Genomic DNA, 144,179 nt, shown 5'->3' with positions numbered 1-144,179 from the left:
TTATTCACCGTATATAGTACGGAAACTTTCTGTAAACCAATTGACAGTTTTTCACCGCAGTATTTTTACAGTCTTTTACTGTTAAAATCACGGTCATTTTTTACCTTTTCTTGTACCATCCCACCAAGCTATGTGCTCAATTTGACCAGCAGTGTCATGAATGAACCAGGTGAATATCAGACTTGTCTTCTTATTGACTCATTAGTTGCTCAGACCGACAAAAGTTGAGATGTTTTAACACAAAAGTGGGTAAAAATGTTGGTCCCGTTAGGATGCCATACTTAAACCATAATATTTCAGTATGTTATAGTAGATGTTTTACCAATGCCTGATTCTTTTCTGGAGGGCTGTTAAAAACATGAAATGTCTGCAATCTTTGACATCACAGCTCGGGTCTTTATATGCCAGCTGAGAATGGGAATGCTAACAGATAGCTTTCTTATAGATATTGTAGACATTTATGAACTGAATTAATGAGATTATTTGACAACAGTGAGCATGTTTATAATAGGTACTGTTTCACATACTATTTAAAGACAGTTATAAAACTATAAACTATTTAAAGGCAGTGTATACTGCTTACGATTTCATTCCAAACATATCCAGAGAGACGTCAAAGGTAGAGAGACGACAAGACGTGTATTGATCTGAGCAGATCTCACAGTGTGTGTATAAATATGAGAGCGTCAGACGGGGAATGACAGACAGAAAGACAGAATTTAATCTTCACTCGTGTGTCAAAATAACACGGCCCTCTTTTTTCAGCACGGTACACTTTTTATGGCCAACGTGTGATACCAAAGTAAATGCATATTTATGAAGTTTGTGTGTGTGTGTGTGTGTGTATGCCAGCAGAAGAACTGCTGATCATGAGTTTAATTTTTTCCCTACTTCCTGATCCAGACAGGAAATAGCCCAGGGGGCGGGATTAACAGAGCTCCAGCAGCACCTCATTTACATATTCAGATAGTCGATGTGTCCATCACCATGACAGATTTACTCTCCCGGTCTCTCTCTCTCTGTCTGTCTGTCTCTCGTTCTCAAACACGCATGCATCACCGTCTATTTAAAATGTTTAAGAACAAATAACCGGTGTAAATGACAGATGAGCTCGCTCTTATCGCAGTGGCCTTTGTCTCATAAATGGAGATAAATGAGGTAAATGAGTGAATAATGATCCAATGAACTACAGGGTGAGCGATAGGACAAAAATATGTGCAAAATTTATTACTAGGCACAAAATGAAGGAGTGGTTTGGTATGATTTACTGTATGTATGCATGTGTGTGTGTGTGTGTGTGTGTGTGTATATATATATATATATATATATATATATATATATATATATATATATATAATATACTAATGCATATTGAAAAACAGACACTAGATTTATTCATTTAAATACTAAATATTATATATAGTCATAGTCATACCAGTTATATATGTAGATATGCTATATACATGTATAAATTAAAGACAAACAACATAATGCACTTTTATGCCTTTTCTTGCACAATTCATATTTCGTTACAACATTTCAATTAGTTTTGGAAAATAAACACCACTGTGTAAGCAGCTTTTATTCTTTTTGTCTATGTATCTTTTGTGTTTGTTGTCTTTCATGTTTCTGGCACACAAACACTCACACACACACACGTCTTTCTCTAGGTCTTTCCACGGTTGCTTCACGCTGCAGATTTCACACACACATCCGCTGGGAAAGCCTGTCAAACGGCTCTTTCTCTGTTTCCACCCACCTCCAATTAACAGCAGGGTTTGGCAACAAACACAATAATTAATTGAAACATTTAATTAGCATTCAAAACTAGCAGTAATTAACACCTTTACCAAGCACAACTCCAAAGTCAGCTCTATGGCGTACAAGCATGCGTGAGTGTGTGTGTGTGTTGTGTCCATCTTAAAGTGAGTTTAAAGGTTTCTTGTGAAACATAATGGCACATTAGGCAGTAAAATACATGCACACACACACACACCCCCCAAAGCCACTGTGCACCAGAACCTGGTGCATTAGATGGCCAAGGCCAGACCTGCGGGGTGTGTGTGTGTGTGTGTGTGTGTGTGTGTGTGTGTGGCCTGCAGGCAAGCTTTCTGAGTGCTTCTCTTCTCTGGCAGGATTATCCCACATCTTCCACTATTCATGTGGCTTTTAAGTGTCCATCCCAGGGCAGTGTGTGTGTGTGTGTGTGTGTGTGTGTGTGTTTATGAATGTATGTATGAAAAGTGGCGCACACAGGTTTTAAAACACAGGTGTGTGTGTGTCTATGTGTGTGTGTATGCATAAATTTTTTTGTGTATAAATACACACTCTATCTATCTATCTATAAACACAGATTTCTATTTCAAATAGAAATGCTGTTCTTTTGAACTTTCTATTCATCAAAGAATCCCTTAAAACAATGTATCACAGTTTCCACAAAAATATGAAGCAGCACAACTGTTTTCAACATTAATAATACTACTAATAATAAATGTTTCTTGAGCAGCAAATCAGGATTAGAATGATTTCTGAAGGATCATGTGACACTGAAGACTGGAGTAATGATGCTGAAAATTCAGCTTTGAACACATAAATTACATTACAAATTACATTGAAAACAGTTACTTTTTATTGTAATTACATGTCAAAATATTACTGTTTTTACTGTATTGTTAATCAAACAAATGCAGTCTAGCTCAGCAAAAGACTCTACTTTCAAAGACATTAAAAAAATCTTATATATTAATGTAATATGTATATACAAATTTTTTTTACCACAAATGTCTATGTGCAAAACCAAGTGTGATTATATACAACTAATGATTCTCTCATGTGCATATGCTGGTTTGTGTGTGTGTGTGCGTGTGTGTTGGCCAGGCATTAGATGAGTTCGCTGGCAGCGTATGTCTCCAGGACGGGATTAAACCGTTCTCTCCTCTCACTGCCCGCCGTAACATAATTAATGCCTGTATTAATAGGCCAGCTAAAAAATTCATTAAAAAATCCATTAAAAATAAATGTGTTTTTACATAAGACTTTGCCTCAGGTACTAAGGAAGAAAAAAAACAGAGAGAAAAGAAGATAAGGAGAAAGAAAAATGGAATCGATTGTTAGCTTTCAGGTCAGCGTGAGACGGCAGCGCCGTTTGAAACGGGTTAAATGGAGGGAGTTTTAAATATCCACGGAGAAAAGGCTTTTGAGGAGAGGAGAGATGAGAGGAGCTTCGACTCATTCGCTTCATGCTCTGAGTGAAATTAGCCGTGCTAATAGGGCTCACGCCACTCTCATCTGTCCAGTTCTAAACGAGCTTTTGCCTAAACGACACTCCAAGATCCAAAACAGTCCTACATTTTAGTCCTAAATTAGCCCTGTTGATGAAAGTGTTTTAATCTGCCACACAACTGATGTGATTTTTGATAATTCATGCTAATATTTTCTATAAAGCATTTTTTTGTGTCCATTCATATGCCTTACAGTATAATTACACTGTAAAAAATAATTTTCATTATTTGTTATCACAACATTTTTTCTTTTGTCAAATCAACTTAGATAATTAATGTGGTTCAGATAACATAATATTTTGAGTTTCTGTTGATTAAACCAATTGCCTTCAACTAAAAAATTTTTTTTCAATGAACTCAATTTTAAGTCAACCAGGTAGCTTATTTTTTAAGTTAAACCAACAATTCTTTTTTACAGTTTAAGGTGATCTTGCACATAAAGACTGTTTCAATATACTTCAAAATAACGTTTTTTATACTTTATGTACAAATATAAGGGTGATGTATATGCTGATAATCGATATGGGTTTTTAGTGATTTCCAAAACAAATATCTATAAAAAATTATTTTCATGATTAGTTTATGACAACATTTTTATCAAATCAACTTCATTAATTAATGCAGTTCAGATAACACAATATTTTGAGTTTCTGTTGATTAAACCATTCACCTTCGTTGTATTAACTCAAATTTTTAATTTGAATAAACTCAAAATTAAGGCAACCAAGTAACTTACTTTTTTAAGTTACAACAATTCTTTTTTACAGTGTAGAGAACAAGAAATTATGTAGATGCAATTTAATGACAACTTATAATATATTCACAAATTTCTTGATTTCCGAACACTTACAGAATATTTATAAAATATGAAAGAATAGAAGATTAATTGTGTTAATCAAGCACAGTTATTGAACAATCACAAAATATTGACATGATAAATTTAATGAAAATATTGGTTCATCAGTATTCATTATGAAAATGCATTAAAATTTAATATAACATGAAATTTGGTGTAATTTAATCAGCTGTTAATGCATTATACTATTTAAGGTATAAATATGATTATGTTGTTATGGTTACAATTATCTAGAAGAACATACAACTGATTAAAGGTGTATTATAAGGCATTAAAAATTATTTAAGATTACATAATGTATCATATAGGCTTCATAACATGTGACTGATTTTATTTGATCTAATTGATTCTATTAGAAATATATGGCAGACTCTGAAGCAACTGTTGTACAGTAAGTGAAACCATTACACTGATAATTCAATCGGAGACAAATATACATAGAAAGAACCCCTGATTTGAATCAGACAGGTAAAGAGTTCCTGATTTCTTCTGAATGTAAAGTGCTCTGTCAGTCACATGGGCTTTAAAACAGGCTTAGACACATGATGCAGGACTAATAATTACAATTTAAAAAGGCTTTAAACTGAAAGAGCTCCCCGGGCGTTTCTTTCTCATTTCCAAAGATATTAATTTGAGCCGAGTGGAGAGATATTTTTCTAAAGGAAATATTTAATTAATTTCCACATATGAGCATAAGGGGTTCTACTGGATAATAATTACGATTTAATATTTTCATTGTGTTTTTTCCCCTCTAATGCCGGTCACATGGAGATCAGCACCGTTACATGCACGTATAAAACGCACTAATAAAAACAATATATAAAGATATATGTATATATATATATAAAGAGATTTTATCTATATAATTCTGCTATACTTTAGATTGCATCTGGCACATTTTGAAAAGCAAACTGATTGTGTTTATCTAGAGACACCACAGGTACAGGGTCATAATAATGTGTGTTTGTTTCTCTTGAGCAAAAGAAAATATTGCATTATGGAGAAAAATAGCTGGCACTGTTAATTTTTGCTTTGATCATTTATGTGTTTATTTCACAGGGCTAAACAGAACAGGCCACAAACCAAATATTAAATTATATACTGTCACTGCAGCACGGCTGTGTGTTTGTGTGTGAGAGAGAGAGATGAGAAATGAGAAGAGGTGATGATATCCGTTTGTTAATTTGCTCTTTCCTTAGGCGATTACTCAACCTTCTCATATTTATCAATACACAGAGCACAATCCATCACACACACACACACAATCCCAGCATCCTCTCTTTGTGCACGTAAACACGTCGACTCGTTCCGTTTCTGTATTATCTCTGTCATTGGAATTCTCCAGCAGTCACTACAGATACACAACACACTAAAGAGTGTTCAAAATAAATACTCAATAAATGTGTGTCTGTGTGGTTCAGGTAAACCCTACGTAATGGGGACAAAATGTTCCCACAAAGATGGTAATATCTGAAATCCTTGTCCTTGTGGGGACATTTTAAAAAATGTAAATATGCAGAAAGTTTTCTGTAATGGGTAGGGTTAGAGGACAGAATACAGTTTAAACAGTATAAAAATTATTACGTCTATGTAAAGTCCCCATAAAACATGAAAACCCAACGTGTGTGTGTAACTGGGTTTGTTTTTGATTATCACAAACAGACACACACATTGTCAGCGAGTATCAACATTCCTCCAATTAACTCTCTTAAACTGAAGCCACTACCCTGCAGCCAACACACATTTGCACACATTTTCAAGAGCAAAACAATTGCGCATACACACACACACACATGCACCTCGATTTCATCTAAAAAAAAAAAAAAAAAAAAAAACAACATTTTTTTTTTATGAATGCAGAACTAAATGCAGAACAAGAGAAAAGTAAAAACCTTTTCTTGCTTCATAATTTCGTATTCCCTGGTCTTATTATGAACGATTTATCAGTGAACATCATTCTAAAGGAAAAATGTTCATAATCTGTGATTGAAATGTAGCCTAGAACTTGCTCTGCCCCTAAAATGACTTTCCTATTCAATTGATGTCACTAAGTACTGAATTACGGATGTAAAATCGGTTGTGAACACCACAGTATCTCACCATTCAACCTTTACAAATAAAAATCTGTCTGGAATCAGAGAAAACTGAAAGCAGCTCTATAAATAAAGAGTAAATTCTTATGTGTTAGTAACTGTCCACCAAGACAGAAAGAACTCAAAATGCATACTTTTATAGTTACTGGAATAATATCGTTCATATTCAGACTATTTCAACCTAAACATTATTTCTAGACTTCAGAAATTTCCCCGTGAACGGTAGCGTAAAACATAAAAAGTTACTCTTTAAAAAAAGTAATGTCACTACAAACTACTACTACTTACACATATATATGTGTGTGTGTGTGTGTGCGTTTATGTTTTTATTGAAGAACATACAGTGCTTAAAATTTCTGGAATCACAAAATTAATCTTGCTTACTTCATTTTCATACATCAATACCAGTTGCCAGTTCCAGTTTCTCTTAAAGGGGACCTATAATGCCCCTTTTACAAGATGTAATATAAGTCTCTGGTGTCCCCAGAATGTGTCTGTGAACTTTCAGCTCAAAATCCCCCACAGATCGTTTATTATAGCTTGTCAAATTTGCCCTTCTTTGGGTGTGAGCAAAAACACGCTGTTTTTGTGTGTGTACTTTTAAATGCAAATGAGCTGCTGATGCCAGCCCCCTTTCCAGAAGAGGGCGGAGCTTTAACAGCTCAAGCTTCGGTTGCTCAACAACAACAAAGCTGGAGAATCTCACGCAGCCAAAATGAGGATTGTCAGTAACGGTGTTCACGTACATTGTTCAAACCGGAGTCGACACTGATGGAGAGACTCAGGAAGAAGTTACAACTTTTAGAATGAAACTGGACGTTTCTGAATGGTTAGTGGATAAATTTATGTAGTTGCTGTGGAGTTGATTCAACTCATAGACTAGCATGTGTCGTCATGTTAATCTTTTGTGTAAATCTAGTGTTGAATTGACCGTTGTTTGTGAAGCAGTACAGCATAAAATGACAGCATGTCAAAAACACTCTACTACAACAACTCTTCCTCTTCTCTAAAGCAGCCCAACATGGCCTAACTCCCTTTGTTGCGTGTTCTCGGGGGCGGGTTTATGTAAATTTTATGGTTTGTGATGTCACTAACCCAGGAAGAAGCTCGTTGTAGTCCCTACCAGCCATTTGTTGTAGTCCTTAAAAAGCAATTTCTGTAAAAGAAAATATCTCTCTTTGCATTGAACTTTGATCAACCACTGTTCATTGTGATTTCTGTGCAGGGACTCATTTGAATCAATAGGTGATTCATTTGTTTGACCCAATTCATTTACGCAAATCATTCAAACAAACTGGTTCAGTAAAATGAATCGCATGCCCAATTCTTCATATAAGCGTTTATTTGTAGTTACACTCTTAAAAATAAAGATTCTAAAGGGTGTTTTTGCTGTGATGCCATAGAAGAACCATTTATTGTTCCGGAAAGAACCTTTTTTTTAGTGTGAAGAACATTTTATAATCTAAAGGTTCTTTATACTGGAAAAGTTCTTTAGTGCAATTGAAAGATTCCATGAAAGCTAAAGATCCATCTATGCCAATAAAGAACCTTTAGTTTTAAGAGTGTAAGTTAGTAGCATTTCTGTATGTGTGGCCAGGATGGGAGCTGTACTTATTTAGTTACACCTTGGGGACAAAATCAACTGTAAAAGTTAGCTAAGACAAACCAAACCGAATGGAAAAAAAAAAAAAAAAATTAGCTTTAAGTTAAAACATATGTCCATGTGTGTGCATAAAAGAATGAGGCTGGTCAGTATGTGGTTAACACTAAACGCTTCATTCCACTGAAAATGGAGGGATTATTGATCAGACAACTAATATAAAGATACACACACTCAACAGCACACTCTTTTCTCTTTCTTCTGTGATCTGTTCTCTCTCTCTCATGGCCGTGGGTGAGCCTCGGGGCTACATAAAGCTTCTAATAGGCGTGTCATTCTCTTCTGTTGTCTGAATGTGTGCTTGTGTGTGTGTGTGTGTGTGTGTGTGTGTGTGTGTGTGTGTGTTTGTGTGTGTGTGTGTGTGTGTGTGTGCACAAGTTACACTGATGATTTACAGGCTGCTATCTGCACCTCTGCGCCCAAGGCTACTTAGAGAAATACGATTACTGAATAAAACACACACACATACACACACACGTCCATCATCAGTCAGATCTAGTCTGAGATTCTAGGTGCTTTGGGAAGTTTGTAAAGACTGAACATCCAGTTCAGTGTGTCCAACGCAGACTTCCCCCTTTTTTTTTTTTTTTTTTCAAAGAACATGAAGTATTGAGCAGCATGGAGGGAATCTGATAGAAGACAGATGCTGGGTAATTTGATTAACTGCCACTGGACGGGCATTTCCCAACATGCATTTGTGTTCAAGATTCCTCTCAGTAATCACAAAACATGTTTGATTTCATACAATCAGCAATGTACCAGACTGCTGGGGTCCTTTCACATATATTTCTAGATTTAAAGTGTACCAATGCAGATGTTCAGCACTGGAATACTTAAAGTTTCACTGGGTTGTTTGGACACAAAACACCCTCAGGCAGATTTATTCTTGTTTTTGGTAGAAGAATCTGTTGTGCACAGCAAACGAGAAAAGAGACAGAAAGACTTTTACGCTGCACATTTTATATTTTATATAAATTGTATTATTTATATACAATTTTATATCAAACATTTTATATTATTTATTTTATATATTTATTTTGTATTATTTTTGAGCTATATGTAAGAATTTTCAATCGCTTGTGAACAGCTTAATGAAACTTACAAAAACGAGACCCTCTCCGACTTCCTAGGTGGTCTATGAAAGCCTGTAGACTGATTTTTATGTGAAGGACTCGGGACGGTTTTGCCGGGAAAATCAAAAGGATGCGACGGTTACGCGCGCTCCCGAGAGCCTTTCTTCCGTCCAATTGCACTTGAAATGAACGCTTATATAATATTCAGAACAATGCCGAAAGAGCCATTTTGTAAGGTATGTCAATGTGTCATTCAAATAAAAGGGATTCGTTTAAACTATAGTCTCAAATATACTGTAGGCTATAACCAAATTATCATAACAGTGTAATTTTACTTACCTCATCTGTCGACATGATGTCGGTGAATCGCAGAGCTGGTGTAAACATATCCACATCGCTATGATCAGATGCCTTCTTAACTGCTGCTTTCTCATTGCTGTCATTTTTGTTGTGTTTTCATTTAGTTGAAGGAAAGCACGCAGCACACATCTAAACGTCGCTCTCAGCGGTGTGGACGGTGTCTGGATGTTAGGCTAACAGTAAATCGCCATTAACCGCAAAGGTATTTCCAACTTATTTTTACTTCTAAGCACGAAAAAAGAACTTAGTCTATCAGGGCCTTGATTCACGTTTAGTCTCTCAAATGTGCACCACCAGTGCGCGCACGAGCAATAAGTTACTGGCTGCAGTTCACTTAATAATTGTCGCTAATAACAAAAGTTTCTGAATTCTACATAAAGCCACTTTAAAGGGTTAGTTCACCCAAAAATTAAAATTCTGTCATTTATTACTTACCCTCATGCCGTTCCACACCCGTAAAACCTTTGTTAATCTTCAGAACACAAATTAAGATATTTTAGTTGAAATCCGATGACTCCATGAGGCCTTCTTAGGGAGCAATGACATTTCCTCTCTCAAGATCCAAAAAAACACATTTAAATCAGTTCATGTGAGTACAGTGGGTCAATATTAATATTATAAAGCGACAAGAATATTTTTGGTGCGCCAAAAAAAACAAAAAAAACACTTATTTAGTGATGGCCGATTTCAAAACACTGCTTCATGAAGCTTCGGAGCATTATGAATCAGCGTGTCGAATCATGATTTGGATCGCGTGTCAAACTGCCAGACTGCTGAAATCACGTGACTTTGGCGCTCCAAACAGCAGATTCGATACGCTGATTCACTATGCTCCGAAGCTTCCTGAAGCAGTGTTTTGAAAACTATATAAGTCGTTATTTTGTTTTTTTGGCGCACCAAAAATATTCTCGTCGCTTTATAATATTAATATTGAACCACTGTACTCACATGAATTGATTTAAATATGTTTTTAGTACATTAATGGATCTTGAGAGAGGAAATGTCATTGCTGGCTATGCAGTCCTCACGGAGCCATCGGATTTCAACTAAAATATCTTAATTTGTGTTCCGAAGATTAACGAAGGTCTTACGGGTGTGGAACGGCATGAGGGTAAGTAATAAATGACAGATTTTTCATTTTTGGGTGAACTAACCCTTTAACTACTACTACTTGTTTTGCCCGATTTATAATTTACTTTTGACTTATTTTCCTTTAGCAATTTTACTACTGCTTTTGTCATGCCAGTTAAATAATTCTCAGTAAAGAAAGAAATGAATGTACTTTTTCCCCCCACTATTTAATGATTATAAATATCAATCACACCATGATGCAATTGCAAAGTCTCACAAGGAAACGCCATTCTAGAAAGGTTTATCTGTGCAATACTGAAATGTCGCTTTGTTAAAGGGATAGTCCATGCAAAAATGAAAAGTCTGTCATCGTTTACTCACAAAGATGTTTTGAAGAATGTTGGGAACCAAATATCAATAAGAAAGAAAGGATTGGAATGACATGCATTTACCTCTTTTCTGTGATTTCCCAAAAAGCCTTGGTTGTCTTTGCCAGTTGTGGGAAAATAAAGACTATTATCAAACAGGTTTCCTCTATACTTCCCATGTTATTCTGAGAAACTGCCTCAAACTGACGCTACTGGCTGAGTCACATGTTACAGTTTTCAGACAAATCAACTCACAAAGGCTTTACTTATAGTTGCTTTGCAGCTTAAGACAAAAAAACTTTCCTTGTAAAAGTACTTTGTGCCCTTGTAGGCACAAAGTTATAAGAGGGTCATTAAACTAATTATCACAGAGGCCAATGACTGTGGCTTCTGTAAAAAAAAAAAAAAAAACATTCAATCATCTAAAAAATTATGGATCATTGATCAATTATGAATCATGCTGTGTCCTTAAAGGAGTTTGTGCCTATTTCAAGCTGCAGTGGGGCTTCATTCTTAAAAATGAGATTAAACAAGCTACATTAAGTATTTGCAACCTTAAAAGGGTCATGACATGGACTTTTTTATTTTAATATTCCTTGAGGTTCACTTATAATGTTAATAAAGTTTTTTGCATAACTATATATAGGTAAAAACTATTTTATTAGGATTTTCAACCCTCATTCTTACCCTCTCCCTGAAATGATTTGTTTTTAAGGCATGGCTCCTTTAAGGCTTGACAGTAAACGGCCACTATTATGATTAACGTCACTGCATAGGAAACAGTATTAACGCCCACTTGCTGCTGCATGTGAGTGTTTTGAAAAAATCCATGTGAAACCATCATTTACAGACAGAGCATTATGAGATCATTTACTTACAGTTTGCGATGCAGCTGCTGTCAGATCCAATACAGTTGGCTGCTTCATCTGTCAAAGAAAGTTTCTTTGAGAACTATCTATTACATTGTGCCTTGTTTACAAAACTAAATGCTCCGAACAAACATAGAATCTTCCGACGCAATTCAGGATGCCATTAAAATAAACCATCCTCTTGTTTCCGACCTGAAGTCGACCTGATGTCGACAGACTCAAGTGCAGGGAGTATGTCAGAAACTGAATACACATCTGTATCCAGTGTAGACAGCATCAGTGATTATAATGGGTTCTACTTGCTTTTGATGCTACGCAATGTTCACATCCAGTGTAGGCAAGTGTTAGCTGTTAAGCGACTAAACGCCAGTGGGCGGGGCCTATGGTGTGATGATGTATAACTCTCCGTTCATTTCTTGCTCTGGAGGCAGTCATATGCAAATGTCAGTGTGACGTCACAGATCCCGCAATATCAAAATGAGACATTTTTGGAGCTTGATTAAATAAATGCTTTGTTTATAATGAGGAGGATGTTTTAAGCCATGAAACTTGCAGGATTTTTTTAATGGTACAAAGGCCTCTTATATGTCAAAAGATCAAGGTGAATTTGATTTCCCCTTTAAACAGAGACTGGATAAGGTAGAGATGATCCACTAGTATATACAGTGGGTACGGAAAGTATTCAGACCCCCTTAAATTTTTCACTCTTTGTTATATTGCAGCCATTTGCTAAAATCATTTAAGTTCATTTTAGGGCTGGGCGATATATTGCATGCGATTCTCACGCGCATTTCGTCAGTATCGAAGTATCGAAGATGAAACGACTTCGATAATGAACCCGATTTTGCATGGCTTGTCCGTGAACTACGGCTCTGTCTATTAAAAGACGCTCCATTTGAAAGCAGGTGATGGCGATTTAGCAGTAATCAAGGAATCGGCTTTACTGACGAAATGCGCGTGAGAATCGCATGCGATATATCGCCCAGCCCTAGTTCATTTTTTTTCCTCATTAATGTACACACAGCACCCCATATTGACAGAAAAACACAGAATTGTTGACAATTTTGCAGATTTATTAAAAAAGAAAAACTGAAATATCACATGGTCCTAAGTATTCAGACCCTTTGTTTAGTATTTAGTAGAAGCAGCCTTTTGATCTAATACAGCCATGAGTCTTTTTGGGAAAGATGCAACAAGTTTTTCACACCTGGATTTGGGGATCCTCTGCCATTCTTCCTTGCAGATCCTCTCCAGTTCTGTCAGGTTGGATGGTAAACGTTGGTGGACAGCCATTTTTAGGTCTCTCCAGAGATGTTCAATTGGGTTTAAGTCATGGCTCTGGTTGGGCCATTCAAGAACAGTCACGGAGTTGTTGTGAAGCCACTCCTTCGTTATTTTAGCTGTGTGCTTAGGGTCATTGTCTTGTTGGAAGGTAAAACTTCGGCCCAGTCTGAGGTCCTGAGCACTCTGGAGAAGGTTTTCGTCCAGGATATCCCTGTACTTGGCCGCATTCATCTTTCCCTCGATTGCAACCAGTCGTCCTGTCCCTGCAGCTGACAAACACCCCCACAGCATGATGCTGCCACCACCATGCTTCACTGTTGGGACTGTATTGGACAGGTGATGAACAGTGCCTGGTTTTCTCCACACATCCCGCTTAGAATTAAGGCCAAAAAGTTCTATCTTGGTCTCATCAGACCAGAGAATCTTATTTCTCACCATCTTGGCAAACTCCATGTGGGCTTTCATGTGTCTTGCACTGAGGAGAGGCTTCTGTCGAGCCACTCTGCCATAAAGCCCCGACTGGTGGAGGGCTGCAGTGATGGTTGACTTTCTACAACTTTCTCCCATCTCCTGACTGCATCTCTGGAGCTCAGCCACATTGATCTTTGGGTTCTTCTTTACCTCTCTCACCAAGGCTCTTCTCCCCCGATAGCTCAGTTTGGCCGGATGGCCAGCTCTAGGAAGGGTTCTGGTCGTCCCAAACGTCTTCCATTTAAGGATTATGGAGGCCACTGTGCTCTTAGGAACCTTAAGTGCGGCAGAAATGTAACCATGGCCAGATCTGTGCCTTGCCACAATTCTGTCTCTGAGCTCTACAGGCAGTTCCTTTGACCTCATGATTCTCATTTGCTCTGACATGCACTGTGAGCTGTAAGGTCTTATATAGACAGGTGTGTGGCTTTCCTAATCAAGTCCAATCAGTATAATCAAACACAGCTGGACTCAAATGAAGGTGTAGAACCATCTCAAGGATGATCAGAAGAAATGGACAGCACCTGAGTTAAATATATGAGTGTCACAGCAAAGGGTCTGAATACTTAGGACCATGTGATATTTCAGTTTTTCTTTTTTAATAAATCTGCAAAAATGTCAACAATTCTGTGTTTTTCTGTCAATATGGGGTGATGTGTGTACATTAATGAGGAAAAAAATGAACTTAAATGATTTTAGCAAATGGCTGCAATATAACAAAGAGTGAAAAATTTAAGGGGGTCTGAATACTTTCCGTACCCACTGTATATGGGAGAAACTGTAATGATCAATAATAAGGCATCTTACAGTTAAAAGAGCTGTGTGTTTGTTTATTGTGGAACATGCATGGAAAAATATTGCTTTTTTTCTTTCTTAAGAAGAAGAATTAACACCTGTCAGTTTTTATTCCTAATTTGAAATGTTTTTGAAATATAATTTTGACAGTCACATTATGTAGATTTTGGTCCAATGAAGTAGATAAGAGTTACCATTGACTTCCATTGTATTGAGGAAAAAATGGGACTTTTCTCAAAATATCTTCTTTTATGTTCCACATGCAGTATGAAGTAAGTCATACAGGTTTGGAAGGACATGAGGGTGAGTAAACAATACCTAAATTTTCATTTTTGGGTAAACTATCCCTTTGATTCACATTTAAAAATGTCTGATTGTCATTGCATTATATAATCATTTGTAAACTTGAGGAGAAATGACATGCATCCATTAAAAATCACCAAATCACACAGATACAGACACCTGACAATAACATGTGTGACTTTTTTTTGCCATTTTGGCACCACTATACATTAAAATATAATCTTTTTTTTTTTAAATAATTGTTTAAAAATAGTTCTAAATATTAGAATTAATATATATATATATATATATATATATATATATATATATATATATATATATATATATAAGATTTTATAACATATCACTAGATCACTATAAAAGTCCCCACCATTATAGAAAATTTTCATTCATGCCTTAGCAAACAAAAAATTAGAATAATGTGATAACGATCACTTCCTTTAAATTAATGTTTGTTTTTTCACCAGCTGTTACACACACACACAGAGAGAGAGAGAGAGAGAGAGAGAGAGACAGATGGATGGATGAGTAATAACTTTCTTTAGCCTGAGGAATGTGAGTGACAGTGATATGAATGTAGGAACTGGGAGAAGGTTTAATAAAATCTAATACACACACACACAACAAATCAAATCTAACTCATGAAACAGCTTGTCGAGAGAGAGAGAGAGAGAGAGAGAGAGAGAGAGAGAGAGAATTAAACATTACAGGTTCACTCATGTAGATCGTGTCATTTGATTGTATCAGTGAGTGAGTCGTATATGCATCACATTCCCTCACAAAATCAACTCTTTATTTCTATTAAATCAACGTCATAGCCGTCTTCATACCAGTAGTCACACACACATTGGGTTTTCATGTTTTATGGGGACTTTTCATAGACATAATGATTTTTATACTGTACAAACTGTATATTCCATCCCCTAACCCTACCCATAAAACCATCAAAGAAAACGTTCTGCATTTTTACATTCTCAAAAAACATCACTTAGTATGAATTATAAGCTGCTTTCCTCATGGGGACCAAAAAATGATTTTCAAGGATTTCAGATATTGTCATCTTTGTGGGGACATTTTGTGGGGTTAACCAGGACCACACACACACACACACACACACACACACACACACACACACACTGATGCTGCATCAGACAGAATGCAGAATGAGTGTTTGATATAAAAGTAAAAAATTATTTTGTCAAAAACCCTCAAAATGTAAATGACTGTACAACAGGGCAGTTATATACACTCTAATGTGGCCATATTACTTTATATCTTCTTTCAAGTTTCAACATTCAAGATTCAGAAAGCTTTATTGAGGAAAGAGATTTGTTTACTTGAAATCTTATATTTATATATGTGTATGTATGCATTTGGTAAATGCAATAAATGTAGATGTAATATATATATAATAATTATATAATATAGAATAAACATATAATATATAAATAATTAAAAATCCACATAAAATAAGTTATTGTTTGTGGAATTTTAAATTAATTTGACTGTAATAAAAGTATTATTATTGTTGTTATTATTGCAAATTTCATCTTCAAAAACTTCACTTTTAAAATATAGTTTTCTTTACAAAAGTTACCTTCTTCCATCACACACAATTAAAAAAACAAAAAAAAAAAAACATTTTTTTATAAAAATAAATTAGATGATGTGCCTTTAATATATTTATAATATTTATAAAAAAAAAAAAAATGTCTGGCTCTCTAATGCAACGACAGCAGTATTGATTTCTCTGTCGATTCATAAAACTGGTGCTGCTGTTCAGGTGAAACGCTGGCTCTCTGATTTGATTCTTCTCTCGTTCATTCAGCCAGTCCAGTTGAACACGAATCCTGTATTAGAGTGTATTGAGTTCACAGTGACTGTCAGGATCTGGCTCTGCTCCAGACCCTCGTGGTCCGTCTCACTATTAGACCCGTACAGTAGCCAGACAGACGTTTGGCTTGCAGCATAAAGTCTGGTCCAGTTTGCTGCTTATTCTGGCCAAGAACCGCCCACTTAGACAGGAAAGGTCTGTCTGACCCAAGGAGGTCTGTAATGCTTGGAGAAAGTTATCCGTTAGCATTACCATTCATCTCAATGGTGCAGGACCCCCTGGATGTGCAGTTTTAAATCTGCCATATATATTTGCTCATGGCTGCTCAGTTCTGGACACATTTGTTTTTGAGACAATTGCCTGAGCCATCAATGCCATGTAACTAATCATTCTGGAGTTTTTATGCTCTCAAGAGCCTCTAAAAAGAATCAGGCACTGGTAAAACATCTAATATAACATGATGAAACATATGTTGCTTGCAATAAAATGTATTAAACAAGAATACACAGCAATTTTTTAATGTCCATTAGAGGAGAAACAGGCTTTTGGCAGCAGTGCCAGTTTGCTGTATGGAAATAGCACAGAAGCAATGAGTGGAAACGTGTAGACTGTGTATCAGAATTTCTGTAATTAATTCCAGTTATTTTACAGACTACCGTTCAAATATTTGGGGTTGGTAAGATTTTTTTTAAGTGCCCCATTATGTTTTTTCGAATATTACTATTCATGTTATTGATTACTATTCGAGAGTTATTGTCTCCTAAAAGAAAGATTTGATTCTGAACTGCTGAAACGAGTCATCAGTGATTCCAGTCTCACTTCCTGTTACATACGTAACAATGTAACAAATTTGCATACTTTGCCCCGCCCTCAAACACTGAAGTTGTGACTAAGACCGGAACAGTTTGGTTCATGTTGGCGACGAGAAGACGCTGTTTTCTGCTCTGTGAAACGAACTTTGATGCACTTCAAAAGGGTGAGAATTCACAAAACAGAAATGATGGCGGCATCATTACTGTTCATGTCACTGTGTATCAAATGCTGGAGAGGTCTCTGGAGCTGAAATTCAGATATGGTAATGGGCGTTTCGTTTCCGACACGTGCTGTAAGCAGTAGAGCAATCACAACAGACTGGGCCATCTGACCAATCAGAGCAGAGCAGGCTCTCAGAGAGGAGGGGTTTCAGACCGTTTTCAGACTCTTTGAGAAATGAGGTGATGTGCAATGTATATTATGAGAAAATTAAAGTTTTTTTTGTAGGAGACACCAAAACAAAACTGGGAACCTTTAAAATAGCATAATACTCGGCTCTGATAGCCTAGTGGTTAGCACAATGACATAGTGCAACTATACCTCCGACAACCTTCAAAAAAGTTTGAATCCCGACTTGAGGTCTTTTGCCAATCCTGTTCCCCACTCTCGACCCCATCACTCAAAAAAATGAACTTTCACTGTTGTTAGTTTCACTCAAACCACCCTTGTTCACATTAATTAAAAAACTCATGTAACTACATGAACGTAATTTAACTGCGTTGTTTCTACTAAAATTGAGTATTGTCAGCTTTACTTGTAAGTGTTTGTTCAGTCAACTTAACATTGCTGTGTGAAACGCACACATTATTGTTGACAACTAACTGTGCAGTGGATCCATAGTTCAAAGCATGCTTTGCAAGGGACTGCATTAGGAGAGTAAATTTAGGGATTAAAGTGTTATTTTATGTGTTTTTCAGTAAAGGGAAAGATGTTGTTAGTTTATGTTAGTGTTTAACGTTCAGTTATGTTGGACATTTAGAGTAGTTTCTGTAATGTTTTTGAATTTTGTGGTTACCATATTGCAGAAGAGTGTCGCCTGTGTTTAGGCTGTGCGCACTCATATAGGCATGTTTATAGGATGAAATTCCTGCTCTCAATTCAATTGAGTTTGTTCAATTAGTTATTTTTTGAGTGCATTTTGGGGTGAGGGGCTGCATTCTGATATGTTGTATCCTTTTTATTTAAATGATTATTCAAAAAAAAAAAATGTGTTCACCTTACGTAATCAACATAACATTATTAAGTAAACTGCACATATAAACATTATGTAACAGTGACATTCAAATGATTTGTATTTACTCAAAGAAATTTTGTCAGCTTTACTTGAATTTCTTTTGTTCATTTAACTAAATAGTTTTTTGTACAAATTACTCAATATTGTTGCGTGGAACCACTTGACACTTATTTTTTAAGTAAACCCAACAATTCATTTTTTTGAGTGCATGCTTTACTGTCACATCTCTACTGTCCTGTCCTCAAAAGCAAGAAAAGGCAAAAAAAAAGAAGAAAAAAATAATAATAATTGCATAATAAAGCTGAAATTTCATCATCATCCAGCATCGGTGTCTTCAGTGTCACATGATCCTTCAGAAATCATTGTAATATATGCTGATTTGCTGCTCAAGAAACATTTCTGATTATTATCAATGTTGAAAACAGTTGTGCTGCTTCATATTTTTGTGGAAACAGTGACACATTTTTTTCAGGATTCTTTGATGAACAGAAAGTTCAACAGAACTGCATTTATTTGAAATAGAAATCTTTTGTAACATTGTAAATGCCTTTTAGGGTCACTTTTCATCAATTTTATACATCCTTGCTGAATAAAAGTATTGATTTATATGTAAAAAAAATCTGGCAAAGAATCTTTCAAAGAATTTCAAACCTTTCAAAGCATTAATGCCGCAGACAAAAATAATTGTGGTCCTTAATGGTCCTAGAAACCTGCTTATTTTAAGACCACTAGGATTCACCCTACCACATATTTCCTATCTGTTGTAGTTACGGCCGCATCTCTTCAGGTGAGAGTTTCCATCTCTCTTCATTTGCTCAACCAATCAAGCGCTGGCATTGGACAGGAGATGATTGCTAGTGAATTATGGGATGTTGTGCAGGTGCCTCAGCCTGTTGCCGTAGCAATAGATCACAGTGTATTGGAATTGGTGAAAGGATAATTGATTGGCGTTGGGCTTCTGTGTGAAAGACAGAGAGAAAGAGAGAGAAATAAAGAAAGAGAGATGGAGGGTTTGGCTGCCATATTAGATTCCTCAGACGGGCCGTTCGCGTGTAGCGATACGGGCAGCCCCAGTGGTGATGTACAAACCTGGTTACGGAGGATATTAAACATGCCCAATAAGACACACACATACACACACGCTTACGAGGCCCCAATGGTGATGTCCAAAATGCCCAAACCTGGTTACAGGAGATATTAAACACAGCCATTAAATCACACACACACTCTCTCTGCTGTGTGTGTGTGTAAACCTGGTTACCGGCTTTGGGATATTAAACAATCCCATCAGCACCTTATTGCTCAACACTGGGATTTCTCATCGTGTCCCATTATTCCATTTACTACAGACTCTAATGCAGCAGTGGCCTTAGGCAAACACACACACTTTCACGCAAAGATAAACACACACATATGACATTTCCTCCTTAATTGTAATTCATTATTGAGAAATGTGATATTTGATATGTATATATCGCACAAAAAAGCTTCATAATGCAGATTTCACCCATAGTAGACTTTGAAAAAATGCCTATAAAAATGAATTTTTTAAAACCAAAAGTACAAACATGAAATAAAAGTGTTACTTGAAATATAATAAACCTTAAACTTATTTTATTTCAGCTAGTTGCCAACATTTCTCATTTTCATTTAGTTTAACTTGATGCACTAAAATAACTAAAACTGAACTAAAAATTAATAAAAGAAAATACAGAAATATAAAAAAAAACTGATAAAAAATGACAAAACAACAAAATTACTGAAACTTCAACTAAAATGAAAATGAAAACAAAATATAAAAATGCAAACTAATTCAAAATATGAAAATAACTATACCATCGATGATACTAAAATAACAGTTTCCAACTTTATGACTAAAAGTCAATTGTAGCTTTAAATTCAGAAGATAAAATTGAATATTCTGTACTTTCAAAGGTTAATGTCTCTGAATTTGGCAGTAAAAAAATATATATATTTTTTATTATAATCTAATTTACCAACAACAAACAATATTAAATAGACAAACTGTTTAAAATTAAAAAAAACAATGCAGTAACAGGGTTGCAAAATGGGGGACAGTAAATGTTACACTTTTTTTGTGATCAAACTTAGTTAATAATTACAAATGCAATCTTACTACAGTGAATTAAATAACAATTCAAAACAAGTCAAGACCACTGAGATCATGGGACAGGCCAAAATCCCCATTTTAAAGAGGGTATGTGGATATTTTGTGTTAAAAACTAGCTGTTCATGAATATCAAACAGATACCTAACATATCTAATTATTCTCACGAAATGATACTATATTTATGAAAAAAGAATAAATGGAGGAAAATATAGTAGAACATGCAGATGTTACCTACTGATGATTGTTATTTTTCATTTGAGTTGGTCAGTCATTGCTCATCCTGCTTGCATTTGAACTAGAACAATATTAAAGCGTTGGACAAGTCGATGAGATGAGTTAGTAAATGTGACCCGTTAAATGCAGCGCTTTAATGATGGACATTCATCAACATCAGAGAGTGTGACATCGTTTCCATCAGCTCACAGAAATAGCATACAAGTGATTTTTAGCACAGCGACTGCAATTGTTGCTTGTGGATCGCCTGCCGTGTGCATTGCCCCATTGATCACTATTGAAATGATTATATTCCAGTAGTTGTCTGGCAAACGCCCACAGTGTGAACCTCCCTCAGGGCTCCGAGTATCCCATGGATGATCAGTTAGCATCAAACTCTCAAACTGGGATTCTTTTTTACTTTAGTTTTTAAGAAAACTCTCTAGATCTAAAAAGAACAACAGCTCTTAGACACACGTTAGGTATTATTATTTAGAAATAAAATAGTAAATTACATTTAAAAAAAGTTATATTTATATACAAAAATACAATACAATATTTTTTATATATTTAATATAACATGTGTGATTGTGTGTGAATGTATTTTTTATTATATATTAATATAATAAAAATTGTATATTAATATTATGTTTATATATATATATATATATATATATATATATATATTAATGAACTTATGATTTATTTTTGTAAATATCTATTATTATTAATTTATTTTAATTAATTAGTTAAAAAAATAAAAATTTATTTATTTTAATATAATTAAAAAATTCATATTTATTAAACTTTTTTTATAAATAAGAAGCCTATAAGTGACCAAATTTAGACATCTGAATGGCTGATTTCTGTTTTATCCAGATCTTTTTTTTTTCCTTGCAATAATAGTGCGACTTAATGAATAAAAGACACAAATATTTTTTTGTTTTAGAAGTTACATTGACAATCCACTCTTCTTATAAATCTTGGGGGGCACAGTCTGAATGGGCATGACGCTTCTGACACTCATAACTGAGACGATTAAGGAAAGTGATCATTTAACAGTCCGTTTGACTGAAAATAACCATAATGAACACACAGGCACATTAAATAGCGTTTTGTCCTCCCTCCTAGCGTTAGCATCCAAGGGCTTAGGCGAGAATATTAGCCTGGCAATGAGGCGCTGCGCTAATGCTACGCTAACTCTCCCCAACTCCCATGACTCCCCAGTGTTAGATAACAGTAAGAGCAATTGTTCAAACTAGTTGGTGTAACGAGGGATGACCGGGACACACCGCAGCGGAGAGAGGAAGAGACGCCCCCCTCTCCTCCATCCCCCGGGAACATTTCCTGCCTCTTTGTCACACCCCACAGGTTAGCGGTTAGCGGTTAGCACTGATGAGTGGATGGAAATGTGCCTTTAATGACTTAATGAAACTTCATTTATGATGATAGTCATTAACACTAAACACGGCCACAGGCCAGCTACCCAATTACACACACACACACACACACACACACACACACACGTACACGCGTTCACACAGAGAGTAGTGCAGTACAGGTGTAGTGGGAGAAGAGGACAGACAGTGTGTTTTGAGATATGTGCAATGCTCATATTCATATTCAGCACAGCTTATACACCTTCATTTCACGTGATCTGAAAACAAGTTGTCAGAGCAAAAAGTCCAGGCGGAAACATGATCCAAAATGTTCTTACATTGGATCTAATTATATTCATAGGTAGTTAGAAACACATGGGACCGACCTACCTATCTATCTATCTATCTATCTATCTATCTATCTATCTATCTATCTGTATGTTTGTCTGTCTGTCATTCTATCTATCTATCTATCTATCTATATGTCTGTCTGTCTGTCTTTCTATCTATCTATCTATCTATATGTCTGTCTGTCTGTCATTCTATCTATCTATCTAATCTATCTATCTATCTATCTATCTATCTATCTATCTATCTATCTATCTATATGTCCGTCTGTCTGTCTGTCTGTCTGTCTGTCTGTCTATCTATCTATCTATCTATCTATCTATCTATCTATCTATCTATCTATCTATCTATCTATCTATCTATCTATCTATCTATCTATCTATCTATCTATCTATCTGTATGTTTGTCTGTCTGTCTGTCTGTCCATCTATCTATCTATCTATCTATCTATCTATCTATCTATATGTCCGTCTATCTATCTATCTATCTATCTATCTATATGTCCGTCTGTCTGTCTATCTATCTATCTATCTATCTATCTATCTATCTGTCTGTCCATTTATCTATCTATCTATCTATCTATCTATCTATCTATCTATCTATCTATCTATCTATCTATCTATCTATCTATCTATCTATCTATCTATCTATCTATCTGTATGTTTGTCTGTCTGTCTGTCTGTCCATCTATCTATCTATCTATCTATCTATCTATCTATCTATCTATCTATCTATCTGTCTGTCTGTCTGTCCATTTATCTATCTATCTATCTATCTATCTATCTATCTATCTATCTATCTATCTATGTATGTTTGTCTATCTATCTATCTATCTATCTATCTATCTGTATGTTTGTCTGTCTGTCTGTCCATCTATCTATCTATCTATCTATCTATCTGTATGTTTGTCTATCTATCTATCTATCTATCTGTCTGTCTGTCTGTCTGTCTGTCCGTCTATCTATCTATCTATCTATCTATCTATCTATCTGTCTGTCTGTCTGTCTGTCTGTCTCTCTGTCTATCTATCTATCTATCTATCTATCTATCTGTCTGTCTGTCTGTCTGTCTATCTATCTATCTATCTGTCTGTCTGTCTGTCTGTCTGTCTGTCTATCTGTCTCTCTGTCTATCTATCTATCTATCTATCTATCTGTCTGTCTGTCTGTCTGTCTGTCTGTCTATCTATTTATCTGCCTCTGTCATTCTGTCTATCTATCTGTCTGTCAAATTCAAAATTGCTTTATTGGCACGACTGTAAATAATACAATATTGCAAAAGCATATATACATAAAACAAAACTAAAAACATCTGTATAATAGAAGAAAATATTATCAAATATTATAACATAACTTAAACTTACAGTTTTTCTCAGTCGCTTTGGTGCATTTCTCACATCACTATTCACATTTGCACAACAGTTAATGCAGTTCTCAAAACAATTAGTACAAACTGCAAAACCTAGTTGATAACCTGCAAAAGCGTGTCACTTGCTCAAAATGGATAGGTCATTCCTCAAAAGCAAGTATTCGTGTCAATGAAAGTGTCAGTCTCATCAAGATGAAAAGTCCTGACACCATTGTTTATGAACAAGATAGTCAAATGGCTTTGTCATGTTTTCATTATGACAGTTTACTCTGTCAATGTTTTCCAATGCAAAAAAGTCAGATCTTGGTGACACTACCTGAAAATGCTCAAGACAGCACTATATACTATTTGCACAGCCATTTGAAAAATACAGTAAAATTACACATTACTGTATTTAGTGAGGTAACTGAGTACAAGACACTGAATATGTATGTTTCACATTTTTACTGCATATGCTCTTTGCAATTCTAATTTGTTCACAGCATTGTGCAAAAGAAATAATACACCCTTATTTGCAACAAACATAAACTCCCTTTGGGTAGAGCTGTGCACAACTGTAAACAATATTGCAGTACATATGGCAAATCTTTACTGTAACACTACTGTACACTACAATACACTAAATGTGTGATGCAGTAAAGCTGTACGTCTAAATGTAAAATGTACAGTGACAAGTTCTTGTCCCACTGCAAGCTTCATGTATGACACGATGACAGTAGTGCAGTGCAGATTGTTTAGTGCTGAATTACTGTCCATTTATACACACCTGTTCTCCTGACGAAATGTTTGAATAATTGAATTTACAGTGGTTCTCCCAACATTTGGCTGCACCCTTCGACCAGCCTCAGCCATTGTGAGGCCGTGATTGACAACATGATCCACAAATGTAGCCCTGATTTCATCAGGGATCTGCCTATGTACTTGGCCTCTTCTTCCTCTTCCCCTGTTTTGTCTCCTTCCCCTTCTTCCCCGCACCCTTACCCTCTTCCACGAGGCTGACCTTCCATTTCTGTGTCACAATATTGTAGAAATGGTACACACTATGTCCTGCTTGGTTCGTATATGCTTGTAAAGTGGGGGTTTATGGGATTGTAGAGAAGTGGCTTATCATTGGTTGCAACTGATGCTTCACACACACCTTCTCATCAGTGAAAGTTGAGATTCATCTGAGAGAAATTGTTCAATTTAGGAGACATTTTCAGGAAAAAAAAAAGATTTAAAAAAAATATGTAAAATTTGCTTGACAGATTTTGACAACTAGTTCAACATTTTTGTATGTAATGACTCAAGCAATGAAATGAGGACTATTCGTTTTATATGGAATGACTATTCAGCATTCACAAGTATAGTTAATTTTGACTGACATGACATAAGCAAATGATAATGTTATAAAACAGCAGAGAGTTGTATGAAAGCGATTGATGCATGTCCAAAAGCATTTGCAATTTGTTCGAAGGAATGAGAAACTGCTACTATGATGTTCACAAATGACTAAATGTTGTGGAGGTTGAACTAACTGTTGTGCAAATGTAAATAGTGATGTGAGAAATGCACCAAAGCGACTGAGAAAAACTGTAAATTAACATTGTAACAAATTAGAACGTTTATCTATCTGTCTCTCCGTCTCTGCGTCTATCTATCTATCTATCTATCTATCTATCTATCTATCTATCTATCTATCTATCTATCTATCTATCTATCTATCTATCTATCTATCTATCTATCTATCTATCTATCTATCTATCTATCTATCTATCTATCTATCACATTATTGAAAACAGTGAAGGACCACCTACTCATCTGTCAATCATCCCTTGGATTAAAATCAAGGTTTAAAACTATCTATGTCAGAGCCATAGCCTTGTTGGCAAGCAGCGCTCCGACATACCGCAACAGCGCCTTGGGCATCCCGGCTTGTGGTCCTTTCCTGATCCTATGCCCCTCTCTCCTCCCCATCACTGCCTTTCTCTGCTTGACTGGTAGTTGCGTGACTTTAGCTGCTGCTATCGGAAGCTCTGAAATTCTCATTGTTAGTGGTCAGGCATCCTTATATGTTAGCAATTTTTTTCTTATCCTGCTTATTATATACGGCTACAAACAAACAAACAAAAAAAACAAATCTATGCATGTCTGTATCTAAACTTCTAGAGGACAGTCTCAACTACCACTCTCTCCCTCACACACACACACACACACACACACAGTCTGCTCTAGAGGAATGAAATCTAAATATGTGTGTGTCTATGCATGGGAGAGACAGAACTGGAAGAGGAAGAAAAAAGATTGTGTGTGTGAATGTATGTGTGTGTGTTTTAGTAATGAAATTAGAATGGGAAGAGGCCAAAGCAATAAATCAAAGCCATATGTGTCCATTTCCTGTTTGAGTTCCTTTCACGCAGACCACTGCTGACCCCATGCGGCACACAAACACACACACACACACACACACACACACACACACACACACACACACACACACACACACACTTCTGTTCGCAATATGGTGACAACATCACAAATAAATTATGTGACTGTAAACATCTTATTCAGCACTGATAGTGTGTGTGTGTGTGTGTGTGTGTGTGTGTGTGCAACTTTTGCCCTCAAAACTCACACACATTTAGTCTATTAAGTCTATTTAAGTTTAATCTAAATGAAGACAGACTGTTTATATATACCTGATTATAATGAAGTCAGACACTTTCCCTGAACCTAAATGATAACGTTTAGCATTTTCAGACATTATTTACATTATTTATGAATCTGTTTTCCAACTGAGCATGTCCACAAATGTCATCAAAGGGAGATATTGGCATATTTAGTTTAGGTTTGGGGCAGTTTTGTGCATATTTTGAGATGTTTGACTCATAGCACAAGGTCGGGTCCACATTGCAGATTATTCTGACCTTACACACAAAGAGCAAGTGACCAATCACAGTTTTTATTCTTATAACGTGACATTTAGGGGTGGGTTTACCTGTCAAAGTACCACAATAACAGACCGGCTCATTTTAGGTTTTACTATTCCACAATGTAGGCAAAACCTGACCTAGACACACGTGCAAAGGTAAAGTGAAAGAATACAAAATAAAGCAGATGAAAAGAACAAGATTGTAATAAAGAGAGAATCTAGACATCTCGACTCCTCAGTGCCAGGCCTGAACCCAACGCAAAATAAACATACAGAACGTGGCTTTGATTAAAGCCTAATATCAGCTCTTTCTCTCTCTCTCTCTCTGTGTGTGTGTGTGTGTGTGTGTGTGTGTGTGTGTGCAGCTGAAACTCTTGATCCGTTTGCAGAAAAAGACTTGCTTTATTGCTTTGATGCAGCAAATATTGTAGGAAAAGCCACTAAAGTCTCTATGATCTTTTATTAAAACAGTCGGTCTCGCTGTCTCCATCTGGAAATATGTGTGTGTGTGTGTGTGTGTGAGAGAGAGAGAGAGAGAGAGAGAGAGAGAGAGAGAGAAGAGAAAAATAAAGCAGACAGGAAGTGAGAGAAGGGACGACACATGATTTTTTTCATTGCTGAGCCAGATCTTTAGTAGAGGATGACTGTGATTATAACAGTACGATCAAACTTACACGCACAGTCACTGTCCCACCAAACTTGCAATATAATGGTTATTTGCCTTTCCCATTAACTCTTCTTTTATTGAACATCAAGATTTTATGTTAAAATTCAACCAAACTACACTTAAAACAACACTTGTTCACTTGTAAACCGGCTAATGTTCAAAATTATGTCCAAAAAAAAAAAGGTCTTTAGCTCAAACTCTCTAGTGCCAACAAGATCCTAAAGTTGCTAAAATATCTGTGTACTTTAAACCTAAGAAAGTATTCTATTTTTTTTTACATTTTTTTTTAACTTATCCTGCTTTATTATATATATAGCTACATATCAAACAAACAAACACATAAACAAATAAATAAATGTTTCTATTGAAAATATTAAATAGAAAATTAAACTTATATATGGCTATTTAACAAATAATAAATGAATAAATAATTAAATAAATATTTCTATTGAAATTATTTAATCAAAAACTCAAATTTGCTTATTATATATTTTTTATGAAATTATATACCAAATAAATAATTAAATCGATAAATATATGTCTAGTTGCCAAATAAATAAATACATTTATTGGAATGATTCAGTCAAAATTCAATTTATTATATGGCTACTTAAAGGGTTATTTCACCCAAAAATGAAAATTCTGTCATTAATTACTCACCCTCATGTTGTTCCACATCCGTAAGACCTTCGTTAATCTTCAGAACACAAATTGAGATATTTTTGATAAAATCCGATGGCTCAGTGAGGCCTCTATTGACAGCAACATAATTAACACTTTCAATTCCCGGAAAGCTACTAAAGATCTATTTAAAACAATTCATGTGACTACAGTGGTTCAACCTTAAAGTTATGAAGCGACAAGAATACTTTTTGTGCGCCAAAAAGTCAAAATAACGACTTTATTCAACAATATCTAGTGATGGGCGATTTCAAAACACTGCATCATGAAGCTTCAAAGCTTTACAAATCTTTTGTTTCGAATCAGTGGTTCGGAGCGCGTATCAAACTACCAAAGTCACATGATTTCAGTAAACACTTAGTTACGTCATAAGTGTTTCGAAATTTCAACGGTTGACCACTGGGGGGCGTGACTTTGGCAGTTTGATACACGCTCTGAACCACTGATTCAAAACAAAAGATTAGTAAAGCTCCAAAGCTTCATGAAGCAGTGTTTTGAAATCGCCCATCACTAGATATTGTTGGATGAAGTTGTTTTTTTGTTTTTTGGCGCACAAAAGTATTCTCGTCGCTGGGAATCTGAAAAGTGTTCATTATCTTGCTGGCAATGCAGGCCTCACTTAGCCATCGGATTTCATCAAAAATATCTTAATTTGTGTTCTGAAGATGAACAAAGGTCTTACGTGTGTGGAACGACATGAGGGTGAGTAATTAATGACAGAATTTTCATTTTTGGGTGAACTAACCCTTTAATACATACACATATACATCAATCAATCAATCAATATTTCTATTTCTATTAAAATACTTTAATTAAAAAATGTAACTTATCCTACTTATTATATATGGCAGCTTACCAACCAAATAAATAATTCAATTGAAATTCTTCAATCAAAAATTCAACTTATAGTAATTATTATATATGGCTACTTACTTACTAATTAAATATCTAACTATATATTTCTATTACAACTATTATTTAGAATATTCAATTATCAAAAATGAGTCATTCATTTTTCATTCAAAATAAAAAGTAATAAAAGTTTCCATTAGTTATTATTCCATATATTATTTCTAGATTAACATAACATCTTGTTCTCACCATTTACAAAGCTATTAAATGTGCTTTAGAACAAATACTTTTTCTTGTAAGGATAAACAGTTTCTTGAATCATGAATAAATGACTTGATTTTCTTGCCTGGATTATAGCCATGTTGCTGTAAGTGCAGTTCTCATCTGATCACTCTCAGGTAAATTCATAACTGAGTCTTTGGCACATTCTAAACCTTTGATGAGCTCATTAATCATGTAGAAATATGGAATTCTGTGGTCTGGGAACTCTCCTAAATCTCTTTGTGTTGTGTTTTTGGCCTTGTGTAAATGGATTAAGTTGGACAGAAATATTTATTTCAACCTCATGCTGCATTGGCCCTCCCCAACCCACACACACACATCTCATCTCTTCAGTCATGCAAGTGTCCCTCTTTCCTGTAGCTTTTCTCAGTGTGTATGCATGTGTGTGATATGAGTGTAATCGGACTCTAAGTACCTCATACGGACTCTAATGTTTCCTGACAGAGTGCAGTTAGAGTATCAGAGCCATCGCCCCTGGCAAACGAGCGCACACTGCCTCAGGGCGACCGCCGAGGGCCGTTCGGAGTGTGTGTGTGTGTGTGTGTGAGAGAGAGGTTAAAGTTATTTAAAGCGTCATTATTCTAAACATCACAGAACTGTGATACTCTTCTGTGAATAGCTGAAGACTGTACGAGTGCTTAAGTGAGTTACAGAACACGACAGCAACTACTTTTCTACCGTCCGTCTACTCACACACACTCAGACACACACACACTTGGCTGTTAATGTTGACTGCACAGTAGTTCTGTAATTCTTCCTGTAATAATTCTGTTCTTCTTTTGGTGAATAATTTAGAATTGTGTGTGTGTGTGTGTGTGTGTGTGTGTGTGTGTGTGTGTGTGTGCATGCATGTGTTTGAATTATTCAGATGTTTAAAGGCTGTGAAGTTGAAACAGTTTGTTCCTTTTTCTCCACCACTAATGAGCTAATGACCTCCAGGCCTGTGTGTGTGTGTGTGTGCGTGTGTGTGTGTGTGTGTGTGTGTGTGTGTGTGTGTATGTGTGTGTGTGTGTGTGTGCGTGTGTGTGTATAAAACTAGTGAGCTAACAAGTATTGGTCAGCAGTCTACAGAAACCCGACACAGTCTCTCTGTGATGATGATTTGTTCTTCTCTCCCACTGAAGGTCAAGACATTCCGCCTTCACAAACACACATTTATGTAGCGATCTAAATGAAGACACACCATAGACATCTACTGTTTTATATAAAGTTAATTATACTGACCACTGACCATGTAAAGCAAAGCATTAAAAGAAAACTTTTTAGAACTTATCCCACTTATTCAGCCAAATATCTATCTATCTATATATCTAAAATATTAATGACCTATTATGCCCATTTTCACAAGATGTAATATAAGCCTCTGGTGTCCTCAGAATGTGTCTGTGAAGTTTCAGCTCAAAATACCCCACAGATCATTTATTATAACTTTTTGGTTGGGGCATTCATTTAACTATTTGGGTGTGAGCAAAAACACGCCGTCTTTGTGTCCCTTTAAATGCAAATGAGCTGCTGCTCCCGGCCCCCTTTCCAGAAGAGGGTGGAGCTTTAACAGCTCACACTTTGGTTGCTCAACAACAACAAAGCTGGAGAATCTCACGCAGCCAAAATGAGGATTGTCAGTAACGGTGTTCAGCCTTACATTGTTCAAACCGGAATCGACACTGATGGAGAGACTCAGGAAGAAGTTACAACTTTTAGAATGAAACTGGACGTTTCTGAATGGTTAGTGGATAAATTTATGTAGTTGCTGTGGAGTTGATTCAACTCATCGACTTGCATGTCATGTTAATCTTTTGGGCAATTCCAGCGTTGAATTGACCATCGTTTGCGAAGCAGTCCGGTGTAAAATTACATCACATTAGTAGTCTGTTTTGTATGTGAGTCATAAGTAACACCGATACATTTGTGTCAAACACAACTTCTGTTTGTGCTAGTATAAATTATTAGAGCTTATGGAGACTAAGGGAAAGCACACGGAAAGTGGAGCTGCCTGAACCAAAGAAACACATTGCATTACTTTCATTTTCTTCATCTGCCTTGCTTGCAAATACAAAATGGAGGCACCATGGCTGGAAACGCGCAGATTATAATAAGTAATATTATAATAAGATCCCCTTCCTATGTCACTAGGGGAAGCGAAATCTGAGCTGCCCGTTTTTTCACATGCTTGTAGAGAAAGACTTACCAGAACCACAAAGTTACTGCGTTGTCCTTTTTCATGTTTTCTGGGTTGGTAGATGCACCGAGGACCCGATTATAGCACTTAAACACGGAAAAAGTCAGATTTTCATGATATGTCCCCTGTAAATTAAATTATTTATTGATTTTCTATGTAGAATATCTTAAAGCTTCCATGAAAAAGTCCGTTAAAAAATGTAAATCTTTTTCTTTTTATTTATTTTACTTTTTTAATGGACTTTTTCCTGGAAGCTTTAAGATATATAAATTTAAAATATATATATATAAATTCACTTTCCATTTTAATGCAAAAAACAACCTAGCATCAATATTACAGTATTCTTTGGTATATTATAAGTTATCCAAGTTTGAGATGCAAGATGGTGCTGATTATGATCCTAACTTTCATTTGCATGAAACAATAGAAAGAGAACAAATGGTATGAGAGACATGAAAGTAGCAGCGGTATGTACGAGATCAGTTTCCTGGAATAACGCTCAGAATTATTATCTGGACGTCTGTGATTATTCAGGAATGGACTGCAGAATGCCACAGCTGATCAGAATCAAGTATTCAAGAGAGATGCTACAGAAAAACTTGAAGTATTTTCTTATTGATTTACTTTAGTACCTTTGAGGATGTTCTGTCAAATTTAACCCACTTCTGGGGACATTTTATCCACATTGTACAACTGAATAACCCCACACACGCGCAGCAGGACAGTGGATCAGATCTTTAGGTCTGTCTGAGTGAGTTGGCAGTCAATGACAGATGACGCTGATCATTTTCTTAAGCGCTCGTGTCCCAGCAGGCTTGAGTCTGAAGACATTATTCAATTACGGATAAGAGCGTTATTATCTCTGTGTGTTAGCGTGAGGCATTACACTAATGTTTGTCCATGCATGGCTCTTTGCCTGCCGGGCGCCAACACAACACGCTAATAATGACAATACACACAAACTCTCATGTACATATGCACACACTCACACATAGACTCACGTTCGTCTGTTCTGATGCAGCTGGACTCTAACGGGCCGAAGCGTGAAATCTTCTCCTCCCAGAATACAATGGGGCGGCTGTGTGGTGCATGCTGGGAAGTGGTCTTCATGACAAAAGACCTGAGTGGCAGCAGCTGCCCGTGTCTCTGCTCGCTCGCTAACGCACACAGACGCACACTCCGCAAAGACCCTGCAGGGTGTCCAACCAGCTGCCCGTGAGTCTTTGTGTGTGTGAGTGTGTGTGTATCTGTCTCTGTGTATTTATATGTGTCTGGCTGCAGGGCCTAAAACTGAAATCAAGTTAAAGCTAATCAATAATCAATAATCAGAAATAAATGCTGCACTTTTTCTCAGAGTGAAAAATGAATGACCGTCATGTCCTTAAGCAGTGATTTCCAACCAGAAGTACATGCATACCAAAGTGTATAAATAAAATGAAATAAAAATAATAATAGAAAATAAAATATTAGGTCTGTCAAAAGATTCTTTTTAGAGCCCTAAGAATGTAAAGTTAAATATATTTCACATATAGATTATATTAATATGATAAATTCCAACCAAGGGTACATGTACTGTATACTGAGGTGTATAAAATAAAATAAAATTAAATTAAAATAAAATAGAATCCAAATATTAGGTCTGTCATAAGTTTTTACATCCCTGATAATATAAAAACAAATATATTTCATATAAAATAAACAAATAAATAAATATCATATTAATACGATTAATTCTAACCAGGGGTACATGTATACTTAATAAAATAAAATAAAAATATTAGGTATGTCAAAATGAGTTAAATAGTTAAATATATTTCATATAATATGAATATCAAATTAATATGATTAATTCCAACCAGGTGTACCTGCACTCTTAGAAAAAAAGGTTCTTTGGGGTTCTATATAGAACCTTTTAGGGGTTCCATATATGTAGCGCCTGATAGAACCTTTTTTGGTTCTATATAGAACCTTTTCTTCTAAGAGTGTGTAAACTAAATAAAATAAAATAAAAATATTAGGTATGTCAAAATGAGTTTTTACAACCCTAATAATATAAAGTTAAATATATTTCATATAATATAAATATCATATTAATATCATATAATTTAACAGCATAACACTTTCAGTTCAGGAAAGAAAACTAAATAATGTGTTACTGTGTAGAATGTTTTTCTAATTTGTGTGAAAGAGACAAAACATTTTTATCATTTTGAGTTTTGTGCACTAAAATATAAAGTCTCTGTAGGTTTTCTAAAGTAAAAAATATAATTATGTTTCCACTCTAAACTGAGATATCATCATTCACACATTGGCTGAAACTTTCCTTTTTACTTTTGTGCATAAAACTTAAAATGTGTTTTTGGATGGAGAAAGTCATATATATTTTGCTACAATTTTCCTAATTTCCTCATCACATGTCTCAACCAACCAAACCGATATCAAAACAAATGAAGTTAAAATAAAAATGAATATTTCTTAACCTGTTCCACTTTGACATAAAGCTCTTTGATCAATTTTCTCTCACAATATTGATTGGTTTGGCTTATTATTAATATTACATGATGATGCTAAATTATATACATTTTTATAAAGGAACAAGTCTGGCTGGTGTTGATGAAGAGATACATGAGTCTTACTGTGGGGGAAAATAAGACTATAAAAAAGTTGAGAAACACTGTGCTAAAGCATCACACTTTTATTTGTTAATACTAAATAATGCAACAAAATCTGTGCTGAAAACCACTGCACACACACATCACTTCCCCTCTGGTCAGTGTGAGCCCTGAAGGTCAAAGTTCAGGTTGGGGCAAAGATCATCTATAGGTAGTGGTCAGCAGGTCAAATGCAGGTGTTTGCGGGCAGCTGTGACCTTAGACAAAGTGTTTTGTAACACGCCAGAGAGGCCAAATGTGACATATCTAGAGACCAGAATATCACATGAGGGTGGAGTCTTTTCATTTGGACCAGGAACCTCCTATATAGAAACAAGCAAACAAGCACTCGGAATAGCTTAGAAACAACATATAGACCAATTTGGTGTTTGCAAACAGCGATGACGTTTTTTGTGGGCGGAGCCTAGCTGGTTGCAAAAAATGAAAGTTGAGTAGTAGAAGTCTATGGAAGCCACGAAATAAAAGAATAAAAAAAGTTAATTTCGAGTTTATATCTCACAATTCTGACTTTTATTTCTCGCAAATCTGAGTTTACATATCACATTTCTTACAAAATAAAACAGAATTGTGAGATATACTCGTTATTCTGTCTTTTCTGAATTGCAATTTATCCCGCAATTCTGACTTTTCCCCCCTCAGAATTGTGAAATAAACTCACTATTGCGAGTTATAAAGTCCGAACTGGGAGTAATAAACACGCAAATGCAAGAGAAAAAAAAAGTCAGAATTGTGAAATAAAAATTATTATGTTTAAAAGTTATCTATGTAAAATATTATAGGTTTAAATTATTTTAATTATAATTGTTTCATGCTGTATGTATGTATGTCCTCTGAACTGCATATGTGAATTTTATGTAGAGACTTACTGTTTACATCAAATTCCTGCTTTAATAGTAGACTAATCCTTGCAGGTGTCATCAGTGCAGTCTGTGAAACGTCTCTGTTTATCTTCAAATTACGTTTTCAACGATGGTTTTCTTTAAAAATGAAGACTATATTTTTTGCATTCCGATTCCAACATCCAGAGGCACAACAAAACATTTTTCTCTTATTCTGTGGATTTTTTCACATTTTTCTTCAATAGCTTCAACTATTTTTCTGCAACCAGTATGCGCGCGCAGCTGCAAGTGACGTAATTGTGACGTCTGCTCGAAAGTGGTCTATACTACTATTCAAAAGCTTGAGATCAGTAAGATTTTTCTGATCAAATAAATTGAGCCTTGGTGAGCATAAGAGACTTCTTTCAAAAACATTAAAAAATGTTAAAAAATTCCGGCGTAAAATGACGGCATGAACAACACTCTACTACAACAACTCTTCCTCTTCTCTAAAGCAGCCCAACATGGCCTCACCCCCTTTGTTGCGTGTTCTCGGGGGTGGGGTTTATGTCAATTTTAGGGTTAGTGATGTCACCAACCCAGGAAGAAGCTCGTTGTAGTCCCTACCAGCCATTTGTTGTAGTCCTTTAAAAGCAATTTCTGTAAAAAAAAAAATCTCCCTTTGCATTGAACTTTGAGCGTCGTAACTTTGCAGATGTTGTTTATGCTCAAACAGCAACATTACACACTAACTAAAGTTAAAAAAGTGAAATCATAATCAAGGACCCCTTTAAAATCAGAAAAGCAAACACTCCTCCTGCCTGCCAGTCCCGCCCCAAACTCAAACCATTGAGCCAATCTTGGTGTGTCAGGTTGGTCGAGATGCTCAAACAACAGAGGCAATGTTTTAAGAAGTTTTTAAATAGTTTACATCTATTGCAGTTGTAAGATGGAACATGAGAAAGTATTTTAACACCGAAAAAAACAACAGACTTCATCTTTAAATATAAATAAATCCATGTCAAATTTACTCACTGAAGCAGAAATGATCTCTGGCAACTACAAGTGGGAACGATTCCCAGTGTCACTCATGCAATCAGCTGGTGTTTGTGCAGAGAGATTTCAGATAAGAGCTTCAGCAATCAACCACCCAGACACAAAGTTTATGATTCAGAATTATTCATCTCAAAGACGTCCCGCTGTTATCAGCACTGAGCATCGCTGCACAAACATCACATTTAATGTGCGTGAGAACCGAGAGGTGGAAACTTCAGAAATGTGTTGGGTTAATAATTACGCTGATTGTTTTTTGCTGGTGTTTATTTTGTTTCTGACGGTCACGGGATGGCATAACCGCGCGGGTCGGCACGGGAGCCGGTTCTGGGCTCGTTGCCCTCGGTTACGGCTGTCCACCTGCCAATCAGACGTCAGCGCGCGAGTGAGCGAGAGTGTGTGTGCGTGTCAGTGCTGTGTGACAGTATAATTATGAGGCTCGCTGCAGGCTATCACAGGCCTATAACAGACGTTTATCGATCGTTCGGCAGTGGGAATTTATCAATGTCCAGACCATGACACACACACACACACACACACGTAGAGTTCACACTGTCTGACCCCTCATGCGTCAGATGGATGGATGCTGGAATGAGACTTTATTAGAAAGCAAGACTTTACAGAAGTTTTGACAGGACGGACTGTGTGTGTGTGTGCGTGCGTGTGCTTTGAGCTGTTGTCAGTTTAAACTGCATTGTAACCCCAGCAGCCACTCAACTCACAAAGTCAAAAAGGTCAGAGGTCAGCTTTTATATGTCCAGTGTGACATAAAAATAGTTTTTTTTTTTTTTTTTTAAAGAAATACTTTGATTCAGCAAGGATGCATTAAATTGATGAAAAGTGACAGTAATTATATTTATAGTAAAAATATTTATAGATACTATGTTACACAAGATTTCTATTTCAAATAAATGCTGCTCTTTTGAACTTTGCATTCATCAAAGAATCCTGAAAAATGGATCACGGTTTCCATAAAAACATAAAGTAGCACAACTGTTTTCAGCATTGATAAAAATAGTAAATGTTGATGTTTCTTGATGCTGAGGCAGAATGAAACTCTCATTGACCTTGATTTGGCAGTTTTGCGATTTTTTTTTTTTTTTTTTTTTAGTGTACTGTAACATGAATATTGATGTTTCCTGAAACCATAGTTCAAATGAACATTCGCAAACTGCATCACACCTTTGGTTAGATGCATAGTTTTTTATGTGGACTTAATAAATCGTTATCTTGAGCAAAATAAGCAAGCTGACATTAAAGGGATAGTTCACCCAAAAATGAAAATTCTGTCATCATTTACTCACACTCAAGTTGTTCCAAACCTGTATACATTTCTTTGTTCTGCTGTACAGTGTACACAAAGAAAGATATTTGGAAGAATGTTTGTAACCAAGCAGATCTCGCCCCCCCATTGACTACCATAGTATTTTTTTATGGTAGTAGGGCTGTACGATTAATCGAAAAGTAATCGAAACCGAAATTCAGAACCTCTAACCGACATAATTTTCCCATGTCGGTTATTTCGTTTTTTTAATCCTGTTAATACTTCCCCCTTAAAAACACACTACCGCGTGTGTAAACACATGACTCTGCCCCGTCCAGTCAGTGACATAAAAGCAAAACACGGAGGTGAACGCCGGTTCAACACATAGTGATGGCACGTGAGCGGTGATTCTTGTGTCTTCACTAAACTTTGTCAGTTGTATTTGTTTTATGGTTTGGACATTCAAGTGATTAGATGATCGGATGTGTATTATTATTTCGAGCTACCGTGCTCGCGCAGCTGCATTGTGGCACAAACACTCATATAAACAGTAGCTGCACAAAACGTGAAGATCGCGCGCACAGACAGAAACGCAGAAATTAGTTGTCAACGCTGTCCTGTGATTTATCACTAAAGTAGCTTAGAAACTCAAAACTTATTATAGCATATATTTTTCTACTTTTGAACTATTTACAACTCACAGCTTCACAATTAATAGAGAGACGGTATGACTAATTTACACACGCAATCGCTCTCATTATGTACTGGTACTGTGCTAATTTATCTATATCTGATTTACAAGGAGCAGAAATCTACGGAAGAGGATTAGGGCCAAGCAATAATAAAAAAATAAAACCATCTCGAGATTAAAGTTGTTAAATTTCAAGAAAAAAGTCAAGATAAAATGTTGAGAAAAAACTCGTTAAATTTCAAGAAAAAAGTCGAGATAAAATGTTGAGAATAAAGTAATTAAATTATGAGAAAAAAAGTCGTTAAATTACGAGAACAAATTAGTTAAATTATGAGAAAAATGTCGTTACATTTCGAGAAAAAATTTGAGATAAAATGTTGAGAATAAACTCATTAAATTATGAGAATAAAGTCATTAAATTACGAGAAAAAGTCATTAAATTATGAGAACAAATTCGTAATTTAACGAATTTGTTCTCGTAATTTAACAACTTTTTTCTCGTAATTTAATGACTTTATTCTCAACATTTTATCTTGACTTTTTTTCTTAAAATTTAACAACTTTAATCTCGAGATGGTTTTATTTTTTTATTATTTCTTGGCCCTAATCCTCTTCCGTAGAAATCTGTAAGAAATGTTACGAACATAGATAAAATAAGTGCTGATAGTGAGCTATGATGTCAGATCGCTCTTTCAATAGGAAAAAATATCCCACCTTTAATAGTCAATCATATTTACAGTACAAACCTTGAAAGTGAACTATGAGGGCAAAAAAAAAAAAAACAGAAACAAAATAATCGTTCATTAATCGTAATCGAGGTAAAATGTTCAGTTAATCGAGGTTTTGATTTTAGGCCATAATCGTCCAGCCCTATATGGTAGTCAATGGGGGGCGAGATCTGGTTGGTGAGTATGATGACAGATGATGACAGAATTTTCATTTTTGAGTGAACTATCCCTTTAAGTACAATGCATATCTTTTATTTATTTTGAATATATAGAAACGTCATTTACATATTTTAGTTTGTCAAGAGATTTTAAGCAAGAAGAGTACGCATGTGCGTACGTGCTCTTGTACGTATAAGAACTGAATGAGCCTATGACTGAATCTGGAAATAGAGCAAAATAAGTGAGAAAAATGAGAATTAGTCCTCAGATGCCATGTCTGTTATTTATAGCAAAAATTTGCAATAATTTGATCTCAAACAGAAGTTATTACTCCACCACCTGCGTGACATCATTCTCCAACATGGCTGAATGACAGATTTGCAACAATATGGTTTCAGGAAACCTTTGTGACTAGCTAGTTGATTTGTTCAGTGATGCATCGTACTATGGTAGTGAAGCAGCGAGTTACATCATTGTACGGGAAACGCACCCCGGACCAGGCTCCACGGTTCGGCACACATATGAAAGTTTATACATTGCACGTGTTTTGTCTTGCTAGTTTTCATATTCAATAGATTAGATTCAGTAGGACCATTCCAGTGCTAGAAGAGGCAAAAGAGAACTTAATTCTGTACTTGCGCGCTGTTATCCACACACACCCGAAGCGCACACACACAGAGAGAGGCATGTCTCGAATAACGTGCGAACTTCACATTGATTCCTCTATCGTGTCTGTTTGCACTTGGATGGACACATACACACAAAGTTATGTCAAAATACCCGTCACGGCAAGTATTCTCGTAAACACAGTCTGTTATGTCTCAAGTGAACGTAAACAGTTGAGAAAGAAATCGGATGTGTATCATTATATTGCATCCATGCGTGCATTAGGTCTTAAAGTGACAGCAGCCTATAAATACCTGCTGTTGTCTATGTCATTAATGTTAATTAAACTACAAAAGCTTTAACAAAGATGAATCTTAATTCAATTTATACAGTGAACATAGTGTTATTTTACATTTAATTATTACATTTCAGTGCCTACAGTTAGACCTTACTTTATTTGTAACTTTGTTATATTGTATTGGCAGCGGCTGTTTACACTAAGTGAAAATAGCGATAGATTCTATTTACACCATGTAAAAGTTCTTTGCAATATGAGCAAATAGTAATTATGCTATCTATAACTTATATTGGCAGATACTATTTGCACCTCAGTTTTTTTAACAGGATGCAATAATATCATGAAGTATAAATGATTATATTTATTAGACTACAGTTATTAAATGGATGTTGCCTTATTGGGAGAATAAAACCTTCCCCTAACCCTACCCAGCAAACACTATTAATATTATTACACACTCGTTCACAGTTTATTTCCACTTTTAGAACATTATTTTCATTTTTATTGAAAATAAATGCGATCTCGGCAAAAGGCGGATTCGAACCCGCATCAATTGTGTAAAAAGCCAGGTCTGCGAGCCTTACTTGCTACTGCTGCACCACTGAAGATGTAGAATTCTACTTGTCTTTTTAAAAATTTGAGTGGCCCAACCAGACATTGGTGGGTGGAGCTAGTGTAAATAGTGTTTGTCAACAAGGGACGATATTTGCACTTAGTATATTGTATTTACCTATCTTTATAATTAGTGTATTTGTTCTTATTTTTTACTGATTTTTTACTTATTTTTTACCCCCCCCCCAAAAAAAATTTTTTCTTGCTGATCCAAAAAATTATCTGATCCCTGACTCAAAAATGGTAATATGATCCGAACCATGAGTTTTCTGTTAAACCACTAATTTTTACAGTATGCATGTGCTGAGATATTCAATACTAAACAATATTCAATACAATACTATACTTACAGTACATACAGTATACAATATTTTCACCTTACAAAGTTTTGATTACTATTCTAGCTATTAAATTACTATACTTTTTTTATGTAATCACAAAATTTGTTTACTGTATACAATATACATTTTTTTCCTGTAACTATACTCTGGATGCTGTGCTCTCCATTTTCTGATGTAGTGTCAAATAAATGATCTGTGGAGTTTATATATTGATTTTGATCTAATAAATACAGCCTTGGTGAGCAGAAGAGACTTCCTAAAACATTTTTGAACAGTGTAGTGTGTTTATATATTAGTTTACATATTCATCAGTTCATCCTTTGAAAATGTCCACAAAGGAAGATTTTATCACATATAGCTCATTTCCAAAGGACTGCTAAGTACACACAAACACACTAGCTAATGCTCAAAGCCACCTCTCTGACAGCATTTATTCTAACAATAACTGACAACAAGAATTAATATCTCATCATAACATGACTCTAACATTAATAATCCATCAGTAGTCAGTGAATAATCCAGTCGTGCAGGAGCTGAAATTGAAAAGCGCACAATCTCTCTGGATCTCCTCTGGCTAATATTTACAAGTGCTGACAGGAAGAGGAAAAACATCCCTGATTTATGAAATCTTAAGTCAGTGTCAAAGACAAATTTGTAAAAGTTGTATCATTCAAAATATTTCTGTACGGAGCTTTAATAACCAAACTTGTCTAACGGTGTAATAATAACACAGTCAAATCCAAACTATGAAAAAATGTTATGCTAGTAAAAAAAAAAAAGCCATAAATCTCTAAAAGCAAAAGCACAGGAAATTGTGTCACTTTTTTCTCAGCGAGGCCTTGTTGAGCTTTTAAAGTGGAACGGCTGCCTGTCTTATGAGGAACTAATAAACTTTATTCAGATGATCACGATGGATCATGGGATCACAGGAAGTCAAATGAACTGTAATATTATACAGGAAAGACAAACAGGACGGTGCAGATGGCAAGAGTTTGTATGAAACAGCTGCATCCCAATTCACATATATCTAATATGCTGCTGATGGGTGTGAAAAGAAATACTAAATATGATTTAAACAGTACATACTTAAGTCAATATTCTGTAATTGGGACATAATATGACATCTTAAAAGTTTATTTTGATATCGCAGTCCGCTTTTACTTGTAAACATTGATAATCTTGCTAAGCTCGTTTACATTCATGCATTTGACAGACACTTCTATCAAAAGCACCTTACAGTTCATTTGAACTATACATTTTATAGTACTTATGTGCAAAAAATCACAGTACTAAAGCTGGTTGAACTACAATAAAACCATTATAACTTAACTATTGGTTCATACATTTCAATATTCCTGTGGTTGAATTGGCTCTGTGTTTGTTTAAAGACCTTAAAATGTCAAAAGTGAGTACTCACAAACTACCTCTTCTGTAGCACAAGGGATTGTGGGCAATATTAGTCCAGAAAGCAGCATGCATGATAATCTGCTGGAAAGTGTGAGTTATATAATTAGGGCATCTTTGGCCTACTTTTTCTAGTGCTCTGATTTGTGATGCACTAATCCTAATTTTATTTAAGATAATTAATTTTATTTATTATTTAAAACCGATTGTGTGAACTGGGATGCAGCCATATTCTGAATTGACTCCAGACTCAGAGTTCAGAGGTTGGGCATTTCTTGGTTTGGGCCATAGTCAGCACTGCCATCTAGTGGTGGAGGAGAGCAGCTTGAGCTGTGATGATATACATACAAAAAGTTCGGTCCAAAAGTCTGAGACCAAATCAGGAACTCGAAATGTAATTTAAACCTGGTAATAAACAGAATGTTTTAATGTTGTGGAAGAAAAAACGCAACATTATGAAGAAATTGTTCCATTCTTTCAATTCTAGGTGAGTGATGAAATATAAATAAATGCATGTCATTGATCATGTGACTCTTTGTACAGATGGATACTGAAGCTCAAGATGCTCTTTGGAACAAAATCATGCTGGAGAACATGATCATCAGGTTTTGTTCTTGTCAACTTAAGTGTTGCTGCATTATTACAATGAGAGACATGGTCATTTTTTCATTAAAAATTTTCACTCAAATTATTATGCTTATAATCAGGGTAATTATCACTGATTATAAGCATAATAATTTGTAAATTGTAATAATATCAAGGAAAAAAAACCTTGAAATAAAATAAAATTAAATATTTAAAAAGTATTTCAATTTCAGCTAGTTGCTAAGGCAGCATTTCTCAGTTTCGTTTAGTTTAACTTAAACTACTAAAATAATTACAACTAAATAAACTAGAACAAATAAATAAAAACTATATGGAAATATTTAAAATAAATAATAAAAAATGACAAATGCACAACATTTCTAAAACTTCAATTAAAAACAGAAAATATAAAAATAAAATATAAAAAATATAAACAAAAACTATAATAATATATCAACTATACTAAAATAAGACTGCTTATAAGAGAGATATATGTTAGTGCTGTCAAATTGATTGATCATGATTAATTGCATCTAACAAGTTTGTGCGTATATGTGTGTGTGTGTGTGTGTGTGTGTGTGTGTGTATGTGTGTGTGTGTGTGTGTATATATATATATATATATATATATATATATATATATATATATATATATTTAGTGCTGTCAGATCGATTAATCGTGATTAATTGCATCTAACAAGTTTGTGTGTATATATGTCTGTGTGCATGTATATATAGCGCTGTCAAATTGATTAATCCCATAAAACAAGTTTGTTTGTGTGTGTGTGTGTGTGTGTGTGTGTGTGTGTGTGTGTGTGTGTGTGTGTGTCTGTGTGTGTGTGTATATATATATATATATGTGTTAGTGCTGTTCAAATCAATGAATTGTGATTGATCACATCTAACAAGTTTGTATATATATATATATATATATATATATATATGTGTGTCTGTGTGTCTATATATATATATATATATATATATATATATATATATATATATGTGTATATATATTAGTGCTGTCAAATTGATTAGTCATGATTAATCGTATCTAACAAGTTTTTGTGTATATATGTCTGTGTATGTATGTATGCGAATATGTGTATATATACTATATATAAACACATACATATATTATATATTTACAGACTTTTATTAGATGTGATTAATCGTGATTAGTCGATTTGACAGCACTAATATATATATATATAATACATGCAAAATTGATTGAAGCAGTCTCAGACTTTTGGACTTCAGGAATAGTTCACCCAAATATTAGAATCTGTCTTCATTTATTCCACTATGTTGTTCCACATCTGTATGACTGACTTTCTTCTGAGGAACACAAAAGGAGACGTTTAGTAGAATGTCCAAGCTGCTCTCGTCCATATAATACAAGTGAATTAGGATGTGGGCTTCAATATATAGTCATAATAAATGTTAACAGAATGTTAATTTTTGGGGAAACTGTTTCGCTGTTATGCTTTCATAGTGAAAAAAAAAGTTGTTTTTTTTAAATGTTTTTTTCCCCCTGACAATTTCCCCAGTGTTGTATAAGATGACTTTATCAGTGTGAATGATTTTCCACCATGCAGAGAGAGTCAGGAGACAGACATCGTTCATGTGCATTTCAGGAGCATATATATTCAGCGTCTGCGTGAATAAACATCAGTCCATGTGTGTGTGTGTGTGTGTGTGTGTGTTTTCCAGGTAAAGAGTGTTTCTCAGGTGAGATGTGCTCTGCTTAACTTTCCCTGCAGTTGTGTTCCCTCCGCCGCCCGCGGCTTATCCTGCTAAAGAGAGTAATTTGGCTTATCTTATCACGTAGACCTCACAGCTGCCTTTTGATTCCTCTCCCTCCTTCTCCTCTTTTCTCTTTTTTTGGGCTCTGCTCTTTTTCTCATTTAGTCCAACAAAGATTGTCCTCGGAGATTGACCTTGCGTTTGCCCGCGGGCCGAAGCCCTCATGCTAGTAACTAGATAACACACTCTATCAGCGAGAGTGAAATCGTTGGGAGAACACACTGCTGATAGTAGCATCAATCCAGGCCTGACACCGCCCGGGTCAACCATTTATCTCCCATAATGCCCCGGGCCATGCACTCGCCATCTTGCTTTGCTACATCCTTTTTTTAATAACCTTGGCCACGTTGCGTTTCCACATTGCTCTTCCTTTCTAATCTGCTATAAAGTCTCTGTGTGTGTGTTTGATTTGCACAGGAGTAGTGAAGGTGAACGAATTTACTCAGATATCTCTGATTTCTGTCTCCGGTTATTTGTAAAACACATACACACACTTCTGCTGTTTTTACATAAACTAATTATAATTATCAGATTAACCCAAACCCTCTATCTCTCTCTCACCCATGTACATATATATATTAGTGTTGTCAAAACTAGCGCATTAACGCATGTGATACATTTTTGCCAATTTAATTGTGTTAAAAAAGTTTAACGCAATTAACTCAGCATACGTTTTTTCCCCATCATAATTTGGCTAGCCTTACATTATGATTATGCTCTTATTCACACAAATGCTTTTAAAGGTGCAATATGTTAGATTTCTGTCCGCTGGAGGCCTATTCAAAACAAAGGCGTAGCTTGATGACGGCAAGTTTGAGCGCGGAATCTTGGGACGTGTGGTCTTCACATCACAGCCGGTGGAAACAATAGGGATAGGACTCGGGAAGAAATCATGTTCATGGATGCGATTATTAACGTTACTGTAGTATGAAGCAGAGCAGGAGCGAGTGTTGTGGAGCTGAACAAGAAGCTGGAGCGATTGAGCAACACACGCCTCACGAGCAGCGGGACTTTTATTATGACACAGTCGCCGGCGCCGCTTCCGCTTTTCCAGTCATGAGTATGAGGTAACACAGCTCTGTTTATCATATTAGAAACATTTGAGTGTGTTGAAAAATGATGTTATAACGTTACTCTGTGCGTTCGCTCGGCGGCTGCTGTGAGACACTGTTACACACTGCAGTAAGATTTTACAATATCATATTAAATGCTGGATGGCTTGTGTTGATAAATGGCATGAAATTAATTTTAAAACATATTGTATGATGGAGAAAATGCTGTATTACTGTTACTAAAAATAAAGCTGCATTTGATTATGCTATGTTAGCTACTTCACAAAATAGTGTTTTTCTCTGAGGCATGGTAAAGCATGGTACTCACAAAAAATCAAGACAATTAGATTTAAACAATAAGACTAAACGTGTTTAGCTATATAACAATAATTAGTTTTCTGTCTATAAACATAACCAAACAGTTGTTCCCTTGTCTATTAAAACGTCTAATATATTAAAGCGTCTTTGGTGTTTCCATGGTTTTTACAAAATAAAACCGGAAACCGAGGGTAACGCGGGTATGACGCAACTGACAGGCGACTCCTCACACGTCCCGAGGGCCTTGGTTAAAATTGCAATTTTCTCACGATTTACAAATAGCTGGAAACATTTGGGATATTGTAAGTACTCAAGTGAACAAAATATATAACACTGGCCTAGTGGTTTTTGGATATTTTACTGCAAAACTCTCACATATTGCACCTTAAATCATGCAAGCACCACAAGACAACTGAGAACGCGCTTCAATATTGTTCCCTACTTCCTAAGAAAGTAACTAATTGCATTACTTAGTTACTTTTTAAGGAAAGTAATGTGTTACATTACTTTGTCTCATCTGGGCTGGGCTGCTTGTTTGTTTGTTTGTTTGTTTTTAAAAAGTTCTATTTTTGGCAAATTTAAAGGCCCTTTCACACCAAAAGTGAAATGAAAAAAGCCCTGGGTATACTTAGTTTTAAGTTTTACTTACACTAATGTACGCTCAGCCTTGCAAAGTGTACTTCACTTGACTCATATGCATATAACAAGTTTGTTTGTGTGTATATGTCTGCGTGCATGTATATATAGAGCTGTCAAATCGATTAATTGCATCTAACGAGTTTGTGTATGTATATATGTGTGTATATAGAACACGTGCAGTTTTGAGCAATCTGCAAGGCTGCATTTATATGATCAAAAATAGAGTAATATTGTGAAATATTACAATTTAAAATTGCTGTTTTTCTAATTTATTCCTATGATCAAAGCTGAATTTTCAGCATCATTACTCCAGTCTTCAGTGTCACATGATCCTTCAGAAATCATTCTGATATGATGATTTACTGCTCAAGAAATATTTCTGATTATTATCAATGTTGAAAATAGTTGTGCTGCTTCATATTTTTGTGGAAAACGTGACACTTTTTTTCAGGATTCTTAGATGAACAGAAAGTTCAAAATAACAGCATTTATTTGAAATATAAATATTTTGTATCATTATAAATGTCTTTACTGTTGTGCAGAGGTGCAAAAATCGCATTGTCATTTCATTTTTCACGTGTAAAATAAAAAAACTCTATCTCTATCTATCTATCTTCAGCCAATACATTTTCAATAACTATTCAAATCCCTTTAGTCTGATTCACCTCCAAGTAATCATAACATTATGAAAAGTGATAACATGATACTGAATGACTGTTAATACAAATGGATTATTGTAATCGTCTCGCTCACTGTCATTCGTGGTGATTGAATTCTGACATCTCATTGGCCAAGAGAAATAACCCCAGTAGTCTGTTAGCGTGTGTGTCTGTAACAGAGCTTTTGATTGGCTGTTAGGATAACAGACACTCCATCACTGTCTGTCGTTGCTATAGTGAGGAGCTCAGAGTGGTGGAGGATGAACGCTGGAGGGAGAGAGGGAGAGAGAGAAGAGGTTAAATGGTGTCTCATCAATCTTAATGAAATGCAATTATTTCTACCCGTATTAATCATTTTTGCGCGTTTGCTGCTGGCCACTTCAGTTAGCCATCCATCTCTCTCTCGCTCGTTCTGTCTTTCTCCGGATAATTCTGTTTCTTCTGCTGCAGTTGTTTGTTTACTTGGGGTCGTTTTTAACTTGTGCAGTCCTATCAGTTTCCATTAATTTGGTGTGCGCGTGTGCAGTTATAGTGAAATGGGAAGTTGTGTTTGTGTTTGTTTGTGTGTGAGAGGGAAGGAGAAAGCAGCGAATATGACTGATATTCATTTTGGATTTATGTCTCGTATGTCTGACATGTTGCTTGTGTATGTAACGATCCATGTTTTTTTTTCTTCATTAGTTTTTCAGTAGTTGAAGATTATAATATTATAAATCCTTTTTTTCTCTAGTCCAGTAAAAACCAACACAAATTCTGACATAATTCACCGTGAGCGCGCAGATGGGCTGATTGTATAGCGACCTCTGCTGACAGATTAAAGTAAGTACAGTCGATTGGATAAAATAATCACTCTAACTACATAAAAAAACTCTCTATTAATAATTTGAGAACCCCTTCTGAATATTTTGGCATGAAAATAAGCATGTGATGCGAGTTTAAGTGATATTATTCTTACAAAATATTTCAATGTTTTATATAAAATTAATTAAAAAAATATAAATATACAAAGGTTAGGAATCAGTAGAATTTATTTAAAGAAATTAATACTTTTATTTAGCAAGGATGCATTTAACTAATCACAAGTGACAGTAAAGACATTTATATTGTTACAAAAGATTTCTGTTTCAAAAAATTTGATTGATAAGAATAATAATGTTTCTAAATCAGCATATTAGAATCATTTCTGAAGGATCATGTGACACTGACTGGAGAAATGATGCTGAAAATTCAGCTTTGATTCATAGAAATAAATTACATTTAAAATGTATTCAAATAGAAAACAGTTCTTGTAATAATATTTCACAATGTTACTGTTTTTACTATATTTTAGATCAAATAAATGCAACATGAGACATTTCTCAAAGATCCCAAACTTTTGTACACTAGTGTATATTAGGCCTACTTCTTTATTCTACTTATTTTGCACATGCAAATTCATAAGCAGCTATGCTGTAAATGCTTTAGCAAAAAAGTGCAGTTTATCATGGCAATAAAGCACAATTGAATTAAAACGGAAATCATTCGATCATATAGGCTTCACCCATAGCAAACAAACTAATTCCCACTAAGCGACAGCTTAATGTGGGCTAAATATGCAGTCCTGTTACCCATTCTGACATCCTTTATTCAATGTTTTTTCCAAAACAGCTCAAAAATCACACAATTCAAACGTTTAAACTACTTCGATCATATTCAATATAATTTGAGCCTTATAAACATTTTCTGAACTATTTTCACTGATCATTTGTTGAAAACATTTTTCATTCTCTTCCAGTTAGCTCCATCATTTCCCCACATCTTTCTTCTAAAATGACGACTTCAGTTGAGATCTTTTATGCAACATATTTAATGTTTTCATAATAGGTTTAATATCAATCAAGTAGAACAGTTAAACATACTCAAAAGTCCTAAATTCACAGACAAGAAGGCAAAATGCATATAAACGTGGTTACAATGAGTGATATGTTCTTCAAATAATATCATAAGAGGCAATCAGTGCTTCGATGAGGTTAAAAACAGAAATGACCGCCGCTCTGAATACACTTCGACAGCAGAACTGAGAAATGCACTGGAACTTAAAGTATGACACTGTTAAAAATGAGCCGTACTCTGATTTACAGCACGTCAAAGTTTAAATACACAGGGCATAAAACAAACCCACAGATATAAAATCTCTGAGAGACAAAGTCATTCAAAGTTCAGCAGCCGCATGGCAACAGAGGTATGTGTCGAAATAAAACAGAAGTGTGACTCGTATGAACATGATTTGATTGATTAATAAGACTGCAGTGATTAATTAGGCATTACAATAACAATCAAGACTTTCCAACAGGTGTTATTTTCATTAGTCCTGGGCTTTGGTCAGTTTCATACATTCAGTGCTAAAAGTGAGGCATAATAAAACCGCACAATGATAACAGAGAACAAACAATAAAAGATCTGCTCAGAAATCACTTCGATTTGATGATGTCAAACATTCTGGCAGAAATGTGTTCGGTCTTGATGCAAATCTCTCAAATCAAACAGCATTAAATCAGTAGTTACAACATCATATTCCATTTTACATTGCGTATACGTATATATATATATATATATTTAATACTGCTGCCCATGTATTGGAGTCCTTCTCTAGTTCTGATGTTACAAATAAACACAACTGGAATGATATTTATAGCAACTATAATGCCCCGACATAATAAGATACTGTCTGCCTCCCGATTAAAAGTCTAGCCATAAAGCAATAAAAATAAAAGGCACAAAACGCTAAACAATCTTTGCACTGAGCTGTCATGAGAACATATGGAGTCCTTCAGCAGGAGCGGCGGGTCTGTGTTAGATCATGCTGAACCGTTACACATTCAGAAACTAGTTTGCTCTAGAGTTACTCTAAAACAGAGAGAAATACAACAACAAAATCAATATGAGGAGTCCTAAGTTCAGATAAAAACTGCCTAGACCAGCAGCTGGAGTTTAACAGGAGATGAAAAGAGAGAAAATGAGGTAGACTTCTGTGTAAACACAAAGCAAATTATTACTGAAGACTAATAATACATACTACAAGGACCTAACACAGGAAAAAAAAAAAACAACAGACTTGAACGGAAAAGTACGACTATGTGTAACTGAAGGAGGTAGTTCTAACGTACGAGAACAAGAGTCGGTGAGTTTGATAAGCAACAGTCAATAGATTCAGTTAATGGTCAATGCTTCCCTACAGAATAACATCAAATACACTTATTTGGTTCGTTCCCTGAGAGAAGTTCATCCTGAGAAGAATTGTGGGTAGAAATGTACAAAAATACACTGTATAAATCTGTAGTCACTGTATGAGGTTTGGGAGCTGAGTCTGTGCTATGTCTGTCATTTGGTCAGTTTCTTTCTCGCAGATTGTTTTTCTTCGTCTGTGCACTTGATTAAGTACGATGCACATACACACACACACGCGCACACACACATTCGTAGGGCTGTTTCACAGCATGAGCGTCGAACTTCACACCGTCACACTTCTAATGCCTTCAAACACAGCCGGTCTTTGGTATAAACATCTATACCAAAACACGCGCTGTTAGTTTAGGCCCTCCAATAACAGCAGGGCACGTGCGCGACACGCCGTTTGATTTGTCAACACACGCTGAGCGATCGTCAGAGCCGACGGCTGGGAACAGTCATGTAAGTTTGCTTTGAATCTTTTACACATTCAGTATCGTCAGAGAGGTGTCGTCTTGTCTTTATAGACCTCAAGTGGAGGATGAGCGACGGTTCAAGTCATAATGTGAGGCAGCACTCGGATCTCTGTTCAGAAATCTCTGCCTGAGCATTCGCTCATGCACACACACACACACACACACACACACACGCGCGTTTCACTGCTCGTTATGAAGATAAAGAAACTTAAGACTGTTCAAAGCTTCAAATCTAAAAAAAAAAAAAAAAAAGTTTGATTTGTTTCATGCTGAATCTCACAAAAACAGATAAAAGTCATATTTTAACCTAAAGTCAAAAGAAAAATTTATATTTTATGCATGGTGACATTATTGCCATGAAAATTCAGAACATTTTCACCCTAAATTGTCACTACTGTAATTGCCTTTTTTTATTTTAATTGTCATTCTTAATGATGATTCTTACTGCATTAATACTGTAATTCATTGAAAGTCTTTTTTTTACTGCAAAATTTGTTAGAAAGTTAGAAATCAACTATTATATCTTAATTTTTCTCACATTAATTTTTTTGGGGGGCATTACAGTGAGAAGTGCTCTATTATAAATGTCTCAATTCTAACATAGGTTTTAATTTTCTTTAAGAATCTTATTAAATTAATATGTTTAAAAAGTGAAGACATATCAATTAATCATTTATTTCTTTTGATTTTGAGGTAAAATATGGCTCTGACATGTTCTTAAACAGTTTCATGAGATTCACCCTGCCATTCCCTCCAGATCAGGACAAAATGAGAAACGTCAAGGCGAAACTTTTCCTCATTGTCAGCGCATCAGATGCCAAACGCTGCCGTGACGCTCTATGAACCCTTTTGTGTTGCTCGAAATCTTTTGTTGGATTTCTAAAGCTCGTCAGTATTTAAGGTCCACAGAATGAAAAGGGTCTGAAATTATTGCTGACAGTCACTGGATCGTTCAATGACGTTAAGACATTAAACAGCAAACTTCCACAGCATGGCATTCTGGGTAAACAATGCTTACTTTGTTCAAGTGCACTTTTGTTCAGTTTTTCATTGTTCAATGGATGATTGTAGCAGATTTGCTCTTAACTTTCAGATCATTCAGATCTCCACCAGCAGCTTTAAATGAGATCCGTCTAAGGCTTCAGTTCATCTACATTCATTAGCTAAATGGGGGGAAAAAACTGTATGCATAAAGCATAAGTATACTTAACGATTACATTAGTTTTCTAAAGTAGGCATACTTTGTTTTATAGCTATGTGTATGTCTGGGTATGCATACAGGGTCACCGTACCTGGATCAACATATTTTGTTGATCCTGGAACAACATTCCTGTCTGAAAATTTAGAGAGAAATAATAGGTGAATAACACAGATGTACCTAATCCTGGTTGTAAGCCTAAACTTAACATAAACTGTAAACTTGTCCCTCAAATCTGATTGGTTGTTACTTGCCATTTCTTTGTAATTATTTGTGAAATTTAGTAGCAATTTTGGATTGAAAATTGTTTTAAAGGTGCAGTATATAACATTGAATGGTTAAAATGGGTACTGCAGTCCAAATTCAAAATATATTGGAGATGGTTGCTTTTTTCCCACCCCCTCCTCCTCAGACTGGACACTCGGGCAGGCTTGTCAGATTGAGGACATGCAACAGGAGCGAAGGTGGGGAGACTTGCACACTATGGGCTCTATTTTAACAATCTAAGTGCATGGTCTAAAGCACATGGCGCAAGTGCACTTGGGGTGTGTCCGAATCAACTTTTGCTAGTGTAACGACGGGAAAAATGGTCAGCGCACCCCACACATGGTCTAAAAGGGTTGCTCCTGTTCTCTTAAAGGTGCTACAGAGGATGTTTTGTTTTATACATTTTTGCAATATTACTTGAAACGGTCTTTACTAACTGATAAAAGACTATTTATTAGGTGCACTGAAAGGAATAATATTAATATACATCATCTGTGCACGAGGTAGGGCCTTAAAAACATCAGCCAATCGTTTACACGATCATTGCGTAAACGATTGGCCCTCTGGCTTGTCAATCACTGCCATGACGTTCCTTGTGAGAGACGTGCGCGCTCCAGTAACTTTCCACAGGCTCCGCATACAATGTTTTTGTCAGGAGTAACAACTGCAGATTATGAGTTACCTGCGGTGAGTCCGACATAATGAATCCACTAACACGACACAGCGAATGCCGGTGATAAACAAATACTCGTGTTCCAATACTCGTGCACGAGTTTTGGGAGGCGTTCCCTCAAAATGGGCTGTGAAGGAGGGGGGTTGTTCTTACGCATGCGCTCATTTCAAAAACTCACTAACAGTCTTTGGTTTCTCAGTCGCCGAAAACATCCTCTGTAGCACCTTTAATGAGTAATAGGTGTGTTTTGGCCGTAACGTGCAATAAACCAATCAGAGTTTCATCTCCCATTCCCTTTAAAAGCCAGTTGCGCTCGCGCCAGGGCGGATTCGCTATTTATATGGCAGAATTTGCAAGCGGAAAAACTGAACGCTTCTCTATCAAGGAAATGGATCTGCGCAATGTTAAAGCACGTGAGCAGACCATCTACGGGAAAAGCCGGATTCCACCATAGCATTTTTACCTTTATGTACACAATAATAATCTTTTACATTGTAACCCTTTTATTTTTAATATTTGGCATGTTTGTGTGTTGCTGCATGTATGTAATAAGCAGAGTGTACGCGCGTTGTGCAACCGCCTATAGGCGCATATTAGTAACGCGCTCTTTAAATTAAAAAAAAAATGATTGTGCCATTGAGCAGGTTTCAGTTGGTCAATGGTGCATTCGTTTTCAGTTGTCTCAAAATAGCAACAGCCCAACAATGCAACTGAACACACCTCGATTTCAGACCAGCACGTGCATGGGCGCAAATGCATTTGCCATTTAAACAACGTGGCGCAGGACATGAAAACGTCAACTGCGTCAGGTTGAAACTAGCAAAAAACACTTGTGTCATGCCGCATTGCGCCGGGTGTATGATAGGGCCCTGTAAGTTGATGAATTGATTTATCTGCGTTTTAATATGCTCCCGTTTATAGAGCTTTTTAGATGGATGCCAAGGCTTTTTAGGTCGGGTAGAATCTGCGATCCCTGACCCAGTTTGTTTGCTGGCTTCCATTGTCTGCAATACGCTTTTTTCCACCAATACTGTCGAAATACTATTGGGTAAATTGGCAGTGGGCGGGGTCACACAGACCAAAACAAAAACAAACATTCCGACATGGAACGCACATTTCAAAGTAAAATAACTGGCTGTACGATTGTTTTCCAGAGAAACAAGTAGGCCTATGTGAACTCGGCATGCTTCCTAAATATCTGCGAACATATATGGTATTTTTATGTTTTAGTACAGTCAAAAAAAATTACATACGGCACCTTTAAAGTAAATCCTACACCAAATTTTTTGTACTGATGTGTGCAGCCCAATACACTTAGATCGCACATTTTTATAATAGTTGTTTAGTAATTAGTTGTTCCAGAAGAAACGGAACAACAAACTACTGAATAATGCAACAATATATGCCTACTTTGATGATCAATCGCGTCAAAACTTAAGTATAGCCTACTTATATCAAGTATAGCCTACATTGATGATAGCAAAATGCTTCAATGACTTACTACAATAATTCACCATTATTCACATCCCAGAACAAAAGAAAAAAAAAAAAAAATTAAGGCCGCTATCATTTTTGGTTCTTTTTACATGACGTCACAATGGGAAGTGAGAGAAAATTAAGCTTGTATGATTTTCCAATTTGCAATTCAGGGTAAGACACACTTGAACAATTTTTCTCCGGACAGAATCTCATCATTACGGTAATTCCGGCACAGCGCTGAAAGTAGCATCACATCTTCCATAAGATGATCACTTTCAGTGAGGCTGAGATGCATGGAGGAGGAGAGGGATCAAATCAAAACGCCGTCATAAAGAATTAACTTCATCTACCTACGCGCTCTATATAAATTACACTTCAACATTTATAGTATTTCAACATATATTAATGCCTTAAATTATCACCGTGAGCTGTAGAACAGCCTGGGATAAAGCAAAAGACAGATTTACACTGCAGCTAAACAATGCCAATACGTTTAAATCAGTTAGTTAGTCCTCTCTGACTGAAGTTAATTTAGCTCTTAGTCTTCAATTGTTACAAACTCTTAGTAAATTTAAGATCAGATGGCGAACAGCACCTGATCTGAGAGCCACATATAAAAACCATTCACCCACACACGAAAAAAACTTTCCTCTATACCCTCATAATAATATCATTGATAAGATATAGTGAGTGTGACTATATCCACCCCAGCCATAACAAATCCTGTGAATTGTGACGTGAACCTGATTGTGAGAAATTCAAAATCCTAGAGAACCCAGTTTTCTTTGTCATTATGTCTGAATCTGGTTTAAAGTCAACATGAAATCAAACTTGATCATTTTTCCTTCCTTAATGCATGTTCTTGATCTTAAAGTGAATGTTTTATCTGTGGGTGGTAATATAACATTTACATTTCCTCTGAAGGCATTTCAGACAGTAATATTGTGAAATATTAATAACATTTAAAAGAACTGTTTTCTATTTTAAAATGTAATTTATTTTTTGAATGGAATGTTTTTGAATGGATTACTCCAGTCTTAGGTGTCACATGATCCTTCGGAAATCATTCTAATAGCCTGATTTGCTGCTTAAGAAACATTTCTGATTATTATCAGTGTTGAAAACTGTTGTGCTGCTTTATTTTTTATGGAAACTGTGACACACTACCATTCAAAAGTCTCAGAGGAAAGTTATCATGTTATCTTTGTGATTACATGCACACATAAAATGTTCACTTTAGGATGAGGAACATAAATTAAGAAAGCAAATCAATTCCTGACGGATAAAAAACAAAAAAGTCCCTCCTTACAGTTCTACTTCGGTTTCACTCGCATTATGGAGGAAAAATGGCTTCCAAACTGCAAATTTTGTTGACTTCACGGTTCCTGTTTTTCTAAATCTATTTTGCCTTGTAAGTTTTACTTCAAACACACTCGCTCCAAAACACACGTCAGTCGCAGAGTTTGTTGTGATTGCTCAGTGAGAACCCACACATGTACACACACCCCATTGGCTGATACCATAGCTGCACGGGAAGGGAGGGTCTCCTCTCTGACCCGGCCATGTGAGGTAGATGATTTCGGGTCTTGGGAGGGAGGTGGATTTCAGTCCCAGCTTTTCCTCCAGCGCTGGGAGTGACTCCCCCGTTGAGATGCTTCCTCCGGGGAGGACGACGGGCCCTCGCGGGGGGACGAGCCTGACCGGCTCTCCTCTTCCTGGGACTGAGCTGAGGTGGAGGGCCGTTGGGGGTCCTGAGACGTGGAGGGGGACAGCGCCCTCTTGTGGGGACACTGGGCCACCATGTGTGTGACACTCTGACAGTAGTGACACTTCTTTGGCTGGGGCGGAAGGCCACACTCTTTAGCGTGGTGGTCCAGACCTCCACAGTTATAACACCTGCAGGAGGAGGAAAAATTGCTTATTTACATTAAAGCATTATAGAAATGATACTCCTAAAATGTGCGATCAAATAAAATAGTAATTGCTTGATTACATTTAGATATTATTAGGTGCAGCAGAAAAATCAGAGAGAGGCTGATTAGCACTTACACTACTGTTTGGAATAAATATGATTTTTTAAATAATTTTTAGTGTCTTATGCTCACCAAGGCTGCATTTATTTGATCAAGAATACAGTAATATTGTGAAAACTTTTTTTATTTGAAAAAATGTTAAAGTGTAATTTATTCCTGTGATCAAAGCTGAATTTTCAGCATCATTACTCCAGTCTTCGGTGTCACATGATCCTTGAGAAATCATTCTAATATGCCTAATAATGGTTCTTATTATCATCAATGTTCAAACGTTTTTGCTGCTTAACATTTTTTTGTGGAAACCCTGATGCATTTTTTTTCAGGACTCTTTGATGAATCGAAAGTTCAAAAGAAAAGAATTTAATTGAAATAGATTTTTTGTTTTTAACATTATGAATGTCTTTACTGTCGCTTTCAATCAATTTATGCATTTTTCCTGAATAAAAGTTTTAATTTCTTTTCTACATTTCTTTTTACTTAGCTCAAACTTTTGAATGTAGCATATCACGTTTTTTTACCATAAAAATATGAAGCAGTAACTGTTTTCAACACTGATAATAATCAGAAATATTTCTTGAGCAGCAAATCATCATATCAGAATGATTTCTGAAGGATCATGTGACACTGAAGACTGGAGTAATGATGCTGAAAATTCAGCTTTGATCACAGGAATAAATTACATTTTAAAATATATTCAGATAGAAAACATTTATTTGAAATTGAAATAATATTTCACAATATTACTGTTTTACTGCAAATAAATGCAGGCTTGGTGAGCAGAAGAGACTTTGAAAAACAAAGAAAAAAATCGTAATTATTCCAAACATTTGTAAATACAAATACATTAGTTGACATGCATCAGCTCTGATAATTAAAAAATCATTTTTACTTTTTACATTACCATGTATTGAGTTTGATGTTATTGCTGATCGAGACCAGAAATTATATTTTGCAAGGAGAAAATGAAACAAAATGTGCATTATAACATTACCTCATGACAATTAACCAGATGCAGAAAGCAAACAAAATATAATGCATCATGTTTGTGCTTCTTGTAATAAAGGGAATTCCCAAAAAAAAAAAAAAAAACATTCAGATGTATTATGCCAATGAAAATTATGGACGAAAATTTGTTTAATTGTTAAGAAAATAATGCGCAAAAATTGTAATGGTCCTAAGAACAAGCTTCTTTACATTCTTTCTTAGAATTTGAAATGTGACCTGGAGGTTTTTCCTGAGATGAACTCAAAACCAGTGTTGGTCACTAGGTGGCAGTACAGGACAAGACTTACTCCAATAACAAAGCTCCTTCAGAGAAATACTCAAAAAGTGGCAGTTCATTTGTTGTCACAGAAAATAAGCACTGCAGTATTTAATAATCATATAGAAGTAATAAATAGGCTCGGCCCAATAATTCCTATATTAAAATGTAAAAGAAACTACACATTGTATGATTTACAGCCACAAAAAAATTACAAATAAGATGCAAGAATATTGTTTTCCATGCTACTTTTCTTAGATATGAGGAAACTGAGTTACTGTGAGCATGAGGAATTGTCTAGTATTATAAGAAACATTATATGTTACCATAGAATAGAGCCTATGGTTGCCAAGGAAATTCCGGTGCATAGAAACAAGAGAGTAGGAAATGACATTACAGCTCTAAATATAGCAAATCAGATTTCTCTGTACCACTAATGTGTATGTGTGTGTGTGTTTTCCTAGTACGTTACTGGCACAAATAATTCCTCACAAAGATGGCAATATCCAAAATCCTTGTCCTTGTGGGGACATTTTTTGGTCCCCATAAGGAAACAGCTTATAAATCATAAAGTGATGTTTTTGAAAATGTAAAAATGCCTAAAGTTTTCTGTGATGGGTAGGGTTAGGGTTAGTATAACGTTTGTACAGTATGAAAATCGTTACATCTCTGGAGAATCCCCATTAAACATGAAAACCCATGGTGTGTGTGTGTGTGTGTGTGTGTGACAGAAAGAGTAGCGGCTCAGATATATTATTACACAGTTCTCTTGAATCCTTGATTCTGATTGGTCGATCACAGCATTCTGCAGTCAAATATTTTTAATATAATGATAAGCTACATATTACTGAGGTAACAGGCAAATGATTTCTTACAAAATTTTTACATGTCTCTCACATTGTGTTCTACTAATATTCAATATGCATATGCATACTATTTAAAGTAAAATCACCAATTAATTATAGGCAAAGTAATAATTTTAAAAATCATAAAACTGAAAAATGGAAATGGATACATTACATACAAACTATAGTTTTGGCCAAAAGAAATCATAGTTGATAAAATGCATTAAAATGAAACAACTTGTCTCCCACAAAAGGGAGGGTTACACTTTTACACAATTAAACAAATACTGAATAATATTAATATAGCAATATAGTATTTACTATAGGGTTAAGGTTAGGTTGCTTGTAATTATTATGCATAATTTACTGTTATAACTGTAGTAAGTACATGAAACTCTGTCATCTTAAAATAAAGGGTTGCTTTCTAATTTAATAGGGTTTCGAAGTAAATGTTTGAAACCAACATAAATAAATAAAAAAAACACGCATTTGATTAAATTGGCTTTTTGTCGTTATTGATATCTGTGTGAACTAAAAAAAAAGTCTCCCTACATTTCAGCGTCAGTCGCTCGTGTATCTGCACGGAGTGTTTTCAGCCTCTAGGTGGCGGCGTGGTTCAGCAGCAGATAATCATGTCTGCTCTATTAGACAAACACGAACTTGACGAAACTGAGCTCAAATCAGTGCTGAACTGCACAAAACTAAACGCGTGTAAATGAGAATTATTTTATCACCATTTTGATTTTATGGAAAGCAGTTCCATGTTGTCTCTACACTAACTTGGGCACCTCATACACATTTAAAAACGCTAAGTATTTGAGGAAAACGTGGATGCTGGGGTTAGTTCACCCAAAAATGAAACCTCTGCCATTAATTACTCACCCTCATGTCGTTCCACACCCGTAAGACCTTCGTTCATCTTCAGAACACAAATGAAGGTATTTTTAATGAAATCTGATAGATTTATATCCCTTCATTGACAGTCTACACAACTTGCAACTTTTATGTTCACTGATCAATGTTTATATGTGAATAAAAGCCTAAATTCAATCTGTTCATCATATCAAGCGATCGAGTCTCTTCAGAAAATTTGGACTAAACCGCTCGATTCATATGGATTATTTTTTACGATCTCTTTATGAACTTTTTGAAGCGTCAAAGTGCTAGTTGCGAGATTGTCAACGGAGGGACAGAAATCTCTCAGATTTCATTAAAAATATCAAAAGTCTTATGGGTTTGGAATGACATGAGGGTGAGTAAATGACAGAATTTTCATTTTTGGGTAAACTAAAAATGAAAGATAACACTTTGCACAACACTTTGCATAAAAATCTGTAAATCTCAACAGTATAATTTTCCTTATAACATCCAGTCTCAGATACTAAGAACCATTAAAAACAACAATTACTTGATATAAAAGACTATTAATCTAAGCTAAAGCTTTTCATTAACCTCATAATTTTATCATTAAATGATCTTGAATTTTCAGGTACAGATCATCTCAATATTCAATGAAAATACAGGCAAGATTCTTGTATTTAAACTGATAAACTGACACAAGTTAAATTTACACTGTCATTGATAAGTTCCCATTTTAATTCAGTTCTTCAATTACTTAAATGAAAAAAAGTATGCATCGCTCTCAGCAAGGTCCCATTATGAGCCAATTTTGTCCTAATGTACTTGTTCTCTTTCAAACAGATAAAGAACTTTTGAGATTAAAGAATTTAAGAATATGTTAAAGCACCAATTCAAGCTTGAGCTCATCTTTAATTACCATCCATCATCTCATGTCCACCTTTTTCTTACCACATTTATAGGGCCAGACTATATGATAAAGCGCTCACCCACACACATGCACGTACATACTTATAAATAGCTTAAACACAACAGACTGAAAAGACTTATTCAGTTTGTATTTTTTTTGCTCTGATCACCATGGAAACAGGAAGTAGAAGACAGACTCACAATCAATGCGAGTCATGAACAGAAAAGCATTTGGCGAAACCAAACTATGACCCATCTACATTCAAAATACTTGCTGTAATTCATGTTCATGTGGCTTCACAAAACATCATCAATACTGTAATTGATTCTCTTACACCGAGAAAGGAGAACCATGCCGTTTAATTAATGTGAATATTTAAAAAATAAAATAAAATCAAAAAGCAGCAAGTTTGATAAAAATAAAAGATTTTGAATAAATAATCCTGTGTACAAGAAGCATACAACAAACTTATTTTTATAAAGACATTTAATCGTAAGTGCAGTATGTAATTATATAATTCCCCTGCTCTATTTTCTGCATTCACTTTTGATTTTATTACCATGTCATTTTTATAGAATTTTAAAACATTTAAATAAAAAAATTTAATTAAAACATCAAGTAATTTGTTTAAAGTGTTTGCTAGACTGTAGATCAGTTCCTTTTGTGGCTAAACAATTTATTTTACTTTTGTAGCATTATAAATATACTTAAATACCTTTGCAAACACAAACCTTAACAAAAGTAAATTAAACGAGATTAGCATTCAATGATGAACAGTAATACGAGTTTACAGAAAGTAAACATTAAGAGATAAAATTAAAATGTGAGAACAAAAAAATTGTACATGGGTCAAAGACGAAAAAAGGCGTTTCAAGCATCAAAACAATAAGTTTGTGTTGTTTTTCAATACATCAGAATGGGTCTAGTTAATTTGTTTGTTTTTCTGAGCAAAAATTAAACATCATACATTTTTTCCATGATTTACAGAAGACACCCACTAAATGTCATTCAGTGTAACAATCTTGTCGGGGATATTTACAACAAAAAAATCTATTTATGCCATATTAAAGACTAATTACTTCTAGCCCACATGCTAATTACTTGTAATTTTACATTTTTAAGCTTTGCCACTATCCTAGGTTTTGCCCATTTGTCAGCAAGAATTTTTTACTCATTTAAAATGCAATAAAATTTAGTATGTTCACTCATTTTTTTATACATTTTAATATGTACAGGTCAAAATAAGTATGTTGTTTCAATTTTTACATAAATATTAGTGTTACACCGAATGACAATGGAACATTATTTCACCCACATGTTGACATTTTATTCTCCCAAAACTTATTTGAAAGTAGATGTTTTGCATTTAATGTGCTTTCTATGTATATATACACTTTAGTAAATTTCTATTGATGCGGACATCTAAATGTCTTTGACCCACATGTGTATAAGGTGTTTTACAATTTTAAATCAGCTAAGATTTCAAAACTTAGTTACAATTATCTAATATATGCTACTAACATAGCACTACTGTTATTAGTGGCAGCTGCTAAAGACGAGCTATAACGAATAAAACTAAAATTACATGTGTCCAGCAAGATAGCATTTAGTGTAGAACTTACAGTATTACACACATGGAACCATTTGTGTATTTCCATATTTAATTTATGCATATCAAATACAGCGAATTGTGAATATCTGAATAACCATGTGAATAACTGAAAATAACGTAAAACTACATATCCCATCATGCTCAGCGCACTCACCGGTCTCCCTTTGGTTTGCGTTTGAGGGGCGGGACCTTCCCTTTGGGGCGTCGGTCACTGCCCGAGCATGGGCCCCCGCCGGGCCCCGTGACCCTGAGCGACTCCAGACCTTTACTCGACCTCTTGAAGGTGAATTCAACCTGCTCGCCCTCCCGAAGACTCCTGAAACCCTCCATCACCAGCTTACTCTAAACACACACACACACACACACACACACACACACACACACACACACACACACACACACACACACACACACATTTCATTTAATACACATTGAAACGTACTTATATAGTCTATAAATATCTAAATATAAATATCAAACAGATCAGTCATATCTATAGAGATATCCATAAACATTTCATGTCATTTAATAATCATTTATCAGGGAAAAGAGGAGAAAAGAAAAGAGATTTTCTGTGTACTAGAAAAAACAACAGCTTCAGATCTGTCAATATTCTCCTAACCTGCATTACAATCACTTTTCTAGTGTAAAATGCACAATTTTAGCACCTTATTGCTAAAATCAAAAACAGATTTTTGCTTATTTAAATATGTATACTGTAAAAAAAAAAGTCAAAACAACATGTTTTTACATTACATAACTCTTCAAAATGGTTTCGCAATTACAACTCTTTTTATTAGTTATACGAGATTCGACTCTATTTTTTAAGTCAGTTTAATATAATTTCAGTTGAAATGACTTTTACAGCCAATTTGATTATACTTAAAAATGTAAAGTTGAGTGACTATACCATTTGCTAATGTCAGAATATTACAAATATTAAAGAAGAGCAAATAACATTCGTTTTAGTTTAATTACACCAAATATTAGTGTAACTTCAACTTTGTTTTAACTGTCTTTATACATTTAGTAACTTTTTAATTAGAATTAATGAAATGTACAAGTTCATACTACAGATTCTTTAATAAAAGGACAATAAAAAGCATCATATATGATCCCTATGATATTCTTTTCAGCTTCTACATGTTTAATATCTGAACTGTCATACAAACATGCAAATATGGTTGCAAATACTCGTTACATAAAAAATATGTATGACTTAGTGTTTTACAGTAAAATACAATTTCGATGAATGTGATAAAATGGGTGAAAACGTATTAGAAATCCTCTACACAAACCATCCATCCATCAGATGCTTTTTTCCAAAAGAGGAACACCAAAAGCAGTTTATGCTTGAACAATATTTACCATAAGCATGTGTTTATTAATTTAATGATTTAAATAAACTAAAACATTTTTTGACATTATAAATGCAATATGAAGACCCTGAGAAAAACATGATCAGGAATTATAACGGCAATACAAGCCTTTTCATTTGAAACTGAAATGTAATTTCGAAATGTAATTTCGATTCTAACAATTTAGCGGTTATGTCACACAGTAAATGTGTCACCATATATTAGAGTTGATTTACTGTTCAAATACAATACAATTAATTCTACAAAACACACATCAAAATTATACAATAAATGCTGAAGATATATCTATATGTTTAGGTATTTGCAACTTTGACACACACTTCAAGTAATATTAATTTTAGTCATTTAAAACAATAATTGTGATTCCAAATACATGAACACAGCTGATTATTTTGGATACTGCTGCAACAGAAAACTCGACAAGAAAACTCGCATATGGTACATGATCATATGATTTACATTTCAATTATTCATTCAATTGAAACAGCAGTAACACAATGCATGAGTCAAACGCAAGAGGAAAAGCGCAGTAACAAGTATTTTCATCTCTCTGGTGTGATCATTTACATTCCTCTATAAGACGTTTAGTCTTATAGATCAACACCACCGCAACAAATGATGGAAAATGCATCATTCCACATGTTTATCTAATTATTATCACTTTTTTGAAAAGATAAATGTCTACATATCAGCATTGTTGAATGATTTTCCAGTAAATACACACCATCTTCAGCTCATTTGTTTTTGTAGCATCAGCTCTCATTTATGAAGGTTATTTATTGGCATCTGATTCCATTCTTTGGGGAACCAAAAATGGTTCTTCCCTTTTGGAAACGTTATTTTTAAGTGTGTATGGAGCAGAAACACTTTTGTTTTTGACACAGCATCACATTAAATACAGCCTTTTGGGAAAAATAATGCATTTAGTTTCTCATAATTGACATAATGGGCACAAAAGCATTGTGATTTAACACTTATGATGGGGAGAAATTAAAAATCCATAACATGAATGAGAATAGAGCATTACACAAGCATAATCATAACGCCAGCAGCAAAACCCTTCCCACACACACACACACACACACACACACACACACACACACATATTAGATATTTTCTGTGGAAATATTAAATCTAAACAGCACAAATAGTTACAGTTAATAAGATTCTTAATAATATCTTGGTAAAAAGACACAAAACACACAAAAACAAACATCTACACTCTAAAAAAAAAGAAGTGAAAAGAAAAAAAAGAATAAAAAAAGTTACACAGTAAAATACCGTTTTCCATTGAAATAGTAATATACGGGGTAATTTTATTAATTTTATTAGTCTTTTCGGGAAAGTAACCTATAGGCTACTTTCTCGAAAATGACAAATATTACCCAGAATGCATTGTTTTTACGGTATATTACCGTTTCAAAACTGTGGAAAACGGTATTTTGCTGTGTAGATTTGTTTCTTTTTTTACAGCTATTTTATAGAGTGATATATAATTGGATGTGTAGTGTGAGAATAAACTGTAAATGCTTTTTATATACAAATATGTGAATTTTTGTTTTATTAAACTGATTCTATAATGTGAACTAACTAGTGCTCTGTTCTAAAATGTGATTAAACCTAAATTGATAAGTGCAGACCAGGTTGATTAACGAATATTTTATATTTATGCTCTTATTTCCAGGTGAAAGTTCAGAGAGAAGCTCTGCGATCAGGAAGAGGCCCTTCATGTTACTGATAATTCATCCAAAAAAAGCAGAATTGTGTAACATAATCTGTGAGTACAAGAGAAGATGTGTGTCATATTGCAGGAAAATGCACAAGAGACGGAAGACGGAAAGCAAGAGAGAGAGAAATACAGAGAGCGCCACCAAAGGGCCGGACGTATTCCACATCACCCCTCCTCCACATGTTTTCATCCTTCACAGTGACCTCTGACCCCTGCCCAACCCCCTTCAAACATGCACACACACACACACACACCAGCATCCCGTTTCCCTGCGTTAAATTAACAACACACTTCTGCACCGACTACAAGACGCACACGCAGTATTTGATCTGCTGACACACACTACATCACTCTACACACACACCTGATAGCAGCCGGATATGAGCTCAGTGTGTGTGTGTGTGTGTGTGTGTGTGTGTGTGTGTGTGTGTGTGTGTGTGTGAGGAGCTCTTAACGTTGTGTGTAAAGTGCACACGGTCAAGTTACTTCTAATAGAAATACAATGAATTTTACATTCTAGAAATGCCTTTGAGTTTGAGGATGATTATGCTGTTTTTAAACGTGAATTTACAGAATGAAATTCTATAAGAACAAAACATTTAAAAAGAACAGAAGCAATTCATTCAAAGAGACGATTTAAATACTGACATTGATTTTAGGTTTGTTAATTCATAATTTAAAATGGAGACTTAAAATGGATATGCAGAGAAAATTAAAAACTAAATCAAAACTACAGTTTAGGGAAAAAAACATGAACCATTTCTGTTTGTCAGCATTTGCTACTTTGTGTTTATTATAATAAAACATTTAGGTTACACTAAACAATAAGGTCTGATTTGTTAACATTAGTTTATACAGAACTAACATGAACTAACAATGAAAAATATACATTTACAGCATTTATTAACCTTTTGTTAAATGTTAGTTAATATAAATGTTCATGTTAGTTCAAAGTGCATTAACTGCATCTTAAAAATGTATTCGTAAATGTTGAGATTAGCATTAACTAAGATTAATAAATGCTGTAGAAGTATTGTTTATTCTTAGTTCATGTTAACTAATGTAGTTAACTAATGTTAACAAATGAAACCTTATACAGTCATTTTTAACTTGTTATCTCTTACTGAAAGTTCGCTTATTTTTTGAAAAACAAACATAAACCACTCTTTAAAAAAGAAAAAGAAATCATAGATTTGGTGCTCTGGTTTACGTTGCCCTTTTCTTATTGATCCAAACCATTTGACTCAAGATTTTAAGCAATTCTAAACTGAACACACTTCATATTTACATTTAACATTTGTACTCTTGGCACATTTTCTTATAAAAGCAACTAGCAAGACACTTTTCACAATTCAACCAATGAGAGCCAGGCATTAATAAAATATATATTGATATAATATAGAATATTTATTTAATATGATTGCAATAAATAAAAATACATATTCAATAAAAAAAATAGTACAAAATAATACATTTAAAGTACCAAAAAAATAATAAAATGGTAATTAGATTTCAGTACTACAAAGCTATGACTAAACTCTCAAAAAGTGAGCAATTGTTTGTGTCAGGTCGGCAGCTGGCTCCACCCACACACTCACGCCTAATATGGGCAGAGCTGAAGGAGGAAGTCATGTGACCTGCTGCTTCTGTTGAGATGGAGAAATGAAGAACTGAACAAATGGAGAAGAAACTGAGCTCTAAGAAAAGAAAAGAGGTAAAGAAAAGAAAAAAAACAAGAGAAAGAGAAAGTGAGAAGAAAATTAAGGAGAAAAAAAACAATGCTCAAGTAGAAGCAGAGTTTGCTAAATTTTAGATGAAAACAGAATCTGAAAAAATGTAAAACCTAATGAAATAAAATCAGAGGATAAAATGACATCAGCAGCAAATGAGAAAGAAATGAAAACTGATAATGAAAATGTTCTGGCTCATTCCTGTTATGCAGCAAATTTTCATGTTCCTATTATGTGTTTTAACATACTAGATAGACCTTACTAATATAATTTTTATCTTTTAAAAAGATAAATACATTTATACTAAGTTTCTTTTTTGTCACAACTACTATTATAGAAAATAAAAAAATACATTTACATTTATTACTATACATAAAAATATAATGTTATTAATATTAAATAGGGAGTATACTGAATTGTAAATAAACCTTAGTTTAAGCAGATTTTTTGCAGTGTGTTATAAAACATTAAAATTAATTTAAAAAAAATTAAAAACCCTGCTGTTCCAACATTTTTACTTTATCTAATCAAAATGTTTCAAACAAAACATGTTTCCTTGAAAATATTGTTTTAATTAGTAATTCAATTAGAGTTCTCAGTTGCACTTTCCATCCTGTTAATCTTTTGTAAAAATCCTTTAAAAAAAATTACAAAACCAGGCATTTTGAGAGAAAAAACAGCAGCACAAAACGTCTGTGAGTATTAGCAAGGATTTGATTGGGTTTAGATGGTTTGTATCGCAATAAAACTTTCCGTCCTGTTTAATGAAATTACAGTATGACTCTTTACAAATTTAAAAATAACACTTTACAATAAGGTTCATTAGTTAATGTATTAACTGACATGAACTAATACATTTGTTGCTGTATTTACTAATCTTCGTTAATGTTAGTTAATGAAAATACAGTTGTTCATTGTTTGATCATGTTAGTTCACAGTGCATTAACTAATGTTAACACTGAAATTAACATTAACAAAGATTAATAAATGCTGCAGAAGTGCAGTTCATTATTAGTTCATGTTAACCAATGTAGTTAACTAATGAACCTTTTTGTAAAGTGTTAAAACCAATATTAAAAACAATGTACACAAACTGTTACATCATCATGAGCAATGGCTAACTTACTATTAATGTACTATGTTTACATCCTGTCCATTTTCTTGCTTGTGTGTAAATCAAGTTATAATTAATAGCGTAAAGTGCTTTCTGACCGTTAAACCCTTATTATATATAACATGCATACACTGATGAGCCACAACATTATGACCAATCAATGTGAAATTAATATCATTGATCATCTCTTAACAAGGCCACATATTAAGCTCTGGGTAGATTAGATGGTAAACAATCTCGTAATCAACATGTTGGATGCAGGAGAAATGAGCAGGAATAAAGATCTAAATGACTTTAACAAGGGACAAATTGTTACAGCAAAGTGTCTCTGAAACGGCAAGGCTTGTGTGTTTCTCCCGGTCAGCAGTGGTGAGAATTTACCAACAGTGTCCGAGGAGGGACAAACCACAAACCGGCAACAGGGTGTTGGGCGACCAAGACTCATCGATACACAAGGGCAGTGAAGACTATCCCATCTTGACCGAGACAACAGAAGGTCTACTGTGGCACAAGTCACACAAAAATTTAATGATGGGAGGAATATGCTGCTTATGGGGCTGTGGAGCCGCAGACCAATCAGAGTGCCTATGATGACCCCTGTCCACCATCGAAAGCATCTACAATGGACACACGAGCATCAGAACTGGATCTTGGATCAGTGGAAGAAGGTCGCCTGGTCCGATGAGTGCTGTTTCTTTTACATCACGTGGATGGCCGTGTATCTACCTGGGGAAGTGATACACCAGGATGACTGTGGGATGACGACAAGCCGGTGGAGGGAGTGTGAAGCTCTGATGTTCTGCTGGGGAAAACATTGTTACAGACCAGGTTCAGCCCTTCATGACAATGGTGTTCCTGATGGAAGTGTGATGGCAGGTCACACTGCACACATTGATCAGGAATGGTTTGAGGAACATGATGAAGAGTTCAAGGTGTTGCCCTGGCCTCCAAATTCCCCAGATCTTAATCCAGTTGACCATCTTGTAGGACGTGCTGGACCAACAAGTTCAATCCACGGCGGCTCCACCTCGGAACCTACAGGACTTGAAGGATCTGCTGCTAACGTCTTGGTGCCAGAGACCACAGCACACTTTCAGGGCTCTTGTAGAGACCATGCCTCAGCGGGACAATGCCGTTTTGCCAGCACGCGGAGGACCAACAGCATATTAGGCAGGTGGTCATAATGTTTTGACTCATCATATGCACAAAAAAAATATATAAAAGGCTTGAATGAAAACAGGCAAACTATATGAAGTGTTAGTTTAATTATTAGTTCCCAACAGTCCTGTTTTATTGTGAAAAATAAGTGTTAATTTTAGCAATTTTGTCAGCAATTAAGAAACTCAAATGTGTGGAACACAGAATGAAGAGAAGAGCATGTATGTTAAAGGAGGAGCCAGATATCTGCAGCAGTGAGAGGTGGAGTCTGGATGAGAGGTTAATCTCACTAGGGGCCCAGAGTGACCTCACAACACACACACACACACACACACACACTTAACTAGCTATGTAAATAAGGACATACCAAAGACTCTAACCTTAAAAGAAATTTTTTTAAGAATTATAAAATATATTTTAATTTTAACATAAATCATTTTTCCAGTTAAAGACATCTCTAAAAGGCAGTTTTATCAGTTTTACCTCACTTCTAGAGGTAAATATGCCAAACAAGACTTAAAAATAAAGGTTCCAAAAGTGATGTCATTAAAGAACCATCACTGAACCTTTCAGTTAAAAAGAACCTTTTTAAAAAATTTAAAGAATCTTTTGTGCACTGGAAAAGTTCCGTGGCTGTTAAAGGTTCTTCATGGAGCCATCAGAGCCAATAAAGAACCTTTATTTTTAGGAGTGCAAAGTGAACCCACCCACATGAGCAACAAATGTAAATGGACAACATAAACATCCATTATTGCACAAACAAAAGCTATAAATAAAATGATCAATCATACACCGCGGCAAACAGCAATATGCATCCGTGCAGGAAGACTCTCACAAGCACACAATGCACACGCACAAACACTGCAGGAGGTGCAGCGTTCGGAAAAATCAAACACAAAGCTCCTAATGAAACACACACACACACACACTGCAGTGCGTTGATTCGGAGTGTGAGGGCCGGACGAAGCCACGCCTCCTTTCCCTTTTTTGTCTTTAACGAAATTCCTCTTTTAAAGAATGTTAGAGGACCCCAACCCCCACCACACACACACACACATATATATACGCACACTGAAATCCTCTTTACACATACAAACAAAATCACACACAGACATGTGTTCTCTTTTCCTCCGATTCACACTCTCACTTCTGTCCTGGATTGACACAAAAAGCTCATGGATTTGTAGAAGATTTGAAATGTGTGTCTGTGTGTGTGTCAATGACTACAGGATACTGTATTGATGTAATAGTTGAATTAATAGTGCTATTATAACATTCTCCTTCATAACTACTAATCTACCTGCCATCTTTTGGTATAAAAAAACATATGTACATGCCCCACAAGTAAAAGTACAATTAATACACGCACTGCCTTAAAACTGCCTTGTCAAGTTTAATACAAGAAGTCTAAGTGTTATGGAAATAATTATATTAACACACTACACTGAAATGTATAAACAATTTTCACTCAAATTGCTAGTAAATTTCACTAATAGTTACAAAGTATTGGCAAGTAACACACTAAATTAAACCTGAAATTTTAAAGTAGAAATGCTGAAATAGTATTTTCTTTGTAATCTTTGTTTTATTTACTTCGAAAATTATTATTTTTTTACAGTGAATTTCTCAAATAATTAATATTACTTCCTTCATATGATACTAATTATTTTAGCTGTCATAAAAAGAAATGGCAAAAGTCTAGGGGAAAATTTGATATAATAAAATATTTAAATCAGCTGTTAAGTCAACAAGAGCTGAATACTAATACAATTATGCTCTTTACTTATTTAAAAAAAAAAAGAATAATAAAAATCAATCTGTCTGTTCATTTTCATAGCTATTTTTACAATTACAATTACATTGTAACTCAGTTTAATCAACAAGACATAAATATACAAGATAAAGTTTAAATGCACAGTAATAAAAAGAAAACAATTTATATCTCAAAAGGGAGAAGAAAGCACCACAGTTTCTGAGCATGTGCTGTAGGTCATGGGTTCGATTCCCAGGGTTGTATGAACTGATTACTGAAATGTAATGTGTTAAGTCACATAATTCTGGCTTGTTTGTAACAAATCATCCCGGTCTCTTCAAGTAGCAGCACATTCTGTTTCTGTACAGAATATCAGAGTTCGACAGACACATACAGAGGGAATAATCAGCTGTACACTCTTATCATCACAAACACAATGCACAACGGCTGCACATCCTATACAACACACCCTGCACAGCATACAAGCTTTTTCATTTTCACTGTAGCATGAACGCACATGTACGTGCAGACACAAAGAACACAAATAAACCTCCACACAGCAGAGAAATGCAAATCTTTATCAGAAACGTTATGGATTACAGCTGCTTGTGCCACTAGTCTGTCTAACACGGAGACACGAGTGCAAACTCATTTGCTATATCATCAAATTGATTTATCTGTACATTGCCGTTATATTATACAACCTGATCTCTAGACCAGGATTTTCATACACATTAAAAAGAAACCGGATTGACTACACACGAATGTACAATGTTTCAAGAATATCACAAAACGGAAATAAAACCAGATGACAGACACGACTCTAATCAATACGCTTTCACATGCTTGAACCATGAGGAGAAAGCAGCCTTCATTTTCCAAACGCATTCAATACAATTGTTTACTTCATGCTTATCAGAAGAACCGTTTTATCAGTAGTACAAGATGTTCCTACAATAACTACCTACTCAAATGCATACAATGCAGGAAATGTTGCATGCTTATAAGTTAGTGTTACAGCACAGATTTCACATAAAGATTTAACACAAAGACAGTTTATAGTAACTAGTGCATTTATTGTGCATGTCAGCTGACACTTCAGGTCAAAAATCTGTTGAATTTGTAACTACAGATTTCTTTTTATTTCAATAAGCTTATTTCTAACTATTTATTTGCCCTATAATTATTAGATATATTTATATTACAGTAGCTATCAATACGTCATTAAGCTCCACAGCACACATTACATTCTGTCTGTGTCTCTGGGTAATGTTTGTCTTTTTTGAGAACTGCATTTCCCAGAATGCACTCAGGTTTTGGGGCTACTAGCACAAGAGGTTCATGTTTTAGCTCATGCACAAAAGAATAAAAATCATGTCCACACAAGATTTCAGATTAAATTTAAATTTAAATGAAAAAGCAATGAAATTCACCTAAAAAAAATCTTGCAAAACTCCATTTAAAATAATTTAGTACATATTTAGCATGAATGCATCTTTCTCGCCCGTTATCGAATTCCACTAATTCACAAATTTATCCAAATCAACATGCTGTTGATATAATTCAACAAAATTTTAGACAATGATGTGTCTAGATTCACAATATGAATCCAGAAAGCTAAATGTATTTTACTTCAAAATGGTTCAGCAATTGTAATACAGTTAAACCCATAATAAAAGATTAAAGAAATAGATAGATAGATAGATAGATAGATAGATAGATAGATAGATAGATAGATAGATAGATAGATAGATAGATAGATAGATAGATAGATAGATAGATAGATATCCTGTGAAAACTAGCGGTTGTTACTGAATTTCAGAATTTAAAGGATTATGCAGACGTGTTTTGTAACAATGCAAATGTTAAGTCACAGGAACCATTTTAACATCTCATTAACATCCAGCAGTATTCATATTACCACCAACAGATAATAAGAACACAATGTAACAGAAAGCAGCATAAATCAGCAAAACTGACAGCAGAACAACAGTGCAGTGAGCTTGAGTGTGAAATACAATGGAAGAATCCTCTTGTTCTCTATGCTTTTGTTCTTTTAATCTGCATATGCTATTTTAAGGTGCCATAGAAAGCTTGGAAAATGGTGAAAGGGGATAAGTTCCGGTTAGTATATATGTCCGTATTGATTTAGCTGTGAATGTCCATGAGAAGAGGACGAAATATTGTGTAAAGGGGGCTGAACTACACCCATGTAAACACGAGAGCACATGATGTTCAGTACAACAGTCCACACCGAAATAGCTTGCCATTCTTCAAAAGTCTGATTGTGAAAGCATCGTGTGCTACGTGTGACAGATTTTCCGACATGTTGGCAGGTTTATCAGACATGTTCCTGTGAGCATGAGGCGGCTGTTGTGCGTGTACAGGCTCTTCCTAATCAAGTCTCAAGGTTCCTTTAAGAACTGCATCGTAAATTCCTCCTTGTTTACTACTAATACGGCGTTCGTGTGATTATATCAATGGAGGTGATCCAGAGTAAAGATGTGTTTGTGGCATGAGTAGTGCAGCTCTTAAAGTGACAGGAGATGAAAACACAAGCGCATGTTTACTTCTGCTTTCCTCGAACACATCTGCTGATGTCAATGAGATGCGACAGATAACGTGAATAAGAGTCAGGAGAACGAGTGAAAGCAAGATGTAGTATTTTAAACGGGCTGAATGGACTTACTTGGTGAACGAACACGTCTAGTGGAGGGTCCACTGGCTTCCCCTCGCTGCTGGTCATCGATATAAATCCAAACCCCATGCGGACATTAAACCACTTGCAGTAACCCGAGCCAGCCAGAATCTGCGGCGGAGTCCTGGCGGTGTCCGACCCGCCACCTCTGCGCGGCCCTCCTGTGCGGTCAAGGGAGAAAAGCCCATGGTGATGTATGCTCGTGGTTGTGTAGGTTAATGAGATCAAGCCTATACTTTGGTCTCATTGACCGTGGGTCTGCGTGGGCAGCGTTTCTGAGGGAAATCCCCAACTACTACACAACAACACGCGTTCAACGCACCGATTTGTCTACTACAACCAGGGCCGTAACCACTGTAGACACTATGATCAATCAATATGTTGGGTTTTCAATGACAAGACTCTTAAACTTTTACATTTTGTCCCCCCTAACCTTGTATATTTCGTTGCATCCTAGTCTACAACCCAAACCCACCCTCTGGAAAACTGGAGAAAGTCAATGAAAAGTAGAGCTACTCTACTTGGGATGGCGTAGTGCATTGCGAATGCTCAGCATGCCTAGTTAAGAGCTATAGCTGCTATGTAACTTCTTGTAGTCGTACATGTGAACCGCCTGGCGTGGGGCAGGTGTGCACACGTTACCCGCCCCCCCACTACCACTGGCGCAAACGGCTCTTCATCACGCGTACAAACAACGTAAACAAAGCGCGGCAGTGCGCGTGCAACAATACGAGTTCCCATCTGAACGTGAAAAGAGGTTTTTAAAAAAAAGCATCGTAACCTTCGGCCATGTTTCCCCGCGGACCCTCCGTTCCAAAGTTCCAGCGAAATCGTTTCCTCCGTGAAATGGGGTGATGCGCGTCACCGTCGATCCGACATCCCGATTTCCAGCGGGTACAAATTTAGCGCGCATGATACGGCGTGCGTCTCCTTTTTGGATATTTTGTCATGTCTCTTTTAACATCTCCTATCCTCTCTCTCTCTCTCTCTTTCCCTCCCTCGCACATTCGCTCCCTCTCTCTCTCTCTCCCGCTCTCCGTTTCTCATTCGCTCGCTCGCAGCGCTGCACACGTGACTCCTCCGTGAGCCCGGGAGAGGGAGCGGATTCGGAACCGGGCTGGACTTCAGCTCTACTGCTGCGTCACGTAAACGCATCTCCGTTTGAACAGGTTCAGTTTTTTAACGCGTCTTAAGACGCCTAAAATCTTTTATTTTTGCATGTTCTGGAAGTCATTGGAGGAGCCATAAAAAGTCCAGCATTTTTGGTGTTTTGTTTTTCATTTATATGTAACAATTTTAATGATGCGTTATGTAACCAAATTCCAACCGCTGGTAACCACAGTCGTTACACTTTATAGACTTATGAAAGTCAATACTGGTATAACACTTCATTTTTAATGTTCTCGCTTGGTGTAGCGAAATGCAAACAGTTTTCCAGATTTTATCTTTTTATAAAGGGGTGTAATGGATTTTTCAAGAGGTGTACTATTACATTAAACAGTAGACTAATGATTGTCGTATTAGCCTATATAAAGTTGTTGTAATTAAATTCATAACTTTATGCAGGTAATTAGTGTCCTTTAAAATTCGGCTAAAATAAAATGTGGCTCTTTTTTTTTCTTTTGCTGCCGATGTCTTAATGCAATTGTTTAAACGTTTCCAAAACATTCAGTATTATAGTTTGGGAGAAATTAGATATCGCTAATCGCTCATTATCGTTTGTGGAAGCATATTGCAGTTTGCATTGGTTGTTTGCTGCAGTACAAAAGTCAATGAGACTGAATCACAAGAAGAAGAGCTTTATTGACCAAGTGCTCACACACAAACACACACACACACACATAGGGATTTGTTTCTGGTTTAAATGAGCTTTGAGCACTTACAAATATGTTCACGAGGATAAATTAGAACAATAAACGTCTAGACAGAACAAACATAAAGATATGAAAAAAAATTATGTACATGTAGAATGTAGAAGAGCTATTGCATTTAGCCAACAAGCTGCATTATCTGTAAATCATGAAAAGGCAGCATTGATCCAAAACAACGAGCATCACTGTATTCATTGAAGTTTATTAAGTGTTCTGCATGGTAAAACAAACGTATTGGTATTAGCCCAAAATGAAACCCATGTTTTAAAATAATAATAAGGAACGGATAAAATGTAATCAGATTCTTTCTGTTGCTGTGCTTATTGTGTTCTTTTGAATTGTATCTGAGTGGTCGGTTCACACATTAAAAAAAATGCACTAAACCAAGAAGTTGAAATGCAATAATTAATAGAAAATAAGCTCAAACTGACAACTTAAGTAATTTTCTCCTGTTATAAAAACTGAACGTTTTCGTTTCTACAAGATATTCGTTCAGTAAATGTTTCTGACAAGCTCATGATCGAACCTAATACCTTGGCTGAGGATGTTTTTCTGTCTTTTGAGTCAGAGGAAAAACACGTTGGAGGAGTGAATCAACATCTACCCCCACCGCTTCTGTGTCCCGCCCATTTTCACCCACCCCCACCCATCTATGCCGACCACCCTCCGGAATTCACCCCTGCCCCCAATCCCCCCACCCCCTGCAGCAGCTCTGGTGTAGGAGATGCTGTGTGTGTGTTTGCTGGTGTGTGGAGGGGATGGTGGTGGTCGTGCCATTACGGCTCAGGTCACGGAACTGGTCACCGGTGTCAGATGTTATGGAGTTTCTCATTTCCTGCATGAGGATCTCCCATCCACCATTCATAAAACAGCCCCGTGAGTGCCGGGAAACAAGTCCCACGAGGTCACGGACACACCCTAGATGTCCCCGTTTGATCCCGTTAAAGCATCGAAAAAGTTCTCCAGCACATATAGAAAAATAAAGATGTTAGCTGCTCATCGTGTATTGGAAACGCGACCGGAAAGTAAGAATAATATAAAACAACAGCACTGATCAGATATTGATCTGAGGTAAAAATACGCATTCGATTTCAGAGTTTAAATAAAACAGAAGCACCAGCTAGGCGTAAATCAGCAGCAGAAGGTTATTCAACATTTTAGTTCCGATGAATATTTCATGTACACTAGCAGATTATTGACCTGTTGAGTTTAATGCTTAACTAACATCAATCTTTCTTCCCTAAAATCTAGGGACTTATCGATTATATATAACAGTTATGAACGCGTTAGTTTAATTTTAAGCTCTCATTAAATCAGTAACACAAGACTTGTGTCATTCAAATTATATTTAAACGTGAGATAAAACAGTAATACGTAAAGAAAAATATTGCTCAATTTAAATTTCAAGTTATCACTTTTAAAAATAAAGGTTCTTTATTGGCATTGATGGTTCCATGAAGAACCTTTAACAACCTTTACGTTCCACAAAAGGTTCTTTATAGTGGAAAAACTTTCTTTAGATTATATAAATGTTCTTCACACTATAAGAAAAAATAGTTCTTTTAAGAAATGTCCACTGAAAGGTTCTTTGTGGAACCAAAAATGGTTCTTCTATGGCATCAAAACCTTCTTTTGGAACCTTTATTTTTAAGAGTGTGGATTGTTTCAATCCTGAATAGTTCATAAACCACTATGATTCACAAGAGTTGAACATTTGAAGAATCTCTTGATTTCTTTTTTAGAACAAACCAACTTTTCTGATTATTCAAATCCAAACTCATAATCAGACACCACAGAAATTAAATCAGTGAAATGAATTATATCTTTTAAACCAGGACTATGCAAATATGTGCTATTGAAATGCAAAATGGTTTACCAATTGACATTTTCATTCAAATGCATCACATTTAAAATAACTTTATAAACACACACTAAAACATAAGCACTCCTTGGATCTTGAAATTGGTCGTTTACTTGGACATCCCAACTGAATATGAAAATATTAGTTTAATCTTTAATTAAACTAATTGAATTGAAAGAAACGTCTTAACATTGCCAGCAGACAAAATCTCAGTTTAGCCCATCAATAATCTGAGTTTACAACAGAAGCTTTACAGAGATGCTTCGTGCTTATATACAAAACAAAGTGGTTGGAGCGTTTCTTCGGATGTATTGAGCAGTTCGGATCCGCCATACCTTCACCTCACCCACCCCCACCCAGCCGAACCCCTGAGGAAACGCATAGTTGTCAATAGAGTTCAGAGTTTATTCAGCTCTTCTCTTTTCTTTTGGTTCAGTGCTGCATTCGTTCAATTCCTCCATGCCTCCTAAATTAGCCACCGAAGCCAACACAAACCGACCGAAGTCTTGAAACCGATTCAAGACTAATCAGAGGTAAATATCGAGTATATGGGGAAGATATTTGAAATGCTTCATTCTCTGTTTTACATGTGAAGGCTGCTGCTACATCATTTGTTCTTGCAAAGAACAATACTTTCATTATAAGGTAAGGACTTCTTCAAAACATACACCATATTAGAATTATAATTAGTTCTTAAAACAAACATAGGCTACATTTTAAAACCAGACACAAACGAGTTTCATGCTGAGGGGGTTCAAATAAGAGATCTTAAATGAAAGATTTTCTACAAGATACAGTTTTCTGTAGGCTAATTGCCACAGTTGAGTCTCAGTTGAAAAATATTCGTCTTTATCGTGATTTTGGGGCATTTTGTCACACAGATAGACTTGAAACAGGGAGATGAAACAGCCAATTTTTTACATTTCAGATGTTGTCTTATATGCCTATTTTTCGTTTCCCTTAAATTGCAAAAACGTTTTTAAAACGTTATTGGATTTCAGATTTGTTACCTGCCAAATTTCTTTTAAAAAACAGTTTATATGTTTTTTTTAAAACAATTTTCTTAACCAAAAAAAAAAAAAAAATCACGTGTTTAAAATGTGCCTGATTGATTTAAATACATGAACATAACTTGTTAAACAAATCTGACATCTTGTGTTTATTAATTTATGTTAATTTAATATTAATTTATCATGGTTAATCTTTGCAAAAAATGCAAATGAACTGGCTGCATGAGTTATCTTTGCTTCAAAATAGCTAATACTCAACATATGACATGTAGCTTACATTTCAAATATTTTCTATGCATTCAAAGCATTTTAACAACTCGCATCAGCATTCGCTGTAAAATAGTAACATCTAACTTGGGTTATTTATGTTGGCGGCTGATTCAGCCTGAACGCTCCTTCATTACGTCACAATTAAATCATGACGTCGAACGGAAGTATGAACAGAGCATTCAGGAGGATTCTTTTCTTCTCCGTCCGTCTTTGAGTCACCCACCCACCTAAACTGCGCGAACGACGTGTTTCTTTCTCTTGTTTAACTAGTTTAATTACATGTTATGATCATATTTAGGCTATGTGATTGTAACAATCATTGTAATAAAGGTCCATGAGCTCTCAGACCAAACTGTTGATCTGCTTCTGCAATGTTCACGCGCTCACAAAGGATATTATTGTTAGCTGTATTTATTTCTAGTCTGCATACTCTATAAATGCGCTATCTTACTCACCTGAAATGGAGTGCACGGCCATGCTGTATGTATACTCCGTGTCTGACCCTGTGGATGAGTCAAAATAGTGCAATGATTATTTTTGATTAATATCTATAATTCTTCTGTTGCATGTTTTAGGCTAATGCACCGACCGAGGTTCGTTTCTTAGTTTTGTTTAGGCTGCTGGTGGCGCGTTCATTTATGCGGAATGGAGGAATTTTCCAGCATGAATATTTCATAGGACCTGTGAAATGTAAGAGGAGTTTAAATCGCTCCTTTAATCCAAACCGCGAATAATGAGTGCGGGAACGCGCGCTTTAATTTCAGACACAAACACGTTTAATGACAATAGGCCTTTTCAAATATAATCAGGCTATTATTTACGCGCGTTTTATTGTGATGCTTTTAAGTTAAAGTCAGCAGTTTACATAAAGAGATTAAATTAAATTCCGCCATACCTGTGGGCTATATGATGTGCAGAGATCTTTCAGATCCAGAATGGTGTGAATAATGAAACGAAACTTCTCAGAAAGCTCCCGACAATATTTGGAAAGTTCATTAGTGTCAAAATGTCCTGTCAAATCCGACAAACACCTGTTGAAAAAAACAAAGTCATTCTTGCTCTTTTGATAGTCTTAAGGATTTTTTTTAAATCATACTTTTCTGTAAACGTAGCCTATATTATCACAGAACATTCAGTGTTGTTTTTAAATAAATTCTTGAATGAAATTATGGCATTAAGACTGTAATTATTTTGTTGTTTTATAGCTAAGCAGCATTGAATGATTAGATTTGTTTAAACTGGTAGTCAACTAACCGACCTGTATTCTGATTAAATAAAACTGAAACCACAAACCCCAAATGATTCTTCCCTTATGCTTTTACGGTGAGGATATACAGATGATTCTAACGCACATGATTGAATGACACGCTCTGATTGGCAGCCATTTTGTGTGGACATACTTTTAAATTCAAGACAAAATCAGGAAACTATTACAAACTAAGTAAAATTGAGCTTATCTTTTAAGCGGGAAAAAAATAAAAATTAGGCTACTAGCTCACATCTTCTTATGGGGCCAAATAAAAAGACATCAAACTGGCAATTAAATTTGCTTCAAGGTTACAGTAGGAAGAATGTACTTCCAGCAGCGCCACCTGCCGGTCAATCAGCGTAATGACGTCAGTGTGAGAGACAGTTCTGCAGTTTTGGGATAGGATGGATGAGGTTCAGCTACAGGTGATGCTGGCGCAGAATTGAGATGTTTTCAAAATCAGAAATAGGCCTATATAAGTTTGCAAACTGTAAAGTTTGTTAAAGACATGGTTAAGTGGGCATTTCAAAATAAAAGTTTGTATAAATGTGGAGCTGACATTGAAGGAAATGACTAAAATCTTGCCACAATATCTTGGGTTTTTATTATTTTGTTTTATTTTTTTTTTTCTTTTGAAACTGACCATTACGGCCTTCCATATTCTCTTCTGGTCTGATCCGATTAAGTGTTTCAGTTACACCCAAACAAACTCTTACTGTAAATCCAAGATTCAGATAATAAGATTGAGATTCTTAAGCCTAAATGTTTGGGTTTTGAACGCAAAGACATCATGATCATTCACCTATTGATTTTACAGGCATGCAGTTTCATCATGTGCCGACATGCGCAATCTTACCTTTCATCCGCCATTACCGGGGCGTCAGGAATACGGGTGTGTAAGTGTTTATTCCGCAGCTGTGTTGATGTCTGCAGGCTGAATTGTGCAGCGGCGGCGGGTGACGGCGGAGCTTTCCCGGTTCCGTTCAGCATCTCAACTCGCCGCATCCTCCATAGAGACCGCGCGAGTGTCGCTAGTTGCCATGCGCAGATTCCACATGAAACTTTACGGTTGTTTCAAAAACAAAACCAATGGGCTTTATTGCTAGATTCACTAGTGTTCTCTAGAGCGATATAGGCTAGTTTATTTTATGTAGGCTATATAATAGGTTTGTGATATTTAGCACAGATGTTTGTATTTTTTTAATGTGATGTGTTTCAAGGAAAATAAAAACTGAATGCTGTTTCTTTAAAGTTCACGATAATCAATGTGAATATTATCAGAAGTCATTATTGGGGGGGAGCGTGGGAGGAAAATGTATTGCTCCATCTCCTGGTTATGATGAGGTAGTGCAGCAATTTGAACAGCCATGTTAGAGTCGTTTAAAGTTCACAAATAGACAAAAAAATCTTAGTTAGCTACTTGGTTTGTGTCCAAACTTATTTGTTCACATAATCGACACAGGATTTTTATAAAACCATTTTTAAAGCCAACCGGCCAATATGAAGTCTGTATATAGTTAAAAAAAAAGAAGAAGATATGGAAAAAAAAAAAAAAAAAACTTTGAACGGCAGAGATCTACAGAAAGCCCTTGATCATCAATAATGCTGTCTTGGAAATCAAAGTTTTGTATAGCCTATAGTGGTTAATATTTTTGCATTTTCATTCATATTTGTTTTGTTTTGTTTTGTTTTTTTTAAAAAGTTATTATAGTCTGTAAGTTTAGAAACAGGCATGCATGTTTTATAGCACTTAATTCTTGAGGCTATACAATGAAATGCTATTTTATTAATTCAATAGTTTTATTGATTAAGTATAAGTATTTATTATATAATACATATATTAAATGTATTATTATTGTTATTGCATACAATAGCCTATATTAATAAATATTAGATACATTTCTCAGAGACCATCATGGTTTCAATATAAACAATGATTAAAATATTTAGCTAAATGCTAAATAAACTGTTTTTACAGATTTTAGGGGTATAACAACAAGGTTTTAAGTCAATTTCCATAAAGTCTTGTAGGTCTGCATACTGACACTCTTACAATAGAATATTGGCTAATTATTGTGAATTCTGTCCTCCAGACTAAAATTCCAATACAATCGTATCGATAGACACAGTATAGCCTCTGTTGGGTGAACAGGTGAACGCAATAAAACTACACTGACATGCAATAACTATTAAATGAAGTTAGGTTTTAACTGAAAGGCTGAACTGTGATCTCAGGACAAGAGTAGCCTATTTTCATAAATGTCAATGTTTATATCGGACAGGTTGTCACGTGTTTTTCATGTTGTAATTTCATACTTATATATAGCCTATATATTTACATTATCCGCTGGCCAAACCATTTTTTTTTTTTGTATGTTACCTTTTACCTTTGTGTATTTTGAATGATTTTGTCCGTCATAATAAGCTTTACTGTTTGAAATTTGCTGCAAAAGTTCTAATTATGACGTACTGAGGCATTTGCTACAACAGAACGTGTTAAACGAATATTTAATGACTTATTTGTGACTTACATTTTTTTTCTAATGCTTTAATTGTTTTGTAATAATTAGAAGACTTGTCACAAATTGAATTAGAAAGTGCGATTATTTAAGCTTTATTGCATTTGTACTTAAATTTTGATTTGTGCCCATCGAATAACCTGTTCTTTTAAAGCCTGTTGGCATCATATGTTACCGTGAGTTTGCCAAGCACAAGACATGTTCCTGGAACAACATTCCTGTCCGAAAATATAGTGCGAACTATATATCCCCTACCCATAATTTTTCTCTAAAATCAGAGAAATAATGGGTGAATAACACCGACATAAACTTATGGAACTTGACATAAACTGCATATAAACTAAACATAAACTGTACATTTGTCCCTCAAATCTGATTGGTTGATTGGAATGTTGTTCCAGGATGAACAAAGATGTTGATCCAGGAATATTGTACTTTGTGAAATCACTTTCCCCCTGTATCATCATTCTGTAATGTAGTTTCTCTTTGGACGATAACACAAGAAATCTCTTATGCCTTATATGATGAATTAAGGGTGATTGGGACAGTTTTTGAATTTCGCCTTGTGCGAGGATTCTTGTCATAAATGAAAAACATCAGCTCAACACATGATACATTTCTGTAATACTTAAGATGTTAACTATCCATTTGAGGAGGAAACAATTGTATATTATGATGATGTGTGACACTTTTCTGTAAACGGAGCAAAAACATTTTTTTGGTAACATTTGGGTGACTGGGACAGCACATCTTTCCAATGATTTAGGGTAGTGTAAGCATATTTACTGCATGCCCCGCCCACCTACATGATGTTAGACCAATGAGGGCATCCCGTTTTAATTATGTAGTCTCACAGCTAGGGCTCAGCAAAAAGTATTTTCACTCATCAGGTGAGAAAATAAATTCTATAGTTATACTGTCCCATTTGACCTTATGTCCCAATCACCCTTAATTCACCCTATGTTATTTCTATTACAAACAATAAAGGGAACTGGTTTCATTAAATGTTTCATTCTTCCGTCCTGCCTCTTCCTCTTTTATGAAATTATTTTATGGAGGTCGACTCAGCATAATCTATTTCACCTGTCATAGATCCAGTGCTGTTATTCAATTAATGTATAGTTGATGCTTGCTGAAGGATGCAGTCAGCTGTATTCACTTTATGCTTCAGTTCAGATCCGCAGTATATTCCTGACATCTTCACGTGTGAAAATCTGGAAAAACATTTTTCATTTCTGTGCTGCCATCGTGTGGTCTAAAATGATCAAAATCTATTAACGACAAACCCCGAAAATGCTTTTATAGGCATTATCATACCTAACAATATATAATGTATGATTTTATGTCACAATGAGATTCATTCATGTGAGTTAAAAGAACTATTTAAAATTCACATTCGCAACGCAACAACAGCAATGAACAACCGATACCGCTCAATGTGCTATACACAGTAAAAAAAAAAAAAAGAAAAAGTTTATATTAAACGTTCTGTTTGTGCATATACAGTACAGTTCAAAAGTTTGGAACCACTAAGATTTTTAATGTTTTTAAAAGTAGTTTCGTCTGCTCACCAAGGCTACATTTATTTAATTAAAAATACAGTAAAAGCAGTAATATTGTGAAATATTATTACAATTTAAAATAACTGTTTTCTATTTGAATATATTTCACAAAGTAATTTATTCCTGTTATGGCAAAGCTGAATTTTCAGCATCATTACTCCAGTCTTCAGTGTCACATGATACTTCAGAAATCATTCTAATATGCTGATCTGCTGCTCAAGAAACATTTAATGTGTACAATTGTACAAAATATTTGTGTACAATATTTTTTTTCAGGATTATTTGATGAATAGAAAGTTCAAAAGAACAGTGTTTATCTGAAATCTAATCTTTTGTAACATTATAAATGTCTTTACTGCCACTTTTGATTGATTTAATGCATCCTTGCTGAATAAAAGTATTCATTTCTTTAATTTCTTTTCAAAAAAAATAAAAATAAAAATTCCTACTGACCCCAAACTTTTGAACAGTAGTGTATAATGCTACAGAAGCTTTGTATTTCAGATAAATGCTGTTCTTTTGAACTTTCTATTCATCAAGGAATCCTGAAAAAAAAAGTACACAACTGTTTTCAACATTGAAAATAATCATAAATGTTTATTGAGCAGCAAATCAGCATATTAGAATGATTTCTGAAGGATCATGTGACACTGAAGACTGGAGTAATGATGCTGAAAATTCAGCTTTGCATCACAGGAATAAATTACTTTGTCAAATATATTTAAATAGTACACAGTTATTTTAAATTGTAATAATATTTCACAATATTACTGTTTTTTTACTGTATTTTTAATTAAATAAATGTAGCCTTGGTGAGCAGAAGAAACTTCTTTTAAAAACATTAAAAATCTTAGTGGTTCCAAACTTTTGGACTGTACTGTGTATATGTAATATTAGATTAGCTTTCATAACTTGTCCTCTCGTTTGTAACGAATTATTTTAGGCTTAAGAACGCACTGAGTGAAGATAATTTCAGAGAAAATAAAAATATTATAGAACAGAGCATAACTGAAGAAAAACTTCTATTAGACTACCTGTCAGTCATCTTAATTAATAACTTGCATTGCCTACTTTTATGATAGGCCCTAAACAGCCTATTAACTAGCCTATATGCGCGATCAAATTATTAATTTAGAAAGATCTGACTTTGTCTGGCACTTTATGAACGGACCATAGAGCTTGTTTTTAATATAAAACACTGTTAAAACATTAGAAACATTTGGTGATGTGCAAAATGAATTATAATCGGCATTGTAGAAGTAGCTTTAAGATATATATTAACAGTCTTTAGACTACAAACTAAAAAAAAGTTGTAGCCTAAAAGCTGGAATGAATAATACAGTGTTTTTATTAGTTTTTGTGGATCCATGTGAACGTGGATCGTTTTGACGGTCAACGTGGTCATCTGTCTGCGAAAAATGGAAAAGCTTTTAAGTTTTTAGTACATCATTGTCGTGTAAACGTACCCATAATTACAAGTAATCTGGTAAAGTGTAGCCTACGTTTACATGACAATGATGTACTAAAAACGGAGAAGTTTTTCCTTTGCTTTACTCGTATACAGACAACAACGTTGTCAAAACGATCCCTGTTCACACGGATCCGCAAAAAACGATTAAAAACGCTGTATTATGCATGCCAGGCCAGTAGTTGGCGATGTCAATTTATAAAGAAACACTATGCACCTATAGACTGAACATGTAATACACATGTGCTTGACATCACCGTTTTCGCAGATTTGCTTTTACATGGAGACGATAACGGTATTGTTTTCAAAAACATGCACTTTAAAGCACGGTTTCAAAAGCTTGCCTTTTCAGGCCCCCAAAATGTCATGGTCATTTAAATGAACGTTTTTAGTTAAAGCAATGTCGTGTAAATGTGTAAATCTTCGGTTTATAAATTGAACAGCAGTAAATGTTTCACCCAAGCGTGCCGCACAAGTCCTGAAAAGTGAAGCCAAAGCGTCTCCATCACCCCCAGGTGGTTGGTTTCAGTATAGGTCTTAAACCCCGCCCTCTCCATGTAATGTAATGGGACATGAGACAAACTAAACAATTAAATTACACTTCGAATTTTTTTTTCCCAAAGATGGTTTGTCATTTTATGTAGTTTTTAATCACGCTGATATAAGTTCAAGCATTTGGTTTTTAGTTATTTGATGCTTTAAAAATTGGCAGCGTGACGTCATAATTGACATTTCACCAGGTTTTCTCTCTTTTTTTAGGTTTTTACTGCTTCAGAATTTAATCAGACTAGAAGGAATAAATGCTTCAAGAACCAAAGTTTTGAAATCCGGTGCTCACAGTAACTGTAAAACACACACTCGAATAAACGGGACAAACATGTAACTTAAACAAGCTTATTTTTAATGGATCTGCAAAATCGTTTGAATTTCCAAAGAGAACGCTCCCCTCCCTGACACGTATCTGGACTAGAAGAGATACTTCCTGTGAATTACAAACATGGCAAAACTTACAAAAGACCCCAAAAACCCAAAGAAACCAGCATGCAGGAGAGAATGAGTAACTGAGTGAGGGGGAAAACAAAACAAAACAAAAATACACTGAGGAGATTCATAAAACAAGTCATTCTGAAAAATAAAGAACAAACTAAATTTAAAAACAAAACAAAATATATATAATGCCATTCTCTTCTGAGCAAAACGGTTGAATCCAGATGGTTCCACTTGGGCGTGTGTGGGGTTGAGTTAGCAGGTCAAGCAGAGAGGAGAGGACCAGTGTGTGTGTGTGTGTGTGTGTGTGTGTGTGTGTGTGTGTGTGTGTAACTGTTACAGAAAAGTGGTGTTTAAATGTGTTTGGGGGGGGGAATGAGCTCTAAGGCTCTACATTAAGGCACCGGACGAAAGAAATCAAATCAAAGAACAAAAAACAAAAAAATTAATAAAACAGCTAGAGAAGATCTCTCACACTAACACACAACACTAACCCCAAAACACTGGACAAAAGTCTTCATCTAGGATGTCATACTGAACGCTACGCCGCTCCTCTGTGCCGACGGACAGCGTCTCCAGGTCCACCGACGCTCTTTATGTAGTGGTGAATGCATGTTTGATTTTCATTTAAATTCATTTCATTCTTTCTTTCTTTAAACTTTAAAATAAGTACGAAGAAACATGAAATGACTTTCTCTTTACATTTCTTTTTTTTTTTTTTCAGAAATAAAATAATGTCAGCAAGCAGTCGTGAGTGTGAGAAAAGTTAGAGATGTGTTTTACAGAGAATCCCATGAGAAGGACAGAACGGAAGAGTGTTAGACAGAAACGAGGGATGAGTGAATGAAAGAGAGAAAAAGAGGGATATAGAAGAACAGATTGTGTGTGTGTGTTTGTGTAAAGTGTGTGAGCAACTGTGTGTGTCTGTTCAACTGCAGCACTTGGTCTTCCATCCTGTGACTCCGCCTCCAGTGCTGATGTCCACGTTTTCACTGTTGGGCTCTTTTACGGGCGTCTGCAAAAAACAAAAAAAACACACACAAAGTAGATATTAAGAAAAGATTTTGAGCTTTGGCTCCAACTCAAGTTTGTTTTGATCACTTCTGTTTCGTTTGGTTGGTTTCCAGCACCAAACTCACAGCACTGGTTGAGTCACTGTTGCTGTCCGGCTGATCAGGATGTTCAAACAAGCAGAGCGATGTTTTGATGGCGCCACAATGTTTATACTTTTCACTGGAGTCAACCTACAAATGGTTTACTTCTAGTTGTCTCTACACATTCAATTGATTGGATGGTTGTGGTTTGCTATTGGTTCATCTCAATCTCTTTATTTATAATAAATACTGCAATATTCCATTAAACAAGAATTGTCAGTTTTGATTTCATGGCGACTAAGCTTGAAATTGAAAGTGAAATTGACATGTGACGGCCAAGTATGGTAAATATGGAATTTGTCCTCTGCAGTTAACCCATCCAGTTAGTGAGTAGTGAACATACACACACTGCAAATCTCAGTCATTTCCTGTCGATACTTGAGACCAGTCTGACTCTCTAACCATTAGGCCACGACTGCCCCCATAAATGGAAGCAAGACGGTCAGGGTTGGAAATTAGCATGGGCTTAGGATTAGCCTTTTTTTTTATTTTTTTTTATATATATATATTTTTGTATAGGGGTGTGACGAGATCTCGTGCCACGAGATCTCGCGAGACTAAAATGTGACGAGATTTCTCGTCGAGGCGAAAAGTAGTCTCGTGATATTGCCATGACAGAGTGTTAGGATGATTAGGAAAGAATATGCCACCGCTACGTTTACATTACGCCTCCACTGTCGTTTTGCTTTGTATTTAAATAAAAAACATTTAATTCAGTTGGATAACGGTCGCCGCCGCTCCATATTTACAGAGTTATGCGCAATCGTGAAAGTGAAAGTAAACGCGAGCGCGCATTCAAACGCGATCTCAATACCCGCATTTTGAAAGCGGCTCCCTGATGAATGCAAATATCTCTGAATATGAAAGCTATCTTAGGCTGGGCAGTGTAGTTGTAACCATCTCTTAGCTCTGTATCAAAGAAAAATTTGGTCTTATTTGCACTTTGAATACTGAGAGAGAGCGATTATGGTTGCACTTATTAGGGGCCAAGCACCGAAGGTGCAAAGGCACCTATTGTAATCGTTAGATTTCTTTTTATTCTTCTTCTTCTTCTTCTTCCGCTCTTGAAGTCTATGGCAGCCCATAGAACCGCTTGCGGGAAAGTTGTGAAATTTGGCACACAGTTAGAGAACAGTCTGACCTTTGTCCATAGCAAATTTGGAGTCTCTAACTCAATCCCTCTAGCGCCACCAGCTGTCCAAAGTTGCATTTATGTTTATGCTAATAATTTTTGAACCGTAAGGGCTAGAAACAAAATTCCGTCATGAAAATTTTTCCGCCATTTTGAATTTTCTGACAAACGTACTTTTTCGAACTCCTCCTAGGCCGTTACTCTGATTTTCATGAAAATTGAACCAGATCATCTTCAGACCATGCCGACAAAAAGTTATGGAATTCAAGTTGATTCCTCAAACCGTTTTCGTAAAACACGCGAACGAATTGTATGTAGTGCTTGCAAAAATAGACATAACGCTGTATCTCCGCAATGCTTTATTGTACTCAGACCAAACTTAGTACATGTCATCACAAGCATGACCTGAGGCATCACGCAGTGTTTCAGTGCAGCACCACTTACTGGAGTGGAGATATGAAAAATATGGCTATTTTTGCTTATAACTTCTGATGGGTTTGACCAAAAATCATAAATGTGGCCTCGTTAGATTCGGGGCATCATGTTGAGTCGAATAATATCCAATTTTCCCATATCGGCCATTTTGGCCATCAGCCATTTTGAATTTTGTGCTAAAACGCTGTATTTTACGATCGCATTAGCATATCGATACAAAACTTGGTATGGGTCATCAGGACAATGCCCTGAAGGAGGCTTGAGAGGTTTCGGACCAGCGCCACCTTGTGGTCAAAAGTTATAACAAAATTTACAAAAATGCTAATAACTTTTGACTATATTAACCGATTGTAATGAAACTGGTCTCAGTTGATTCCTTGGGTCATGCCGAGAACAAAAATATCAAATTTGCCATAGTCGGCTGAACTTCCTGTCCGTCATATTATTTTTCCTTAAAAACCTACTTTTTTGTACTCCTCCTAGACCGTTGCTCCGTTTTTCACCAAAATCGAACTGTATCATCTTCAGACCATGCCGACAAAAAGTTATGGATTTCAAGTTGATGCGTCAAATCGTTTTCGTATACCAGAGCAATGAATTTGAGGCATGACGCAAAACCCAGTCTTGAAGCTGTATCTCTGCAATGCTTTGACATATTGACACCAAACTTTGCAAGTGTCATTGTCAACTCACTCTGACCATACCACATTAATATGGTCACAGCGCCACCTATTGGTGGAAAGTGATAAACCAGTAAATCTTTATTATTGACTGTGTGTGTGATTTTTCAGCTCTTTTTCCTAAAATGATCCTAATAGGTCTTTAATTGCTCACTGTTGCCGTTGGTCTGATGCTCACGGCCATGTTGGCTGGCTTGTTGTGCCGCTTTTGTGCTTGGCCCCGTAATTGCTGCTTGCAGCTATATTTGTAAAGTGTTACCATAAAAATGAATAACAGTTTTCTCTTAATCTTATTAAGCACAAACAATAAGGTTTCATTTGTTAACATTAGTTAATGCACTGTGAACTATCATGAACTAACAATGAATGACTATTTTTATTAACTAACATAAAGATTAATAAATACTGTAGCAGCACATATATTGCTCATTGTTAGTTGATGTTGGTTAATTAATGTTAATAAATGAGACCTTATTGTAAAGTGTCACCCATTTTTATTTATACTGTTTTTATTTCTATGATCAGTTTGTGGAAAGGAGCTCAGTTAGGAGGTCAAAAGTTGTAGAAGCTCATAAATCATGTACAGTAAGGTCTGAAGAGACTGAAATCATACAGAAGAGAAGTCAGTCAGTTGAGTTAGTGGCAAAACCTTTTACAGTACTTGAGTATTGTTGTCTTTTACTGCATATGATAATTCATACTCAAAGTAGAACTGAAATGACATTCATTACAAGATGATTAGTTAAAACATTTCAAATACATCTGCAGAATATTTTTTCTAGTCATGTATTTCGCCATTGAGGATTTCTTAAAAATAGTGTGTAAAAATCTTGTCTGGTCTCGTGAACTCAATCAAGTCTGGTCTCGTGAGATACCCGTCTCGTCACACCCCTATTTTTGTAACATAATATAGTTAAGCAATATTACACAAGCAAGAGTTCTGTTTTCCCCTGAATATCAGCAGTGATATTGATTTTATATAACAATTCAATTAAGTTAATATTAAGTGACTTACACTACAAATTTCCCACATATTTTCCCATCATTTCATATTTTTATATTCAAAATGTTTTATTTAAAACTTTGATCTCATAGCAATATTTATGCAATTGTAATTGAGCTGCATTAAACAGTCTGTGTAACTATATCTAAATGCCATTTCAGATGCAGCTTCTGTGCCACGTCTGCAATGCAAAGATGAATTTTGTTGATACCGATTTAAGATGATTGGTAAAAGCATTATGGTATCTTATTTTTCTAATTGAATTTGATTACATGTGAAAATTTAACAAAATGAGATGCATTTTGTATGAAAAAGATTTACTAAATCAAATTGAAATCATGACCCTAAGAATCAAATCGAATCATTACAAACAATTTCAACCCCTAACTGTTGATGTAAGCGACATGCACAATCCAAAATCAAACCACTAACCTGTCAAAGAGATATTACAAAATTCAACAGTGTCCCATATCAACAGAAACAGAACTGGGGTGGGAATCTTCAGCGATTCAATTTGGATTCATCACAATGCAATTTCAAAGTTATTCAGTGATGTGATGGTGGCTCATCTTGTTGCATGATTCTGAACATACAGGGCCTGTTTACACCTGGTATTAAGATGTGTTTAGGTCGATCGGATCACAAGTGGACGACGCTAAATACAGGTGTAAACAGGGGCTAAAATGTTTTGAGCTTGTCCACTTTCGACCACTTCCGATGGTAGTTGAAAACGCATTCGATCGGATTGCTTTCATAGTGGAAATGCTCATGTGGTCGAATGTGTTTAACAGCCACAAAAGACCATCTACTCTCCATCTACTGACCTAACACGTAAACATTATGGGAAGTGCACTAGCCAGACAGGATGTAAACTTTGTTGGCTGAAGACGAAAAACGTACAAAACACAATGTTCACTCATCATTCCTGATTTCTAACACACACTCACAGCATTCAGCGTGATCTTGTGGCTATCAATGTTTTTCAGTCATCTCCAGTCGTGTTTATATGGAAATTGCGTAAGTTTATGTTGTCCAATAGATTGAAAGATCTGAAAAAACCCATACATTTACCCACCCATAGAATCTTCCCTCAAAGAAATCAGGATAGAAGTGGTTGAAAGTGGACAAAAGAGATGGATTAAAACACCAGGTGCAAACAGGTATGCGTCTGCCTTGTCTACTTGTGATCCGATCAACCAAAATGGATCTTAATACCAGGTGGAAACAGGGCCACAAACTCATTTCTGCTCTAGAACAGCAGTATCTTGTAGAGTAAACACCAGCTGAATTCACAAAAGATCAGCTGCTGTAACTGTATTTATGAGTCAAATGAAACAACATCAATGCACTTTTGTGCTGCAATGGTTTTGCTTAAATGCTCAATCATACCAATGGTGATATCAGTCAGTGATTCCAGAACTCACCTTTCTGAGAATGTCTTCTGCTAACGTGAGGAACGCCTTCTCGATGTTGATGTTGGCTTTTGCACTTGTCTCAAAGAAGCGAATCCCGTGTTCTCTGGCGATCTAAGGATCAGCACAAGAACAGTTAATAGTGGTCGATGGATATACAAGCTGATATTAATTATTGGTATCGGCTAATAAAGTTCTGTTTGGCCAATGTATTGGACTTTTATTTTGAAAGCATGGAGAAGTTCAAATAATTTTTCCATTTTCATTTTTTTTTTTCCAATTTAGTAAATATTATGTAAAATAAATATAAATTTAATTTCAGCAATTGTTATGCATGTCTTTTTACTATCTTTAACCTTGTCCATCAAAAACTAGTGGACAAATTGACCATCCTGACCAGTCTCTCACCTGTTCCCCCTTGGCTTTTGGTACGATACGTTTGTCCTCCATGTCACACTTGTTGCCTAGCAGCATCCTCTCCACATCCTCATTAGCATGCTGCAACAAACACACATATGAGATTATGCATTCTTATATTATCCTTACAAATAGTACCGTTCAGACTCACAGTCCAAACTAAAGTGACTTCAGAAGTCTTTGAAGAAACAGTACTGAAGTACTTAGTTTGGATCAGTGGTGTGAGTGACTTGTTGGTACGAACAACACGTGACCAAACACACAACCACATCCCTCATGGAGTCTCGTTATATGAATTCTCTTGAAATTGCTGATTATTGGGAAATTCTGCATGAATCATCACACTGAAATTCAAACAGTCAGCAGTTCCACAACACAGCTACACATCTTTATGTTGGTTTTTCTATAAAACTGGAACTTCAAAAGTCCTACACCAGCTGTTCTCAACTCAAAACTGGGTCGCAGGTCTGTTCTATTTATAATAATAAAATAATAAAGAGCAAATAACTATATGATCATGCATAGTCAGACTAGCAAAATAAATAGGCAAATTAACTTTTAAAAGCAAAGAGAATGCACTTGAAGTCAAAAGATGTGCTTCCAACAAATTTGGGCACAAATTCATGTCTCAAAAAACAAAATCAAAATTATGCAAGGTAAAAGAAAACTGCATTCAGTATGATTTCACTTGACCAGAATGTGTTTTGTGCCGTCAATTATTGGCCAAAACTTTCCTATTCAGCCCATGTCATGTTAATAACTTAACAAAACTAAACCTGGCACAATGATATATATATATATATATATATATATATATATATATATATATATATATATATATATATATATATATATATATATATATATATATATATATATATATATTATATATATCAATGATACTAAAATAACAGCATTAAGCCTTTGCATTTCTTATTTTTCTAATAAGCACACTTATTAAGTTGACTATTGTGTCAAATGTAAAATCTGTGTCTCAAGGCAAAACTTCAACACTACATTGCAAAATTTTCCATTCAAAACACACGCAATCCTATTAAAACCACACTTCCTGGATGACCGTGTCTAATATGTTGTCAGTAAGATTGTGTGGAGACTGACCTCGTCAATGTTTCTGAGCCATTTGCTGATGTTTTCGAAGCTCTTGGCGTTGGTGATGTCATATACGAGCATGATTCCCATGGCTCCTCTGTAGTAAGAGGTAGTGATGGTGTGAAACCGTTCCTGCCCCGCTGTATCCCTGCACAAACACAATCAAACACTTCAGTCCAGCCGTCACCAAATGGATCATAGAACACACACAGGATCCAAATTTAACTTTGGTTGGCAATATCTGGTGACCGTAGCTGACCAGTTGTTAAGCAGCACCAATTGTTACCAACCAATTCTACCTCAGCAACTGTTGCCGTCCGCTATACTGTTTGTCAAACGATTGTCTAATGTCCTTGTGAGTCAATATGCTACAAGGCAGTTTCACAGAATTTATTCAAAATGGAAAACACAGTGCTGGGACAATAAGCATAAGAAACAGACAGAAATTTAAATCGTAATTCAGTGAAAATCCACCAAACTTGTAAAACGTCATTCACTTGGATGTATTCGGATTTTAAAAAAAAGAAAAAAAAAAAGAAAAGGGAGCCAAACGTCACACACATTTGCCCCAGTGACAATGGAATTATTTAGGTGCTTTTACTTTTTATATCTACAGTAAACGGTCATTAAACCGATCATGTCACTGTGACACCTACATTGCTGTTCTACCTGTTACTTTTAGAGCCTTTTTTTTTTTCTTTTACTGTCGTCATACCAGAATGGTAACACATTCCAGACCGCAAGCCACCATGAAAAAAACAAAACTATGAAGAACAACATTTTTTCCAGTAGATCAGTTTCTGAATTGCATGCTAGCATGAATAAGGTGTTCATTTTGTGTCCAGCATATAAAGTAAGCACACTAAACACACACTAAGTACTTACCATATCTGTAGCTTTATCTTCTTTCCTTGCAATTCAACTGTTTTGATCTTAAAATCAATGCCTAAAGAAAGAACAGAAAGACAGTTAAAAGACACTGCATTCACAACCCATTTTATTTCTGTAATCTTCAGTAAAACAGAATATTCAATGAGAAAAAGTAGTAGGACAGGTCTGAATTTTATTCATTGGAAATTGACTGGTTCCACCAATGCTTTCCATATTAAGGCAAGAACACACCAAGCCGACGCCGACGAACTAGTGGCGACGAAAGCAGACTGCGGGGTTGGCTCACGTCGGCAGCGTCTGTGTCCAAAGTTGCCCTGACACACCAAACCGACGCTAAACAGTCGACGGCCAAGTAGCACGTCAGTTCTGCGCCTGCGTGAGATGAAATGCCTTTCCAAACCAGAAGGCGGCAGTAGCTGAACAGCCAATCAGAATGATCAGATGGTCCGACGAGCTCCAACGCCGATTCAACATGTCGAATCGGCCGGAAAAAAGCCGACGAGGACCAACTTCAGCCGACGGTGCGGAACACACTGAGAAAACTTAGTCGGCCGATGAAGAAAAACTGCCCGACGGCCGACCGTCGGCTTGGTGTGTTCCTGCCATTAGAATGGAGTCAGATCTGAATGTGAGTTTGCAGTGGATTGTGGTGCTACTTTTTTTAAGTGGATTGTCATTTGCTATAATCAATGCAATCTTTAGCACATTAACTGGCTTTTGCACCAGGTAGTTATAGGAACTAGCCACCAGGGCGGTCCCCTAAGAAATAATGTTCTTCTTCATTAGCTTACAATATGTTTAACAGTCTTATCTTATACATTATTAGATAGAACTGTTAAACAAAGAAAGTAAACTGTATACGAAAAAGTATTATAACGTTTTGGTTGATGCCCAATGTCGCTAGCTGAGCAGAATTACATAATTATGTTTCAGTTAGTCCCTTCAAAGTCACGTTGGATTTCCTCAGCATAAAGGTTCCTGGTCCATCTATCGCCGTTTTCCATGTTCGTGGAGTAAATATATAGTAGTGTTGTCAAAAGTACTAACTTCTGTACTGAAAGTTTTAAAAATGATGCTTTGAGCACTGTTGAGCGGATTGGTAAACACCTCTGATTGGCCGTTGTGTTCACGTGCTCATCGGATAAGTCTGTGATTGGCTACAATGATCAACACACGGGAGCGTTTGAAAGCACATTGAAGTGTTTGAATTTGAAAACAGGACTGAGCTGCGATAGACGCCTGCTTTCAAACACTCCCATGTGTATCTGTGTAAGCGCTTGGTGAAGAGAGTCATTGATGACTATTTACAATGTTTTTGAAGAGTTGATCTTTGAAGCCAATCACAGACATCCAATCAGAGGTGAATCCGCTCAACAGCGCTCAAAGCATCACATTTTTTACATTTCAGTACTAACCTGGTACCGAAGTCGGTACTTTTGACAACTCTAAGTAAATATATAGGCTATAAATGATGTTGACATTAACACTCGCCAAATGCAGGTAGATTTCAGCTGTGGTGGGTAAGACTGCCACTCCCACTAGCCACTTTGTGGCGGGTTGAATATAATTTCAGCCTACAGCCTAATCAAAGGTAGCCAAGCTCATAGTAGCACAAAATTACAATCCAATCACTATTCGTTAATGATTAACTTGCAATTAGTGAAGGCAGGATAGGCGGAATCGCACTGAATGACACACAATAGAAGCACGCTCTCTCTGTCGCACGCGTGATCAGATCTCCTTGTGCCTGAATAGTCAAATTCAAGCACACACAGATATCAAAATGTCCATCGTGTGGAGTATCTTGTGTGAATACGGCCGGTTATGGCTTAAGTGGACATAAACAGGTGGGTAAAAACTAGATATGTGTCAGTATATTACATCCATGCATTCAGCAGCCCAATTAAATACCTGGCTGTCATTAATGTTAAACAACAAAAGATGTTAAATAAATACATGTTAAATAAACCTACTCTATCTGAAAAAAAGTTTAGGCTATTTAATTTACTATTGTATTTATAATTTGCCAATTTGCTTCTTTGTTCTTATAAAATGTATCATATTATGGTCATTTTACCCCTCCCCTTGCCCACCTGTACATACCAGCTGATATAGGCCTAGTCTTGATTTGGGTGGTCAATGTGCATTTGAAAGTTTGAAAGGGTTTTAAATCTAGCTAATCAAGTAAAATGACTCAAAATCATGTAATTTTAGCATGCCAAAGTCAACTTTAATCGTATAAAATGTAATTTCCTAACAGCAAAATTGTGGCCAGTGAAAATGCTGAGTGGCTAGTAACTCTGGAAAAACCACTTGCCACAGGTTTTGGTGAGCAAAAAAGTTAATGTCAAGCCCTGGGTGTGTTTACACAGCTTTTTAAAAATGACGGGTGCCAGTGTTTCGCATGTGTTCAGCCAATCGATGTACATTTATGTCACTGGTAGTTCCTACTGTGCTGGGTTAGACCCTACTCTAAAGTAGGAGCTAATTTAGTTCCCCCAAAAAGCCATTCCTAGAACCAAAATCATTCCCAGCTCCTGCGGTGAGAACACACCAAAAAGCGGGTACTTCCGCCATTAGTTACAGGAACTATGAAAAGGTTCCCTTTTGTGCAAAAGCCCCTAATGACTGTGTCAACTCCTGGTAACATTTTAGAAACAACAATGACTACATTAATACGCAGTCTAAAAAGAATAGTGGTTTCAGAGGTGGAACAGGTTAAATGATGCACTGATAAATCATACACAATAAGACCAAGAACATGTATCAAGAGGGTCATTTTCATTTCACGTTGACTGTTTACACCAAGTGTTATGCGACAAAACATACATAACTAATTTTTTGCACTAAATGGCTCCGTTACTGAATTTTCATCATTCAGTGTAAAAGTGTGGGATGTGCAGGCAATGGCATACATTAATTTGTTGTAAAATCTCCCCAAAAATCAGGACTTGTGAAATTTTTTCTCTAAGGCATTTAGCGTGGGAGAAGCTTTTCCAAATGAGACAAATGTGACACAGAAAAGCATCAGGAATCTATAGCAATATCGACTGGGCATTTATAACATGTTCCTTATTTTAAAAGCAAAGATATAAACCATGAGGTTTTTCAGAGACTTGAGCGGCTGAAAGTAGCATCACAGTGTGTGTTCATGTCGATGATGAAGGGTAGAGAGATCTCTACCGTTCCAGAGGGAACACTAGCAGCGTGTGTTGTTGAGACTAGCACGGACCAACACGGACAGGCAGACAGAATGGAAAGGTTCATCTGTGAAACTGCTGTGAGAGTTTAATGGCCCAATCACACAGTAAAAGCATTCAGACAAAAATTTAATCTGGAAAATGTCCTGAACAGATTGCTGGTAGTTACTGTGTTTGTCCATGCCACACACCAAAAAACACTGATGTTTGCAGAGAAACTTGGACTAGTAAGCAACTCCCACAATACCTTGGTAAACATAAGCGATGTGCAAAGGATAAACTTTAGCAACCACATAGCGAACACCTAAAACACATTAGCAATGGCATAGTAACAACTAAAATCACTCAAAACAGTAACAACCTAAATGACTACGACACCTCAGCAACTGCATAGCAACAACCTAATCCACTCAAAACACCTAAGAAATGCCATACAAACAACCTAAATCTCTCAAAACACCTTAGCGACCACATAGTAACAACCTAATCCACTCAAAACACCTTAAATGGCATACTAATGACTTAATCTAATCAAAACACCATAACAGCCACATAGTAACAACATCAATTAGGGATACACGATCATGGTTTGAGCAAATTTATTTGTTGTTTATTTGCTCTATTACAGGCCATACTGGCCTTAAAAAAGCCATTTGAAATGAGAGGCAATCGCGATCCAAGCAAAGATGCTATGCAAATGTAACATGAACAGTTGTTTTTGGTTTAAATTAGATTGTACAATTTCAAGATTTAAAGCAAAAACAGCATGATCTGACTGTAGCTTTGTGAAATTATGCTATGCACTGAAATTCCACATACCGAAAATTTTCGTCCGAAACAGCTATTTTCGGTTTCGAGCTGAAATGGTTTTGCAGGGCCGAAATCAGCGATGAAACAGACGTTTAATTAGCGCTTCTCCGATGGCACGTTTTTACTGTGTTCATTTCGTGCACACAATGCGGATAAGCTACAACAGTTAAACATGTCAGCCGAGTGGACACTAGCTCTGGAATGATAATATTAATTTCTCGATTTTAACGATGCCTTTACTAATTTTCTGGGCCTTGAAAATGGTAATTGCATTGCAGTCTATTGGAGGCCAAAAAATTCACAGATTTCATCAAAAATATCTTAACGGATTAATTCACTTTAAAATGAAAATTCACCCAAGATTTACTCAGAAATACGGAAGGCGGAAGCATTTTGAACTGCGAGAGGCGTTACACTATCTTCGTAGTTTGAATATGGAAGGCGGTCTGGCAGAATCTAGATATTTTACTTTATAACTTGTTAAATATGGTTATTTTTCTTACACAACATCTGAAGGTATGTTGAAAGATACAGTACAACTTACTGAAACGGAAACGCGGAAAGACACCAATGAAACAGCTTGTAAACAATGTCACGTACAGTAGCATTTACCTTAGCAATGCCATTCAGTGTCCACAGCTTGTGAAATTCACTCTTTCGCTACATATATGCACATTATTAGCTAGCTATATTCATTATATTTTACTTAACCTGTCTTGATTATATATCTTTAATGTATGTAGGGCTGGGCGATATATCGCATGCGACTGTCACGTGCATTTCGTCAGTAAAGCCGGTTCCCTGATTGCCGCTAAATCGCAATCACCTGCTTTCAAATGGAGCGGCATTTAATAAACAGAGCCGTAGTTCACTGATAAGCTACGCAATATCGCGTTCATTATCGAAGGCGATTCATCTGCTATATGAACGCGATATTGCGTAGCTTATCAGTGATCTACGGCTCTGTCTATTAAATGCCGCTCCATTTAAAAGCAGGTGATGGCGATTTAGCGGTAATCAGGGAACCGGCTTTACTGACGAAATGCGCGTGAAAATTGCATGCGATATATCGCCCAGCCCTAAATGTATGTTTAAATAAATACGTCATGAAAACAAGTTATGATGGCCACTGTGTAAATTAATATATTTTAACATTGAATATATAGTAATGTGCAAGAACATGCTCCCTCTATATAGTTTACAGCATAAACAGAGATAGATTTTTTTATCCTTAAGAAAATTTTAATTATAATTGAATTTATTTAAAGATGGAGACTGTTTAAAAAAAAGAAAAAAAGCATTTTTATGTTTAGTTTTCTCCCACCCGCTGTACCAAATCCGTACCAAACTGTGACTTCAATACCGAGGTACGTACCATCATTTTTGTGTACCGTTACACCCCTAGTCATCAGTAATAATAATCAAACAACAGTAAAGCTGAGAAAGAGAAAAATCACTCACAGCTCTTGAATGAAAAAAACGTTCAGATATTCTTAAATACTGAAAGCGTTCTTTGTTTACTGCTTGTAATATGTTTCTTTGTTCCTCTTTTTTATTTAGATCAAGAATCGTTTTGAAATCTGATTTTGACTCCCAGAAATGGAATCTGATTGGATTGTGAGGTGCCCAAGATTCCCACTCCTACGGGTTCCGATTTATGACCAGTTGACTAGGACAGCTCTAACCAAAATCACTCAAAATACCTCAGCAATGGCATAGTAACAACCTAAATCACTTAAACACCATAGCAACCAAACAGTAACGACCTAAATCATTTCAACCTGAAATACTCAAAACACCTCAGCAACCGCATAGTAAAAGGCACAAACCATTTTGTAAGAGGATTTGGATTGGGTTACTATGTTCTAACTAGGAGTGTAAAGGTACGCAAAAATGACAATTCGGTCCAATTATGGCGACATTTGTAAATAAAAAAAAATCTTTCTAACAAGCATGAAACCGTAAGATGCAAGTTATGCATTGAGGAAAACATGTCTTTAATGCATCAAGCAGCATTCATATCTGATAGGAGGGCAAGCCGGTTTAAACTGTATGCTTATGAGTAACTTTGAAGCGCAGCTTAATATAAAGCATGTCTCATGTTTGGAACAACTTGGATCGTCTACTTTTCCCACAGCTTCTCACTTTGTGTCCTCTGTTCATTTTCAAATATGTTCGCAACAAAGTATCGACGCAGAAGTTCCATGCATAGTCGTTAAAATAACTGCATTCATTCAGGACCGAACCGAAAGACCCGTAACAAAAATGTTCAGGATGAATATGACCGTTACACCCCAAGTTCTAAAATGCAAGACTGACCAACATATTTAACAGTAATGCTTAACAGAACTCCAACCACACACACACACACACACACACAGCTGCACTATGGGTGGGAGCTGCTTTATAAAATGATACACAAATGAGCAGCCAAAGACTGAGTCACTCTCAAACAATACACACAAACCACCACAGACAACAGAGCTAGAAAGAGACGGAAAGAAAATAAAAAGTGAAAACTCTGCAGATGAACACGAGAATATAAAAACAGGACACACACTCAGTTAAGCGGTTTAGTTTAAATTTTCTAAAGAGACATGATCGCTTTATATGATGAACAGATTGAATTTAGGCTTTTTTCACATATAAACATCGGTCAGTGAACGGAAGCTAAACCGTACTTGCTTGATGCGTGAGAACAAACCTCATTGGTTCATGCGGAAGCTCAAATGTGTTGCGTAACATGAGAATGAACCTCATTGGTTCTTGCGGAAGCTCAAACGTGCAGCATAACATGAAAATTAACCTCACTGGTTCTCGCACGTCAAGCAAGCACTGATGTGCGAGTTGATGAATGTTTATGTGGATAAAAGCCCAAATTAAATCTTTTCACCATATTAAGCAATTGTGTCTCTTCAAAAAATTTAGACTAAACTGCTCAATTCATATGAATTAGTTTAACGATCTCTTTATGAACGTTTTGAAGCGTCAAAGTGGTAGTTGCGTAGATGTCAATGGAGGGACAGAAATCTCTCAGATTTCATTCAAATATCTTCATTTGTTTTCTAAAGATGAACAAAAGTCTTATGGGTTGTTCACACCAGACGTGACTTCGCGTGTAGTTGGATGCTTAAACATTTTGATTTTGCTCGCTTCATTCGCGCGTGAAATTTACTTCACAACAGACGCAAATTTGCGTCATGAGAGGGGCTCTCCCCCTTCTTTAAATATGTGTCCCAGACTCTTCCACACACTTCCTCTGAATAAATACACAACTCGTCAGCGGGAAAGTAGTTGTAAAATACGGCGAATAAGCTCAATTTGCCGGCTTTAGCTAGCTAGTCTCAATATTTATATAGCCTATAGCTCAAATTGAGTAAAGACCGTTTTACTTACCAGATTGTCCGACCTCCTCACTCACTTTCTTCCAAGCAAGATCATTTTTATTCCTGTTTATATAAAAGTATGAAGATGTATCTTACAGCGACAATGATTCGGTCCTCCATTGTTGTTTCGGATTTCTGCCTCCATCACTACTAGAGCAAGCTCCTGATTGGTTAACGCGGCATGAATTTTCGCCAAAGTTCGGATTTTTCAGCTTGCGCGAGATGCACCCGAAACGCTCAATCCGCGCCACGTCATTCGCGCCGCAGGATGTCTATTCTCGTCGTTGCATTGACTTAACATGTAAATCACTCGCGCTTAACATTCGCGTCTGGTGTGAACGCACCATTACTGGTTTGGAACAACATGAGGGTGAGTAAATGATCAGAATTTTCATTTTTTGTGTGAACTAACCCTTTAAGAGCAGAAAGTTTGAGCCACGCTAATGCTACAAACGGCCTTGAGGCTCACAACTAGACGTTTCCGGCAGGGCACCTAGCATTTTCAGCTGGCTAAAAATGCTTTGGTGGACACATGGCCTGAAGGAAGCATTCACAAAATGTGACAATTCTACCTCATTTACTCCAAATTCATGTCTTTAAAAACCTGCATGTTTTTCTTCTGTGGAATTTCAGAGATGCTATTCTATTGCATACAATGTACTGTAAAAGTAGTTGAGAAAAAAAATAGTAGCCAGGATATTCTGCCCTACATCAACAAATGAAAATAATACACAGGTTTAACGTGACATCAGGGTGAGTAATCTGTTTGAGAAGTCTGGTTTATACTGGCTGTCATAGCACCAAATGTGAGGCTGTTTTAAAACTTGGGTTATACGAGTTCTGAACACAAAGGACGTGGAAGGGTTCCTGACAGGCAGCCAATCAGACCCCTTCCAATGAGCCTCTGCAGCTGTGGGGCCCCTCAAGGGTCAAGACTGAAGCTCCGCCCAACTGAGCCAAGATCCTGTCAATCAAAGAAAGAGAATGCACTACTGCCAGACAGAAAGGGAGAAAGTGAGAAAAAGCTCCATTAGTCCCTTTTTATGCATTTCGAAGTTTATAAAGACAATAAATCATGAGTTTAATAGAGCAAATACGGTTAAGATGTGCGTTTGTGTGTGAGCATGTAAGGTGATCTTTCACTGGGACTGCAGGGAGTTTCCGGTGAGTATTTTAAGGCCCTGAACTACAGAAAGAAGGAGAGAGAGAGATGGACTTAATGTCAACATGAAATGACATTCATAACCCATATTATTATTAAGTGACAGAAAAAAATGCAATGCGGGACTTTAGTTTATCCATCAGGAATTAAAGTTTGCAGTCAAATGTGAAGGACTAACTTTTTGAAACAGATCTGTCATTGGTCAAAACATAAGCGGCCTTGGTGACATTAGCTATAAAATAAAGGCGGAGCAAGTTGTTACTTTGTTAAAACAGATTGCAAGAACGATATAGGCCTATTTATTTGAAATAACATGGAGAATAATACAAGAAATATGCATTTAAGAAAATGTAAATAAGGGATTTAAAAAAAGCAACCAAAAGAAACATGAAGACTGAAAAAAGAACAAACTGGATTAGAAGAGAAATATGAGTGTGAAACCGAATTCTCACTGATCTGATCACTTATACCACAGTTTCCTGAGAGTTCAGAACATCAGCCTTGTGCTGACATAGTTTACAACTGCCACCTGATCACACACTCTTGCTGATGGCAACAGGAAGCCACAGGTTGGATGTGGTCACCTGACGAACCGTGAGCAGTCATGTGACTCACAGCACAGAGATAAAAAACACCACTGTAAAGGTCACAAACACGCCCTTGCCCATCCTGAAACCAGGTCAATATTTGTTTTCATTCTTAATCATGATCATATACATGTTTTAGAGGGGATTTTATCAGTCCAAAACATAATCAATGACTGCATTCAACTTCTATATAAAAAGCATGCGTCACTAAAAACAAGCAGATTAAAATATTTTACATTAACCAATACTGAATGACCCATGTGATCACAACCAAAACGTAAAGAGGTGGCACAAGCTGAGTTACATTTCAAACGTTTTACTATTTATTTCTTTGAAATAAATAGTAAAACAAGTGCTGATTAATCATTCACAATAGCCTGGAAGAACCAAACGTGTATCATGAGTCAATTTAGATTTCTCTTTCAACTTAATTTTTGATTCATTTCTTTATATGAACAAGCTTGAACATGCATCACAAAAATTGGTTCTAATTCGTTACAGGCCAACATACAAGAACTCTTAGAGGGGACCTATTATGCTCTTCACAAGATGTAATCTGTAAGTTTCTGGTTTTCCCAGAATGTGTCTGTGAAGTTTCAGCTCAAAATACCCCACAGATCACTTATTATAGCTTGTGAAATTCACCCCTCTTTGGGTGTGAGCAAAAACACTTTTTTGTGTGTGTGTGTCCCTTTAAATGCAAATGAGCTGCTGCTTCCGGCCACTTTCCAGAAGAGGGCGGAGCTTTAACAGCTCGCACTTCGGTTGCTCTACAACAACAAAGCTGGAGAATCTCACGCAGCCAAAATGAGGATTGTCAGTAACGGTGTTCAGCCTTACATTGTTCAAACCGGAGTCGACACTGATGGAGAGACTCAGGAAGAAGTTACAACTTTTAGAATGAAACTGGACATTTCTGTAAAAGAAAATATCTCCCTTTGCATTGAACTTTGAGCATCGTAACTTTGCAGATGTTGTTTATGCTCAAACAGCAACATTACACATTAACTAAAGTTAACAGACATGATCAACAACCAAGCAAACGTATATGACAAATAATCTCCGAAAATAATATATAAAGAAAATAAAGTGACCTAAGTATAATTTCATTATAATACTAAATAAAAGTAACAACAACAACAAAAAATATTTAATAATATTATGATAATAATACTTGAATTCAGTTTGGTTTCATGTTGACAAAAGTAACATCTAACAGTTACAGGATCTAAGCTTTCCTTCAGCCAAAACTAATGTGGGATATTTCTTCTTAAAAATCAAACAAAATGTCAGCGAGAGAGCATCTAGGATCAGTTCTTTAAGATAAACGGACAGGGCCGGCTGTGTCTAAATTTGCCCCGTGAACTGGTGTGGCAGTGAGATCTCCTGTTACCCCCAGAGAAATGACCCTGCTGTTCGTAAACTGAGTTCAAGAGCATCTGCTGAATGACGTTCTCATGTAGTTCCTGTGATCTAACAGGTATGGCCTGCATTCACCTTCCTGACATCTTAACACAGACGAAGAGTGAGGATAGATAAATATCTGCAATCAATCAAGACAAGCTGTCTATTTTGCATTTACATGTTAAAAGATGATTGTCAGGTGACATGATGGATTTGACAGCTAAAAAAGTCAAATAAACAGGTAACCAAGAAAACAACAATGGACTTTAAACTCAAAATCAACAAATCAAATTTAATGTGGCCCTTTTAGGATGCTTACAAAAAGTACCATGGTATGACAAGGGATTCTAGACACTGTCCACTCGAAAGGTACCTTGGAAAACCCCTGGCACAATTATAATGTGGTACTTCTTCCGAAGTACTTTTTATGAAAGGGTTGAGAGATTGCAACTCTCACACCTGGCCATCACCCAAAAACATACACACAGACCAGCAAAACCCCACCTCAGATGTGCCTTTCCCATGATATCATACAGAAAACACCGCAAGGAACTGAAATGACAGGTTTAGCACAGAGAACACAGTTAGGCAAGCATTGGCGTGAGCAGATATGCGCATGCGCAGTAGCGCAGCAGATGACGCCACAATCATGAATTGTTTATGCTTTTAAAACACAACTTATGATCGATTATTTCAACAAACTCGCAAGTTAAACGCACTAGTGACACAGTAAATGTGTTTTTACTAGACTGTTAACAGGTTTAACCCTTCGAGTGGTGGATTTTTGTGGTTACTACATGTAACTGGCTGATTAAACCTTTAACCTGAACCATTCACGATGTATCGATCTCATCTGGACAAAACAATAGCTACATATTAAACATCTACAAACCATTAATTTGACTCCTCTGGCATCATCTTGTCAGTCAACTCGCATGTTGGCACGAACTTTAGCTAAATAATCTCAACAATAACAATAATCCAAATAGACAGAAAGGCGTCTAATAGACAAGCTTCACAACTCTACAACATGATTCTGAATCAACTGAGGGTGATTCACTCAGCTGATATGAATCAGTTAGCCGGTTAGCATGCTAAAGCCCAGAATCAAGGCCTAGTCACCATATACACACACATTTAACAGCATTTCTCACCTAAAACAATGAATAAACCCCTCAGACCGGGTAGATTCGGGTGTGATACTCACCTATGGTGGAGATAAAGGTGGTGTTGAAGGCGTCATCGGAGAATCGGAACAGCACGCAGGTCTTTCCCACCCCAGAATCACCAATCAAAAGCAGTTTAAAGAGCAGATCATATGTCTTCTTCGCCATCTGAGCTCTTATAAACACACACTGATGAGAAGCGGATAGAGACTAACTGTGTGTTAAAGGGAAAGTGTGTGTGTGTTGTCAGAAAACACACACCGGACAGTCTCTTCGCAGCTGAATTGCGTTGATTTCCACTGTAGAGTCTTTTTAAATTCCTAAGGAGATATTTAAGATGTGTGTTTCCTCTCAAAGTGTTCGTTTGGTGTTTTTAATGTCTCTGTCTTTCTTTCTCTCACACACTGTCGGGACAAAATGGCTCCTCCGCCCGACTCTCTTTCTTCAAACTACACCAGCGATCTGATTCAAATGAAAGCTATTCCGCTTCATCCCAGCGATGCAGAACCGCGTAGATCTCGTTTGACAGCTGGTTCCGAAAAGACAGTCCTTACCGGGTCCGTTTGTGGAGTTTAGAAGAGGACAAACACACCGACGACCGACCAACCGCCGTCGCCTTCGAATGGAGCCACCACGGCGACACCCTAGATTTCAGAGCCACGCCTCTCTTCCCGCCCCTACGCCAGGGCCTGGGTTTGTGATTGGCCGAACGCGCCGTTTTTCAAATCAATCTCGGACGCTCATTGGACGGAGCACCAACCGTCCGGAGACATTGACGTAGCTTTTCGGGGAGGGCGAATGCAGCTGGCGCAGCCCAGAACCTGGCCCGTAAACGACACTTCGTGGCCCGACAGTTAGTTTCCGTCAGCCCGGACCATCGCAAAGGGGTGTGATTGGGTCACCCTGACGAATCCAGATGTTTAGTCAAACCCGGTGACGTCAGTCCGGGCGTGTCCCTTTTAGAACATTTCCATATGACAGGGCGAAAGTTATCCGCTGACAATGCCGAAACATGGTACTTCATAGCAAGACCATGATGGTGCATGTCAAAACCATGGAATTATCATGCACTTATAAAAACAGAACGATGTTATTATTTTCTGGGTACATTTAACACGGTTTTCTTGTAAATACTATGGTACACATTTCAGTACTATGGTATACACTCTTAAAATAAAGGTTATTTATTTATTTTGTGTATGTAGCCTAGTGATGCAATAGAAGAACCATTTCGGGATAAGAACCTTGAACAGTTCTATAATCATTTCTCAATCGCTTTGGCTCAATTCTTGAACTGATTTTTTTTTTTCTCAAAACAATAAGTTCATCTCTCTGAACAAAAGTTTCATGTTTTAATTTCTTATTTAAGCAAATTGCAAGTTTGTGTGATTGTTATTAACTGTAAAGTATGTTTAAGGTGTTTTATCGTTAATGTCTTATACCAGGGACTGCAGATGAAATTTTGTCCCTGTTAAATAAATTATTAAATAAATGAATTAATAAAATTTGTATATAACAAACATTTCCAGGGTTGACTGCCAATGTGATAAAACATCTAAACATTTATGTCATCATGTGCTCACATGGCACAAAAAAAAAAAACCCCACTTATAAATAGTTGTGACCATTTCATTTAAAGGTGCCCTAGAACGCCTTTTCACAAGATGTAATATAAGTCTAAGGTGTCCCCTGAATGTGTCTGTGAAGTTTCAGCTCAAAATATCCCATAGATTTTTTATTATTCAATTTTTTAACTGCCTATTTTGGGGCATAATTAAATATGCACCGATTCAGCGTGCTTCCCCTTTAAATGCTCGCGCTCCCCGCCCCCAAGCTTGCGATTTTATAATAGGCCTACATTGCATAAACAAAGTTCACACAGCTAATATAACCCTCAAAATGGATCTTTACAAAGTGTTCGTCATGCAGCCTATCGGATCATGTAAGTATGGTATTTATTTGGACATTTGATTCTGAATGAGTTTGAGGCTATGCTCCGTGGCTAACGGGCTAAAGCTAACATTACACACTGTTGGAGAGATTTATAAAGAATGAAGTTGTGTTTATGAATTATACAGACTGCAAGTGTTTAATAATGGAAATAACGACATAACTCTGATCTCCGTGAATACAGTAAGAAACGATGGTAACTTTAACCACATTTAACAGTATATTAGCAACATGCTAAAGAAACATTAAGAAAGACAATTTACAAATATCACTAAAAATATCATGATATCATGGATCATGTCAGTTATTATTGTTCCATCTGCCATTTTTCGCTATTGTCCTTGCTTGCTTACCTGCAAAAAGTCTTTTGATTCGGCTGTGCTGCTCCGGACGTTAATACTGGCTTGTCTAATGCCTTGAACATGAGCTGGCATGTGCAAATATTGGGGGCGTACATATTAATGATCACGACTGTTGCGTCACAGTCGGTGTTATGTTGAGATTTGCCTGTTCTTCGAAGGTCTTTTAAACAAATGGGATTTACATAAGAAGGAGGAAACAATGGTGTTTGAGACTCACTGTATGTCATTTCCATGTACAGAACTCTAATTATTTAACTACGCTGAGGTAAATTCAATTTTCAATTCTAGGGCACCTTTAAAGTTTAGAATGTTAAAACTTGAAAACTGTAAAAGAACCATTTAGTGTGAAGAAGATTTTAAAAATCTAAAGAACCTTTTGTGGAATGGAAAGATTCCATGGATGTTGAAGGTTCTTTGTGGAATTATAGATGCCAATAAAGAACTTTTATTTTTAAGAGTGCAAAGTATGATAATTACCAACTGTACAGAACAAATCAAAATGCCCCATTAAAACTGTTTTGGGAAAAAACAGACCACAAACTGGAAGAAGTTGGAATGAGCCCTGCTCTCATGTCCTGTGAGGTTTGAAGAATTCAGCTATTGTTTGTGTCATTGGGCAACATTTTCCCTATAATGCAGCTGTAAACATGCAGAAACCTGCTGGGACTCAGAGGAGAAACGCTCAGAGCTGCTGGAGGTTTGATTCCATCATATCTGTCAGTGAGTCACTCCTGGAGCTCCACTTTCCTGTTTCCAAACTGTCCACACCGCATGCATCTGGAATATTACAGGAATTTCTTTTTGCTCAAATGTTTCTGTTTTTATTTTATTGTGTGCTCATTCTTCTCACTAAAAGCCACGTGTGAGCTTTCTTGCTCTCAGGATTCTTCACATCATTTGTCTGGGTTTTAAGTAGTCCGACAATCTAGTGAACACACACACACACACACACATTGACAGTGAGCAGAGGCGTAGCTGAGGGCTGTAAGTCAATCTGCTGTGAGTCACAGTGGAGTTAAACATCTGGTTCTGTTAAATACACCGGATGTCATTCAGAGTTTGAGTCACAGCATTTGAAAGCTGTGACGATGTGCACGGCAATAGTTCTATAATATTTGTAGAAATATTTTCAATACTAAATAATTCATTTAAAAGAAATTACATTTAATAAATGTTAATATTATCATAATATATCATTTTAGAAAATATATATAAAATGTAACCTAATATATTTAGGTTACGCTTTATTTTACAGTGCTGTAGTTACATTCTAATTACTCAAATAAGTACTTTAATTAACTACATGTACTTACTATGGAGTTACAGTTAGGGTTTGGTTTGGTTTGAGTTAGTTACTTGTAATTATGCATAATTTACTGTTATTACTATAGTAAGAGAATGTAGTAATGTGTAACTACGGCACTGTAAAATAAAGTGTTAGCCTACCTATATTTATAATTTATAAAACGGTTCCTGTCCTTGATTCTGATTGGTCAATAGCTGTGCAATAGCTACACAACACCCTTAGTAACCACTATTACCAACGTAAACTGTTTGTTCTCAATTTATATTGTTAATTGAAGCTTATTATGTAAAAGAGTATTGTGAGAAAGTATTACCTGCATTCAGATTTAACATTTTCCTTCAGGTCAGTCCTATGTTCATAATAAAAAATTATGTTTAAATGTCAGATGTTTTATCTTGTCCTTTTAACAGTTAAGGGGTTTTCCCGTGACTGACAGTGCTAGTCAAAGCATTTGTCAGTTGCGTCTTGTTCCGTGTTCACAACAATTCAGTCTTTTCCATGTAAAAGTCTTCACTACTGACTGACACACTCATAAAGACAGTCTTTGCCGCCATCTAATGGCGTAATAATGTAACTTCTGTTGCTGTTCACTGTCAGGGACTATTTTTTCCGGCGGAAGGAAGGCTTTTAGTGACAGTTTACTTCATGAAAGTTGCATTGATACATATTTTTTTGGCTTTAATATTTGTATTGTGTGGTAACTGTTTTATAAAAGCAATAAGGTACTCGAGGCTAGTGCTGTATCGTGAATAAGTCACGGCTGAAGGGCGTTGTTGGGCACGACGCGAAGCTTATTCACAATACAGCACAGCCTCCAGTACCTTATTGCTTACATATACACCTAATATTTGCAGAAAATGTAAAATTTAATTTTTAAATGTAATCATGCAGATACATTTTATAATATGAATATTTTCATAGTACGCAAATTTTTTTTAAAAATGTGTGTGTGTGTATATATATATATATATATATATATATATATATATATATATATATATATATGTGTAAAAGGGTGATCAGGAAAGGGGAATTGATCGTCCCTAAATTTCCTGATCGAAGCACCCTTAAAGCTTAAAAGACCCTTAAAATCAATAGATCATTACGTCACGTCTGTTTACATAAAGAAGGAGTCCCAGCTAATAGGCTATATCGCATGTGACGGATCATTTATAGCCTTTTCTCACAGCTGCTGGAATAATTATATCAATATACATCAATAATATTTTGATGGCGGATTGAATGGTATGACAAATTAACGTTAGAGATTAGACAGTACAGATATTGAAATCTACAGGTAATGCTAATACACACTAAATACACGTAGTCACGCAATGCTGATGTTGTTAACATTTACAATTTGAGAACAAAGTATAACAGTAATAATAATATGCAGTTTGATGTGATATGAGCTAAGCGATCGTTAGATGTAATCATCATTGGTAGGGAGATTTATTGTAATGCTTTTTTTTCTCAGTTGGTCAGAACAAACGTGGCAGATTTGTTACTTTTTCAGATGACATTTTCTGGTGAAAATTCTTATTTTGGTCATACTTCCAAGACTACAATCTGTGATTCCGAAGTACAGTATCCACACCGGTGCGTGACTGACAGCAAACATTAGATTCATTATTTGCACTGAGGAGCCGTGCCGATGCACAACCCAAATTACTGCAACTGCAGGTTTCAAACAGAGATGGCGACAAAGAGACAAAACTTACAGACTGCAGTTTTAATTTATAATATATATTTGCAGAAAAAGTTTTTTTTGTATGAGCACTTTTCACTATGGATATATACTGCTATATATATACTGCTAAGAGCATCATCTTGAGAGCAAGCATCATTCTTCAATTCAGGGTGGATTGATTTCATCCAAGATGTTTCACTAAGTGCTTTGGCTTCTCTCTGATATAGATTACATGCACAAAGAGCTGGTCATATTCTAGTGTGAGGCTCAGAAGAGACTCTAAGGCTAATATTAGTGCTTGAAACATCCTATAGGTATAGGGATGTATAGGGATGAGACTCTTGATAAACATAAAATAATTTATTATACAAATGAATTTTTAAAAAGATAAGAACATTTAAATTTCGAGCCTCTTGTGGTTGAAAATGAAATTATATATTGCAAATTCACTAGATGGCGCCATTGATGCATAAACTAGGCATAAAAAAGGAATCTGATTTTATAGTTTTTCACAATCGCTAGTACATTTTCCTCATTACTTAGGTCACTTTTTTCCCAGCTTGCCACAGTAGTTAATTCCATATTCAAAATGCACTGAAACTTTATTCATTTCAATGTTGCATTAGTATAGATAATGTAGCAAATTGCTGTCTTATTCATTTTTTTTTTTTTTTTTAATTATGTTAGGTTTTGAACTTAAGTTTAACAGTTTTGAAAAGAGTATGTAAGCATTTGCAGATTGTTCTGTAGAAACATAGAGTTTTGGTTGTGTTTGTGAGAAAAGCATTCATGTAATTTGAAAAATGTAGTAATTGAATGCATTTTGTGCCAAAGCAATGATAAATGATCCATAGTTTAGCTCACATAGACTGAAAATGTTAAAATGCAGTTTTCAGTGATGGGTAGGTTTATGAAAAGTCCCCATATAACATGAAAACCCAACGTGTGTGTTACAGTGTTGCCATGTTCGCCCTTTATGAACCTTTTTGAACCTTTTTAAACCTTTCCAATGTTTTACCAGTTTATATATATATATATATATATATATATATTTGTTATATTGTTTACAGTTAGTTTATAGTTTGACGCGTGATCTTTCCAACGTGATTACGTCATGTGTGCTGCATCGCAGAGCAGTGAAAGACGAGCATTTGTGGCTAAAAAGTATATAATTGTTTTGTTTTGTTGTTTTTTTAGAAAATGACAGATCGTTTAGCTAGATAAGACCCTTATTCCTCATCTGGGATCGTGTAGAACACTTTGAAGACATTTGGACCTTCAACCTGTTGGGAACTGTTGTAGTCCCCTATATGGAGAAAAATCCTGGAATGTTTTCATCAAAAACCTTAATTTCTTTTCGACTGAAGAAAGAAATACATAAACATCTTGGATGACATGGGGGTGAGTAAATTATCAGGAAATTTTAATTCTGAAGTGAACTAATCCTTTAATAAAGTAATCTGCTAATAGAACTGGAACAGCTAACTCAGAATCCCAAATGTTTAGCAACACATTTCACTTTGGAGATCTTAAATCAAGAATTAAGAAATGAAGTTTCTATAATAAAGCAGAGCCACAATTCCTGAAATCCCCATATTTAAAGGTTGCTTGTTTGGTTCTTGCGAGATCTGGCAACCCTGATGAGAGCGTGTATGATTGTGTGTGTGTGTGTGTGTGTGTGTGTGTGTGTGTGTGTGTGTGTTTGGGCAGGGCTGCAGTGAAGCGCAGCTGATGTGTGTGATTCTCTGACAGACGCGCTTGTATTTTGTATCTTGTGTTTCAGTGGAAATCGGTGAGATATTTTGAGCTTGTGATTTCATCCATACGTGTTCATGACGGAACCGCGTTTATATTTTATTCATTTGTGGAGACCGCAGAGATTCGCTCCGTGACTGACATTATGCGCTCGGTAACCGGGGGATGCTGATGCTGACATTCCCATCTTCCACCATCCTTCTGATTTAACCGGAATACTGCGCTCATTTGTTATCCATTCATCTCATACGGAGTCAATATGTCCATGAAATCAAAGACCGGCGAGGCGGTGAAGGTGGTGGTTCGGTGTCGCCCGATCAACCGTAAAGAAGAATCGACGGGTTATGAGAATATCGTGCAGATGGATGTGAAACTGGGCCAGGTGGCTCTGCGGAACCCCAAGGCGGGTCCGGGAGAGCTTCTCAAGACCTTCACGTTCGATGCGGTTTACGATGCGTGCTCGAAACAGAGCGACCTGTACGACGAGACGGTCCGGCCGCTCATCGACTCGGTTCTGCGCGGCTTTAACGGCACCATCTTCGCGTACGGACAGACGGGAACCGGGAAGACGTACACCATGCAAGGGCAGTGGCTGGACCCCGAGCGCCGCGGTATCATCCCGAATTCATTCGAGCACATATTCACGCACATCTCGCGCTCTCAGAACCAGCAGTACCTGGTCCGGGCCTCGTATTTGGAGATCTACCAGGAGGAGATCCGTGACCTGCTCACCAAAGACCACAGCAAGAAGCTGGAGCTTAAGGAGAGCGCCGACTCAGGGGTCTACATCAAAGATCTGTCCTCCTTCGTCACCAAGAACGTGAAGGAGATCGAGCACGTGATGAACGTGGGGAACCAGACCAGATCGGTGGGCTTCACCAACATGAACGAGCACAGCTCGCGGTCGCACGCCATCTTCATCATCACGGTGGAGTGCAGCCAGCTCGGGCCAGATGGACAGAACCACATCCGCGTGGGCAAACTCAACCTGGTGGACCTGGCGGGCAGCGAGCGACAGACCAAGACGGGCGTCCAGGGTGAACGTCTGAAGGAGGCCACCAAGATCAACCTGTCCCTCTCTGCTCTGGGAAACGTAATCTCTGCGCTGGTGGACGGGCGAAGTTCTCACGTGCCATACCGCGACTCCAAACTCACGCGGTTGCTGCAGGACTCGCTGGGAGGGAACGCGAAGACCATCATGGTGGCAACGCTGGGACCGGCCTCCTACAATTACGAGGAGACCCTGACCACCCTGCGTTACGCCAACCGTGCCAAGAACATCAAGAACAAACCACGTGTCAACGAAGACCCCAAAGACGCGCTCCTGAGGGAGTTCCAGGAGGAGATCGCCCGGCTGAAAGCACAGCTGGATAAACGCGGGATGCTCACCAAGAGGAAGAGGAGGAGCAGGAGACTGAGGAAGATTGGAGAAGGCGGCGAGGAAGAGGTCGAAGAGGACGATGATTTTGAAGATGATGACGGAGAGGAAAGTATGGAGAAGGAGGCGCAGGAGTACATGAAGGAGCAGCAGGAGAAGCTGGAGAGGGAGAAGGAGGCCATCAGAGATGACCATTCTTTGGTGGCGGAGGAGAAACAGAGACTCCTGGAGGAGAAAGAGAGGATGATGAGACATCTGAAGAAGGAGCAGGAGGCCACAGATCTCCTCACAGCCAAGTTTAAGGTCAGTGTGTTTGAAGATTGTGTGCTGTGATCAGCGCATGTGTTGTCTTTATAATCACTGATGTGTGTGTATGAGTTTAGATTGTATTTTACCAAGAAGTTCTTTATATATACTGTTGTGTGTAAAGATAGATGATATGAGTAATAGATATTACACTCGAACTAAGTAGAAATAATGTTTTAATCATTACAGTTTTTCTCAGTCGCTTTGGTGCATTTCTCACATCACTATTTACATTTGCACAACAGTTAGTTCAACCTCCACAACATTTAGTCATTTGTGCACATCATAGTAGCAGTTTCTCATTCCTTCGAACAAATTGCAAATGCTTTTGGACATGCATCAATTGCTTTCATACAACTCTCTGCTGTTTTATAACATTATCATTTGCTTATGTCATGTCAGTCAAAATTAACTATACTTGTGAATGCTGAATAGTCAATCCATATAAAACTAATAGTCCTCATTTCATTGCTTGAGTCATTACTTTTTTTCCTGAAAATGTCTCCTAAATTGAACAATTTCTCTCAAGTGAATCTCAACTTTCACTGATGAGAAGGGGTGTGTGAAGCATTAGTTGCAACCAATGATAAGCCACTTCTCTACAATCACTGTCAGAGGTGAATCCCATAAACCCCCACTTTACAAGCATATACAACCAAGCAGGACATAGTGTGTACCATTTCCACAATACTGTGACACAGAAATGGAAGGTCAGCCTCATGGAAGAGGGGTAAGGGTGCGGGGAGGAAGGGGAAGAAGAGGCCAAGTACATAGGCAGATCCCTGATGAAATCAGGGCTACATTTGTGGATCATGTTGTCAATCACGGCCTCACAATGGCTGAGGCTGGTCGAAGGATGCAGCCAAATGTTGGGAGAACCACTGTAAATTCAATTATTCAAACATTTCGTCAGGAGAACAGGTGTGTATAAATGGACAGTAATTCAGCACTAAACAATCTGCGCTGCACTACTGTCATCGTGTCATACATGAAGCTTGCAGTGGGACAAGAACTTGTCACTGTACATTTTACATTTAGACGTACAGCTTTACTGCATCACACATTTAGTGTATTGTAGTGTACATTAGTGTTACAGTAAAGATTTGCCATATGTACTGCAATATTGTTTACAGTTGTGCACAGCTCTACCCAAAGGGAGTTTATGTTTGTTGCAAATAAGGGTGTATTTTTTCTTTTGCACAATGCTGTGAACAAATTAGAATTGCAAAGAGCATATGCAGTAAAAATGTGAAACATACATATTCAGTGTCTTGTACTCAGTTACCTCACTAAATACAGTAATGTGTAATTTTACTGTATTTTTCAAATGGCTGTGCAAATAGTATATAGTGCTGTCTTGAGCATTTTCAGGTAGTGTCACCAAGATCTGACTTTTTTGCATTGGAAAACATTGACAGAGTAAACTGTCATAATGAAAACATGACAAAGCCATTTGACTATCTTGTTCATAAACAATGGTGTCAGGACTTTTCATCTTGATGAGACTGACACTTTCATTGACACGAATACTTGCTTTTGAGGAATAACCTATCCATTTTGAGCAAGTGACACGCTTTTGCAGGTTATCAACTAGGTTTTGCAGTTTGTACTAATTGTTTTGAGAACTGCATTAACTGTTGTGCAAATGTAAATAGTGATGTGAGAAATGCACCAAAGCGACTGAGAAAAACTGTAATCATTAAGAATGACAGACAGACAGACAGACAGACAGATAGATAGATAGATAGATAGATAGATAGATAGACAGATATATAGACAGACAGACAGACAGACAGACAGATAGATAGATAGATAGATAGATAGATAGATAGACAGACAGACAGACAGACAGACAGATAGATAGACAGATAGATAGACAGATAGACAGATAGATAGATAGACAGACAGATGGATAGACATATAGATAGATAGACAGACAGACAGACAGACAGATAGATAGATAGATAGATAGACAGACAGACAGACAGACAGACAGACAGACGGACAGATAGATAGACAGACGGACAGATAGATAGATAGACGGACAGATAGACAGACAGACAGATAGATAGATAGATAGATAGATAGACAGATGGATAGACAGACAGACAGACAGACAGATAGATAGATAGATAGACAGATGGATAGACAGACAGACAGACGGACAGATAGATAGACAGACAGACAGACAGATAGATAGATAGACGGACAGATAGACAGACAGATAGATAGATAGATAGATAGATAGACAGACAGACAGACAGACAGACAGATAGATAGATAGATAGATAGATAGATAGATAGATAGATAGACAGATGGATAGATGGACAGACAGACAGATAGATAGATAGACAGACAGATGGATAGACAGACAGACAGACATACGGACAGATAGACAGACAGACAGACAGACAGACAGACAGACAGATAGATAGATAGATAGATAGATAGATGGACAGACAGACAGACAGATAGATAGATAGATAGATAGATAGATAGATAGACAGATGGATAGATGGACAGACAGATAGACAGACAGATAGATAGATAGACAGATGGATAGACAGACAGACAGACGGACAGATAGACAGACAGACAGACAGACAGACAGACAGACAGACAGACAGATAGATAGATAGATAGATAGATAGATGGACAGACAGACAGACAGATAGATAGATAGATAGATAGATAGATAGATAGACAGATGGATAGATGGACAGACAGATAGACAGACAGATAGATAGATAGACAGATGGATAGACAGACAGACAGACGGACAGATAGATAGATAGACGGACAGATAGACAGACAGATAGATAGATAGATAGATAGATAGATAGATAGATAGATAGATAGACAGACAGACAGACAGATAGATAGACGGACAGACAGACGGACAGATAGATAGATAGACGGACAGATAGACAGACAGATAGATAGATAGATAGATAGATAGATAGATAGATAGATGGATAGATGGACAGACAGATAGACAGACAGATAGATAGATAGATAGACGGACAGACAGACAGACAGACAGACAGACAGATAGATAGATAGATAGATAGATAGATGAAAACTACATTGTGCTTTGGCTATTTCATCTTCCCTTGCAAAAAGTTAGAATCAGAGCACCAGACGTATCAGTCACAGTCGTGCTGGTTATCAATCAAACGACAGCACCGAATCAAAAAGAGGTCAACAAACACTCTGTGTGTTGGAGAGGAGAACAGAGAACACAATCCATGTGAGTTTCCATGTGCTTTGATCTGTGCTATCACATCAGAGCGTAACCATGACGACAGAGAGAATTCCTCCACTCCGCTCTCATGCGTGTTTCAACGCAAGTGTTTGTTGATCTTCTGAGGATGCTGAGCATGATTATTTTAGATCTTGGCTGAACACACACACATTTGTTTTTTATTCCCATTGATGTTGCTAGAAAAGTGCAGTTAATAACAGGTTAGAGGGCCTCAGCTGTGTGTGTCTGAGCCTGAGGTTGCAGATTCAATCACAGACGGCCAAACGGGTTCACAGCTGATGGTGGACGATGTCCTGCTGCGGTCAACCAATCATGTGTTCTCGCTCTTCTCGGTCATCATTAATCCAATCAAAAGACAGTAGCCAGGCAGAGTCTCTTTGGTGTAAAAGCATTGATTACAGTTAAAGGGTCATGAAAACCCCAGAACACATTTTTCGAGCTGTGAACAGATATGTATAGGCTGCACATCATTGAAAACACTAAAGGTACTCATTCATTTTATTTAAAGGTGCCCTAGATTCAAAAATTGAATTTACCTTGGCATAGTTGAATAACAAAAGTTCAGTACATGGAAATGACATACAGTGAGTCTCAAACTCCATTGTTTCCTCCTTCTTATGTAAATCTCATTTGTTTAAAAGACCTCCGAAAAACAGGCGAATCTCAACATAACACCGACTGTTACGTACCAGTCGGGATCATTAATATGTACGACCCCAATATTTGCATATGCCATCCCATGTTCAAGGCATTAGACAAGCCAGTATTAACGTCTGGATCTGTGCACAGCTGAATCATCAGACTAGGTAAGCAAGCAAGAACAATAGCGAAAAATGGCAGATGGAGCGATAATAACTGACATGATCCATGATTACATGATATTTTTAGTGATATTTGTAAATTGTCTTTCTAAATGTTTCGTTAGCATGTTGCTAATGTACTGTTAAATGTGTTTAAAGTTACCATCGTTTCTTACTGTATTCACGGAGACAAGAGCCGTCGCTATTTTCATTTTAAACACTTGCAGTCTGTATAATTCATAAACTTCATTCTTTATAAATCTCTCCAACAGTGTGTAATGTTAGCTTTAGCCATGGAGCATTATCAAACTCATTCAGAATCAAATGTAAACATCCAAATAAATACTATACTCACATGATCCGACGCATGCATGCAGTATGCATGACTAACATCTTGTAAAGATCCATTTGAGGGTTATATTAGCTGTGTGAACTTTGTTTATGCACTGTATTATCGTCGAGAGCTCGGGGGGGGCAGGGAGCGTGCAATTTAAAGGGGCTGCGCGCTGAATCGGTGCATAGTTAATGAAGCCCCAAAATAGGCAGTTAAAAAAAATAATTAAAAAATTCTATGGGGTATTTTGAGCTGAAACTTCACAGACACATTCAGGGGACACCTTAAACTTATATTACATCTTGTAAAAACTGATTCTAGGGCACCTTTAAAAGTTAAAATTAGTTATTTTTGCATTTTTCAGAGCGATTTATGTCTTCCGGTTTGAAAAGCAAAGTCGGAGCAACGTCACAAAATTTGACGTCATCGTGTACTACCGGCAAGATCCGGAGTGCTGGTTGGCTATAAGTATGGGCTGGTCGAACATGCTGACGTCAGCAGTTTCTACATTTATTAATGACATAAAGCTCATTCAATCCAATCACTGCACTGTAGTATGCATAAGATTATAATTGCAGTATTATGCATGAGGAAGTATCACTTCTCCCGCCTCGGTCTAGAGACATGGGTCTTATAGTTGTTTCCTCAGTGCTACAACAAAAATGCGTTTCCCTGTGACGCGACCAGAGCAGAAGTTTGTGTGCATGTGGATTGTATTGCTGTAATCTACCAGCACAAATGGAAAATATGTTTGCATGAGATCGCATTACAGCGGAGAATTCAAATGTCAAAAAAGTGCGGCTCATTCACCTCTGCCTGCTCAAGCTGCGTTCAAACACGCGAGCCGTGTGTATGTTTCCCTCAGCACAACAGCACATGAGTGTTGTTTTGTATTTTGCCTGTGATGCGGTCCGAGCTGGAGTTTGAATACGAACACATGAAAAATATGATTGTTATGATATACAGGCGGAGCGCGCATACGATCGGTTTCAGCGCGGAGCTTCGCGTTGTGTTTAACAACACTAGCATTCACACCAAACATGAACCAGCACGGTGTATACACACATATTTCATCAAGTCTTCTTCAAATGAATTATAAACTGGACACTGATACAGTGGTGTAGCCTATCCGAACGCGACGACACGATTATTCTAATAGACAAAAGACTGATTTTGAGACTGCAGTGCTCGTAAACGTAATCGAAGTAGCCTATTATTAGCCCTATTAAATATTCTTTCGCATTTCTCCCTTGTGCTTGGGAGTTTGTTGTCATTTTCTCCGTGCTCATATATTAATATTCATTATTGTGTATAATGAGTGTGATGTCTGTGCTTCATTGGTTGTTCTCTCCCCTTTCCCCCCCTCTACACGCCCACTTTTCCAGAGCTTTACACGCCCATTTTAACACTTTTGCGTTTGTGTGTGTGTGAGTGTGTGCACGTGTATGTGCGTGCGTATGTGTGTGTGTGTGTGTACACACGCATGTGTATGTGTGTGTGTGTGCGTTTATACAAGTGTGTGTGTGTGTGTGTATGCATATGTGTGTGTATTTGTGTGCACGCATGTATATGTGTGTTTGTGTGTGTGTGTATATGTGTGTGTTATGGGGACAAAATGACATTTTTTGGTCCCCATGACGAAAACAGCTTATAAATCATACTAAATTATGCTTTTCAAAAATGTAAAAATGCAGAAAGTTTTCTGTGAGGGTTGTGTTTAGGTTTATGGGATAGAATATACAGTTTGTACAGTATAAAAATCATTATGTCTATGGAAAGTCCTTTGGAAACATAAGAAAATCCAACATTCAACGTTCAGTTCAATAACTGTGCAAAGTTCATCCATAATGAAACGGGTTCAAGCTCTACAGAAGACACTGCTGTTTGTTGTCTGAAACAGTCATGTGATCTGATTAATCATGTGCTGACTGAATGCATGACATCACGTCTTCACGTGTTCTTCTGCATTATTGTGAGTGTATGTGTCAAAGGCAGGGTGCTAGAAAAATTAATACTGTTCAACTCTTCATTCTCATATCAGAGGTGTGTGCTGAAGTTGTGGCCAGATGCAAAATGTGATTTAAGATTGAAAGAGAGGTCAGTTATAAATAACCATCATTATTGGTGGGTCATTTCCTGACAGGTGATGACTCATCACGACCTCATCCTGTTCTCTGGGCTGGTAGCCAATCACATCACACAATCTCAAACAATAACAGCAACACAGGAAGCACATCGCTGCATGTCTGATCACAAACAGGACTGTGTTCATGCCATATTAGCTTACTGCTCACTGTATAGTGAGTGCAGTCATGACATATATTTGTAGGCCAACCCGAGAGTTCACATCACCCTGGTTCCCTCGACAAAAACCCAATTTGGCTTTTGGATTATAGCAGAAAGTAAGCTCTGCGACTAACAAAAGCCTAAATAAAATCACCTGAGGTAAAAAGCTAAACATAGGCTATAAACGGTCTACACCACGGTCACATGACTTCAACATTACCATCACTAAGCTTCAACAACAACAACTCTTTGTTTAAAAACTTTTTCACTGAATGTTCGAGTTGTAATAGTTGCAAGAGCACGATTATAAACACAATGACTCTGTGAATACAGATTTGTTACATGAGTTTTCCTGTTCGGCTGGTAATGTTTAATGTTCCTGACAACCTCTGTAGTCCCATTTAGACACTTGTTAGCAACCACCTTTTACAAGACAAGTAAAATCACATGTGGGGTATTACTGGTGTATTTTATGGTGTAGAATAAAACATGAAAATATCTTGACCTTATTTCAGGCATTTAAAGGAGACCTATAATTCCCCTTTCACAAGATGTAATATAAGTCTCTGGTGTCCCCAGAATGTGTCTGTGAAGTTTCAGCTCAAAATACCCCACAGATCAATTACAGTTTTTCTCAGTCGCTTTGGTGCATTTCTCACATCACTATTCACATTTGCACAACAGTTAATGCAGTTCTCAAAACAATTAGTACAAACTGCAAAACCTAGTTGATAACCTGCAAAAGCGTGTCACTTGCTCAAAATGGATAGGTCATTCCTCAAAAGCAAGTATTCGTGTCAATGAAAGTGTCAGTGTCATCAAGATGAAAAGTCCTGACACCATTGTTTATGAACAAGATAGTCAAATGGCTTTGTCATGTTTTCATTATGACAGTTTACTCTGTCAATGTTTTCCAATGCAAAAAAGTCAGATCTTGGTGACACTACCTGAAAATGCTCAAGACAGCACTATATACTATTTGCACAGCCATTTGAAAAATACAGTAAAGTTACACATTACTGTATTTAGTGAGGTAACTGAGTACAAGACACTGAATATGTATGTTTCACATTTTTACTGCATATGCTCTTTGCAATTCTAATTTGTTCACAGCATTGTGCAAAAGAAAAAATACACCCTTATTTCAACAAACATAAACTCCCTTTGGGTAGAGCTGTGCACAACTGTAAACAATATTGCAGTACATATGGCAAATCTTTACTGTAACACCACTGTACACTACAATACACTAAATGTGTGATGCAGTAAAGCTGTAAGTCTAAATGTAAAATGTACAGTGACAAGTTCTTGTCCCACTGCAAGCTTCATGTATGACACGATGACAGTAGTGCAGCGCAGATTGTTTAGTGCTGAATTACTGTCCATTTATACACACCTGTTCTCCCAACGAAATGTTTGAATAATTGAATTTACAGTGGTTCTCCCAACATTTGGCTGCACCCTTCGACCAGCCTCAGCCATTGTGAGGCCGTGATTGACAACATGATCCACAAATGTAGCCCTGATTTCATCAGGGATCTGCCTATTGGCCTGTTCTTCCTCTTCCCCTGTTTTGTCCCCTTCCCCTTCTTCCCCGCACCCTTACCCCTTTTCCATGAGGCTGACCTTTCACTTCTGTGTCACAGTATTGTAGAAATGGTACACACTATGTCCTGCTTGGTTCATATATGCTTGTAAAATGGGGGTTTATGGGATTCACCTCTGACAGTGATTGTAGAGAAGTGGCTTATCATTGGTTGCAACTAATGCTTCACACACCCCTTCTCATCAGTGAAAGTTGAGATTCACTTGAGAGAAATTGTTCAATTTAGGAGACATTTTCAGGAAAAAAAAAAGATTTAAAAAAAATATGTAAAATTTGCTTGACAGATTTTGACAACTAGTTCAACATTTTTGTATGTAATGACTCAAGCAATGAAATGAGGACTATTAGTTTTATATGGATTGACTATTCAGCATTCACAAGTATAGTTAATTTTGACTGACATGACATAAGCAAATGATAATGTTATAAAACAGCAGAGAGTTGTATGAAAGCGATTGATGCATGTCCAAAAGCATTTGCAATTTGTTCGAAGGAATGAGAAACTGCTACTATGATGTGCACAAATTACTAAATGTTGTGGAGGTTGAACTAACTGTTGTGCAAATGTAAATAGTGATGTGAGAAATGCACCAAAGCGACTGAGAAAAACTGCATTATAGCTTGTCAAATTTGCCCCTATTTGGGTGTGAGCAAAAACACACAGTTTGTGTGTGTGTCCCTTTAAATGCAAATGAGCTGCTGCTCCCGGCACCCTTTCTAGAAGAGGGCGGAGCTTTAACAGTTCGCGCTTCAGATACTCAACAACAACAAAACTGTAGAGTCTCACGCAGCCAAAATGAGGATTGTCAGTAACGGTGTTCAGCCTTACATTGTTCAAACCGGAGTCGACACTGATGGAGAGACTCAGGAAGAAGTTACAACTTTTAGAATGAAACTGGATGTTTCTGAATGGTTAGTGGATAAATTTATGTAGTTGCTGTGGAGTTGATTCAGCTCATCCACTAGCATGTGCCGTCATGTTAATCTTTTGTGCAAATCCAGTGTTGAATTGAACCTCGTTTGTGAAGCAGTCCGGAGTAAAATGACGGCATGACAACAACACTCTACTACAACAACTCTTCCTCTTCTCTAAAGCAGCCCAACATGGCCTCACCCCCTTTGTTGCGTGTTCTCGGGGGCGGGGTTTATGTAAATTTTAGGGTTAGTGATGTCACCAACCCGGGAAGAAGCTCGTTGTAGCCCCTACCAGCCGTTTGTTGTAGTCCTTAAACAGAGAATTCTGTAAAACAAAAGATCTCCCTTTGCATTGAACTGTAAGTTTCGTAACTTTTCAGATGTTGTTTATGAACGAACAGCAACATTACACACTAACTAAAGTTAAAAAATTGAAATCATAATCAAGGACCCCTTTAAACAAAAACACATACAAAAACCCACTGGCTTCAAGACGATGGAACCGAAAGTGCTAAAAAAATTTTGCCTACAAAAATATGTCATCCCTGCAGCACTATTTACTACCTACCATTTCTATATAAATATTTATTAAAAAACAAGTAAAAGTAGGGATTATTCCACTCTAAAAATTTTAAAGTTGCATTTGATTGATGTCCAGTTATCATCTTTGAAATATAAAAAGTTATTTCACATTTTTGTGTAAAAATTGTAATGTTTGGTAGGCCGATCCAATAATAAGCTAAGAATCACGTTACAATGGTGCCAAAACATGATGTAAATAGAAATCTTTGCTGCAAATAGAATTTAAATATAATGCTGTTATTGACATTTTTCACTATTAGATTTTTTTTCATTAACTGTGCAGTCATGCTAGCCTGGGTGCCAGCCCGAACCCTGCCCACAACATTTTTTGGACGGGAAGTTCGGTCTGGACTCGATCCATTGTGAAGTAATGCTGCGTTCACGTCACCTCGTATTTACCGGAATCTTGAAATGACAACACGTGACGTTATATTCGGAGCTGTTCACGTCCTTTTGGTCCTTGGACTGGGAATTATGCGTTTCCATGGCACCACTATCAACGCCTAAATGAATCTACAGTGGTCAGGTGGTACAAGCGCCCACGTGGTACATCTGGGAGCTTTCAGAAAACTCCCAGCTTACAAGCTGTAACTACGATCTCTACGAGGACGTGAATGCTTTTTACAAGCTAGAATCTCGTAACTACAGGAATTACAAGGCCGCGTGAACGCACCTATGCTCGGCTCCCAGAAGGCCGAGCCAATCAAATTGCCAGGGCGGGCTTTAATCGATGATGGACAGGCTATCTGCGGTTACGTAACCACCCACGTCATCAAAGAGCGCTTGGGGAGTTTGATTGACAAGCGATCTAACCAATCAGAACGCAGCATCTGCCATTTTGTCCGACAAAGCAGTCAGGAGTTAGAAGATTAAAGGTGCGTTCACGCGGCCTCGTAATTCCTGTAGTTACGAGATTCTAGCTTGTAAAATGCGTTCACGTCCTCGTAGAGATCGTAATTACAGCTTGTAAGCTGGGAGTTTTCTGAAAGCTCCCACATGTACCACGTGGCCGCTGTACCACCTGACCGCTGTAGATTCATTTAGGCGTTGATAGTGGTGCCATGGAAACGCTTAATTCCCAGTCAAAGGACGTGAACAGCTCCGAATATAACGTCACGTGTTGCCATTTCAAGATACCGGTAAATACGAGGTGACGTGAACGCAGCTTAACATCGGTGGAGTTAAACTTGAAAAATTGTGCATATTGACGTCTTTCCGCGTTTGAAACAACATGCATGCATTTCATGCATACAGAACATTTGCATACTATGGACAGTATACATGCTGCACACATAGTATGAGTACTGTATATGGTGCCATATTCCAAACATAGCTCATGACTCAGTTTTTGCCCCAGATTCATTCTGCTACTCGAGTCTTTAATTGAGAATCCCCAGCGGTCGTGTCCTTGTTTTACCTGTGGAATGGACTAAACCGCTTTACCCACACTTTTAGCCTTTAATGTCTGTTTACAAAGCTGTTTTCTAGTTTAATTATAGTGTCATTTAAAGAAGGGATGTGGGGGCGAGACAGACAGACAGGAAGAAACCTAATTATACTGTGTCCTCTGGGATTGATTGTTTGTGTGTGTGGCTGTATTTTGAGTAGCATAGTATAATACTACTGTACTCAAACTATTTATACAGTATATAGTACCAGCGTTTTTATTAACTCAAATAACAAAACACAAAACCAGAGCTGCACGTTTAGTTGTGAGATTCTGCTCTCGATTCACACACTCAAGATATTATTCCTAAATCGGCTATGTCTATTAAACCTTTAACAAGTCCGATCACTGTGAACATTTAAATCTGCCGCTGTGCCAGAGAGAGCAGTAGTTATCACAGTATAACAGAAGTACTGGGATAAAAGTTTATAGTTTGGATATAAACACTGATGTAGCGAACAAAAGAGAGTAAATCACCTTTTGAAAGCATCTAAAATTGTATCGATTACATTGTTACACCAGTAGGTGGCGACAAGTGACTGTTAAAAATGTATTTGTCATTGAATCATTCATTCAAGAGTTTGTATCAAAAAAGCTTATTCATCCAGTAATGAAACAAGTGAAGTCTTTATGAGTGAGTCATTGAATCAGTCATTCAACCCATTTAAAAAAAAATTAATTCAAATGAATTAAATATTTTTAAACAGACTGTAGCTATTAATGATTTGCCAGAACCTCTATTAAATCATTTATTTTTTAGTTGTCTGTTCAGAATCATGGGAAAATCGTGATCTCTATTTAAAAAAAAAAAAACATGATTCCTAATTTATCCAGTATCGTGCAGCTCTAACCAAAACTATTAAAAATATTTTTTGTCAATTGAAATAAACTTGAAACAAAATAGAATATAAATATTAAAAAATTAAAATAAAAAATGTTACTTTGGCAAGTTTACATTAAAATAACATTACTAAAATGGACATAAAAACAAATTAAAGTTTAAAATATATATTTTAAATATATTTTTTTAAGAAAAAACAAAAACAAACTTAAATTAAAATAAAAACTGAAAATATCATTCAAAGTATTACTATAAATACTAAATAACACAGATTTATACTGTATTTTTGTAAATATGGAATCTTCAGATGATCTACTAAAAATCTCCTTCTTGACTTATTTGATCAGACTGCCAAAAGTTAACATAAATTACACAAACAGCCATTTAACCATTATAACCGAACACAACTTGCTGAATTAAACATAGCTTGTTTCACAGCTTATCGTTATAAAATATATACTATGCAGTAGGCTAGTATTCAATTCCGAAGATAGCCTGTATGTGCTGACAGTAAACATCAGTCATTGGCCTTCAGTCATCAGTCATCCCTCCCAGGATGCTTTGCTGAAATATTGATGCGTCAGCGTCTATGTGCAGGCGGGCGGAGCTTCTATCTGAAGCTTCTGGCCAATGAATTCCTCTCCAGTGTGAATACATAATGACCCAGACTCATCCTGAGCTCTGTTGCCATGGTGACCGGAGTGTGGGGGGTCTGGATGGAAAGGTCTCCGTTAAACGAGAGCATCTTCACTGCTGAGACGAGTGTGTGTGTGTGTGTGTGTGATGACGGAGCGTCATGCTGACGGTTCCCCTGAGGCCAACGTCTATTTTAAACTGGCAGGAAAAGGCATCTCTCTGTTTCTCTCTTTCTCTTTACTGTATCTTATTTTCCGTCACTACTGTAATAGTATATTCCATATACAAGCAGTCTAAATATGTGTAAAGGGTTTTGCTCCATTTTATTTAAATTACTTTTTCATTTCATTTTGTGAATTACATTTATTATATAATACTTGTTTTGGCACTGAGTTAACTACTAAAATTGAAATAAAAATAAAGTTAAATAGAATTATTATTATTTTTTTTAAAAAAATCAAAACTAAAACAATGACAAAAGCACAAAGCAAAATGACTAAAATGAATGAAAACTAAAAATAAATTTAAAAAAGCTAATTCAAATTATTCAAAGGTTTGGGGTGTATAAAGGGTTTTGCACCATTTTCTTTACATTTCTTTCATTCTTTGTGAATTAAATTGATTAGATTTTAATTATTTTGGTACTAAAATTACTAAAACTGAAATAAATTAAAGTTAAATAGAAATTTAAAAACTAAATGACTAAAAATAAAATAAAAATGTAAAATATTTTAACAAAGCTAATTCAAAATATTAATTACTTCAGTTTCAGACATGAGTGTATAAAGGTTTTAGCACAATTTTATTTTAATTTCTTTCATTATTTTGTGAATAAAATTTATTATATTTTAATTGTTTGGTACTAACATTACTAAAACTGAAATAAACTAAAGTTAAATAAAAATATTTTTTTTTTAAAAATGACAAAACCAGAAAAAGTTATTATAAGAACTAAATATATATAAAAAAAATAATAATTCAAAATAATAAATTGGCTACTTCGGTTTGTGTAAAGGGTTTACCACAATTTATTTACATTTCTTACATTTTTTTTGTGAATTAAATTTTTATATATTTTAATTGCTTTGGTTTGTTTTGTATTTTAATTGTTTTTGTTCGTTGCATTGCGAAGAAAATTGTAGTAGGCCATGTAAGACCAGATAGTAGCACTGGACCAAATGTTAAACCTAATTAATATTCATGATCATGCTGATGAGGTTTAGAATTGCCTCCACCCCTTTGTATGGCTGTACATTAATGCAAGGAAGGTTTTGGTTTCATCCCTTGGGACAAAAAGCACTTTCTCTCCATCTTTCCATGTCTGCTATTTTTTCTCTCTGTTATTTGTCTATTCATCTTCCTCCTCGTCTCCTCCCATTCCATCCGTTCCAGTCCTGTGATCACAAAGACAGAGAGAGAAATGAATTGTATTATTTCGTGTGTGTGAATCAGAGAGACGTGTCCCGTGATGTCTGATGTGGTCTGACAGGGTGTTTTGGATGTTATGAGCGCTGGTCTGATGGGCCGTGCGGGTCAGCTGTAGTTCTGGGCTCAGTCTTTGTTCTTGTCGCTGTTGTGGCCTTTTGACAATAATCTTTGTGTGTCGCTAAAGCCGAGAGCTGCTGCTGTCCACAAAGAGAGCTCTGTGTGTCGGGTGGGGGAGGACATGGAGGTTATTTTCATCATGCATTCGAAAAGGTCGTTCACACTGACAGAGATTTGTGGCCGTTTTCAATGAGAGTTGGTGATTTGAGACAACTTGAGTGACAGTGATTGTTTGTGGTGCAACAAAATTGAACAGTTTTCTATTTGCGTGTCATTACACTGGGTAGCTCCGCCCACAGCGATTTCTCATTGGTTCAAAGTTCCTCTCAACTTAATTGAAAATATTTTATGTTAAAAGATTTTTTTATTCAAACAAATAATACTTGTAATTATTATGCAAGACAATAGAGACATTTATATTGTCATAAAGGATTTCTATTTCAAATAAATGCTGTTCTTTTGCTGTTCTTTGTAAAAATGTATCATAGTTTCCACAAACATAAGAAGCGCACAACTGTTTGATAATAATCAGAAATATATAAATATATGTTTCTTGAGCAGCAAATCAGCATATTAAAATGATTTCTGAAGGATCATGTGACACTGAAGACTGGAGTAATGATGCTGAAAATTCAGCTTTGATCACAGGAATAAATTACATTTTACTACATATTAACATAGAAAACAGCTGTTTTAAATTGTAATAATATTTCACTATTTTTACTGTATTTTTGATCAAATAAATGCAGCCTTGGTGAGCAGAAGAGACTAAAAACATTTAAAAATCGTATTTGAACAGTAGTGTTTATAAATAGAGATAAAATAAATCACTCTAAAAACTCAAAATGATTTCTTCAGGTTTGAGTATGTCTGTAGTAATTATAATAATGAGCTTTATTTAAAAGCAATTGAAGTCTATGTTCTAATTAGTGTGTGTGACCTTTACATGTGATCTGCTGCTGATGTTGATCATTTCTTCTGGTTGCTAGGCGATGGAGAGCAAGCTGCTGGTTGGTGGGAAGAACATTATTGATCACACTAATGAGCAACAGAAGATGATTGAACAGAAAAGACACGAGATTGCCGAGCAGGTAACAAACACACACTATTTTAATGTTTACATTTCTATTTGTTGCCACTAGTGGCAGAAAAACAACACACTTCACCTTTAGCATCTATATGGAATCTATATACGTGCTTGTTTACATCACATGACTCTGTGTGTTTACATCACGTAACTCTTTGTGTATATCTGTGTGTGTGTGTGTGTGATCAGACACGCAGAGAGAGAGAAATACAACAGCAGATGTTGGATCAGGACGAGGAAACATTAGAACTCAGAGAAACGTTCTCCTCACTGCAGCAGGAAGTGGAAGCAAAGACCAAGAAACTCAAAAAGGTGAGATACACACACACACACACACACACAAACACACAGCTGAACAGAGGTGAAGTGTGGTGTAGATTGTAGAAGCTCACATTCTGATGGCATCACATTCAGAGGTTGCTAATCAAGAGAACGTCCCTCTTTTGGGACCGGTGGTTCTCAATGTTAAACAATATATATTTTATTATAATATATATATTGTTTAATATTATATGAAGGTTCAGGGTCAGGTTTTTTTTAAAATAAATTAATACTTTATTCAGCAAGGATGCATTTAATTGATCAAAAGTGGCAGTAAAGACATTTATAATGATACAAAAGATTTCTAGTTCAAATAAATGCTGTTCTTTTAAACTTTCTATTCATCAAAGAATCCTGAAAAACTAAATGTATCAAGGTTTCCACAAAAAATATGAAGCAGCACAACTGTTTTCAACATTGATAATAGTAATAAATATATACAACCCGAATTCCGGAAAAGTTGGGATGTTTTTTAAATTTGAATAAAATGGAATGTTCCACAATATGGAACATAGATAACATAAATGTTTAAACTGAGAAATTTTACAGTTTTATGCACAAAATGAGCTAATTTCAAATTTGATGCCTGCTACAGGTCTCAAAAAAGTTGGGACGGGGGCAACAAATGGCTGAAAAAGCAAGAAATTTTGAAAAGATTCAGCTGGGAGAACATCTAGCAACTAATTAAGTTAATTGAAATCAGATCTGTAACATGATTAGCTATAAAAGGGATGTCTTAGAGAGACAGAGTCTCTCAGAAGTAAAGATGGGCAGAGCTGTGAAAGAGCATGTAAAAAGATTGTGGAATACTGTAAAAACCATGTTCCTCAACGTCAAATTGCAAAGGCTTTGCAAATCTCATCATCTACAGTGCATAACATCATCAAAAGATTCAGAGAAACTGGAAAATCTCTGTGCGTAAGTGACAAGGCTGAAGACCTTTATTGGATGCCTGTGGTCTTCAGGCCCTCAGGCGACACTGCATCACTCATCAGCATGATTGTGTCAATGACATTACTAAATGGGCCCAGGAATACTTCCAGAAACCACTATCCGTAAACACAATCCGCCGTGCCATCTGCAGATGCCAACTAAAGCTCTATCATGCAAAAAGGAAGTCATGTGTGAACATGGTCCAGAAGTGCCGTTGTGTCCTGTGGGCCAAGGCTCATTTAAAATGCACTGCTTCAAAGTGGAAAAGTGTTCTATGGCCAGACGAGTCCAAATTTGACATTCTTGTTGGAAATCATGGATGGTGTGTCCTCTGGGCTAAAGAAGAGTGAGACCTTCCAGCGTGTTATCAGCGTTCAATTCAAAAGCCAGCATCTCTGATGGTATGGGGGTGCATAAGTGCATATGGTATGGGCAGCTTGCATGTTTTGGAAGGCACTATGAATGCTGAAAGGTATATAAAGGTTTTAGAGCAACATTAAACGAAAAATATATCAAAGACAACCACAAACTCTTCAGCAGCTGGAAACCTATATCAGGCAAGAATGGGACCAAATTCCAACACCAAAACTTCAGAAACTCATAACCTCAATGCCCAGACGTCTTCAAACTGTTTTGAAAAGAAGAGGAAATGCAACACCATGGTAAACATGCCCCCGTCCCAACTATTTTGAGACCTGTAGCAGGCATCAAAATAGAAATGAGCTCATTTTGTGCATAAAATTGTAACATTTCTCAGTTTAAACATTTGTTATGTTATCTATGTTCCATTGTGAATAAAATATTGGCTCATGTGATTTGAAAGTCTTTTAGTTTTCATTTTATTCAAATTTAACGTCCAAACTTTTCCGGAATTCGGGTTGTAAATAAATGTTTGAGCAGTAAATCAGCATATTAGAATGATTTCTGAACGATCATGTGATAAATTTTTCCATTTTTACTGTATTTTTGATCAAATAAATGCAGTCTTGGTGAGCATACGAAACTAAAACATTCAAAAATCTTACGGACCCCAAACTTTGCCCATCCCAACATTAACAGTAACGCTAATTAACAAGCGTTACATCATGACTCATTTGAATGAGACTTTAGCAACCACTGAATTGAGTGACAGTGTATAAATATAACAGCACTGAGTTCCCTAACTCCTCTGTTCCTCTTGCTCCCCCTTAATTCTGGACCTTTGACATTTGACCCCTGGAACACCCCTGACCCCACTTCCCTGTGAAAATAAAACACCTTTTATCAGTACAAGAAGGTTAGTTTGTTTTACACTTGCTCGTTGCTGACTGTCAGAGGCTACGAGGCTAATGCTGAACGCTAGAAAGCGTTACGAAGCGCTTTCACAGCAACTAATTCAAGTCAACCTGCATTAATCTTCATGGCTACCGCTGGCATGCTAACCACCAAAACCCTCTTTCTGAATCTCTGATGAGATTCATTCTCAATAGTAGACAGGCAAAACAGGACTGAGCTCCACCGTTCCCATCTGCACGCCACTTCCTGTCAGAACTCATGACTTCCTGTTGGGTTCTGAGCAGTAATGGAATAACTGTTGTGATGTTCAGAACCTGATGCACCTGATGTAGTTCATGCACCTGACCTCACCTTTACAAGCTTCCTTCCTAAGCTTCACCTTTAACCCCTGCTGAGTGACACTGGGCGTCTCACACTAACACTGACTGGATCACTGACCACAGTTATAGCATGAGAGCTGCTGATGAGATTCAGTAGATGGATGCATGGATGATGAAGAAGATGATGATGAGGAAGGATGTATGGATGGATGATGATTATGATGATGATGAATGGATGATGATGTATGATGTTTAGGGCTGCATGATTAATCGAAATTAAATCGCACTAGGCTGCAATTTTTTATGCGCAGCTTGTCAGTGAAGCACGGCTAAATGCAGTAGTAAATGCTGCTCCATCTGAAAGGCAGAGGGCGCTCTTGTGCAGAAACTCCAAATATGCCCCGCAGAAGTACAATAACGCACATCATTCCAGGAAATAACTATGGGCATAATCGCTTTAGCTGAATAAATAAAAGATTAAAACGCCTTGATTGATTAAACATGACTAATAAACACACAACTATGACAATATATGGTTTATCTGAGTTCTTCAAGCCTTCTCGGATATTTTCATGATAATAAAGTATATTTATACTTCAGTGCTAATCGACTCAACTGACGTATGGAGTAAAAACGTTATTAAATGTTGTCTTTTGTTGGACAAGAGCCAAATGGTTTAAGCACGATTTCATGTTAATTGCGATTTATCGTGCAGGCCTAATGATGAGGAAGGACAGATGATGATGGATGTATGATGATGATGGACAGATGATGTCTATGATGAAGGATGTATGATGATGATGGATGATGAAGATGATGATGAAGGACAGATGATGATGGATGTATGATGATGAAGAAGAAGGATGGATGCTGATTATGATGATGAAGGAGGATGGATGATGTCTATGATGAAGGATGTATGATGATGATGGATGATGATGATGGATGATGAAGAAGATGATGAAGGGTGGATGATGATGATGATGATGAAGAAGAAGGATGGATGCTGATTATGATGAAGGATGCTGATTATGATGAAGGATGGATGATGATGAAGGAGGATGGATGATGTCTATGATGAAGGATGTATGATGATGATGGATGATGATGATGGATGATGAAGAAGATGATGAAGGGTGGATGATGATGATGATGAAGAAGAAGGATGGATGCTGATTATGATGATGAAGGATGGATGATGATGAAGGAGGATGGATGATGTACAGATGATGATGATGATGGATGATGAAGAAGGACATAAGTTGATGATGGATGATGATGAAGGATGGATGATGGACATGATTATGATGATGAAGGACAGATGATGATAGATGGATGATGATGATGAAGGATAGATGATGATGGACAGATAATGAAGGATGGATGATGACGATGATGAAGGACAGATGATGATAAAGGAGAATGGATGATGATGATGATGATGATGATGAAGGATGAATAATGATGAATGGATGAATGGATGGATGGTGAATGATGATGATGAAGGACCGAAAATGATGATGATGGATGGGTGGTGATAATGGTGAAGGATGGATGATGATGATGAAAGATGGATGAAAGAATGATGATGAAAGAAAGATAATGATGATGAAGGATGGATGATGGTTATGAAGGAGAGATAAGTATGATGATGAAGCATTGATGATGATGAAGGGCAGATGATGATGATAAAGGATGGATGAAAGGATGATGATGATAGAGGAGAGATGATGATGATAAAGGATGGATGAAAGAATGATGATGATGGGTGGATGGATGATTACATGGTCTCTCTCTCTCTGTGTGCAGCTGTATGCGAAGCTTCAGTCTCTGAAGGCTGATATCCAGGATGTGAATGATGAGCATGTGAGGAGCCGACAGGAGCTGGAACAAACACAGAATGAACTGACCAGAGAGCTCAAATTCAAGTGAGTCTGAGCTCCAAAACAACATCTAAAAGACACGTCTGTTTCATATAAAAAACAAAATCACTCACTTTACTTGTGCATCATTTTACTGTTGATGACATCTCCAAGGGGAGGCTTTGTCAAAGGATTCTAGGAACAACTCTGTCTCCAAAAAGCCATCATACAGCCATATCTAGTGCTTACAGCTCATGTGTCTGTGTCTCTGTAGATATCTGATCATAGAGAACTTTATACCTCCTGAAGAGAAGAATAAAATAATGAACAGACTTCAGTTCGACACTGAGGAAGACCAGTGGAAGTTTCAGCCTCTCGTCCCGGCAGAGAAGTGAGTGAACATCCCATCAGCACTCTGATTTACACAACACATCAAACTTTTTACTGTTTTCCAAGTCATAAAAAAGATGAAATAACAATAATGGAAATAAGGGGAGTATGTAGTGGTGAAAGAGTTAATTTTTAGTTTTGTAATAAAATGTATATGCAGGAACAAATTTTTATTTGTTTACAAAACACATTACATGGATATAAGCAAAAGCCTTAAGAGCCATTGTACTTCAAAAAAATACCATGGTATTATACCATAGTACTTGTTATACAAGTAAGTGACAGCATGATCTGACACAGGGTTATCATCATTAATTAAAAGTAAAACCATAAAAAAAATGTTCTTTACTTGAAATAAAATAAACATCATCTGAAATAAAATAAATAAACAAATACATAAAATAATTTTAAATAAAATCATTTCAAATAATAAAAAAAAAAAAAAAAATTATCAAATATTATTTCAGCTAATTCCAGGACAACATTTCCCATTTTTTAGTTTAGGTTCATGTACTAAAATAAACCAAATAAACTAAAATTAAAAAAAAAAACTATTTAGACATATAAAAAAAAAAAAGAAAAAAAAAAAGACAAAAACACAAAAAATTTACTCAAACTTGAACTAAAATTAAAATGAAAACAAATAAATAAAATCGAATTTAAAATATTATAAAGGTGGCGTAGAACGTCTTTTCAAAAGATGTAATATAAGTCTAAGGTGTCCCCTGAATGTGTCTGTGAAGTTTCAGCTCAAAATACCCCATAGATTTTTTTTAATTAATTTTTTTAACTGCCTATTTTGGGGCATCATTAACTATGCACCGATTCAGGCTGCGCGGCCCCTTTAAATCTTTTGCTCCTGAGTTTGAGGCCATATGCTCTGTGGCTAACGGCTAATGCTACACTGTTGGAGAGATTTATAAAGAATGAAGTTGTTTATGAATTATACAGACTGCAAGTGTTTAAAAATGAAAATAGCGATGGCTCTTGTCTCCGTGAATACAGTAATAAACGATATTAACTTTAACCACATTTAACAGTATATTAGCAACATGCTAACGAAACATTTAGAAAGACAATTTACAAATATCACTAAAAATATCATGATATCATGGATCATGTCAGTTATTATTGCTCCATCTGCCATTTTTCGCTGTTGTCCTTGCTTGCTTACCTAGTCTGATGATTCAGCTGTGCACTGATCCAGACGTTAATACTGGCTGCCCTTGTGTAATGCCTTGAACATGGGCTGGCATATGCAAATATTGGGGGCGTACATATTAATGATCCCAACTGTTACGTAACAGTCGGTGTTATGTTGAGATTTGCCTGTTCTTCGGAGGTCTTTTAAACAAATGAGATTTACATAAGAAGGAGGAAGCAATGGAGTTTGAACCCAATGTATGTTTTTTCCATGTACTGAACTCTTGTTATTTAACTATGCCAAGGTACATTCAATTTTTGATTCTAGGGCACCTTTAATAAATACTATAATAGCATAGCAGTGATGCTAAAATAACAATCTGACATGAGTGATTTACTGCTTCACTGAGCAGAACAGCTCACATACTGATAGTGAAGTTGATGTTCTTGTCTGTTTTCTGTTTCTGACACAGTAAATTCACTCAGATGAAGAGAAGACCCGTCTCCGCTGTGGGATACAAGCGACCAATCAGCCAGTACGCCAGGGTTGCCATAGCGATGGGAGCTCATTCCAGATACAGGGTACGTTTATGGAGAGAGAGATGGAAGAGTAGGAAGAAAAAGTGGAACGTGGCCAGATGATGTTAAAATGAAATGGTTGAAATGAGTTCATGTGCTGGAGCCACTGCAAAAAAAGTGTTTGAGGCATTTGAGGCAAGAAAATGATTTTTTTGCAGTGTGCAGTTTTACGTGATTGTCCCTTGTGTCCCTCCATAGGCGGAGAATATAATGGTTCTGGAACTGGACATGACTCCTCCAGTCGTGTTTCAGCTGGACCTCCCGAGGTCCGGATCAGATGTGGAACCATCTCGAGATGTTCTGCTGGACAACAGCAGTTACAGAGAGAAATCAGCGTCTGGACGGGTCAGAAAATCTCAGTCATGGTCAGTACAACTTCAAAGATAAAGATTCAACTGCTTGTTAACGCATTTAATCAGCCTATCACATGGCAGCAACTCAACGCATTTAGGCATATGCTGCATCCAAAATCGCATACTTTATTTATGTAGCGCAATAGTGTTAGTGCAGTCAAATCAATAATATTGGTTGATATTAAGTGTCCCCAACTAAGAAAGCCAAAACTCCATCAGGTGACAGAATGGAGTCCAGTCCTCCTCTGGCCGGCCAACAAACGAACACGGTGTGATTTTGACCCAGGTGAAAAAAAAGTACACTTCTATAATGTACTTAAAGTACTCTATTTTCGTGCACTAATTTTGTACTTAATATACTAAAAATTCTTCTTTAGTACTTAAGATAATCTTAAGAACATCTAAGTGTACTCAACTGTGCTATTTTGAGACAGCATGAAATATGAACTAAAATGTGCTTTTAATATACTATCTCTGCATTTAAAAAATATATTTAGTTACCACTTGTAGTACACAATGGGTTCAAATGCACTATAAGTGATATCTAAATACATTTTTTAAATACAGAGATAGTATATTAAAAGCACATTTTAGTTCATATTTCATGCTGTCTCAAAATAGCACAGTTGAGTACACTTAGATGTTCGGTAACACTTTATTTGAAGGGGTGTGCATAAGACTGACATGACACCTTCATAATCTTGACATGACATGTGTCATGAATATGAAGGAGGTTTTATGCATGTTTATGACAACTGTCATTAAATGTCATTCGCTCAATTATGTCATTTTTAATGCAAAGATGACATTATTTGAGATGTCTTTGTTACGACAACTTGACATAAACCAACACATCATAACCTGTCAGTGTCTTTGTCATGACAACTTGACATTAGCAAAACATCATAACCTGTCATAAACATGACATAGCAGATTAATTATCAAACTTAAAAAAACTACTTAGTTTTATGGGTTAACATTACATTACATTATTTTGGTAACATTTCAGTATAGGGAACACATATAAATGATTAACTATGACTTTTCCCTCAATTTACTAGAATAAGATCATGCCGAATAAGGCATTAATATGTCCTTTATAAGTACTAATAAATAGCCAATATTTTAGCCATATGAATGCTAATAGTAATAAGCAACTAGTTAAAAGACTCTAAAATAAAGTGTTACCATTATTTTATAACAGTGTCATCTTTTTTACGAAATTTGAAATTGTCTATTATCTGACCTTCTGCTGGAGGAAACTTAAAAAAAAAAAAACATGAAATGGAAAAATAGTCATGACGCTGTTATAAAATTATTTGTCAGAGTATTGTCACTTAATGACAAGTTCAATTTGTACCACTGTACTTGAGTTCAAGATACATATTCATGACACTATTATAATGGCCTCATGACAGCCAATGTCAAAACCAACGACATGACAGTTTAATGTAATGTTAACCCATAAAGCTAAATGATGTCAAGTTGTCATGACAAAGACACTGACAGGTTATAATGTATTGGTTTATGTCAAGTTGTCATAACTCGGACATCTCAAACAATGTCATCTTTGCATTAAAAATGACATAATTGAGCGAATGACACTTAATGACAGTTGTCATAAACATTCATAAAACCTCCTTCATATTCATGACATGTATCATGGATCTGTGCCGACGGCTGTCGTGTCGACGAGGTCTTCACAGGGGATTGTCTAGTTGACAGGATCTTTGCTGACTTTAAGGGATGTGTTGAGGTCGTGTCTAGGTGCAGGCCCACCATCTGATCTGGATACGGGCCGAATGCGGATGACTACGGTAACCTCGGGATAAACAGAGAGACTAATATTAGAGTAGATGCCGTTCCTCTTACGATGTAACAAGTACATGGGAAGTGTTCCCAGTTCCGGTTGACCTCATTTATGCAGCCTAATAACAATCCTTTAAAGTCCCCCTGTGGTGAAAATCAAAGTTTTTAATGTTGTTTATATGTCGATGTGGTGTTTTTAACATGCTTTAAGACAAACCATGTGCAAATTCATCATGCAAAAGTATTTTCTCCTTAAAACTGACGTGAACCAAAGAAGGATTGAAATCGCCCTTGTTCTCTACATCACAAGCATGTTGTAACCAATCACATCAACATGTGGGCAGGCTTTAGCATATCATTAACAAGCTGCAAAGCAGGGGAGTCTTGAGAGAAGGTTATCTCGGTATATTTTTCTGTTGATATGAAAAATCTGATACATTTAGCAATATAACATAATTCTTCCAATTATGTATATGATGAATGTTACGATGTTATGATGAACTTTCTCCACTAACGTTTTAAGTTGTTCAAAGTGATTCTAAGAGGAACATGGTTTGTGTAACATTAGCAACACATTATTAGCTGTTTGATAAAGTAGTCAAGCAAAAGGCTAATCATATTAATTACCGTTATGTGTCCGACGTTGTAGAGAGCAATTATAATTCTGATACATGGACTTGTGTAATTCTCTTCCACTCTGGTTCAAACATATATGGCTGAAATTAAACCAGTATTTACACTTGCCATTGTGCAGCGTTTACTACAGTAAAGTTGACCGTGAGGATTAAGTATTCTGAGCTCATGTGATTGAGTGGAGGCGGTGCTAATTTGCATATTCATAGTGCTGCATATACTAAATGAAGCGAGGGTGCAGAGTTAAATTCAAGCTATTATAAGGAAAGAAAAAATATTTTCACAGGAAAATGTTTAAATATGTCATTTTAGTGATCAAAGATGAGTTTTAAGGGATAAAATTATTGACTACAGGGGGACTTTAATGGATGTGAATTATAGAAATGTGATAATGTGTTATGTGTATGTCAAGTTAAAGAGATTTAAAGTGGAGTAAAAAGTGTTTTTGTCTAGATTTAAACTGACAGAGGGTGTCTGCTTCCCAAACTATGCTAGAAAGACCATTCCAGAGTTTAGGTGCTAAATAATTCTGACTGCAGTTGATTTTGAGATTCTGGGTATTATCAACTAGCCAGAATTTTGAGATCGCAATAGACGTGAAGGACTTTAATGTGTTAAGAGCTCGCTCAAGTACTGACTGAGGAGCTAAACCATTTAGAGCTTTGTAAGCAAGATTATAAATTGTATGCGATGTATAGTAGGTACTACATTTCAATTCATACTACTTCGCGACCGTATGTTCTATATAGTATAAATGTGTGTGTAGGGACGTACTACATTCGGCATGTTGTCATTATCATGTGACCTACTAAGGTCAGTTGCGTCACTTCACTGCCATTCGCAAATCCTCTCCCGTGGCCCCATTAGATGCACACTTCAGAATCCCACCGGAAGAAGTACTGTTATATGAATACTATGAATTCGGACATACTTCTTTTGTCACTGTTTTTCGCCTACTATACAGTATGAAAGTAGGCATACTTGGCCGCAGCGATGGTCAAGATGATCTACTGAAGTTCAAACTGAGCATCAGAATGGGGAAGAAAGGTGATTTAAGTGACTTTGAACATGTTTATATATATATATATATATATATAATATATATATATATATATATATATACACACATACATATATACTGTTTATATATTTTTTAATAATTAAATATATTTTTATAATTCATTTTTTTAAGGATTTATGTGTGATAAAATTAAATTAGGTTTATAGTGTGATATGGTCTATAGGGTAATTTATAATCTCTATAACATAGTGCTCATGTGTTCATAATTGAATCTCAGTGCAGATTTCTCAAGTATTTAAGGGCTATTTTTAGAATGTATTTCTCATACCATTTCTGCACATTTTTGTATGCATAAAATACTAAGATGCTTGACTTGACTTCCCATTTTGACGGAAGAGGATTAGGGCCAAGCAATAATAAAAAAAATAAAACCATCTCGAGATTAAAGTTGTTAAATTTCGAGAAAAAAGTCGAGATAAAATGTTGAGAATAAACTCGTTAAATTACGAGAAAAAACTCGTTAAATTACGAGAAAAAAGTCGTTAATTTACGAGAACAAATTTGTTAAATTATGAGAAAAATGTCGTTAAATTTCGAGAAAAAAGTCGAGATAAAATGTTGAGAATAAACTCATTAAATTATGAGAAAAAAGTCGTTAAATTACGAATTTGCTCTCATAATTTAATTACTTTTTTCTCGTAATTTAATGAGTTTATTCTCATAATTTAATGACTTTATTCTCAACCTTTTATCTCGACTTTCTCGAAATTTAACGACATTTTTCTCATAATTTAACGAATTTGTTCTCGTAATTTAACGACTTTTTTCTCGTAATTTAATGAGTTTATTCTCAACATTTTATCTCGACTTTTTTCTCAAAATTTAACGAGTTTTTTCTCGTAATTTAACGAGTTTATTCTCAACATTTTATCTCGACTTTTTTCTCGAAATTTAACGACATTTTTCTCATAATTTAACGAATTTGTTCTCGTAATTTAATGACTTTTTTCTCGTAATTTAATGACTTTTTTCTCAACATTTTATCTCGACTTTTTTCTCGAAATTTAACGAGTTTTTTCTCGTAATTTAACGAGTTTATTCTCAACATTTTATCTCGACTTTTTTCTCGAAATTTAACGAGTTTAATCTCGAGATGGTTTTATTTTTTTTATTATTGCTTGGCCCAAATCCTCTTCTGTACATTTTCTATTTCTTTTCTATTTCTCTTCTATTTTTATTTTTTTTGTTGGACCACCAAAAGTAAAGGTCATTTGACCCAAAATTGTATTAAAAATAAAATGAAATCTCTTTGATGCTCCACTAGCTACATTAAATATGCACTTAATGGAACTACAGCGTTGCAGAATGTTTGTTCCGTACTGCAAACTATTTTACATACTATTTTTAAAGCACATTTTGGAAATTATAGTAGGTCATCTGGGTATTTGTGCATTCATTTGTATACTATATGCACTCTGTACTACAAAAGTAGTACAAGTGTTCTGTTGACCTCAAAATAATGACATCATATGTGTTCACAGGTGCCAGTCTCCGCAAGTCATTTCCTCCTCAAGCTCCGCCCTCTCTCTGGCATCCTCAGGGTCCCACAGCTTGCCACACCCACAAAACATCACCATGGCAACAGCCCAGGAATGAGACTTGGAATTACCATATTACCGCCCCCTGTAAGGCATAAACAAGTCAATCAATCCAACATAGACAGAGGAAGACGGGGCGAGACGAACCGTCCGTCACCATTAACAAAGACTGGAGCGATCAAACCTTCAACCAGATGGAAACCTGCTCACGATCTGATCTGCAGTTTGAAATAACAGTGAACGTGGGACTAGACCCATTCCAGCCCATCAGGATCAATAAAACGATCAATATTAGTAAAATTATTCGCCCTTTCCTTCTCTCTTGCTCTCTGCTCCTCAGGACAGTGAAGACACTTTGATTACTACCATCAACAGCACTGAATAGTGTTGCCTCACCCGACACCTGAGGCTAGTTAAGCTAGTTATGCTCATTCATTTTGCTGCTTCCAAAACCGTCGGTCAACCTCAGCGTTTACGTACTGACCTGCACGGGTCCGATCCAGGAGTAGAGCCACACACACCTCGAATGATGGAAGCTAAAACGGACGAGGCTTTGCTCACCCTGAGCTTTCACTTCCTGCTGTAAAGAAAAGAGCTGAGCAAGAGGAACGTCTCTCTTTCTATCTGCATGTCTTACTGTATGTGTGTGTCTTTGTGATTCTGATCAGGGTTCTGGACGGGAGGCGGCGGATTGGCTGGAGGAAGGATCTACAGGGTTCCCACGAGCTCATGGAAAACCTGGAAATGTCAGGGAATTTGATTGGTTTTCCAGGCCTGGAAAAGTCATGGAAATGAATAAAATGTTACAAGTTAAGGAGATTTAATTTATGCATTTTTTAATATAAACATAATATTATATGAATAAATATATATAAACATAAACATGAAACAGAATTGTAAAAAAAAAAAAAAAAAAAAAAAAGTATGGTAAAAAAAATACTGTTTTCAAACAGGTATCATAATATATAATGTGTGTGTGTGTGTGTGTGTGTGTGCATATACAATCACCGGCCACTTTATCTGGTACACTTTCTAGTACCAGGTTGGACCTCCTTTTGCCTTCAGACCTGCCTTAATTCTTCGTGGCATAGATTCAACAAGGTGCTGGAAACATTCCTCAGAGATTTTGGTCCATATTGACATGATATCATCACACAGTTGCTGCACATCCATGATGCAAATCTCCCATTCCTCCACATTCCAATAGTTCCTCTATTGGATTGAGATCTGGTGACTGTGGAGGCCATTTGAGTTTAGTGAACTCACTGTCATGTTCAAGAAACCAGGTTGAGATGATTTGAGCTTCGTGACATGGCGTGTTATCCTGCTGGAAGAAGCCATCAGAAGATGAGAACACTGTGGTCATAAAGGGATGGACATGGACAGCAATAATACTCAGGTAGGCTGTGGCGTTTAAACAATGCTCAATTGGTACTAAGAGGCCCAAAGTGTGCCAAGAAAATATCCATTACACCATCAGCAGCCTGAACCGTTGATATAAGACAGGATGGATCCATGTTTTCATGTTGTTTAAACCAAATTCTGACCTGACCATCTGAATGTCGCAGCAGAAATCGAGACTCGTCAGACCAGGCAATGTTTTTCCAATCTTTTTTGATCATTCTCCTCTGACCTCTGACATCAACA

General features: G+C 36.3%; 3 protein-coding genes and 1 long non-coding RNA gene across 8 annotated transcripts; 2 read left to right on the top strand and 2 right to left on the bottom strand.

Annotated features, from left to right (window-relative positions):
* Positions 1-8,958: 8,958 nt before the first annotated feature.
* LOC125279000 lies at positions 8,959-14,488 on the top strand. The gene is made up of 3 exons (XR_007187293.1): positions 8,959-9,199; positions 9,428-9,525; positions 14,448-14,488. It is a non-coding gene; the product is annotated as an uncharacterized LOC125279000 (long non-coding RNA).
* Positions 14,489-48,905: 34,417 nt separating this feature from the next.
* lin28b (lin-28 homolog B (C. elegans)) lies at positions 48,906-75,176 on the bottom strand. Of its 2 annotated transcripts, XR_007187159.1 has the most exons (5): positions 74,239-75,176; positions 73,449-73,618; positions 62,051-62,238; positions 55,883-56,273; positions 48,906-49,963 (listed from the first exon to the last, which is right to left on the bottom strand). XR_007187159.1 is itself a non-coding variant. In XM_048207739.1 (4 exons), exons 1-4 carry the CDS (start codon positions 74,246-74,248, stop codon positions 55,982-55,984), a joined length of 660 nt encoding a protein of 219 aa, XP_048063696.1. In that variant the 5' UTR covers positions 74,249-75,176; the 3' UTR covers positions 55,434-55,981. The 2 variants fall into 2 exon arrangements, 1 of the variants encoding a protein (XP_048063696.1); XM_048207739.1 differs by lacking the exon at positions 48,906-49,963 and having other exon boundaries at positions 55,434-56,273.
* A 10,971-nt stretch (positions 75,177-86,147) lies between these two features.
* On the bottom strand, positions 86,148-106,866 carry rab10 (RAB10, member RAS oncogene family). The gene is made up of 6 exons (XM_048207738.1): positions 106,245-106,866; positions 94,483-94,543; positions 93,607-93,745; positions 92,479-92,568; positions 92,083-92,184; positions 86,148-87,269 (listed from the first exon to the last, which is right to left on the bottom strand). The coding sequence occupies exons 1-6, from the start codon at positions 106,369-106,371 to the stop codon at positions 87,183-87,185; spliced, it is 606 nt and encodes a 201-aa protein (XP_048063695.1). The 5' UTR covers positions 106,372-106,866; the 3' UTR covers positions 86,148-87,182.
* A 6,326-nt stretch (positions 106,867-113,192) lies between these two features.
* On the top strand, positions 113,193-143,870 carry LOC125278509 (kinesin-like protein KIF3C). Of its 4 annotated transcripts, XM_048207734.1 has the most exons (10): positions 113,193-114,947; positions 130,198-130,299; positions 130,485-130,607; positions 132,817-132,825; positions 134,954-135,072; positions 135,281-135,397; positions 137,013-137,121; positions 137,317-137,483; positions 140,878-140,960; positions 142,476-143,870. In XM_048207734.1, exons 1-10 carry the CDS (start codon positions 113,526-113,528, stop codon positions 142,628-142,630), a joined length of 2,406 nt encoding a protein of 801 aa, XP_048063691.1. In that variant the 5' UTR covers positions 113,193-113,525; the 3' UTR covers positions 142,631-143,870. The 4 variants fall into 4 exon arrangements, with proteins under 4 accessions (XP_048063691.1, XP_048063692.1, XP_048063693.1 ...); XM_048207735.1 differs by lacking the exon at positions 132,817-132,825; XM_048207736.1 differs by lacking the exon at positions 140,878-140,960 and having other exon boundaries at positions 113,194-114,947.
* Positions 143,871-144,179: the final 309 nt, after the last annotated feature.

Source organism: Megalobrama amblycephala, linkage group LG11 (assembly GCF_018812025.1).
Source record: "Megalobrama amblycephala isolate DHTTF-2021 linkage group LG11, ASM1881202v1, whole genome shotgun sequence".
Taxonomy (NCBI): Eukaryota; Metazoa; Chordata; class Actinopteri; order Cypriniformes; family Xenocyprididae; genus Megalobrama; species Megalobrama amblycephala.
The sequence above is the reverse complement of the archived record's forward strand: the minus strand, read 5'-3'. Positions and strand labels throughout refer to the sequence as shown.

Excerpts from the sequence above, each read along its gene's own strand:
- LOC125278509 (XM_048207734.1), top strand. The coding sequence starts at position 113,526 with ATGTCCATGAAATCAAAGACCGGCGAGGCGGTGAAGGTGGTGGTTCGG. Across the intron at positions 135,398-137,012 it reads CCTCTCGTCCCGGCAGAGAA|TAAATTCACTCAGATGAAGA; the intron begins GTGAGTGAACAT and ends TTTCTGACACAG. Across the intron at positions 137,122-137,316 it reads GAGCTCATTCCAGATACAGG|GCGGAGAATATAATGGTTCT; the intron begins GTACGTTTATGG and ends GTCCCTCCATAG.
- rab10 (XM_048207738.1), bottom strand. The coding sequence starts at position 106,371 with ATGGCGAAGAAGACATATGATCTGCTCTTTAAACTGCTTTTGATTGGT. Across the intron at positions 94,544-106,244 it reads CACCTTTATCTCCACCATAG|GCATTGATTTTAAGATCAAA; the intron begins GTGAGTATCACA and ends TTCTTTCTTTAG. Across the intron at positions 92,569-93,606 it reads GGCTCAGAAACATTGACGAG|CATGCTAATGAGGATGTGGA; the intron begins GTCAGTCTCCAC and ends TGTTTGTTGCAG.
- lin28b (XM_048207739.1), bottom strand. Across the intron at positions 62,239-73,448 it reads TAGACGTGTTCGTTCACCAA|AGTAAGCTGGTGATGGAGGG; the intron begins GTAAGTCCATTC and ends GTGTGTGTTTAG. Across the intron at positions 56,274-62,050 it reads CGCAAACCAAAGGGAGACCG|GTGTTATAACTGTGGAGGTC; the intron begins GTGAGTGCGCTG and ends CTCCTCCTGCAG.